The 144,179-nt window shown below is 40.4% G+C and overlaps 5 protein-coding genes and 1 long non-coding RNA gene across 7 annotated transcripts in view; 1 reads left to right on the top strand and 5 right to left on the bottom strand.

The window, feature by feature from the left end:
- The first annotated feature begins 43,266 nt into the window (after positions 1-43,266).
- Positions 43,267-64,685, top strand: LOC109397735 (uncharacterized). Its single transcript, XM_029878349.2, has 4 exons — positions 43,267-43,418; positions 43,666-43,984; positions 44,054-44,539; positions 63,933-64,685. Exons 1-4 carry the CDS (start codon positions 43,404-43,406, stop codon positions 63,983-63,985), a joined length of 873 nt encoding a protein of 290 aa, XP_029734209.1. The 5' UTR covers positions 43,267-43,403; the 3' UTR covers positions 63,986-64,685.
- A 9,876-nt stretch (positions 64,686-74,561) lies between these two features.
- Positions 74,562-118,578, bottom strand: LOC109397684 (uncharacterized). Of its 2 annotated transcripts, XM_029878316.2 has the most exons (4): positions 118,065-118,562; positions 105,361-105,632; positions 75,019-75,253; positions 74,562-74,906 (listed from the first exon to the last, which is right to left on the bottom strand). In XM_029878316.2, the coding sequence occupies exons 1-4, from the start codon at positions 118,095-118,097 to the stop codon at positions 74,763-74,765; spliced, it is 684 nt and encodes a 227-aa protein (XP_029734176.1). In that variant the 5' UTR covers positions 118,098-118,562; the 3' UTR covers positions 74,562-74,762. The 2 variants fall into 2 exon arrangements, with proteins under 2 accessions (XP_029734176.1, XP_062701162.1); XM_062845178.1 differs by having other exon boundaries at positions 74,562-75,253; positions 118,065-118,578.
- Positions 118,579-122,484: 3,906 nt separating this feature from the next.
- Positions 122,485-123,903, bottom strand: LOC134285506 (uncharacterized). The gene is made up of 2 exons (XM_062846350.1): positions 122,607-123,903; positions 122,485-122,543 (listed from the first exon to the last, which is right to left on the bottom strand). Exon 1 carries the CDS (start codon positions 123,803-123,805, stop codon positions 122,690-122,692), a length of 1,116 nt encoding a protein of 371 aa, XP_062702334.1. The 5' UTR covers positions 123,806-123,903; the 3' UTR covers positions 122,485-122,543; positions 122,607-122,689.
- Positions 123,874-125,502, bottom strand: LOC134288998 (uncharacterized). The gene is made up of 3 exons (XM_062854983.1): positions 125,429-125,502; positions 123,971-125,365; positions 123,874-123,894 (listed from the first exon to the last, which is right to left on the bottom strand). Exons 2-3 carry the CDS (start codon positions 125,201-125,203, stop codon positions 123,874-123,876), a joined length of 1,254 nt encoding a protein of 417 aa, XP_062710967.1. The 5' UTR covers positions 125,204-125,365; positions 125,429-125,502.
- A 9-nt stretch (positions 125,503-125,511) lies between these two features.
- LOC134288993 (uncharacterized) lies at positions 125,512-127,158 on the bottom strand. Its single transcript, XM_062854977.1, has one exon. It carries the CDS (start codon positions 127,156-127,158, stop codon positions 125,512-125,514), a length of 1,647 nt encoding a protein of 548 aa, XP_062710961.1.
- Positions 127,159-142,810: 15,652 nt separating this feature from the next.
- LOC115269530 (uncharacterized) overlaps positions 142,811-144,179 on the bottom strand; it is a 1,894-nt gene continuing 525 nt past the window's right edge. The window contains exons 2-4 of the long non-coding RNA XR_003898792.2: positions 143,799-144,127; positions 143,455-143,729; positions 142,811-143,389 (exon numbers count right to left, since the gene is read on the bottom strand). This is a non-coding gene — a long non-coding RNA (uncharacterized LOC115269530). The remainder of the gene's footprint in view (positions 143,390-143,454; positions 143,730-143,798; positions 144,128-144,179) is intronic.

The raw sequence follows: 144,179 nt of genomic DNA, 5'->3' as shown, positions 1-144,179 counted from the left end.
GGTATGTGCATCAGCACCCTTTTCGATCTGATGAAAAACGTTCTTCAGGTAGTAGGTAGCTGAAATCAATGTGATTGAACACTGTTCAGTGAACAGGTAAAGTACGTTGAGCAAACGTTGGAGTCATTCTTGATTCTTGAAGCTTGTATGGCCTTCGGGCAATGCCGACGTACCTTTGGTACAACTTGGGGTCTAAAACCCAAGTATATCAAATGGATTTACACAACTGTTGTTCGTCCAATATTGCCCTATGGATGTCTTGTGTGTTGGTAGAAGGGCGAAGTGAGAACGGTCCAATCAAAATTAGGCCATCTCCAAAGGAGGTACCGTGATTTCGGGTGAAATTGATCACTTTTCGCAGTTTTTTGAGTCTAATTTTTGAATGTTTGTCGATATGGTTAAATTCAAAGCTTTAAAACAAGTACGACCATGGTTTTCATCAGTCAACGAGGTTTAAACTTTTACAGCAAATCATTTTATTATAATAAATATCATTTTAAATAAAAAAAATCAAAAATTTTACTTTCGGGGTGAAATTGATCAGTCAGTGAAATGCCTTTGTAAATGCTGAACATTATCTTTCCATCTAAATTAACCACCCTAGAATGCGAAAAGCTATGCAAAACTGTTACAAGTTTGCTAAATTTTTAATTATTTAAGTTTAAAGTTTAATGATTCGAAAGAAAACGCCTAAAAGTATGCAATTTTCACTCTAATTATGTGTATCAACATTGTACTTCCGAAAAAGTGCAATTTTATGCATAAATTGCAATATTTATAGAACTTTTGATGACGAAATCGGGTTTAGTGAACACTTGGCAGCTATAAACATTCATTCGAATATTCATTACATGTATGATGCAACTACGGTAACAAGAGTTTGGAAGTGTCTATGAAGATCGCCTAAACCGCAGTTTCGGAAAATATTGACTTTAATGCCGAAATATGTAACTAATTAGCTGTAAAATATGTAAACTCATCATTCAATAACCCGTGAGCAATATGATGGCCATTTTCCACAAATTGTTTAAAGTTTAAAGCGATATTTTCAACAAATAAAAATGTACCTCTCGTCGATCAATTTCACCCCACTGATCAATTTCACCCGAAATCACGGTACTTAATGGCGATGTCTGGAGCGTTCTCTTCAACTCCCACGGCAGCGCTCGAAGTTCCGTTTGACATTGCCCCACTACATATTCATCTCAAACAAGAAGCACATTCTTGCACTTACCACCTATGGGTACTCGGTTTACAAGAGGAAGCTCCTGTGAACCACAGTTCAACACACACCTCGTTGTTTTCACTTTTGGTGAATTGGGACAAAGTTGTTCTTGCTTCAAGTGATCTTACAATTGCTTGTAATTTCCATATAGGACATTTTCCACGAAATTCCCTTCTCGGGAAGAGTGGATATCTGATTATCTGGAGAGAAGTATTTCAGACGGCATCGTATGTTACACTCTTAGAAAAAATCATGAAAATTTACGTTCCTTTGGATGCACATAAAAGGAGCGGCCGGTTTGACACAAATTTACGTCTTCTATCACAAATAAAGTCGAGCTAGCAATCGCTAGAGCCGAAGCGAGAGATAAAACATGTAAGCAAAATAATCAACTGGATTCGAACTTTGGTCCGCTGATTGAGAGGCACGCACTATACCTCTCGGCTGTATCACCGAGTTGTGAGACAAACGATAAATGTAAAACTGTTTCTACCTATCTGGTCAGATAGGTTTGTTGATATCTTGTGCAACCAACTCGAACTTACATGAAGGATGTAAAATTGAGTCAAATTTGCCATTCAGTCATGAAATGTTTACGTACGTTGATGGTTCACGTCACGTATAAATTCCTAATGTTTTAAGAGTGTACACTGATGGCTCCCTTCTCGAAGGTCGAGCAGGTGCTGGTGTTTATTCTCGTGAGCTACGGCTGTATCAGTCTTACTCACTTGGTAGACACAGCGTCGTTTTTCAGGCCGAAATCTTTGCTCTTATGCACGGAGTGAAATCAGCCCTTCAGCAGCACGTAATGGGCAAAGTAATATACTTCTGTTCAGATAGCCAGGCTGCTATTTAAGCACTTGCGTCGGCCAACTCCAGGTCGAAGATAGTTATCGCTTGTCGAACTCAAATCGAGGAGCTGAATTCAGCAAACGCCATTCACCTTGTATGGGTACCTGGCCATTCTTCCATCGCTAGAAATGTATTGGCTGATGAGTTAGATCTCACTGGAGCATTGGCCCTAAGCCAGCTATTCCGGTATCCAAGTGTTGGGTAAGGCTCTTCAGATTGACACCTGGGCTGCCACTCAGCACAAACAATACTGGAATAGTTTGGAGCCATGTAGTCAAACAAAGAGCTATAGACTCTCTTTACGCTTTATACGTTATCACAGTGCTCTTTTCAGGACGCTATGTGAACCCATTGTGGTACGCTTATGCGTGTATGACGATCTTATTCCGTTACCTGCCCTTTCCCCTGTCCATCCTTTTTTCCTTCCCTTCTCCCTCAGGTAAATGATAAATAGGCTCGTGTTCATGGCAATGGCACAAATTTCCCAAATGGTGGAGAACGTGCCTCTGGAGCCGACCTACTGATACCTGATACTGGGTTCGCCGTAGGATCATCCTTCGACTTAAAAGTCATGGTAAGTTGTCTGGGAAAGTGTAGTATGCCAATCGAAGGTCAAAGAGGAGAAGTTGTGAATATTGCGCAACTTGCTCCACCCCACAATGAGGTAGCATCACACTACCCGTTTCGTCATATACTTGCTGACACCAACACTTGCTACCCAAGCAACACGACTTGTTTCTAAACCAGTAACAGCAACCTTAGTGCAATTTATTCACTGTCCGGACAACAGAACACAATTGCTGAAACCCAAAAAGCGCAGATTCTGAATTCTTATGCAACATAAACGAGGGGAATGATAAAAAAAATGAAAAAAAAACATCCAGACTCGAACCATGGGCACCAGGAGCATTATCTACTCACCTTACATACTACACCAAGAGCTCTGTGAGAGAATCGCTGCTCAACGCATCATTAAAGCTACTGAAGTTGCTTGTTGCTTTATTGCACCTTCTCTGTCACAAGTTAGAGAACTGTCAAAATGAAAAGACGCTCAAGTTTTCTGCAACGCTCTTGGAACCTAATCTGAACAAACAAACCAGAGTTAGATGTTTCATGCATGTTACATAGCACTTTTAATGTGAGCTAACTGTATTATCACTTGCGAGGAATATGTAAGCTCCGCCTCCACGAATCGATGTCAAACACATGGTAATTTGTGATTTCTATGAAACAAAGCCGCAACTTTACGAATTTCGAACTTTCAATGCAACTCAATTGACAAGATGGAAGTTTCATGTGCTTCTAGTGCAACTCATATAGACCAAAGCATAGAAAGCCACATTTTAGATGATGTTGCAGGTGCTGCTTGGGTAGGGGAAGGACACCCAAGGGGAATGTCACTAATAATTGTTCATACCCCACAGAAAACATGAAAACTTTCATAGCCAACTTCAATATTCTTTTCCACAACGAACTAAAAATGATACGAAAATAAAGAAAACTACACGAGATACTGAAGAACTTTGCTGTATCGGCTCCAAAATGCTAGCACTTTAAAATTAATTTAATTACATATTAATCAAGTTCGTTTTACTGATCAACACAAGGTGGAATGGTGTTCATCGAAAGCTATTAGTGTTCTGATTTCGGTTCTAATTATAGCTAGGATAAAGATGTGGTTTCAAATTACCAACGTTATACCGTTGAGTAATTCTGCATTCCAAGGTACATGCATCAATCAATAAGTTCGAACCCTCATCAAAATTATGCAACAAATCATTACAGGAAAAAAGTCAATGAAGCCATCAAATTCACTGAAGCGCTAATTTCCATGTACCTATCTAAGCTGGTTCTCGCCCGTTGAAGTTCTCGCATTATAAATCTCTATTCTATTAGCGGTTTATTACACGCTCATAAACATAAATACCATCCACCATCTCCACAACTCCGCACGTTCGCAACGCGCTCGACAATGTAACTCTGCCTTACCTACCGTCCGAGATTGAGCTTGGATCTTCAATCTTCATGTGTCACACACTTCTGCTGCTGAATCTGAACCACCAAGACCAAACCAGATTGCGGATTGTGGTGAACGAACGCATGTTGCAAGATCAAGGGGCAGGTATCATAAAAAGATATGGGTGGATCAACTATACGATGCTCGCTCGGGTTCTCGGTTGTAAAGGTGGATATAAAAAACATCTACCCTCAAGAGACGAAAGTGCCGCCGGGCGATTGGCTTGAGCCATCGCCGTAGACGTACAGAGCAACGCAGCCAAAGATTATCGTTTTCTGCAGTGCTGTTTGGTCACAGCACGTACCAAATGTGCGGTTCTTGTGAAGCAGTGTTCTTCACTATGGACGTTTTTGAGGTCCACAGGAGAGTGGACTTTTTTTTTTTTAATTTTCAAAATCATATGTCATCAACTCTACGTAATCAGTAGACAGCCCATTTGTTAAACGCAACAATAAATTTCGATATAAATTTTGCGGAATACCACGAAAATCTACTACGTAACAATCACCATTAAGTAATCATTACTGATTAACCTTTGCGTCTCTAACGTATTTAACGCACTCATAATTTAATGTTAATTTAGCTCTATTTTCTTCAATTTTTACCCGTTTTTGATGAAATTTTGACAGAACAATCGGAAATGACTACCATTTCATAGAATGCACCGGTTGGTGAAGTTTCATGACCAGTTCCGGATTTATACGGAAACACAGAAGGGTACGTTGGTTAGCCAAATAAGACATTTTCGTTGTTTTTTACAGATCTTAATGGATCAATAAGTATTTACATCTGAATAATAAAGTATTCGTATCTTCGGATTCTTTGAGATCATTTGAAACTATAGTGGCCTGTTCCGAATTCCGAGGCACCGTAAAACTGGGTAACTTTGATAGATTTTTTGCTCGCAGTGAACTTAGCAATCAAATCATAATGCGTATTTTTTTGTTTCAACTGTACATCAACATATTGTTATGTGTTACGTATATTGAGTTCTCTTTTTGAGTTGCATTAGACATTTATATTTACAAATATTGGACACAACAGTTCTAACTACATGAAATTACAAGACATTGCATACTATTAGGCGTTTACTGATTTCCGGCCCAATTTTCAGAATTGATTTCAATTCGTGGAAACACGCTTCGTTAAGAGGTTCAAGACATTATTTAGGTTCTACTATGATCGATCTACCGAGAATAAACCACAAATTGAAAAAATAATCAAAACGTTGTTGTAGAGCAAAATGTTTGAAGGCGGTCTTCTTTGGGTTTCCGTATAAATCCGGAACCGGTCATCCAACATCTCCAACCGATGCATTCTATGAAACAGTAGTCATTTCCGGTTGTTCAGTCAAATTTTCATCAAAATTAGATTAAAATTGAAGAAAATAGAGCTAAATTAACATCAAATTTTGAGTGCGAAAGTTAAAGAGGGCTTGTTGGAAAGGGGTTGAGGGGCGTCGAAGAACGTTTAAAGCGTGCTTAAGTTGGAGGTTGAGTCTAAAAATCGATCAACGATCAACGATCAATGATCAAATCTGACTATACATGTCAATGGTTGCTACTCCGTGATTGATCTGAGCTGGTACCAATTGCACTGAGATCCAAATGAATAAGGGCTGGGACACTCCACTTATTCTCAAAGTGCAATTCTAGCAGCTCATACATTTTGGATCAATAACGGCGCCGGCCACGCCCTTATAGTCAGTTGGGCAGGGAGAGGAATGTTAGAGTGTGCTGGTTGTTGCTACTAAAGACCGAGATCACCTCTGCATCCCCACAACAAACACGGACTGGGGTATTTGTTAGATGGAAAGGATGGGAGATCTGGGAGTCACCGTTGGGTCGGTGATGCGATCCATGGATAGGGGATTATTTATAGTGTTCGTAAGGTGATAGATTATGTAGTGAATGAGGTGAATAAGGTCAAGCGGCACAGCACGCTTTGGTTTCATTACTTGTAGGCGTTATATACACTGTGCTGTGAGTGGAAATTGGATGGAAGGGAAACGACTTTTTTCCAATTCGTTTCTGATTCTAGCGATGGCTATGAACATATGAATATACATGAGTTGTATATGTAGAGAAGAGAGAGAGGAAGTGGATAGAAAGATACAAAGTAGGATGAAAGGGACGGGCCAGGGATTGAACCCATGACCTTCTGCATACGAATCAGAAGCGGTAGCCACTAGACCATCAAGCCCGTCACTAAGTTGGAGGTTGAGTCTAAAAATATTCATAAACTGTCTCGAGTATACCCCTACTGCTCAGAAACCCACGTTCTCTGAGTCCCTCATAGATTTCCATGAACCTCTACCGAAGCTCGCCTAAACCTCCTTGTGGTGGCCGGAGGAAGGAACCGGTACAGTAGAAGGCTATTCTTTTGGTCGAAACCCAACTAGAGGAAATCAATCGCAACTTAGTCGCTCAAAATCCTTTTTAAGACTGACGTTTTAATTACATTTCACCGCTGGCGTTGTTCTTCGTGCTTATAAATAATATCTTCACTAACTTTATGCCCTCTTTTCACAACGTTCCACTTATTTCCAATATTCCTGAAATCTTAAAACGCCATCAAACACCTTGAGATCCTCCGTAGAATGTAGTATAACTCCACAGAAGCCCACCAATACACCGAGAAACCTCGTCTTGAAACGCTTTGAAATCTCTCGGAAGCACCCTGAGATTCACCCGTAGATATCATTAGACTTTACAGAAACCTCAAGCAATCAGTTGAAATACACTTAAACGCCTTGCCTTGAAACATATTGAAAACCCTCAGAAACTCCCCTGGGAACGCCGTAGACTTCATTTAAACTCTACTGAAGCCAGTTGAAATACCCTCCCCCCAAATCCAATAAAATGCCTTTAACCCCTCATAAAACACCCCTGAAGCCCTTGTGGACCTCTTCTAAACTCTGCTGAAGCTTCGGGAGGCTCCTTTTTTATTAGTTTTTATTCGTGAATTTTAACTAAGGCTAATTCTTCACACCCGGGAAGCCCCTGAACAACCCTAAAATACACTAAAACACATTAAAAATCTCGAAAACTCTCCGAAAATTCTTCTTAAACCCCCATAAACTCCCCTTCATCTCTACTGATGTCCGTTGATATCATTGAAATCCACTAAAACGTCTTGAAACCACTTGGAAAACCTCCTAAGAGACCCCCATAAACCTCCCTGAAGCCCTACTGAAGCCCCCGTGAAACCCCTGAATGACTCTGAAATCCACTAGTACGCCGTGAAACGTTTCGAAAATTTTCAGCAAATCCTCTTTGATTCCCGTATATTGCTTTTAAACTTTATTGAAGCCCCCTAATACCTCTGGAATCCGCTGAAACGCTTCGAAACCTCATGGCAAATTTTAAAGAGCCTCCCGTAGACTCCCCTGAGCAACCCTGAAATCCACTAAAACGTCTTGAAACTGTTGGAATCCCAGCGTACGGTCTAACAATCGAACCGACCGACCGAAACACGTCCCGGGATTTTCGTGAATCATCTAATTAATTGCAAACTATGATTGCGTTCCCGACAACATCTATTTAGGGTATGTGTGCCATCATTAATCTCACGCTCCCATATTCATCCTATTCGAAAACAAGCGATTACGGCACCGATTGATTCCATTCTTTTTGTTTTCATGGGTGCTCACTTCTAACAAAAATACAAAAATAACAAGCAAAGCAAAAAGCGCTTCAATCCTTTGTTTTTCGTAGGATGAAAATGGGAGCCACGTGCTTAATAAGGGAACGAATACCCTATTTACAAACAGTGAGTAGTACGGAGTAAATATAAACAATAATACACATTTATTAGCAGCATAATGCTTCGTCGTCCTCTTACAAACACATACACTCAAGGCGAAACTGGATCCCTTTGCTCACTTTTTGGTTTTTTGAATTTTTATTAAATGACGAAGCGATATTTTCAAAATCGGTTTTCGTGCACATGTAGAGTATGGATTAGGGTATCTTCTGAATTTTTTACGTAAGAGAAAATGTTTTTCGTTTGTGCAGAAACCATTTTTGAACTAAATTTCACTAAAAAATTGTTTCTGCAAAATGTGAAGAATTAGCTTAAGTTAAAATTCACAAATAAAAAGAAATTAAAAAAAAGGTTTCTGAAAAAACGAAAAACATTTTCTACAGCGTAAAAAATTCAGAAGATACCCTGGTCCATACTCTACATATGCACGAAAACCGATTTTAAAAATATTGCTTCGTTGTTTAATAAAACATAAAAAAACCAAAAAAAAAATGAGGAAATGCTTCCAGTTTCGCCTTAACCCTTTTGTGACGAACCAGCACAATTGTGCTGTTGAGCGGTAGCGGTTTCGCATATTTTTTTCATCTGTTCAGACTTTGTTTTATGTGATGTAAACTGTTTCAATAATTCAGCCATTACTTATACTTGTTTGTGTGTAAAAAAACTTTTGTTTACATTGCCTGTGAGATTCATTACAACAAGATATACAAAAAGTGGACAAAAACCGTAAAACATGAAAAAGTCTTGTCTGTCGCATAATTTTCATTTTCGATTTGTCCAGGTAGTCAAAGCTAGAAATCGAAAGATAAAGAGTAGTTCTTTCAAATGAGGTAGAATAATTGTTGTTTTGTTGGGAAATCTAAGAGTTCTGGAGAGCCAAAGTTGAGCCATTTGTATGGAGATTTCATTTTTTTGCACTCCGTCACGAAAGGGTTAAGCAGTCACTCAACTGACATTTGTCTTCGCATCAGCCAGGGGATTAACCGTTCACTATTACAGTAAAACCTCCACGAGTCGAAATTGAAGGGACCATTGACTCAAGGAACTCAAAAAAAAAAAATAAAAAAAAAGGAAACATCGAGTAGTGGAACAAAAATCCTTTGGGGAGCTTTTTGGGGGGACCATCACTGTAACCCAATATGGAAATATTTACCTCCATGAGTCGATATCGAGTCAAGGAACATCGACTCATGGAGGTCTAAGAAACCCCTAAGAAATCTGCTATGAAACGCCCATAGACTTCCTTTGAACTCTACTCATGCTCCCTCATGCCCTAGAAATCCAATGAAACGCATTGAAACCTCTAGGAAAACCTCAGAGACTCCCGTTGACCTTTCCTAAACTTTACTGCAGCCCCTTGAAGCCTCCTAAACTACCTGAAATCTCTCTTGAAGCCTCCTAAACTACCTGAAATCTCTGGAAACGCCTAAAACCATCATAAACCCCTCATTAATTCACCCTGAGTTCCCGTTACCTCTAAATAACTCTTTTGAAGTCCCACGTATCTACCCCCTGAAGATACCTGAAATTCACTGATACGCTTTGGAGCCCCTCATATAAACTACTGAGGCCCCGTAGGTTAAATTCTACGGAAGCACCCTGAAATCCACTGAAACACCTTGAAACTTCTCGAAAAGCCTCAGAAACCACCCGGCGATTTTCATAAACATCCATTAAAATCTACGGAAGCCATAAGGGGGGGGGGGGGGGGGGGGTGTTGGTAATGGCACACACGAAATCCACCAGAGCATTGAAACCCTGAAGCACTTTTAAGTCCCCTAAAATCCATTGTAAACGCATTGAAATGTTTTGGAACCTTCAGAAAACCCATTTGCACCCCCGTGGACTTCACTGGATCTCTAGTGAAACTTTCTGAAGCCTCTCAAAACTACCGGAAACCTCTAGAAACGCCTTGAAAAGACATAAATCACACTGAGTTCTCGAGAACGTCTGTGAAATTCAATTGAAGCCCTTCGAATCCATGTTAGGGGCGATTTCTTCACCCTGGCTTAAGCGTTAAACCAGGTTTAACTATATGGGTACACACTTAAATTCAGAAATTGATCTCGGTAAACGGTTTACCGAGAATCCAACAGCTGATATCTCGGTAAAATATTTACTGATTCTCGGTAAAAACTTTACCGAGATTTCGGTAAACCATTAACTTTGTAAACGTAAACGGTAAACGGTGAACTTTGCCGAGATCTCGGTAAAAAGTTGGATTACCGAGATCTTGGCAAAGTTTTAACGACATCTCGGTAAAACTTTTACCGAGATTCAGTGAAAATTATTACCGGATACGGCTGTTGAATTCTCGGCAATCCGTTTGCTGAGGTCGTCGATATAATTTAAGTGTGTAAGCCTGGCTTACTGGTTAAGCCGAGGTGAAGAAATCGGCCCTTAAACACTTTAAAAATCCCCGAAGATCCCTACAATCCAGTGATACGCCTTGAAAATGTCTGATAAATCCCGGAGGCCTTTGTAGACTTGCATTGAATCAATTGGTAGAATACGGTGTAGGTATTTTTCGTCAGTTTGTTAAATTGGAATTCAAGAGCAGTGGGCTCTGCTGGGCGTCCAGAAGCAACTCTGTACAAGCGATACGGCACCGCTTCCAAAGTGTCACAGCCTAGCTAAGAGTGTCTCCTTCACATCAGGAATGACGCCTGTAAATTCTTGATTATGACATACTGGTCTTGCTTTGTAATTGGTAACTGAGACGGTATACGCTTAGGTAACTACGCACAAGTGAGCTGCTAACGACGGCATTCTATCCCCTTAGAACGCTCGAGTGCCACTGACTTGAATCGACGACGGATGGGCTGATATCGGGGCTGTCTTCCGTCACATAAAACTTGGCCTTAAAGTACGTTCCTGAACTGAACCCAGCTTAGGCAACTAACTAACTGAGTTGAAGTGGGTTCAGATGAATACTCCTGATTAGCTGTTGTGATCGAGAGTGGAGAGGCAGAGGAAACGCGTTGAACTTGTTCGCGTGAGAAGGACTGGCGAGACGGCTACCAGCAAACAGGCTGTAGGAGATTCAACAGGAGGGGCACGAGGCGTCACAGCAGATGCCGAGGCCGAGGAAGCGCAGATGACTGGCGTGGACCTTATGCGGGCGCAACAGGAGCGGTCTACCAAAGATGTTGGAAGCTGCCGAACAGCTGAACAAGCTGATCGGCTACACTAGCAGGCGGACTACCATCAGCAAGGACCTGTAGAAGAACCTGAGAAGGAGTATGATCACCTGGTCGAAGAGCGGAGTGCGGCTGATACCAGCAGTGAGGATTGGTCCACTTAAACGGACAGTTTCCTCTTTGCTGGCAACATGACAAAGCAGCACGAAACCATGCAGCTCACCGGATCCGTAGCAAACCGTCTCACGGCTCGAGCTACATGGTCGAAACCTGCCTGAAAGGGACGGCCAGCGCGAGTAACTAGGCTCCCAAGTCGGTTGCGAAACGCGGGGCAGAGAAACCAAGCTCCAAGAAGCCAACCCAAAAAGGAACGGTGGCCAACCGGACTAAAGGAAGGAGAACCCTTGGGTTACGGTTGGAAAGGAGAAGATAGTGAGAAAAGTGAAGTCAGCCCGCAAACGCGAACGGAGCGACGCGCTGGTCTTCAAAACCGAAGCAGACACGTACGCTGAGATGCTGAGGGTGCACCTCGTACAAAGCACTAGCTCATGAGGTATTGGGCGAAAAAGTTCAGGTAAGAGCTCTTACAGCGGAGACGACTCTGTTTGTAGTATAAAAACCTGAATGAGATCACCGACGCAGAAGAGCTCGCAGCCGTACTTAAACAGCAGTGCAAGGTAGGTGCACCAAGCTTGTGAAACGGCCCCGCAGGTACGCAGATCATCACGGTCAAGTTCCAACCAGGGAAGGTGAACAAGGCGACTGCAGTCGGCAAGATCAGGGTAGGCTGGTCACTGGTCAGTGTGCCCGCTCAGCATATACGCCAGTGGCATGCTTCAAGTGCGTTGCAGCAAGCTATGCAGGAAGTGCGGAGGGGAGGGCCATAATGCCAGGGAGTGCAACTCGGCACCAAAATACGTGATTTGCACGGCGAACAAGGGTCATACAACGGGCGCGCCTAAATGTCTAGTCACCCGAGGATGTCGAAACAACCGACGATAATGCAGGTTATACAGCTAAACCTGAACCACTATGAAGCCGCACAGAAGTTCCTGTAGCAGTCATTCTCAGAGTCAAGTACAGACATCGTTCTACTCTTGGACCCATACTGCATCCCTCCCGATAATGAGAACTGGGTAGCGGATAAGGTCAAGCCAGCGGTAATCTATACAACCGATCGTTTTCCGGTCCCGGAAATAATTTCCAGATCAACAAGGTGTACTATTGCTGTTGTTATGCTCCTCCCACCAACGATTGCCGATGACCAGTTCTCGTCTATGCTGGATTCGCTATCATGCGCACTAGTGGGATTGAGTCCCGTGGTCATCGGTCGAGACTTCATCGTCTAGGAAACTGAGTGGGGTAGCCGCTTGACTAACGCGAGAGGCTGGGCTCTACTCGAAGCTTTGGCTAGACTGAAAGTGGATGTCGCGAACGTAGGCGACAGATAAAAACTACCGTAGGAACGGTGCATAGTCCATCATTAATGCGACCTTCTGGAGCCCGGGTCGAATCCCTAGCTCGGACTGGAGGGTCGACGATGGCTACACACTCAGTGCTCATCTGGCGATTCAATACAGAGTGGAACGCGGAGGAAGACAGCCACAGCTGAAGCTCATCGACCATCATCGGAGAGAGCTAACATCTCGGCGTTTGTGGAGCGATTGCTTATGGAGGCTAACACCGACGATCTATCCAGCAATGATCCAGAACGCTTCCCCGAGATGTTGCAGAAGATTGTGGAAACACTGTTCCCGCGCCATGGGCCCCGTCCCCTATGGTCAAACCGACCAAAGCGACGTCGTCCCGGTGATGAACGACGAGCTCATCGCACTAGCGAAGTCACTTAAGTTGAACAAGGCACCGGGTCCGGATGGTATCCCGACAGTAGCCATCGAGGCTAGCGCTGACATGTTCAGAAGGGTTATGGAGATGTGCGTAGACAGACTTTCAGTTTCCTTAACCACTCTCCTTGTTTTAGCTGCCTTGCAACCTTGCACCTCCGCTCCCTGACATTGAGAACCCCTGCTTCAAATCACTTGCAAACCATTGTTGCACTATGCATACCGCCCAAGGCCCCCTCCTATACATACAAGTACGATTAAAATGTGGGCTAGTAGTGTCATCCTCACATGTTGTGGTCACTCGACGAATTTGCCAAATCCGAAAGACTGACCGGGACGAGACGAGTGACGGTAAACCAAACCGCCACCACCATCATCATCAAGGTTCGTCATCTTCACCTCAATCTTCACCTGACGAGCACGGCGATCTTTGACAAAAACTAAACTTGTTGGTATTAAGTGCTTCGCTTCGCATGCACATCATGCACAGAGAAATTGAGCACGTGATTTGTGTGCGATCTACTGCGCCGCCGAGACGAGGCACGGAGATAGACGGGTTGGGCGTTGTGTAGACATCTACCGGTTTTTTTTTGTTGGGAAAAATATAACTGAGCTGTAAGTTTTTTACTGACCAGATTCAATTTTTGTTTGTTTTGTGAACTATTTGAGACGCTTCAGTTTTGCCCAATTTGGTATTGTGTTCTTTGTTAGCATTTTTATGTTTATTTCAATCTGCTTTTTCCTGCACTAAGCACGTTTTCTGTTATTTATTGCCCAATTTTGCAATTGTTATTTTTTAATTAGATTTTCTTAGACAGTGTGATTTTTTTATATTATTCTTGATAATATGCTAGATGTTTCTTTTCTTATTAAAAATGCCATTTTATTCTTAGTTCTAAAATGGCATATCTTTTCAAAATCTTTATTTCATTTGTTGTGTTGTTTCAGTTTTCTGATGTGTTTCTTTTTTTAAATATTTTATAACTTATTACTGATTTCATTTAATAGACAAGCTAACATTTCATTTCTTCAACTGCCCGTTCATTTATTTGTCTCCTACATTTGATGATATCGGCAAATCACTGTCAAACCTGTTCGGTCAATCTCCGGCCAGAGGAGCGGGCGTACCTACTTTATTCGGCCACCTAATTAGGTTCTTTTGTTGACATGGTAGCGATGCGTACACGGTGACTCTATTGTAGTGATATGAACCGTCCCCAAATGCCCACCATAGTAGTAGCAGCAGCAGCAGCTTACAGCGGCAGCCGGTAGGTCTACAGACCATAGATCAGCAGCAGCAGCAAGCAGCGTGGGGTAAACCCATTGACATCGATAACAACCGCAAAATTGATTGGAAGATGATTTGATTTTTAAGCTTATGGCAAAAACTAAAATGTCGAATCAAACTGTGTGCCGATGCGATGGTTGACGATTGCGAGTTGCGTAATGGTCTTCTCCTTGATGCACAGTGCGCGCGCGGTACTTGACTCTTGAAAGGCATGCGTGCGTGCGATGATGATGGGTGAACGAATAAGTGCGCACCTCCCAAGAGGAAGATGAGGAGAGTGAGAGTTAGGAGGATTACCTTTTATACGATTATGAAATGATAGTGGTCTTTGATGAACAAATGGTATAGAAGGTCAGTTGTTGATCGATCAGGTCATGTGGTCGTGAAATGAATTTATAAAGATCTTAGAGCTTCAATACTCGAAATTCAACATATACTGAATTTGTTGGTTCGCCCCTTCTGAACCTGGTTCAGTCATGAACCATATAGATTTCTAGGAGGAGTGGGAAAAGATTTAGATGACCAACAATCTACATGGTTCATTTCGCGGCTGCAAAATGGTGAGCAGGCAACCTGGAAAGGGCGTCCCACATAGCTCTGATCTTCACAAGTTCCTACCTCATGCTTCCAAAGATCAATCGATGACGAAGACCGCCAGATAAGAGTTATGTGCTTAATAGCTGGCAGTGCAGCCTGCGCACTGTTGCCCTTCTGACTTCTGTTAGAATAAGTCACCAGAATGTTCACCTATGAAATGGTCCACTGCGATAAAACGATTTGTTCTAGCGTCACCCCATGAAAACTATGGGAAAATTCTCCAAATTTGGGCTTTTTACGGCATCATCAGCATCGGCAGCCATGTTGGATCCTCCTCTCTCCTCTTCTTGGCGTAACGTCCTCACTGGGACAAAGTCTGCTTCTCAGCTTAGTGTTCTATGAGCACTTCCACAGTTATTAACTGAGAGCTTCCTCTGCCAATGACCATTTTGCATGCGTATATCGTGTGGCAGGCACGAAGATACTCTATGCCCAAGGAAGTCAAGGAAATTTCCTTTACGAAAAGATCCTGAGAATCGAACCCGTCACCCACAGCATGGTCATGCTGAATACCCGTGCGTTTACCGCCTCGGCTATATGGGCCCATGTTGGATATGTAACTCGAAATTTCAATGTAATAAATCTCAGCCACGAAAGCGAATATTCGTATGAAAAAGTATCATCCCATATGCTCATTCGCAGTGATTGCGATGATACTTTACAGCTGCGTTACTGCAGAATTAACAGTTTTTTATCACTTTAAAAACGCGAGGCAAACAATCATTGAAAAGCAAAAATTCAATGATTCGTTTGAAAGCTCAGTAATGCATCATGACACCTTAAACGCTTTATCTTTTTTGATTCAATTTTCTCATCAAAGTTATCAAAGAGCCACTTTTAGAGCTTTCAAAAACGCACGTGCGTTTGAGAATGTTGCTACCCCAAGCAACACACATGGTTACAAAATAGTGACGGCAGCGTATGTAAGGGTTGCTCAGTAAGTCACAGTGTCTTCTGTGCAACCCATACATACGCTGCCGTCACTGTATTGTAGCCATGTCTGTTGCTTGGGCCCTCCAGAAATTTCTCCAAGAATTTCACCATGAATTCTTTCACGAATTTCTCCAGAAATTCATCAAGGAGTTCCTCTGAAAATTCTTCCGGGAGTTCCTCCAGAAGTTCTTCCGGGAGATCTCCAGAAACTACTCCGGAAATTCCTCCAGGAATTTCTCCAGAAATTCCTCCGGAAATTCTTCCGAAAATTCGTCCAGGGATGCACTTCACGAACTCTTGTATAGATTTCTTCGTAGATTTTCCAGGGATTCTTTCAAGAATTCCTCCTGAAATTCCTTCAGAGATGTTTCCAAAGCTTTCTTCGGAAAATCCTTCAGAAATTTCCAAGTGAATTTCTTCAAGGATGAATTTCAAATTACTCAACGTACAGATGGGTAAATTATTGATTAAATTGGGAATAAATCCACAGCTCAGGTGAGATTTGAACTTACGACCCTTATTCGCTAGATAAGTGCTTTACCAATTAAGCTACCGAGCCATTTATTCTTTCCCAATTTAACCAATAATTTACCCATCTGTACATGTGTACGTTGAGTTATTTGAAATTCATAATTGAGCACACGGATTGGTATTACCGAAAATTTGCACTTTGAGTGAGTCGTTTTCGAGCATCTACCTCTACGTAGTTATCCGTTGTATCAAACAGAATGCGAACGACGCGTTTGATCGCCTTCCAGGTAAAGCCTGTATCCGCAATAATTGGGACACAGAAGCACGGCTGTAGCTCTGTAATGAATCGGTAAAATTGGTCAAATAATTGACTGAGAACTCTTTGGTGTATGTTTATTATTTGTTCCAAATTTCATGAAAATCGATGCATTACTTTTAACTGTGGATGGAAAACAAACAGACGTGGTTTTAAGCATTTTGTACAATTATGGCCAATTTTCATTCGCATAACAGATGGTTCTTTCACGCTACAGTTCAAAGTTCTGTGATGATAATTATGAAATTTCGTTAGCAGTAATGATACTTATAGAGACATTTTATTGCAAAATTTCATCTACTTTGATCAATTGGTTTGAAAGCTACTGGTGTTGATAGGGGTGAGTGTTAGTGCAATTTTTTTTTCATGTGCGATGTAAGCGTAATTATAACTTTCGAATTTATCTGAAAACTTTCATGAAATTTTCACAGAAAGTAGTTGATTATGTGTATATTATGCCTGCAAAATTAGATGATTATTGGTACAGTACTTTCAAAAGTACAATCGAAACAATAAAGGGTACTGACTAATTGCTGTTCGAGGGGCTAAAATCACGTTCAGTCCCAATACATGTTTCGACTATAAAATTGTTAATAGTGCATCGATATTTTTGAAATTTTACCTATGCAACAAATGTAGAATTAGAGGTTTGTGTTCAAAATTTCAGCCATTTCCTTTGCAAAATTCAAAAGTTGCAGTGCTGACAAGCAAAAGTAGGGGCTGTACAAAATTCAATGGTGCACATTCTACTCTTTCATTGCTACAACAAAAAGTACAGCACCGATTCACATGAAATTTTGTAAGTGAAATGAACACATCTGAAGATGTTATTAGGTCAAATTTGAGCAATTTTAATGTATCTATAGCAGAGTAACAGCTGTATTTCTGTGTTCCGATTATTGCGGATACAGGCTTTAGCAATTGTTCTTCCTCTACAAGTGCTTGAGGAAGCGGTGCCTGTACGATAGGCAAACAGTTTCAAACAATAAATAAATCGCTTTCGCTCTTCGTACATATGTACAACAGAGATGATTATATTTGCGGTTTAGAGGAAGACGAAATAGATCGATGAGATTTGAATTACGTTATGACAACTAAATTGTCGGGTTCACCAATAATTTACCCATCTGTACATATGTACGTTGAGTTATTTGAAATTCATAATTGACCACACGGATTGGTATTATCGAAAATTTGCATTTTGAGTGAGTCGTTCTTCAAGGACTTTTTTGGGCATCGCTCCAGAATTTGTTTCGGAGTTCTATGGATTTTCCAGGGATTCCTTCGAGATTTTCTTTAGGGTTTCTTTCCTTTGTAAATGCATCCAGAGGTTCCTTTGAGAATTGAACTAAGGATGCATTCGTGAATGAATTTCGTGGGGTTTTTTTTTATCGAGAATACTTTCGGAAAATCATCCATGAATTCTTCCGGAAATTTGTCCAAATATACCTGCTAGGAATCACCGCGCTCGCCATGCTAAATTTCTATCAACGGTGATGAATTCGAGGTGCTTGAAGCATTCGTGTAGGGGATTCTGGGGTAATACGCACCAGTTAAGGAAGATGCATCCATGTGGATATGAAAAGGCAAAAACTTATTCTTTTATTGTATGCATTTCTTACAAAAACTTTCATTCTAAACGATATCATTTAAAATTCTAGCCTTTATACAGTCCAGCCTTTGGAAATAACGTTTTTTTTCATAAAGACTTATTTAACTGCTTTGCATGTTTGTGGGGCAGTATGCACTATGCACCCTTGCTTGGGGTAAAACGCATCACAACAACGGGGCAAGATGCACTCAAAAGATGGGGCAAGACGCACCACAATACTGGGGCAAGATGCACCGTCAAGTTTATAAATCATTAATTTTTATAGAGGAAATGCATGTTTTATATGGTTTTAAGGCGAATAATAGCTCAATTATTGGCTATTAGCTATTAGCTCGTTTAGGATGACTTACAGTGAGCATATAGAGATTATATCAGTTTGTTTTCTAGAGTTCTAGCGTTCTGCCCCAACCAATGGAGTGCATAATGCCCCAATCAATAGGAGAAAATAATATTTTTTGAGCATATTATTTTTGTATTTTACTGTTCAAATTGTATTTTACTACTCAGTACTGCCTTCAATTTCTCAAATAAATGAAACAGCTTAAGCAGTTTTGTTGATTTTTGGCATCAAATTATTCCACAGAATATCGGGAAAATAACATCAAAATCGTACTTTTTATTTTATTTTATTTTTTCACTAATTACATGGTGCAGATCTGTAAAATTCACCAGGTACGCATGTATTACGGGGTTCTATAAGACCACGGAAAAAATATTCATGTAAAATTCAGTGGAAAATCATGCACATGAAGGGAATGCTAGAGTTAGTGCATATTTACATGAGATATCATGTAAAATTACAATAATTTTGCTGAAATTCAGCTAAATTGGCTGATTTGTCCAGTAAACTTTGTTGATCACCAGTAACATTTTGCTGAAATTCAGCAAACTTTGCTGAAAGTTCAGCAAAAAATTAGCTAAACCCTTCAGCTCGACAAAATTCAGCAAAATATTGCTGAAAGCGTTTGGTGAGTATGTAAACATTTATTTTGGATGTAAACATGTGACGTCGTTATTATCGTCTTGCACGTTGATCAAATTGGTGTAAGAACTAGATCGCCTGTGAACGATTTGAATTACGTCATCAAAAACCTGTCAGATTTCTGGAATATATCACCTCCTGTACACCGTGTACCTTCCATACAATCTACAATAAAATATTGAGAATATCATCTAGAGCCCTAATATCACCACCTACAATTAGCTTAGATGTTGAGGCCGGACACCTACCACTGGACCTAAGATTGGTCCAATCTTTCACCCGAAGCTATGTCAGACTTGCTGAAAAATCCAATCATGACCATCAACACCTCCGCAATAAAGTAACAGAACTATTCAACGATGAAACCGGTTTTTAAATCCCAGCTACCACCAAACTCCTATGGACAGGTAAAGCTTCATGGGATATATCATGTATATTATAAATCCAGCCGAAATCGATTCGTCTATCAAATCAGCCTTTAAGAATGGTCACAACAACGATAATGCTAGAGCCATTATAACCCAACTAAAATTTTTGCTGTACAAGAGTGAAACAAACCACTCTTAAGCAAACTTAGGCTTAAGAAACTATTATTCAGCTAGTTCTGTTACTTGGGTAAGAACCTCCAGTGTCAAAAGTAGAAGGAATACAGTTAAATATTCACTGACGGTTCGAAATCCGGGTACGCAGTGGGTCTAGCTGTGATCAGTCAAGATTTTCTAACAGAAGGGAGTATACCAGCTCAATGCAGCGTTTATTCCGCAGAAGCAACAGCATTTGCCAAGCAGTCGAAAGGGCTGACGATAATTCCATCGTGATTTTCAGCGACTCAGCTAGCTGTATATCCGCTATAGAAAAAAGATATACAAAGCATCCGTTCATACAATCTATACAAGTATCTGCAAGCTAAAAGAACATTACCATCTGCTGGGTTCCAGGATATTCCGGGATTCCCGGGAATGGAGCAGCAGATCAGGCCACTGAAAGGGGCCGAACTGTCCCATTAGGGAACGTCCATAAATTACGTCACGCTTTGAGGGGGGAGGGGGGGTTCAGCAAAGTGTGACGACCCATACAAAAATTTCAGAGGTCCCATACAAAAAGTGTGACATAGGGGGGAGGGGGGTTGAAAATGGTCAATTTTTGCGTGACGTAATTTATGGACGCTCCCTTACTACACGAATATGTACCGACCGACGACTCCTTCAAGTGGATCTCCCAACAAGTGTGCGAAAAACTCCAATAAATTTGGAATGACCATCGAGTGACATTTCTACAAAAAAAGCCAGCAATTGGACAGTGGAAAGATCGTCGAGACCGTCAAGACAAGGATGGAAATCTAGTGATCATGAAAAGATCCCGAATGTGTCGCGGTTGAAGCGCATCGCGCGATCATAGCAACAACGATAGAACGTTGTCGTCAAGCATTATAACAAACCACGCTCTGCGAAAATTGAATCGCGAGGCATGTGGGGCCATGATGCGATCGTTATCATGAAGTCGAAATGATAAATACTGAAAATCATTCACCTTTTGTGCATTCTTGTTGCTATAATGTCAAGATATACCATTGAATGCATTGTTTTCAATAATGAATTCCGTTTATTGGTCCATAAGTGGTTTTAATCGTGATGAATAAAATTAATCGCGATTTGTAACATGATCCGATAACGTGTGATCCCATGATAAATCGTGCATCAGATGCTTTGATTGCCTGTGATCCCATGATACAAGCACGGGGCGAGGGTGTCGGCATCATGCTACTGCAAGAGCAAAGGCAATCTTGGATTGTTCGTATCCTGTATCATTTGTCACTAGAAGTGATTTTCTTCCATCCTTGGTCAAGAGCAGAAAGTGCTAACACGTTGCAGGATCGGACATACTAAATTTACCAAGATTGATCGACATCAATCCAAAATATGTGAAGTTTGTCAAGTCAAACTATCTGTTGAACACTTAATCACTATTTGTTGTAGTGTAGCGAGTCCTTGGCTTGGTCCCAGACGTTCGGATACGGACAGTAAATGAAACAGGACTGATAAGGTGAAAATCACAACAATGAATGAATGTTTTATTCCAGCTCCTACTTTGATTAATTCATGGTCTATCAGTCTACTACAATACTAGGGGCTGTTCATAAACCACGTAGACCAAATTATGATTATCTCAGACACCCCCTCCTCCCTCGTAGACTTTCGTTCATACAAAAATTTTAAAATTTGTATGGATCGTAGACTTTGGCCAGACCCCCCCGCTACCCCCAAAAAATCTACGTGGTTAATGAACGGCCCCCTAAAGTTGTAAGAAATACGATGACCTTCGTAACAAAATCGACATCAACAGCAACATTCAAATCGCGCTTAGCAATTCAAAATCTGAGGAAACCAAACTGTTAAAGTTTTTAAGGAAAAGTAGTTTATTTGAACTATTGTAATAGTTGTTATATTTATGTACTAATAGGCGAATGAACCCTTCTGGTTTAAAACCTGTATAGGGAGATTAGGGGCATAATGGACACCCTAAGCAAATGAGTACGTTAGGCCTGTATAAAAGAGTAAAACTTAACATATTATCAGTTGACTTACAACTTTAACTTGTTTCCTACGTCTTTCAATCATTTACAGCAGTTAGAATGTATTTATTGTGAAGAAATAATTAATTGTAAACCGTCTGTTTTTCAGGGCTGGCAAGAAAGGTACGGGGCGAAATGGACACCTATCGGGGCATAATGGATACCCCTGCATATTTTATGTCAATTCTTTGGTTACATCGGCCAGTTAAGTAATTTGCCTACGGAGATCAATACCACAGATATAATACATACTCCATATTAGATGAGTTTATATAACATCAAAGTTAATTAAATAAACTTTAGGCTAAAATATTCGGAATGATTTTTTCCAAACTCTCTGAAACGCCTAACAGTATGCATCCATTCGTAATTGCCAGTGTTCATTTCGCCCCGAATTGACTACAACATTAAAATTGCTATTTTAGGTAAATTCTGATCAAAAATAAAATACTTCATCCATTGCTAAATCTTCGTATACATGAAGATAAGGTAACAATTCACTTGTTTTTATGATGGACACACTCCAACACCCGTAATATTTTATTTGATGCTGCTTCAAAATTATAAGAATGATGCTGCTTCAAAATTATAAGAATTTCACCATATAAAATACGTATTTCAATTTCAATGATATATTGTTTTTTTTTATAAATGGTACTTTTGAAAAATAGAACCATGACTTGTTCCTTTACCTACACTTATTGAAAGTTTTATATAAAAGTCAACGATTTCTGCAAAAACTGGGGTGTCCATTTCGCCCCAGGTGTCCATTATGCCCCTAATCCTCCTAATAAACGCAAAAGAAAGTCATTTCTCAACCGATTGATTCACGCAAATAATCTCATAATTGTATGACACTCTTGTACCAATAACGGTGTCAAATAGCCCACTTAATTAGACTTCATGTCATTTCTCAACTCTATTTATGGCAAATCAATAACCTGTTGAACAACCGCGAAAGCACCAATTAACACTAATTCGCACAGCTAAAGTCTAGCGCAAACCAAACCAAACGACAAACGATAATGCACGCGGAATCTTCTCCATCTCAGTTTGTTTCCCTGCAAAAGGGTAACAGCTAGGTATTATCTAATGTCGCACTCGTCTTCTAGTCCGGTCATTGATTGTTACGAGAGGCAAACACCCGAGCTCATCTGCTTGCTCACCCATCAGCCCCCTCCACCACTTCTAATATCCGAAAAGATAAACAAACGAAAGCGAAAACCGATGGCCATTTGTATGCAAATTTCGTGTGATATGATTAGTAGCGCAGCTCATCCTGGTGCCATCTCCAAAGTGTGTCCATGCGTAGCGTAATGGCGCATACATACCAACATATACGGCCGTAGTCGACCAATGGCCAACATTTTCAAAAAGTTCAAAGTGCTTCAAAACGAAAGAAAAGTCATCTCAAAAACGATCAACTGTAACGACGACAACGACTGCGATGATGTGGGCTGCAAGGCTCCCATGTGTATTGGATTACAACACCTTATTATCTGGCTTGATGAGATTTTATGTGTGTTTTGGCTCGTTAGGCTAACCGGAAGGGAATGTGTTTGGACAAATTAATAGTTAACTATAGAATAATAAACGAGACACATTTTTGAGATGCACAATAGAAACGACATGCAAAATAGAAAGCAAAGCAAAGCAAAGCAAAGCAAAGCAAAGCAAAGCAAAGCAAAGCAAAGCAAAGCAAAGCAAAGCAAAGCAAAGCAAAGCAAAGCAAAGCAAAGCAAAGCAAAGCAAAGCAAAGCAAAGCAAAGCAAAGCAAAGCAAAGCAAAGCAAAGCAAAGCAAAGCAAAGCAAAGCAAAGCAAAGCAAAGCAAAGCAAAGCAAAGCAAAGCAAAGCAAAGCAAAGCAAAGCAAAGCAAAGCAAAGCAAAGCAAAGCAAAGCAAAGCAAAGCAAAGCAAAGCAAAGCAAAGCAAAGCAAAGCAAAGCAAAGCAAAGCAAAGCAAAGCAAAGCAAAGCAAAGCAAAGCAAAGCAAAGCAAAGCAAAGCAAAGCAAAGCAAAGCAAAGCAAAGCAAAGCAAAGCAAAGCAAAGCAAAGCAAAGCAAAGCAAAGCAAAGCAAAGCAAAGCAAAGCAAAGCAAAGCAAAGCAAAGCAAAGCAAAGCAAAGCAAAGCAAAGCAAAGCAAAGCAAAGCAAAGCAAAGCAAAGCAAAGCAAAGCAAAATAAGCAAAGCAAAGCAAAGCAAAGCAAAGCAAAGCAAAGCAAAGCAAAGCAAAGCAAAATAAGCAAAGCAAAGCAAAGCAAAGCAAAGCAAAGCAAAGCAAAGCAAAGCAAAGCAAAGCAAAGCAAAGCAAAGCAGAAAGTGGTTTACGTAGCTATTTACACTGTTTCGAGTATGCCCTTAGTGTATTTACTAAAAAGCATTACGTGCAAATGCAAAAGTTAACCTTTCGTTTACTACTTTCGTTCTCATCTAAAATATAACCTTGCATAAGACATTTCGCGATAGAGAAGAACTTAAAACTAATTTAAAATCATACCGAGACTCCATAAGCAAAGCAAAGCAAAGCAAAGCAAAGCAAAGCAAAGCAAAGCAAAGCAAAGCAAAGCAAAGCAAAGCAAAGCAAAGCAAAGCAAAGCAAAGCAAAGCAAAGCAAAGCAAAGCAAAGCAAAGCAAAGCAAAGCAAAGCAAAGCAAAGCAAAGCAAAGCAAAGCAAAGCAAAGCAAAGCAAAGCAAAGCAAAGCAAAGCAAAGCAAAGCAAAGCAAAGCAAAGCAAAGCAAAGCAAAGCAAAGCAAAGCAAAGCAAAGCAAAGCAAAGCAAAGCAAAGCAAAGCAAAGCAAAGCAAAGCAAAGCAAAGCAAAGCAAAGCAAAGCAAAGCAAAGCAAAGCAAAGCAAAGCAAAGCAAAGCAAAGCAAAGCAAAGCAAAGCAAAGCAAAGCAAAGCAAAGCAAAGCAAAGCAAAGCAAAGCAAAGCAAAGCAAAGCAAAGCAAAGCAAAGCAAAGCAAAGCAAAGCAAAGCAAAGCAAAGCAAAGCAAAGCAAAGCAAAGCAAAGCAAAGCAAAGCAAAGCAAAGCAAAGCAAAGCAAAGCAAAGCAAAGCAAAGCAAAGCAAAGCAAAGCAAAGCAAAGCAAAGCAAAGCAAAGCAAAGCAAAGCAAAGCAAAGCAAAGCAAAGCAAAGCAAAGCAAAGCAAAGCAAAGCAAAGCAAAGCAAAGCAAAGCAAAGCAAAGCAAAGCAAAGCAAAGCAAAGCAAAGCAAAGCAAAGCAAAGCAAAGCAAAGCAAAGCAAAGCAAAGCAAAGCAAAGCAAAGCAAAGCAAAGCAAAGCAAAGCAAAGCAAAGCAAAGCAAAGCAAAGCAAAGCAAAGCAAAGCAAAGCAAAGCAAAGCAAAGCAAAGCAAAGCAAAGCAAAGCAAAGCAAAGCAAAGCAAAGCAAAGCAAAGCAAAGCAAAGCAAAGCAAAGCAAAGCAAAGCAAAGCAAAGCAAAGCAAAGCAAAGCAAAGCAAAGCAAAGCAAAGCAAAGCAAAGCAAAGCAAAGCAAAGCAAAGCAAAGCAAAGCAAAGCAAAGCAAAGCAAAGCAAAGCAAAGCAAAGCAAAGCAAAGCAAAGCAAAGCAAAGCAAAGCAAAGCAAAGCAAAATAAGCAAAGCAAAGCAAAGCAAAGCAAAGCAAAGCAAAGCAAAGCAAAGCAAAGCAAAGCAAAGCAAAGCAAAGCAAAGCAAAGCAAAGCAAAGCAAAGCAAAGCAAAGCAAAGCAAAGCAAAGCAAAGCAAAGCAAAGCAAAGCAGAAAGTGGTTTACGTAGCTATTTACACTGTTTCGAGTATGCCCTTAGTGTATTTACTAAAAAGCATTACGTGCAAATGCAAAAGTTAACCTTTCGTTTACTACTTTCGTTCTCATCTAAAATATAACCTTGCATAAGACATTTCGCGATAGAGAAGAACTTAAAACTAATTTAAAATCATACCGAGACTCCATAATCATAAATCCTCGTTGACGCTCTTAATAACATGTTGATTTACATCAGTCGTTGAAGTATTTTCAGCCGTTCGAAGCTTCTCTTTTAATATTTAACATACCAAAGTGATAAACTGCGCATAACATCTCATAAACGACCGAGTGATGTCAACCTTTGCAAGACATTTCATCTCGCTGCCGCCGCCGCTAATGCTTGCGCTTATTGTATAAGAGGTAAATCAATCGGTGCACATCCCACGACCAAGCGAAAACTAGTTAATGTGTGAATCTCTGCCAAAACATAACTCCACTCATGGTTAGAGCACCCCGAAACATTTGGCAATCATCTAGCTAGGCGATTTGAGGAGATAGCGCGCGCACACGGGATTATGACATCGATCGGTTCCCGTCACGTGCGCCACATCCACTCCTACTGCGTGGGAGAAAATCCTGAGCAGCATTTGTCAGAAGCCGATCGACCAGTGTCATAAAAATCGGAAGTTGCTCTCCTCGTCCTCAGCCGAGCGCATCCTCTCCACGATCATGGAACGTTTGTGGTCCTTCATAACATTTTTGTCACCCTTGCAGCCACAGCGTGCGCGCAGAGCATCGAATGATGCGTGACGAATCCGCGCTGCACTGCAGGGCATCCAGGGCTGGTAGCGGGTGAACCACTGGAATTCAAGTTCAAGTGTTGTTTTCGAGGTTCCCTTAAGGAATTTATCTAGAGATCATTTAAGGTATGTCTGCAGGTTCAGAGATTTCTTCAGGGATTTTCCCATATATTCCTTCAAGAATTTCGCTAGAGATTGCTCCAATAAGTCCATCTGGGATTATTCGAAGAATTACTACCGGAATGTCTTCCAGAAATTCTTTCAGAACATTATCCTAGAGATTTCTCAAAAACTAATCCAGGTGATTTCTTAAAATTATTGTACAAAAAATCCTTTAGGAGTCCATCCAAGTATTTCTTCAATAGTTCGTCCAGAAATTACTGCAGACATTAATTTCTCCAGATTTTTTATCCAGGGATTCCTACAGAAATTCTTCCAGGAATTCACTAAGAAAACTCTCCAGAGATTCCCTCCATCCGTTTCCTCTTGGGATTGCTTCCGGGATTCATCATGGGGTTTCTTCATCAATTCCTTCAGAGATTCACTCGGGAATTCCTTCTGTGATTCTTTCAGGAACAACTTCCTGGCATTTCATGGAGTTCTTTCAAAAACTCCTCCAGCAATAGGACAGATCGATAGATTTGTAGTAATGAGCTGAATTTTAGTATGGTGAGATCAATTCTTCGTTTCTGCAATGAAATTGAGCAAAAAGTGTGGGTATTATGTTTCCTTGCCTAATTTGATGCTGTTTGAGCAAAACTTTGGGCAACAGTGTTGTTGTTTTCTCCAGTTCTTGCAAGCTAAACAACATAGCTATCCAAAGTTTTGCTCAAACAGCATCAAATCAGGCAAGGAATCAAAATACCCACGCTTTTAGGACCATTTCATTGGAGAAACGAAGAATTGACCTTCTCACCATACTAAAATTCAGCTCATTACAACAAATCTAGTACTACACCGAACGTGCCCCATTATTCCAAGACATCCTCCAGGAACTGTTTAGAGATTCTTTTAAGAATTCATCTTGGGATTGCTTCCGAGATTCCTCTGGGGTTTCTTCAGGATCTCATCCAGGGATTCCTTCAGCAACTGTTACAGGGATTCCTCCAAGAGTGTTTCTACGTACTCTATTCAGGATTCTCTCAGGATTTCTTCAGAAATTCCTCTTAGAATTCCATCAAAAATTGATCCTTGGATTTCTTTAGGAATTCTTCTTGGAATTTCTGCAAGAACTCTTACAGGAATTATTCCAGAAATTCCTCCAGGAATTCTTCCAGGATTCTCTGGGATTTCCTGCGTGGATTGCTCCAAAAATTTCTACTGGGATTCGTCCGGAAATTCCTCTAGGAATTCCTCAAGAGATTCCTTCAAGAATTCCTCCAGAGATTCCTACAAGTATTCCTCTAGAGATACCTCAATTAAATTCTCCAGGGATTCCTCCAGGAATTCTTACAGGAATTCCACCAGGAATTCATTCAGGGATTCCTCCTGAAAGTGCTCAATTGGTTCTTCAAGGAAATTCTCTAGGAATTCTTCAATTCTTCCAGAGACTTCTCCAGGCATTTCTCCAGGGATTCCTCATTAAATTTATACAGGCATTTCTCCAGGAATTCCTATTTGGATTTCTCAAGGAAATGCTCTAGAGATACCTCCAGGAATTCCTACAGGCATGACTCCAGGAAGTTCTCCAGGCATTCCTCCAGGAGTTCCTCCAGGGATTTCTATAGAGATTCCTCCAGGCATTTCTCCAGTATTTCATTCAGGGACTCCTCCTAGAATACCTTGAAGAATTTCACGTGAAATATCTTGAAGAATTCCACCAGGAATTCCTTTAGAAATTGCTACAGCAATTTCTCCAGAAATTTCTCCAGGAAATCCTGTAGGGATTCCTTCAGAAATTTCCCCAGGAATTTCTCCCGGAGTATATCTATGAATTATTCCAAGAGTTCCTTCAGGGGTTCCTGCATGAATTCTTCTGGAAACTTCTTCAGGAATCCGCCAGGAAATCCTCTAAGAATTCCTTCAGAAATACCCCCAGGAATTTCTCCCGGAATTTATCCAGGAATCATTCCAGGTATTCCTCCAGAATTTTATCCAGTAATTTCTTCAGGAATTCTACCAAGAGATCGCGAGGAATTACCCCAGGTATTTCTTTATGAGGGGGTGGAAGCTCAGGTAAAATATTATCTCCTGGGCGCCCATTAAAAACACCACCCCCGGCGAAGACTGGCGCTCGAGCCTAGCTATTTAGCACTGTAGTTGGAGGAAATGCCAATGCAGAACCCGTAGCTTCCGGGAAGGTAAGCCCAGCTCCCTGGGTTAGTGGGTTGGTGTCAGGCCCTGCGAGCCAGCCGTAAAAAAGACTAGCACCGGAAAATCAACAAGAGAAGAATGCGAACCGATACCAATGGCGACGACCACAGCGACGAAAAGGGACTTGCGATTGGAAGCTCGGTACGTGGAACTGCAGATCTCTCAACTTCATCGGGAGCACCCGCATACTCGCCGATATACTGAAGGACCGCGGGTTCGGAATCGTAGCGCTGCAGGAGGTGTGTTGGACAGGATCTATGGTGCGAACGTTTAGAGGTAATCATACCATCTACCAGAGTTGCGGCAACACACGTGAGCTGGGAACAGCTTTTATAGTGATGGGCGACATGCAGAGGCGCGTGATCGGTTGGTGGCCGATCGACGAAAGAATGTGCAGGTTGAGAATCAAGGGCCGATTCTTCAACATTAGCATAATAAACGTGCACAGCCCTCACTCCGGAAGCACTGATGATGACAAAGACGCATTTTACGCGCAGCTCGAACGCGAGTACGACCGCTGCCCAAACCACGACGTCAAGATCATCATAGGGGATCTAAACGCTCAGGTAGGCCAGGAGGAGGAATTCAGACCGACGATTGGAAAGTTCAGCGCCCACCAGCTGACGAACGAAAATGGCCTACGCCTCATCGATTTCGCCGCCTCCAAGAACATGGCCATTCGTAGCACCTTCTTCCAGCACAGCCTCCCGTATCGTTTCACCTGGAGATCACCACAACAAACGGAATCGCAAATCGACCACGTTCTGATTGATGGACGGCACTTCTCCGACATTATCGACGTCAGGACCTATCGTGGCGCTAATATCGACTCCGATCACTACCTGGTGATGGTTAAACTGCGCCCAAAACTCTCCGTTATTAACAACGTACATTACCGGCGGCCGCCCCGGTACGATCTAGAGCGACTGAAGCAACCGGATGTCGCCACCGCATACGCGCAGAATCTCGAGGCAGCGGACGAGGGTGTGCTCGATGTGGCCCCTCTAGAGGACTGCTGGAGTACAGTGAAAGCAGCCATCAACAACGCAGCCGAGAGCACAATCGGGTACGTAGAACGGAGTCGACGAAACGATTGGTTCGACGAGGAGTGCAGAGCGGTTCTGGAGGAGAAGGATGCAGCGCGGGCGGTAATGCTGCAGCATGGAACCCGACAGAATGTGGAGCGATACAGACAGAAGCGGAAGCAGCAGACCCGTCTCTTCCGGGAGAAAAAGCGCCGCCTGGAAGAAGCGGAGTGCGAGGAAATGGAACTGCTGTGCCGTTCACAGGAAACACGCAAGTTCTACCAGAAGCTCAACGCATCCCGCAAAGGCTACGTGCCGCAAGCCGAAATATGCAGGGATAAGGAAGGGAGCCTCCTGACGGACAAACGTGAGGTGATCGAAAGGTGGAAGCAGCACTTCGACGAGCACCTGAATGGCGAAGAGAATGTAGGCACGGAGGACCAAGGCAGCGGAGGAAATGACTATGTTGGTGCAGCAGAGGACGGGAACGAACCAACTCCCACGCTGAGGGAAGTTAAGGATGCCATCCACCAGCTCAAAAACAACAAAGCGGCTGGTAAGGACGGTATCGCAGCAGAACTCATCAAGATGGGCCCGGAAAAGTTGGCCACCTGTCTGCACCAGTTAGTAGTCAAGATCTGGGAAACCGAACAGCTACCGGAGGAGTGGAAGGAAGGGATAATCTGTCCCATCCACAAGAAAGGCGACAAGTTAATGTGTGAGAACTTTCGAGCGATCACCGTTTTGAATGCCGCCTACAAAGTGCTATCCCAGATCATCTTCCGTCGTCTTTCACCTAAAGTAAATGAGTTCGTGGGAAGTTACCAAGCCGGTTTCATCGACGGCCGGTCGACAACGGACCAGATCTTCACCGTACGGCAAATCCTCCAGAAATGCCGTGAATACCAGGTCCCAACGCACCACCTGTTCATCGACTTCAAAGCGGCATACGACAGTATCGACCGCACAGAGCTATGGAAAATTATGGACGAGAACAGCTTTCCCGGGAAGCTGACTAGATTGATAAGAGCAACGATGGACGGTGTGCAGAACAGCGTAAGGATTTCGGGTGAGCTATCCAGTTCATTTGAATCTCGACGGGGACTACGACAAGGTGATGGACTTTCCTGCCTACTATTCAACATCGTCCTATAAGGTGTTATGCGACGAGCCGGGCTCAACAGCCGGGGTACGATCTTCACGAAATCCAGCCAATTTGTCTGTTTTGCGGATGACATGGATATTATTGCCAGAACATTTGGAACGGTGACAGAACTGTACACCCGCCTGAAACGTGAAGCAGCAAAGGTCGGACTGGTGGTGAATGCGGCTAAGACAAAGTACATGCTGGTAGGTGGGACTGAGCGAGACAGGACAAGCCTTGGCAGCAATGTTACGATAGACGGGGATACTTTCGAGGTGGTAGAAGAATTCGTCTACCTCGGTTCCTTGCTAACGGCTGACAATAACGTGAGCCGTGAAATACGAAGGCGCATCATCAGTGGAAGTCGTGCCTACTATGGGCTCCAGAAGAAACTGCGGTCAAAAAAGATTCACCCCCGCACCAAATGTACCATGTACAAGACGTTAATAAGACCGGTGGTTCTCTACGGACACGAGACATGGACGATGCTTGAGGAGGACCTGCAAGCACTCGGAGTTTTCGAGCGACGGGTGCTAAGGACGATCTTCGGCGGTGTGCAGGAGAACGGTGTGTGCCGGAGAAGAATGAACCACGAGCTCGCTGCACTCTACGGCGAACCCAGCATCCAGAAGGTGACCAAAGCCGGAAGGATACGGTGGGCAGGGCATGTTGCAAGAATGCCGGACAACAACCCTGCAAAGCTGGTGTTTGCAACGGATCCGGTTGGCACATGAAGGCGTGGAGCGCAGAGAGCACGATGGGCGGACCAGGTGGAGCGTGATCTGGCGAGTGTTGGGCGTGACCGAGGATGGAGAGCTGCAGCTGCAAATCGAGTATTATGGCGGCAAATTGTTGATTCAGTATTATCATGAATTTGATGTGAACTAAATAAATGAATTTCTTTATGAATTCCTCTAGAAATATATCCAGAAACTGATCCAGGAATTCCTTCGGAAATTCCTAAAGAAATTCCTTCAGGAAATCTTACAGCAATTCCTCCAGGATTTCATACAGCAATATATCCCGGAATTCCACCAGGAAATCCTCCTTGAAATTATTTCAGCAATTTATTCAGGGATTCCTTTAGAAATTATTTCAGGAATTTATTCAGGGATTCCTCCGAGAATTCGTCCAGTATTCCAGTACCTTCATGAATTCAGGGAATTTGTTTAGGAATTTCTTCGAAAATGTCTCCAGGGATCCCTCTTAGGATTCTTCCACAGATTCCTCCAGGTATTCCTCCGATGATTCCTCCAGAAGTTCCTCCAAGAATTCCTACTGGAATTCCTCCAGAAATTTCTGTGCGAAATCCTCCAAAGGAATTTATCTAGGAATTTCTGCAGAAATTTTTCTTCAAGGATTCGTCATAGGATTCTTCCAGTTGTTTCCCTAGGAATTCCTCCAATGATCCCTCCAGAAATTCCTTCAAGAATTCCTCTTGGAATTCCTCCAGAAATTCCTCTTGGAATTCTTCTAGGAATTTCTTCAGAAACGTGTGATTTCAGAAACTTCTCCAGGGATTTCTTCCAGAATTCCTCCGGAGATTCCTCCTCGAATTCATTCAGGGATTCCTCTAGAAATTCTTCCAGGGATAGTTCAACGAAATTTACCCAAGAATTTCTCAAGGGATTTCTCCAGGCATTCCTACTGGGATTCCTCCAGAAATTGCATCAGGGATTCTTCAAGAGATTTTTACAAGAATTCCCCCAGCAATTCTTCCTTTTCAAAGAATTAACAGGAATTTATCTAAGCATTCCTCCAGGAATTCTTCAAGAGGTTTCTTCAGAAATGTCTCCAGGGATTGCTCGCTGATTTTCTGTAGGAAATCCTCCAGGAATTCATCGAGAGATTCCTTTAGAATTGTTTCCAGGGTATGCTACAGGAATTCATCCAAGAATTTCTTCAAGGAGTCCTCCAGGAATTTCTTTAAGAATTCGTCCACGGATTCATTCAGGAATTCCTCCAGAGATTTTTCTAGGAGTTCATCTGGGGATTTTTTCAGGAATTCTACCAGAGGTCCCTCCCTGAGTTCCTCTAGAGATTCCACCAGGAATTCACTTAGGAATTTATCCAGGGATTACTCCAGGCATTCGTCCAGGAATTTTTCCAAATTATTCCTTCAGAAATTATTCCAGGAATTCCTCCAAGAATTCCACAAGCGATTTCTCCAGGAACTCCTATACATTCAGAAATTCCTCCAGGGATTCCGTCAAGAATTTGTCCAGAAGTTCCTCAAGGATTTCCTCCAGCGATTCCTCAAGGAGTTGCTTCAGGAATTCGTCCAGAAACTCCTCCAACGATTCTTCCAGAAATTTGTCTAGGAACTCCGTTAGGGATCCCTCAAGCGATTTCTTCAGAAATTTCTCCAGGGATTGCTTCCATAATTGCTCTAGAATTTCTACATTTAGAAATTCAACCAGGGATTTTTACAGGCTTTACTCCAGGCATACCTGCAGGAATTCCTTCAGGGATTGCTCTGAGAGTTCTTTCAGAAATTGTTCCAGGAATTCCTAAAGTGATTCCTTCAGAAATGCCTCTCGGGATCTTTTCAAAAAAATTTCAGGGGTTCGGTCAGAAATTTCAGAAATCCGCCCAGCATCTTTTCCAGGGATGCCCAATATTTTTTTTCCAGGATCATCCGATTTTTTATTTTGAACTACTTGAAGGATTTTTAGAGGAATTCCTCCAGCGATTTGTATTGGAATTCTTTAAGATAATTTTAGAGGGATACTGCAGTCAGGCAATTCTCCAAAAAGTCATTGAAAAAGAATTTAGCCATGATTTATATGGTTTTGAGAATATGACCAAAACATATTACAAGCTCCAGAATGAACAATGCACGAGTAAAGAAAAATCCCTAATCTTTCAGAAATTGGCTACCGTTTCCAGCACCACGCTGCTGTGTGTAGACTAGGCGAGGTTTCTGTAACGAAATGTACAAAATACAGCAGCCTGACTGCTGAAGAGCGAGGTAATGCTTTTAGAATATAATTTTATATTTTCAATTTCCTCGTGTTATAAAAAATATTTGGTAAAAATTAGCTAGGTAAAGCTGTTCATCACACCACACTCGCGTATTTCCTCAAGGAAATCCTGTAGGAATTTCATGAGGAAATCCATAAACAAAAACTGGTGGAGGAAATTCTCAAAATACTACCTAATAAAATTCTGGAGGATTTCCATTAGAAACATCTGAAAGAATGCCGGAATGAACTTCCAGAGGAATTACACAAACATCTGCAGAAATTCTAAACGGAGCTTGAAGGAAAAAGCTGGAAAAAGCTCCTGGAGAAATCCTGGAAGCAGTTTCTGAAAAAAATCCAGAATGAGTTTCAAGAGGAACCCCAGAAGGAATTCCAAAAGCAATTCCTGGCAGAAGCCTAGAAAAAAAAACCTGGAGGAATCTCTTTTGGAACTCCCGAAAGAATCCTGGAAGTAGTTCCTGGAGGAATCTCGGAAGAAGTTCCCGGTGGAATTGCCGTAGAAATCGCAGAAGGAGCTATTGAAGCAATCCCAGAAATAGTTCCTGAAAATCCCAGTAGGAGGTCCAGGAAAAATCCCGAAGAAGTTTTTGGAGGAACACAGAGCTCCCTGGGAATTCCGCATAAAACTCCTGAAGAAGCCCTGCAACAAATTTTGTGAAGAAACCGTGGATTGCTGTGCAATCTTAGCTACTGGAGGGGTGTCATAGTGCCGTCACATTTTGAATCTAATCAAACCATCCATGAAAAGCTAGCGAAATTGTTCAGAGTCCGAAAACCCTGGGCTTGGATTATATCTTCCAGGAAGCTTTGATTTCAGGCATGTGTCCGGTGTGCTTTGCAGTAATGATTGGTGTAGCTGAATGTATAATCAATGGAAAACAATTCTGTAAAAATCAGATCTTCAAGTCATCTGATATAGTTATACTGACCATGGTGCTGCATAGTAGGGTAATTCGCTAATTGTTGAACACTACCCAAATGTTGAACAGTTTCTGAATATTTTATTTTAAATCTTACTTAAGTATATTTCATCCTACGTAAACGTATGATGTAGATGCATATACATGTGGGTCACGATAATGCTCTAATTAAGTTACAAAATTATACATATTTTACGTCAAAAAAATTGATTGAAAATTTTGTACCGCTGATGACACGAAAACTGCACAATTCTTAAGATTAATTTTAAGAAATTGCTGTTACGAAATAAGCTTTGTGGGCAAATCGACCACAAATATCAAAGGCACACCATAGTTACAAGAACTGGAAGGATGTTATTAACAGTTTAACATTATTTAAAATCACATTTTCATTGTAATTTAATTTGAAAAAAAAAATTTTTTTATCACACTATCATTATGCATCCATGATCCAATTGTTGAACACTGGCATAACCTATGACTGCTAGAATTTTTTTCACTTTACTTAACCGTGCATTTCATGGGGTTCAAGGGCGTTTTAGGGATGTTCTAGGGGTGTTCCAGTGGGCTTCAGAAAGATTCCAGTGGTTTTCAATGGATTTCAAGGGCGTTCCAGAGGTGTTCATAAGTAATTCAGAGTGTTAAGGGGGTCCCACGAATATTTCACGGCGTTTCAGGAGGCTCAGAAGCAGCCCACGGGTTTTCAAGGGATTTCAGGTTCGTTCCATGAGTGTTCTTGGGGGTTGTGTGGGTCCCATGGGTTTCAAGGAGTGTTTTAGGGGCTTTTAAAGGCGTACTTTTCTTCTGTCGTTTTCGCTTCTTATCAAATCTTTTCAACCTTTTTTCCATCTAGTCATGTTTAAAACGATTTCAGTCCACTAGAGCTCTCTTCAAACGAGTGATTCCTTGTCATTTAAATGAATTGTCACTAGTTCAGACTAGCTGGGCACAAAACACGAAAAAGTCGAAAAAAAGTCCGCCAGAGTGGAAAAATATCGGGTGTCGGGTCAAAGTCGGGTCAAATTTTATCAAATGTTGGTCCACTGTTGGACTCACATCGGATAACTGTTGGGTCTATGTTGGGTTTGGTGGCCAAAATAAAAATAGGTGAATGATAGGTTGATGTCGGGTTATACGTCATCGATTACGAACAAAGCTTCAACCGTTCAACAATTGGCGAGAACCGTCTAACATTAGGATGAGCTAGCTAAAGGAAGCGTTCAACATTTGGGTTACAGACTTCCCATACAAATGTTCTATTTCTCTTATAAAATGGAATTTAAGGGATTTAAATTCAATGGGAAGTATAAGGAATGAGTGAATCTAGAAGTTCACTGGATATTTTTCAACTAAAGTGGAATTATGCACGGAAAAACAAACGAAAACCAAAACCAAAATGCCAGTACTAACCGTTCAACAATTGGCGAATTACCCTAGATACACTCCCAATCAAAAGTTTGGGGTCACCCCCTCAAAAACATGTCATTTTTTTAGGCCCATATCTTCGCCAATTTGGGTCCGATTTCAAAACCCTAGGTCTCATTCAAAAGATAATATGTCAATGTAACTTTGAACATGATTGAAAAGAAACTTTTTCAAAAAATTTTGTATGTAAACTTAACCCAAAGTTGCCAAATTTCCTGAAAAATGAATTTAAACTTACGGCAGTGTCGCTGGAAATTGGGTCGACCAAATTTTAAGATCAGAGCGGTAATATAACTCATTTCCTATTAGCTTTCAAATGCTCTTTACAGAACTTAGCTGAAAAATCTAGAAAAAAAGTTATTAAGTAAATTAATCCTTGATGTTATCGACCAAAAGTTTTGGGTCACCCCTCAAAATGGTGTATCGGCCAAAAGTTTGGGGTCACTATCGTAAAACATGGAAAAGTGATTTGTTGATATCTTTGTCATCTTTCATTCAATTTTAATTCTTCTTTATATACAGGGTGTTAGGTTCATGAGTGCAAACTTTTTAAAGGGTGATAGAGGACCATAAATGGTGAAAAAAATTGTTCTACGCATATGGTCAAATCTCCACCGTTACGTAGTTATTGAACTCCCCATGTTTTTGACTCTTATTGCCTTAACTGGCTATAACTTTAAAATGGTCAAACTTATCGCAGTTTTTTAACCTTTATTCGAAAGATTATTGAATTTTCTATCAAATGGCATCTTTGAATTGTTTGGTTTAGTTAAATAACTAAGTTTTCTAGAGCAAAATTAGCTAAAAATAACGCGTTTTAATTTGTTTATGTCAATTATCTTTGAAACATGCGTAGTAAATTAAAATTCTTTCTTTGGCAAAGTTGTGGCCCCTATTCCACTCTACAACTTATTTTTTGACGCCAAACTTCTAACTCTTATAGTTTTCTTGCAATTTTGATTTAAATGTGCGGCGCAGTGCGCAAAAAGGTGCTTACCATGACGATTGCAAATTTATGATCTGAAAAGCGACGTTTAAATCAAAATTGCAAGAAAACGATAAGAGGTAGAAGTTTGATGTCAAAGAACGAATTGTAAAGTGAAACAGAGGCCACAACTTTGCCAAAGAAAGAATTTTAATTTATTACGCATTTTTCAAAGATAATTGACAAAAACAAGTTAAAACACACAACTTTTAGGCTATTTGCTCTAGAAAACTTAGTTATTTAACTAAATCAATCGGTTGAAAGATGCCATTTGATAGTAAATTCAATAATCTTTCGAATAAGGGTAAAAAAAACTGCGATAAGTTTGACCATTTTAAAGTTATAGCCAGTTAAGGCAATGAGAGTCAAAAACATGGGGAGTTCAATAACTACGTAACGGTTGAGGTTTGACCATATGCGTAGAACAATTTTTTTCACCATTTATGGTCCTCTATCACCCTTTAAAAAGTTTGCACTCAGGAACCTAACACCCTGTATAAAAATGAGTTTGAAGTCCCTTTGAGGCAACAAAACTCACGAACGGCTGAACCGTTCCGGATGACTCTTGCATGGTTATACTATTCGTATTCCCACCGCACGAGCTCAACGTAATTGCGAAGTCACTCAAGTTGAACAAGGCTCCGGGTCCGCCATCAAGGCAAGCCCTGATATGTTCAGAATGGCTATGTGGATGTGCCTGGACAGAGGCGAATTTCTGGAGAGGTGGAAAAGGCAAAGATTGGTTCTGTTGCCTAAGCACGGGGAGCCACCCCGTCGGCATACGGACCTATCTGCCTTCTGGACACCTCCGGGAAACTGTTGGAGCGAATCATTCTGTCGAGGCTAATGGCACAGAGAACAGACGTTTAAGCTGGAATAAAAATACGTCGAAATCGTGTTTAAAGGATTTAAGTGTACCCTAACGCCACCAACGGAGACTGCCCCACATATAAAATCGATTTGACCCCACGATTGCAGTGTTCATCGTTAAAATACACTAGCCCACAAAGCGACACGAGCGCCAAACGGCCAAAAATGGCGAGCACTGGAAACAAAAATGACAACACAACAATGCACAATGGTCCGAGGACCAACATTAAGTGGAAAAAATTAATAACTCAAAAACCATCCAAGATAGAGTCTTCATGTCTTCTAGACATTTGCTCGTGAGTCCAAGCCGCGTTATATGCAAAAGTGTCCTAAACGCCAAATCTTAAAATACTTCATATTTCAGCACCTAACTTTTTTATTTCAAAAGATATCGAAATAAAATGTTCTGCAAAGTTGAAGAAGGTAAAAACTCCGACAACTTTTTCGAAGAGCAGTTTTTTCTATCTCTTCAATCTGAAGAGATATAACTTATTGAAGAAATAAAAAGTCCGAAATCGGTTTTTTGTCATATGTCAAAAACTATCATTTTTTCAAGCCTACTATGTTCAGAGCAATTGTACATATTGCCAAAATACACATTTCGTCAGAAGACATCAAAGCTGTACGATGTTTCTATCAAAAGATATAAGTATTTTTGTACTTTTCTAAGCCAATTTTTCTAGCGTAACATTTGAAAAAGGCGCAAGTGAATCTTTAATTTTCTCCCACCACCGGATCTAGTATGACAAAAACTGCATTTTAACAAATTTTGGAGAGGGTGTTTTTTTGTTTTGCGTTTTAAATGTGATTTGACTATGACCGTATTTTAGGCATCAAATTCACGAAAAATGACATCCATAATGTCCGAGTTCAACATCTACTCGTGTTTCAAGATCACTTATCTTAAACATTCGAGTAGCGATGAACCCAATGTTGTCTTTTTTGTTTTGTTTTGTTCCTTTGTGTAAGTGAGCAAAAATATAAAACAAATTCCCTATAGTTTTTCGATTTCTTAATTCATCAGATATATGCATCTGGTGATCGTATGCAAATTTTAAATTGAATTGTGGACCGTCCAGTTTTATATGTTTGACATATATTATGAAAGGCCTGCGATCCTAGGATAGGATGCGACACGTAGTCAGTCAATTTGAGACCAATTTGCTGTCAAACGGAGACCAGTCGCTGATTGGTCGAAATTGATATCCGTTTGCTGCGATCATATCGCTTTGTTGTTGGCTTGGCCGTGTTGCTAGTTTGTAGGTTTAGCATTTGATACCAATATTTAAAATCATTGTATTTTTTTATTCAAGCTTTATCGCCTCAAATATGTCAGCATTCAAAAGCAAATCAACCTAATGTGACTCCCATGGCTTGACACCGGTTAAAACCATTGATTTGGTGCAAAATCAATTGATTTTTTGATAGATTTCATCATAATTGAAAGAGCTTGCGTTTGAAAGCAATTTTAGTAGCAAGTTACGCTATTGCAATTGCAAATAGTGCTTTACGGTGCGAAATATGCATCAAAACTTCAATCGTTAAAGTTAAATAGTTTTAAAGATTTGGAATAAAGAAAAGTGGCAGCACTTGATTTTGATCGTTGACGAAATTGACTGACTACGTGTCGCATCCTATCCTAGGATCAAAGGCCTTTCATAATATATGTCAAACATATAAAACTGGACGGTCCACAATTCAATTTTTCTAATTTGCATACGATCACCAGATGCTGTTAGAAATTACTTTTCTTGGGCCACCCTATTGTGGCCACCCAGGCTTTATCCTGGGCCTCAGGGTCGATACAATGGCTCCGAGAGGGAATTGGGGGTGAGTGGAACGACTTCCCTATAAAACAAACGTCCAAGGAGGAGCTACGAGCTAAAGATAGAAAATGCAAGGCTTGGCTTGAAGAAATGATGGGCGACTATGATAGTTATTCAGATTAACATTCTTTATATTCAAAAATTCTTCCATATTGAAATTTCTTATTTTGGAATGGGAAAGGAAACATGCACATACCGTTTTACCATCCTGCTGGTTGATGAAGGGGCCGCCCGTTTAACGTTGGGAATCCCTGCCGACCTTCCCAAGTCGAACATCCATCCTCAGCGACGTACGGGGACTACCGGGCCAAGATGATGGTGTGGCACGCCGGCGGAGCTTCGTCGAATAGCCTCCAACGTTGTCGGGGAGTTCACTTCCTGTGGACCGGGCCAAACTTACGGGAAATGGCGCGCCGGCAGATTTCCGTCGAACACAGCACCTTCCGTCGAACACAGCACCTTCCGTCGAACACCTTCGCCTACCGGGCCAGAATAGCGGAATGGCACACCGGCGGGCTTCTTCACACACAATCCACTTTCGCTTACCGGGCCGCGTTGACGCAGTGGCTCACAGGGGAAGCCACCGATGATTACGGGAAACAGCTAACTTTTCTTCGGCCGAGCCAACCCAGCGGGAAGTGGCACACCGGCGCAGCTTCAGATGTTCACGTGGTGACAATCCACACTTTCGTTTTCGCAATGGCCGCCGTACGATAACCGACGCTTTCTTCGGCCGGGCCTTGGGCGTTCGTGGCACACCGGCAAAGCAGCTCCTGGAGTTCACAAACTTGCCTTCACACGCGAAACGAGAATTTCTTCGTCCTCAAGTGGGTACTGGGAACGGATCAAAAGCGGGCACTTTTTGAGGCGAATCCAAAGATGGCCTCTGAACTGGTCACTGGATAGTGCAAAAAAAAAGAAGAAAAACGTTTAAAAACGCGCACAACCTTTAGAGACGATTGTCGGTCACCTATTCCTCCCTGCTTCATGGTGCGAAGCAGTTTTGTTGCCTCGTTCGGAGATCGTCTCGCCGTCAGCGTCGGCGTCGTCGACAACTCATTGGCGCCGAACGTGGTGGTGGTGGTGCGTTATGCAAAAGGGTTTAGGGATGGGCAGGGCGTTTTGGAAAATTCGATCATTCCTTAATTTCATTATTTTTCTTTTCGCTTCAATTTCCAACATTTTTTGTGGATGTAACTCCGATTCTATCAAAGATTAAGATATAAGCCAATAATAAGTAATAATAATAATAATAATAATAATGAAATTAACTAGGAAAAAGACAAAATAGAAAAAAAATATATACAAGTAGATATTTACAAAAATAATGGGACCTTTTTGAAGGTAACAATGCATATATCTGATGAATTAAGAAATCGAAAAACTATAGGGAATATGTTTTATATTTTTACTCACTTACACAAAGGAACAAAACAAAACAAAAAAGACAACATTGGGTTCATCGCTACTCGAATGTTTAAGATAAGTGATCTTGAAACACGAGTAGATGTTGAACTCGGACATTATGGATGTCATTTTTCGTGAATTTGATGCCTAAAATACGGTCATAGTCAAATCACATTTAAAACGCAAAACAAAAAAACACCCTCTCCAAAATTTGTTAAAATGCAGTTTTTGTCATACTAGATCCGGTGGTGGGAGAAAATTAAAGATTCACTTGCGCCTTTTTCAAATGTTACGCTAGAAAAATTGGCTTAAAAAAGTACAAAAATACTTATATCTTTTGATAGAAACATCGTACAGCTTTGATGTCTTCTGACGAAATGTGTATTTTGGCAATATGTACAATTGCTCTGAACATAGTAGGCTTGAAAAAATGATAGTTTTTGACATATGACAAAAAAACCGATTTCGGACTTTTTATTTCTTCAATAAGTTATATCTCCTCAGATTGAAGAGATAGAAAAAACTGCTCTTCGAGAAAGTTGTCGGGGTTTTTACCTTCTTCAACTTTGCAGAACATTTTATTTCGATATCTTTTGAAATAAAACAGTTAGGTGCTGAAATATGAAGTATTTTAAGATTTGGCGTTTAGGACACTTTTGCATATAACGCGGCTTGGACTCACGAGCAAATGTCTAGAAGACATGAAGACTCTATCTTGGATGGTTTTTGAGTTATTAATTTTTTCCACTTAATGTTGGTCCTCGGACCATTGTGCAATGCAATTGATGGGACGCTGGCGCCACGCAACGGGAGCATAACGACATACTCTGATATGACCGTTACAAAGTTTTACACAAGGCAGACAGCGAGGATAGACGTTTGCTCTCTGTGATTTATTTAGAGTGAACTCATGTACGATGTCACCTCCCTTCTCGAAATCCCTAACGAGCCTACCGCGAATGTAAGAAAGTGAGAGAAAGATGTTTTAGTGTCGACCCCACATAACCCGAGGAACCACCTCTTGGGTATCTGTAAAAGCAGATTTCCTACACATAAGTGACCCGATTTTGTCAGCCCCTTTCCGGGACACATTTTTTGCTCTCCTCGAAAACCTGAACAATTTTTCAAACGTATTATCCCTCTATGTTTTGCCCTTTAGCTGTAGTTTGATGATAAACATGGATAAATAGGTTAAGTTTGACCGTAAAATAACGAGAGCAAAAAGTTTGTCGCAGAATGGGGCTGATAAAATCGGGTCCTCACTGTATCTATAAAAAAGACGGGGATACGGTGATAGAAGAATAGTGCTTGTTATTTGTCTACCTTGCTTCCTCGCTAACGGCTGACGAAAACGTGAGCCGTTAGATACGAAGGTGCATTATCAGTGGAAGTCGTGCATACAACAGGCTCCAGAAGAAACTGGGGTAAACAAGATTCATCCCTGCATCAACTTACAAGACCGGTGCGGTAGTCCTTTATGGACATGACTCATGGACTATACTCGAGGCGGACTTGTAAGGACTGGAAGTGTTGGAGCGACGAGTGCTAAGGACGATCTTTGGCGGTGTGCAGGAGAACGGAGTGTTGCGGCGAATGATCAACCAGTTCAGTTATAAATGCAAATGAAATTACGCGAATTTTAACAAAAACCTATTCTTCACTCATATCACTATTCCAATGAATAAATTTTAACAATTCTATTGATAAAACCAATAACTTTTGCGGATTTTTTCTTTAATGTATCGACAATGAACTCCTTAATGACCTGGTCAGAAATATTGACTGAGATAACCAGTACGCTCAGTTACACAGCCCTGTGACCGCACCACGCTGACGTGGTGGATGCGACTGAGCTGAGGAGCATATCTAGCTTTTGGATGCGCGCGCGCTCCTCATCAACACCTTCCCCGTGATTGTTTCCCCTCGTTGGGCTTTGGCTTGGCGTGGTCACCACCGCCCGACTAAAACCATGTGCTTTCTTCTTTCGGGCTGACTGACTGATTGGGGCAGCGGTCGGTCGGTTGGTCGGGGTTGGTCGGTTTTGTGTCGCACTACCGCCGCAGCAGCATGTCGTCGGTTTGTTGGGGGACTGGTTTTTTTTTTCGGTGGGCTCTCCTGCAGGTCGTCCGTCGTCGTCATCGTTTTGAGTATCATCTACGAGGCTGCTGCAGCAGCAGAGACCATGGATGCCGGCCCTCGGTGGTGGGGAGTTACCTATATTTATCGATACAAACAATGCTTCCAATATTCAGTTCGAGAATCAGCTTCCTCCAGTGAATATCGGAGCATCTTTCGAGGGAAAATTTCTGTGTTTCTGTGCTTGGGTTGTGATTTTTTCTTGGTTGTGATTTATCCTATTCTTACGAGAATGAAGATCTTAGTGGTAAGTGGGTCGGAGAACGGTGATAGTGGGACTGTGTGATCCTATGGACAATTATTGGACTCAAGTGCAAAGAAGTGATGTCGGATTCGTGAATGGGAAGAATCTGTCGATGGCTTATTCTAGAAGATCTGTGAAAAGCGTGTAGATCTGGCTTCGCTTGACTGCAAAGACAATAGCTCAACGAAATAGTGTTCTGGTGACGTGTCAACGGTGGTTCTAAGATGTGTCGTTTTCTCTCCCCCGGAAGGTTTTGGCTTGCGTGGCCATGGCTGCGGCCCGACCAGAGGCTCCTCTGCATGGTTATAACTATCCAGCTCCACGACCTGTGGTGCACCAGGCTGTGGCATCGTCCGCTGCGCATGCCACTGCCCACGGTCACGGAGGAGGTTACTTCCAGGCACAGGCTCCAGTCCAAGTTCACGCTCCAGTCCACGCTCCAGTGTTCCCATCGTCCGGATTCGGATCCGCTATCTCCGGTGGAGCGTTCGGCAGCGGTCATGCTACCGGTCTCGGAGGCGGTTTCACTGGTGGCTTCTCCAGCGGTGCCAGTCAGGTGCAAGGCTTCGGTAAGTCATTCCAGAAATCCCAAGAATATTTTAGCAAATTGTTCAATACCAACTATCCGAACTCCGCAGCCCCTCAGCAAACCGTGGTCCAGAAGCACATCTACGTGCACGTGCCACCCCAGGAGCCCGAGGAAACCCGTGCCCAGCAGATCGTGAGCCAGGGTGTGCCTCGCAAGCACTACAAGATCATCTTCATCAAGACACCGAACGTGCAGCCATCGGCCGCCCAGATCGCCCTGCAGCAGGCCCAACAGGAGGAGAAGACCATCGTGTACGTCCTGGTCAAGAAGCCCGACGAACAGGCCGATATCAACATCCCACAGCTGCCGGCTCTGCCACCAAGCAAACCCGAGGTCTACTTCATCAAGTACAAGGCCAACAAGGCTTTCGATGGTGGTGTTGCGCAGAGTGGACTGAGCGGTGCTGTGGGTAGTGCTAGCGCCGGACTTGCCACCGGACTCGGTAGCTCGGGACACGGATCCGGACATGGATTTGACGCCACTTTGGGATCGTTGGGTGCCAGTGCCAGCAGCAGTGCTTCGTCGGTCGGAGGCAGTAAGTATTATGATTGATGATTTTATATTGTGAATATTTGAGGAAGAAACTAAGCGATCTACCAACGCTTGCATCGGAGAACTCCAATCAAACCTGGGAATCAACATCAAATGCACTTGGAGTAGTTCATTTTTAAATCGAAATTTGTTTCGTTCAACCTTTACATTGCAGATGAGGCAAATTGTCACGTATTTACTCAAATTTATTAAGGTTTTGACCAAAGTGATTTTTTCTTCGAACAAATTCAGCCAGATAATGTCATCTGACATCTTATAGGGTGCGGGAACCGGTTTTGGCCAATCTAAGGGAAATCATCTTTATAAAAATAACCAATAATCCAATGAAAACTACCAATGTGTTAAATGAAAGATTTCGATCTATACTTTATTAGAAAAATGCAGAAATCAAGCTAATACTTGATTTTTGTATTAAAAGTGACACTGACCAAAATAGAAGCATTGCCGCAGTTTTGGCCATATTCTCAGCTTTAATTTCTATTTTGGTCAATCACGTGTATTTCTTATGGGAGTGGCCAAATTAGAAGCACCCTGGTCAAAATAGATATATGGGAGCTGATTTTTTAAGGAAAATTATTTTTTTCTTCCAGTTTTTAATCAAAATGTATGATTTTCACAGCTGTAATCATCATATTATATTAGTATCTACTAGTAAAAAATAAATTTATACCGATTTAGACCGTAACAGGCTGAATACCGCACTATGGCCAAAACTCCGGGCTGGCCAAAACTGAAGCTTCTACCCTAGACCTTGTGTGACTTCAGCAACTTTTGTATTTTGTCACAATCTACATTTAGCAAAAGGCAAAACTTTAAAAAAGTGCAGATGAAGGAGTACTACAGATTTTTTTACTTATCGGGCCGGAGATTCATACAGTAATAGCATATGTTTGATTATTTTGGCATAAACTTGGATTCTGACTTAACGCTCTAGGGGCTGTCCATAAACCACGTGGTCATGAGGGGGGGGGGGGGGGGGTTCGGCCAATGACCATTTTGTATGGACGAAAAAAAATTTTGTATGGACAAATGACCACGCGGGGGGGGGGGGGTTTGAGAAGTCCCAAAAAAATGACCACGTGGTTTATGGACAGCCCCCTAATGCTAAAAGAGCATCGTTTTAGATTTTTTAAGAAAATTGCGGGAAAAAATTCAAAACTCAAAAACAGTATTTGGTAATACTGTAGGATACTATAGAATCGGATACAGTAGTGCCAAACAAACAGATCGAAATGCAAGAAAGTTCAACAAAAAACTTGATTCGTGCGAAATTGTGTTTCATATTACCAGTGATGCCAGATATACAGATTTTACGTTTCTTTCCAGATTTTTGCTCTTTATAACAAAAAAGATACAGACCAGCAAACCTTTAAATATAAAAAAAAAATAGATACAGATTTCTGCAGAATACTGAACATGTTTGAACCATAAAGCTACTTTCAATAGATTGAATGAAAAATTTTCTAGATAGTTTCTAGACTGGTGCCTATACTTAGAAGACTTTGGCAAGATGCTTTAAAATTAGTGCCTTTTCACATATATTCTTGGAGAAAGAATACATGGTTTTCTTTCTGGCGTAAAATAAAGAAGTTCAGCGATTTAGAATAATCGGTATTTGTTGCGAACTGATATAGATTATTTGGAAAATAAACTGGCATCTCAGCATGTAACGGACATGACACATTAAATGTTCACGTAACAGGACTGCGTGTTCTGAAAATAAAAGTTGAAATGCATTTGGTTCGAGTTGAGTTCAAGTACCTTTTTTTAAGATCCATTTGTGGAATTATTGAGATACAACTTATACTTCTAGCGAAATCTTGTTCAAGGTTTTGGGACCGCAGCTCCAGAGGCTGAGAACAGAATGTTTCTCTGTATAAATTTCTTAGGGAATGCTTGGAAGCATCTCTGAAAAATTTTCGGAAGAAATTCCTGAAAAAAAAAACAAAAACCAGAAAGGATTCCTGAAAGATTCACTATAGGAGTTCCTGGTGAGATTTCTAAAAAAAACACCCCGGAGGAATCTCTGATGGAATTTCAAGTAAAACTTCTGGAAGACATTTTTGAAGAAATCACTGCTAGAGTCCTGGAAATATTCCTATGATAGAATCCATGCAGTAACTGAGGAGACCCTATAGAAAGTTCTTTAAATACTTTTTGAGAATTTTCAAAAGAGTGCCTGAAAATTTAGTGCTGTATTCTCTGATTTTGAGGAGAAATTCTTGAAGAAATTCCAGTGATAAATGTCAAAGAGAATTTCAAATGGAAATTCTTTAAAAAGCTTCTGTCTCAATTTCTAGAGAGAATCTCTGGAGAAATCCTTGGAGAAATTTGAGAAGAACTCTTACAAATTCTTGAAGAAATCAGTGTGGTGACACTTGGAATAATTCCTGATGGAATATGAGAATGTACTCCTGCAGGATTTTCATGTGAGACATTTTCAAGTATATCTCAATTTGGCCCATTTATAGTCAACTATTCTGAAAATTCCAACAAAAATTTCAAGAATCTACAAAAACGCCATTGAAAAAAAAAAATTAAAACAATATAATTTCCGAATTGCACATATTCCAAGGTTTATAATTCCATCTTATTACTTTTTTTTTAATTCCAAAGCAGGTTTTAACAGAATTTAATCGAATTTTCTTTGAGGAATTCGTCTGAGTATTTTCTCCTATTCGCTTTTGAAAATTTTCTCAAAAAAATTAAGAAGGTTCCCTTTGAACATTTTAACGAGTTTGTTTTTGGAAATTTCTACCGGAGTCTCTCAGAATTTTCCGAAGATTTGTCCAAAAATTTGGAATTCTTGGGAGGTTTTTTCGAGAATTTCTTAAAGAGCATTTCTAGGAATTTCTCCAAAGTTTCTTGAGAAATTCATTTCCAAAATTCACTTACGAATTCTTCTAGAATTTCATTTTAAGATTTCTCCTGTTTTTTTAAAAGAAAATCTTCAGAAATTTTCCTTAGTTTGCTCTAGGAAATACCTAGAAGATGTCTCCAAACAGGTCAAAGATTTGTTCGAAGGCCTCCTTAAAGGATTCCTCCCAGAATTACTAAAGAAATTTCTCCGGTGATTCATCCACAATTTACTTTGAAAATTGCAACAGAAACTAGCACATGAAACCTGCAGAAATTTCTCTGCCTGTTTACCCGAAAAGAATCCTCCTGAAAGTCGCCGAATATTTACCCAAGGATTCCTCTAAAAAGGACTCTCCAAGGATTCCTTTAGAAATTTCTCCAAAGAGTCGTCAGAGAGAAAAAATCCTCAGAAAATCCTCCATTCAGGAAACTTTTTATATTTGACTTATAAGAAATTATGTCCTGGATTGCCCCAGAAACCCCTCCAGCATTTTTCTAATGTTCTTTTCAGCAATTTATCCGACGATTCCTCTATACCTTATTTCAAGGATTCCTCTAGAAGGTCCCTCAAGGATAAACATTTATTTCAAGGTTTTTCAAGGATTCTTTCATAACTTATTTTGGAAAATCTTCTAAACGTTATTAGGAAGCTCACGGAGGATTCCTCCAAAAATGTTGGCGAAAACTTTGTGAGAACTCCCCAAAAATTCATCCAACAACCCTCTCTCGGTGCATAATCCGATATTAGCCGAAAAGCGACCGTCCAGACGATACCGTGGCACATCTCATCTGCCCGTTGTTCAGAAATCGAAAGTGAGGGCGAAACCATTCTTGGCAGTTTGAATCAGCTTATCACGGTAGCACTCACCTTGAGAGCCTAGCACAATGTGTGCTCTTCCGTATATTCAGCTCAGAATACACTGGTTGCACCAATGGTGCTTCCACACCCACACGCCCTCCTTATATTTCTCCGAAAGTTCGTCAGAGAAGTTCTTCTGAAGGTTTACGAGACTTTTTCGAAAAACTGCTTCTCAAGAAGTTCATCTGAGGGTTTCTGCAGAAATCTATCCAGAAATTCTTCAGAGGATTCCCCCAAATATTTCTGCGGGGATGTATCCAAATTTCTTCCAAACTTTTCCCTCAAAACATTTCTTTGACGATTTGTCCAGAAGTTTCTCTAATGGTGTTTAAAATAATTTCCAGAGGAGACTTCCTAAAAATCCCCCAAGAGCGTTTTCTCAAAACTTTCTGATGACTTCTCTAGATTTTGACGCAATCCTCCAACGGTCGAAGGCTGTCCTGGCCACGTCCTTGCAACAGCTGAGAGATGGGAGAGGGAGATTGGTTGGACATTTCAGAAATTTATGTAGAGACCTCTACGTCGTCTCAGGCCTAGATGTCATGGGAATTTGGCTGGCGCTAGTGGAAGGCTTAAGTCTAAAGAATACGTTTGGTCAACGTTTAGACACCAAAACGATGTACAGGAACAAACTCATCAAATTATATGATTTCCATTACTCTCAAGACGAAATTATTGATTTCAATTTGCGTCTCCCGGACGTCCAGCAGCAATATCACAAAAATTACACGGAAACCACGCGATAATGAAGACGAGTTCAGGCACCCAGTTGGGAATAAGACAAAATCTCACAACAACCGCGAATTATCCGAAGAACAATTTGCAAGCACTTTCCGAGGCAAAATTTGCGAAAGGCATAGCACTACTCGCCGTTTCTCGATTCGGTCGACCGACGGAATCAAAACAATACGGAGCAAAGAAAACGCAGCCACTCGCGCGCACAGTCTGCTACGATCGATCACATGGATCGAGTTGCCGTTTACAGAAAAACATTTTAAGTGATAAGCACTGTTTGCAGTTCAGAAGGAATTTCTCAGCCTATCTTGATGCATGGGAAATTCCTTGCCTGAATCGCTCAAGAAACCGGGTTTTCTTTGATCGCAGTACGCAGTAGCGAAGAAATGACAGTTCAAATGGCAGTCACCGAAGAAAGTTTCTGCCAGGAATCACTCAAGAAGTTTCTTGAGCGATTCCTTTCGAACTCGAAACTGCGCTATAGTTGCGATTTTACGGGATATAAAGATTAGAACTTATCTAAGCCTGTATGTGCCATTTTCCTAAATAACACAAGTTGTTTAGCAATTTTCTTGTTGGAAACTTCAACACTTAGAAAAAAATATCAAGCGACGAACCTGCAGGATTTGAAAAACATAGACCAATCCCAAGTAACAATTCCATTGCTGATTGGTTTTGTTTGATTTTAATTATGGTTTTATCACAGCAATGATTAAAACTCACAGTTGTATAACTACTTTTATGAAATCCATTGATGAAATGTTATATAGAATAGTTGAAGATATCCATAAAGTCAGATTTTAAGAGTAAACAAAACTCTCCTATATGTAAACCTTCTGGCATTCATTATTACCACAATAAAACTGTTCAAACTCTCAACAGATGACGACCCGGTCAATTAGTAACGACATCTGTTGGTGAAATAGCAGAAACTACGACACTGCTAGGTTTATTGAGGTCATCATAAAAGTAAACTTGCTGTTGCTTTCGCTTATTTTCGCTAATTATGGTCGTCGCCATATTGAAGAATTCAGTAACAAATTTTGAAAACGACGTATAATCAATGCTACATCATTGATTACACTGAAACCTCCATTTAAGTCGCTGCATGGCTTATCGAAAATATTTTTTACCATACAAGCAATGACAAAACTAAAAACTTTTATATTTTTTAACACTTCGCATAACAAAGGAGATTTGTCAAAAAATATAAAACTGTATAGTTAAGTCATTGCTTGCACGGTAAAAATGATTTTCGATCAGCCATGCATCGACTTAAATGGAGGTTGCAGTGTATACGTCGTTTTCAAAATTTGTTACTGAATTAGCTGACGTGAATGGAAAATGATTAATTTTGCTCAAATAAGCAATGAATCGATAGTATGCCGCAATTTCCATAACATGCTGACATAAATAAACTCTCTTAGCTGAGTTTTCTTGCGATTCGAGCTAGTTTTACTAAATTAACAAATTGATTTATTTCATTCCAAGAAGCTTCTCTGCATCTTAAGCTGTCATAGTTTTTGTTGAAAAAAAAAACAACAACAATCATCATAACCTCTTTTCGAGAATGGAATGGACATTTTTTCAACTAGATTTTAAAACAGTGTTATTGCTACTCTTAATGTGGTTTGTAAAAGCTCTCCGAGAGTGGTCCACTTAGCCGGAAGATGCTCTTAAAGAGGTTTTCATGTATAAATCAGTTTTATTGCAAGTTTTATAAAATCGGTCATGAAGATCTCTTATAGAGCCGAACAAAACTTAAAATGTTACTTGGGAAATTTAATCATTGCTGATATTTTGGTGCTTCGCCCAAAACAAACTGAAATCATCCGCAATGATCGTGAGCTACACATAACCATACCGATAGTTCGTGGTCAATGGTTAACCAATGTGGCAGACACGCGCAAGCATATCATAGTCTAGATTGCTAAGCTAATCAATCAGATTTAATAAGACCAGCCTACCTGTTCATTTGAAACATTTCGAGAGCCCGACTGAGTTTTCATTCTTATAAAAACTAAAAAGACGATCAAAAGGCAAAACAAGAGTAAAAAAAACTCATACAAACGATTATTCAGAGGATAAATTGCTTAAACTACGGCGAGTGGTTCGCCAAGTTCAAAATTGGGTTTCCAAGCGTTGATCAGGTTGGTCGAACAAGAAAGATCCAAGCACTTATCAAATCACTTTTTTTTTTAAAGCTCAGCTATGTTCAGTAGGCAATCATTGGGGTCTATACAACCGAAGTGAAAAACGCAGGGTATTCATCGAGACAAACAATCAACAACTTCCACAAAAAGGCAACTGGCATATAAGTCTCTGGAAGTGCTAAAAGAACATTTTTATGAGAAGCAGGCTCGTCCCTAGCAGCAACAGCTTGCCAAGAACAAGAGGAAGAATCTTGATAGTCATGTTTGTCCAGGAGACTCCACTAAAACAGGGAATCCTCATTGGCGTAGCTAGGGGGGGTTCCAGGGGTGCCTGGCACCCCCTAGAACAAATTTGGCACCCCCTAGAACTTTTCCTTGACAGTCACCAAAAATTTAAAACTGCACTCAATAATTACAATATTTATTAATGACACATCAACAATCCACAGACAACAGACCTACAATCATACAGTGATTTCTCAAGGCTTCCTTTACGGATTCCTCCAGATATTTCTTCAATAAAGTTCCCTAAGGATTCTCCAGGTAGTCCTGATGGGTATATACATACTGCAAATTTCTGCTGAGATTGATCCAGCAATTTTTCCCAGGATTTCTTTAAAAATCTTACTATGATACATCGCGGAATTCTTCTAGGGATCCCTCTAAAAAATTCTATTGGGATTCCTTCAGCAATTCCTGGTGGGATTATTCAAGACAACCTTCCTGGGATCCATTCAGAAGTTACTCCGGTGATTCTTCTAGGAATTCCTTCAGAGATTTTATTCAGAGATTCTTCCAGAAATTTCTTGGAATTCCTCCAGGAGCTTATATTGGCCTTCCATCGGTAATTGTGGCTAGGATTCTTCCGGAAAATCTCCCTGGGATTTTTAAAAAAATCCCTTCGGTGATTCTTCCAGAGATTTCTTCGACGATTTATCCAGGACTTCCTCCAGAGGTTTTTCCAGAAATTCGACAGGGATTTCTCCTAGAACTTCTATTGACCTTCTTCCATGAATTCCAGCTGGAATTCTTCAATCAATTCCCATAAGGATTTCTTTAGAGGTACTTCTAGGGATTTCTTCTGGCATCAGGTGACAGAAGGCTGGCTCCAGAGGCATGCTATCATCCATTTGAGGTATTCCTCCAGGAATTAGAAGAACTTCTCTTGGGATACTTCTGGCATTCCTGATTCTAGGATTTCTCTAAGAAATTACTTTTATGATAACTCCCGGAATTATAGGAATTCCTCCAGATATTGCAGTTGAGATTTTTCAAGCAATTATCGCGGTTACTCCAGCTATTTTTCCTCCAAAAATTCTATCTGTGGTACATCAGAAAGTATGCTACGGATTCTTTTAGAGCTTCCTCCTGGCTTTTTTTTCTGGGATCTTTCCAGGCAATCCTAAAGTTCTTGCAGAAATCGCTTTGGTTATTCTACCAAGGATTTCTCCAAGGACTCCAACAACTCCTCCTTCTTTTAAGGAAGAAAAATTAAATTTAATTTAAATATTTTTATTTTATTTTTTTTTAAATTTTTTCTTTAAATTCACCCGGACCTCCTGATTGGGTTTCTCTAAAAAATCCTATATAGTTTTTTTCCAGCAATTCCTCTTAGAATTTCTGCTGAAATTTCTACAATGATACAACCTAGAATCCTTTTAAGAATTCCTTTTGAGATTTTCCTGTGATTTCTTCAGAAGCTCTCCAGTGATTTCTGCAGGAATATTTATCCAAAGTATTTTACTCAAGGATTCTCTCATTCATTTTTCACGAGATTCCTCCAGAAACTCCACTTGGCTTTCCCCCTGCAATTTAAGATGGACTTCTCAAGCTATTCCTGCTTTTCTCCTAGGACTCCTCCAGAAATTCTTGCTGTAATACCTCCCGAAATTCTTCTAGGTATTCTTCCAGGAATTTCTCCAGCGATTCCTTCAAAAACTTGCTGGGATTATTCAAAGCAATCTTCCTAGGAATCGTGCAGAAGTATCTTCTGGGAATCTCAAAGGATTTTTTCCTGGAATTTTCATCCAGGAACTCCACCTGGGATTTTTATTCTTAATCACTTAATCACTTAACCTAATTTACAGCTCTATTGTCCACTGGGGCACTACGTGAGCAATTTCAAATGACATCTGCACTTACATTTTGTACAGCGCCAAGATTCTATTCTACTTTATCGAACTGGTTGCCTTTCTGCTGCTTTCACTTTTTCTACTTTATACCTAGTAGAATGATGAGCACAAGGATGATGATGGATGGCTGTTGTTCCTTTCCAGTCCGATTGGGGGTCCATTATGAGTAGCAGTTCGCCGATGTCCAGGTATCCGGGTCCGTTTGAGCCATAGGGCTCAGAAGAGGGTCAGTGTCAGTTGCTCTCGGGGTAAAAGCAACTGACGAAAAATTGCAAGTGCCGGGGCTGGGAATCAAACCCATGACCATCCGCATATGAAGCGAACGTGTGACCAACTACGCCACGGGCCCCGGCACGACCTGGGATTATATACGCAATTCTTGCTGCTTCTAATGTTTCAGGAATGCTTCCAAGGTCTCCTCCAGAATTTTTTTTTTCAGTGATACCTGCCGGAATCTCTCTAAAGATTTCTGCTGGCATTCTTGCTGGGAAACTTCTGGGCAGTTTTCCTAGGATAGTATCCAGGAATGCCTTTGATTCTTCCAGGGAGAGTTTATTCATGGATTTATGGATTACTCTAGAAATTAATCATGGTATTACTCCTGGAACTCCTCTTCTTCAAGGAATTCCAGCTAAAGGAAACCCAATAGAAATCTCTAGAGGAATCCCTGAACGAATATCGAGAATATTTGGAATTTCCAGAGAAATCCAAGGAGGTATTACTAGAAAAATCTTTAGAAATTAATTAGAAGGCACAGAATGTTGATAATTGACAAATTGAGGGATGAAATTGTGAAAAAAACAGTAGGTTCATTGTAATTTAATCAGCAATTTCTTGGGTTTTTTTTTTAAGTTTCAATGGCTATTGGCTATCCCTCTGAAATTGTTTCAGTATTTTTTTTCAGTTATTTTGAAAATTTCTCAGGAAATTTTATCGTGTTTACTTTTGTAGTTCTTTATGATTTTATTGCATTTATGTTTATTGTTTCTGAAAATTGCTGAAATGGAAATCCATAAAATTCTCAACTGGGCTTGCTCAAAGAAAATCCTATGAAATTCACGAAAAACTTCCTGCCCAATTTCCAAAGAAATTGTCACAAAAATTTCCTTCAAAATTACCTTAGAACTTTCAAAGTAGTTGCCAAAAGAATTCATATAAGAATTACCAAAGGAATTTCTGAAGAAAATATTGAAGCTTTTTTAGAAATTTGGCAAACCCAATCTCGAAACAGATTACCAAAATATATTCTATAAAAATTTACACAAACATTTACAGAAAAAAAATCGAAAAAGTTCTCAAACAATTTGTCGAAATCATTAAAGGAATTTCTGAAGAAAATTTAGAAAGAATTCCAAACGTAATTGCCTTGACAGAATTTTCAAAGAACCGCCATAGATTTTTTCAAGTAAATTCCCGAAGGAAATCCCTTATCAATTTTTAAAGGAATTACCGAAGAAGTTCTCAAAGTAATAATCGAAGTTTCCTAAATTTCCAAAGGAATTGCTGATGAAATTCCCTAATAAATTTTCAATGCTAGTAACATCGGAATTGCCGAAGGTATTCCGAAATCATCTGTTGCAGGAATTCCTTACATATGTAATTACTGAAGAAATCCAGAATAAATTGTCTAAATAATTTTCATGAAAAATATAGAAACGAGTTATAAAACCATATCCGAAGGAGTTGTCGAAGGAATTGGCGAAAGAAATACCGAATAGCATAGATAATGAAAGTCCAAAAAACCGACGGAAAAAATGGAATGACTTACCGAAGACATTAACCCTTCAGCGCGCGCGCCGTTGTAAAAAGTACAACACTGCCAAAAAACCTCGCTCGTTGTATACAGGGCGAGCGCGGTGCAGTTTCAGCTGCTTGATGGCGCGCGTCCTGGAAGGTTAAAAAAAACAGAAAATTCGAGGAAGTTCCCAGAGTCATTGTGGAATTAATAACCAAAGGCTTCACTAAAATAATTCCCAAAGGAATTTCCTGAAAATTAATTGGAGAATTTCAAAAAGTATTTTCTGACATAAACAAAACAATGCTTGAATGACTTCTAATAAAGGAACTCCCGAGGAAACATTTCAAATAAAAAAGTTTAATAAACTGCTATTGAAATTGCCGTACAAATTTCCAAAGCAATTGACGATAAAATTTTCAAAAGATGCATCAAAGGTGTTTTGTATCAAGTTCTAAACATATTGATATTACCAAATAAATTCTTGAATAAATTGCCGAAGGGGATCCAGGGATATTATTTCCTAATAAATTGCCGGAAATATTTTTGTAAGGGATGGTTTCATGAAATAAAACAAAGAGGATGTCACGATGAATACAAGTTAAGGTGAATATATAACGAAGCCACACTTCGTATTTCCAAAAGCGCAAATCTGAAAAACCAAGGGTTGGTTTGCGCTGAAAAGTTGATCGATTGGTCATCACCAGCAGGTCACTAATCGATCAACTTTTCAGCGTAATCCGTCTTTTGATTCCTCAGCTTTGTGCTCTTGAAAATTCAAGGTGTGGCTTCGTTATATATTCACCTTAAACGCGAATTTGTGGATATTTGATAGGATCCGAGATTTACACTTCTAATAATTGCTCTGAAAATGTATTCTTACGGATCTGATGGTTTTCAATCCACACAATGTCACGATGATTTTTAAGTTCATATTGAAAATACACATGCCATGTATTATATGCAATCAAGTTATCAAGTTTTCAAACCTCACATGGCGGGAAAGTGCTTAATCAGTACAACGGTTCGGATTTTCAAAAAAAAAACGTTTTCTTAAAAATATAGCGCGTTTAACTTTGCGGGCTAATTTTTCCCGCGCCGCCATATAGCATTATACTAAGAAATTGAGGGTGGATAGGTATTTCCTTTTAAGAAAAAAGCAAAACAACCTGGAAGCCACTGAAACTGGCACCCCCTAGGCACCCCCTAGGAAAAAATCCTAGATACGCCAATGGGAATCCTATTCGCGCAACCAAGGCACCGCATAGAACGATCTTCATCAACACCGGAATCGAATAGTACTCCGAATCTCCAAACAGAACACAGATCGATCGGTCATCGACCCGTTTCAACAGTTTTCGGCGGTTTTGTTTTGTCCCGTCGGTCGGCCCCCCTTCGCATCGGACGGCGGCTCATTTGCTCGCCTTACATCATCACACTTTTAGTGGAAGCATGCTGCCCCTTTTTAAGTCTGCGGGAACAGGTTCCCGGTTAGTTCGGTTCTGAGCTGCTGGGACAGGTTTTCGCTTTTTTTCTTTCTCGGATGCTGCATTGCATCGAAAGCGAATGGGGAAATGTTAAGTGTGTATCGGTTTGTTTTGGATTCCTTCTTCGTGTGGTCTGCCATCTTCTCTACGGGACGGGACGGGACGGGACGAAACGGGATGACATTGGGAACAGCCCCGATACCGTTACCCAAGCGGTGTGACCGGCACGTTTTTATTGATTGTTTGGAGAAGGTATCAAAACGACTACGTGGTATAGTGTAGATTTCTAGAGGATACATGTGTGATCTTGGTCATTGGATGCTTAGAACGTGTCATAAAATGGCATTTATGTATTGTAACATGCTCTCATTTGGGCAAGCAATAGCATTATATTATAGGTTCGGATTCCTGAGATTTTGTTTTACAATCCTATCGTTTATGACTCAATAATCTGTTTGTTCAGAAGTTGTTATGTCATTATTGCTACCACTTCCATTCGTTGTAGCAGATAAAATGATGAATAAAACTGACAATAGTTGCTACCAAATTCATCAGATACACATATAAAGGTCACATCTCTTTAACAAACTGAGCATTTCTTGAGAATTTCAGATTTTTTGGGTTGGTTTTGCATAAAGTTGGTGAAGAGATTCTTCAAGAGTTAAGAATGTCATGTCTAGTTCGAATGTACTGAAGTTTCACTAGCATACTGCCACTTGATTTCTACAAGTAAATCAGTCATCAGTCCACTGAAAGTTACAAAAGATAGCAAAGTACCGTAATATGTCGTTAAATTATTTGACAATTGTTTCGGTTAAAACATGGTAAAACAAATGTTTGGATGAAGGTATGTGTTCTCTTTTATGTTTCACAACTACATTTACAAAACAGACAGGCATTCATTTGAACGTGGTTAGCTTTACAGCAGCTCAACACACGTTACCGTCGCTCTAACGCAGAAATTATGACACTCACGGCTAGATGAACGTCACCACCAAGTGAATCTTAATGTGAGTCGTAAAGTAGTCAGAGCTTCGTGATTTATCGTGTTTTTCAAGGATAAACGACTATGGCTACCATTATTGGACTTTAGATTGAGTTGCTTTGGCGTGGATCGTTTCTGTTTTGATAGTCGGTAAATGTCATTGAGCGGATTTGACACTCACATGAGCGCCGATGGATATTATTTATCCTGATTTTGCACAATACTTGTGCAAATAAGTGAGGCTGAACCATTCGATCGAATTGATGATTTTAGGCAGGGATCCAAAGTACACATAGTAATTTTTTCATCACACTAGATCGCCCTGTTTTTAGCGATGATCTACTCGGATTCATAAAATGCGAAAAGGAGACAAAAGACTTTTCTACTTATTGCTGCGTGAAAGTCTGTTCCAACGTATATACACAAACGAAAAAGAAACGTGCTCTCTCTTAATGTATTTTTCGTATTGGAACTTACTCAGATCACACTTGCAATTCTGCAAGTGCTGCGTTAAGATTTGAAGTTTTGTGGAGGTAACTGACAGTCTAAAGTTGCTCATGAGGCTCACCAATAATGGAAAGTGACAAGACACAGTGCAATCTGAAGAAATACTGAGTAACTCTCCTGCTCAAACTACATTCAAAAACGTCTTCAAAATGTGGGAAATCTGGCAACACTGATATATTTCACTCCGGTAAAACACCACACTTTTTGAAAATATGAGTGATCTTGGGGGCCGTCCATTAATTACGTAAGGGTTTATGGGGGGAGGGGGACTTTGAGAAATCTTACGCGCCATACACAAATTTTTGAATTCTCATACAAAAAATCTTACAAGAGGGGGAGGGGTATCAGAAAATCGCAAAAAATCCCTTACCTAATTAATGGACAGCCCCTTGAGGAATTTTGGAGCAACAAACTTGTCAAAGATTTACCCCTGATTTATCTGATTTGCTGCTGGCATAGTGACCTCACTAGGAATTTCAAACACGGAGACCAATTTCGTTCGTTTGAAACAAAATATTCATGTTTATTCGGTAAACTGATAAAATGTTTAAAACTAAAATTTTAATTTTTAAAACTAATTCAATTACATATTTATTTCGACAATACCCAATGAGGAGTCCCCCGTTCCGCCGTCGAGAACATAACCAAACTCACAAATTCCAGCTACAACATCGAATAGGATTTCCTCCTGCAAAAAAGGCAAGGTTCACCGGAAGCATGACCGAAAGTCTCCACAAAATCTCGATGTTTTCGGGAGCGTATGTTTTCTAATAGTTGTAAATATGATGTTGGCATTGAAAGTACAACCCGGGAGGTGGGTTTTTCCTGCGATGGAAATGACTTTATAAGTTTAATGGGAATACAAATATTTCCGTAGGGCCGACCTGCCCCAAAAATAAAACTATTTACATTTATTTCTAACATAATCTGTCAGAAGATGCATTTTTGTTGCAACATGAATTGCATTTGCTTCAAATGTAACGTTCAATTTGCTCCAAACAGTTTTATTTTTGTGGCCTGAACAAATTGACATACGGACCGAAACGTCGGAAAAAATAATAAACTAGTGTTTTCGACTCGCCTAAAAAACTACACAACCAATATTCCGCAGTGAGATATTTCTGCAAGATTTTTTTTCAATTTTCCTGGATTTCCTCCAGGTATTACGCTTGGATTTTCTCCACAGGTTCGCCAGTCCTTCAAGTACTTCTTCTGGAAGGCCTCCAAGGATTTCAGCATGAAATGCTCCAAGGATTTGTTCAGCAATCCCTGAAAGGCTTCATTTAGAGACTTTTCCAAGACTTTCTTCAGGAATTCCTAGAAGGATCGCATCATAAATTTCTGCAAAAACTCTTTCACCAATGAATACTTTAGGAATTCTTGCTTATTTTCGAAAATTTCTCCAATTATTCCTTCTGGAACGCCACCAACGATTTATCCGTCACATATTAGCCCGGCAATGAAATTGAGCTTAACAAATGTGTTCGAGAGGTTGTGGCAGTAGCGGCAAAACATTCCGGTCCCAAATGGTTGAGCAGTCGTCCAAGGAATCCTTCAGGAGGTCCTGCATTGTTTACTCCATATTTTTTCTGTGAATACTACAACAATTCCTCCAGGGATTCCTCCCGGAATTTCTCCATTGATTCTTTTGGGAATATTTCTAATGATTCTCTTGGGATTGATTACTTTATGATGATTGCTTTAAGAATTGCACCAAGGATTCCTTCAGGAATTCGCCCCAGGATTCTTCCAATGCTTTCATTGTTCTTCCATTGTTTTTTTCCAGAGACTCTATCAGAGATTTCACCAAGAAATTGTTAAAACATTTCTCTACCGAATCAAGCAGAAATTTCACCAAGGATTCTCTCTAGTATTCTTCCATAGATTTCTTCAGGAGAATTCACAACTATTCCTTCCTAAAACATTCAGAAATTTTGGCCAGGGATTTTCTTAGCGATTGGATCCTCTGGAAGATTTCTCCAGGTGCTAAATCAAAGAAATTTCCATGGTTTTCTTTAAGATTTCTCCAAGTATCCCTCCAAGGATGCCGTCGGAAACATTTCATTTGATTTATGTAGAAATATCTCTTTGGATTCGTCAAGGAATTTCTCCAAAGGGTTTCTAGAAATACTTCTTAGAATTACTTCAATAGTTCTAACAAGAATACTTTTAGTAGTTTCTCCAAGGGGACATAATGAATGCAATTGTTTGTGTACACAGCAGAACGAGTACACCTCTGCGTCTGCACAAATTCATGCAGATGCAGATGTCGGAGTGTTTTGGGATATGGTTGACATAGGGTTCACACATTGGTGCGTGAATGCCAGGTGAAAGATTAGTGTGTTTATTACTGTGAAGATGATGCGGCACAGTTCGCTTGATTGCATAACCCGTAGGTGTTATCTACTAGGTTCACAGAGAGAAGGGAGCAAGTATATTGTAGGATACAAAGACTACGTTCCAATAAATATTCTAGTTACGTTCGAGCAAACACCCAATGTTTAAGCAAACCACCAGCCCCAGAGCGGTTTCTTTCCTGTCAACTCATTACGTCACATCGCAACCTTCCTTGGAAGTTACTCAATCATCGCATCACTCCATAAACCTGTCGAAATGGCTTAATCTTCCCGCCCCGAATCGTCGATGATTCAACATCAAACCAGTTTATTGTCATCGGTGGCACACGGACAAAAGCTATCCAATTCCTTTATCATAATATTTTTACGATCATTACTCGATCGAGTTATGAAACCGTTGCTTTGCGCAGCGCAGAGAGAGACCACCCCGCTCGCTTACTTCGATGGCAGCAGCACTTGACGACAAGCCGCCAAAAACCCTTTCCCTTTGTGTCAGCTTTTTTCTTTTTTCTCTCCATTCCAACGCCGCTTCCCGAAGGCGTGTTTTAAAATATTTATGCGAAAAACTGACACGAAAACCGATCAAAAGGCTGCTACCGCCCCGCCGAGCGGGGCAACTTTCGCTTCCCACGCACGCAGCTTCCCGCTGCCCGCTGTTATCATCAGCGCCCTCTCGCTCTCAGTCGATAAATCATCTCGCCTTGGCACCTTCGCGGTGTCATACCAGGCGCAGGGGTGTGGTGGGATGACGATGACACCCATGACACGACAATCCAAGCAGTCGGGCGACATTCAGCAACAACAATGCGTGTTGCGCGTATGGTTTGCTACGATCGTCCAAACGTTTGACAAACATAACGAACCAGTTTTTCGATTTAGGAAAAAAAAAATGCTTGCCTAATGTCAATAAATTAGGAAGTGTTTGTTGATATGTTTTTCAACGAAGATAGACAAAAAATCGGAAACTTTCTCCGCCTTTCCGGCGGAGGCCAGATGGAGGCGAGATATGTTCGGCCGACAATTTCGGGTTGAATTTGACATCTTCGAAGTGGGGGGTGTGGACGAGGGGTCCATCGATGCCCGAGCGGGGGTCGCTGAATTAGCATAAAGATCGACGCAACAAGTAACAACGCATGGCCTGCCGAGGAAAGCGAAAGTGACATGTCCCCGTCCGGATAATGGAAACAACAACAACAACAACAACAACGGCTTCGACATCGGCAGAAATGCGAGATGCGATGCCAAGCTGACAGATGATCGATCGATTTCGGAGGTTTTGGGGGTCTGTTGCGGTGTGGAGGCATCACCCGAGAATATCCGGTTTTTGGTGTCTCTCAGATTACAAAGATCTGCATTGGTAATGAGTCAGACGGGTTGATGTCGCGTGAGGAGGTCGCTTGAGAAGGCTACCTTGCGAAAAATATGACGAAATATGTACAGTAGACGTTCGCTCGGTGCAAACGCTTTAACTACAATGCTATCCGTCAAAACGAAATGACAACAGCGATGCGAAGTTTTTCGCATGCACTGTTGTTGCAGTGCGACGTTTTCCGTAGGCACATGGGCTGCATTCTGCAGCAACTGACAGTTCTTTGACGTCTGTCAGTTGTGGCAGTTACCGAAATTTATTCGCTAAGTGAAACGTAAACATGTTGTAGTTACTGACCGTCTACTGTATTTGATATTCTTCTCGCTGTATTCACGGGAAGATAAGGTGAATGAAAGCTTTTCAGGGGGTTTCAGTAGAGTTTCAGGAACGATCATGCAAGAGGAAGTTTCAAAGGGTTTTCAGAGGAGTTTCAAGGAGTTTCCTAGGGATTCAGAGGGACTTAGGGAGCTTTAAAGAAAGTTTCAGGAAGTTTTTAGAGGAGTTTTAATGCGTTTCAAGACGTTTCAGAAGATTTTATAGGATTTAAGGGAAATTTCAAGGGAGATTCAAAAATGTTTCAGAGAAGTTTCAAGGAAGACTTCAAGGAAGACTTCAACATTTTTCGGTCGTTTTCAGAGGGGATTGGAAGTGGTTTCTGAAGGGGGCAGGATGCTCTCAGGCAGGATTCAGGGAAATTTCAGAAGGGTTTATAGGCGTGTCAATACATTTCGAAGCCTTTAAATGCGTTTCAAGACATTTAAGGTGTTTCCAGATGAACCTCAAGACGTTTTATGAAATTTCAACTGCGTTTTCAAGGCCCTTCACATGCGGGTGTGGAAATGGCTTCTGGAGATTTCAGAGATGTGGGGTTTCAAGACGTTTCAGGGGGGCTCAAGGGGGCTCTCAGCAGAGTTTCAGAAATAATACCAGACGAGTTTCTGAGAGTTTCAAAGCATTTAACGTGGTTTCATAAGGTTTTAAAAGGTGCCCGACACCTCCTGAACCCCCCAAAACCCCCTGCAATACTCCTTAAAAACCTGGGAAGAACCCTGAAACCAACTGGAACTGGTAAATCCTTTGAACACTCTGAATCCATCTGGGTTGCCTCTGAAACCACCTGGAACGCCTGGGTCTTCAGGAACTCTCTAGAACAGTTCTGGAAAATCCACGGAACGACTCTTATAGCCACTCAAACCCCTTGGAATGCACCTGAAATCCCCTGAAACTCCCCAGGGTATGAAACCTGTAAACCACCCTTGAATCCCCCTTAAACTTCATAAAACATCCTGAAACGCTTCATTATTCAATATCAATAGACATTTTCGAAGAAACTCGATGACATTGACTTTATATATTAAAGTTAGAGTTATTTTCAGTTTCAACTTTTGAAATGATCTGTGGGCGAGTGAATCTATAAATAAGTCAAAATGACATTTTCAACACTGAATTAAATTGGCATACTTCAGTTTACTTGTTTACGTAACATTGTATCTAAAATCTAAAATTGTAACGTAAAATGGGATTTCAGCTTGCTTTTTAGGACCAAATCGATTGGTACCGTCTCATTTAACCATCCGTCGTCCACTTTATTACTATTTCCTAGTGTTAAAATATCAAGGCGACCATATCATTATGCAAAGCAGTAGGCCAAGAAACGCCTGGAAGGACCGAATCAAGGTCAACGGTCGTTAGGAAGCACCTTCCGCAAATATCATGGACGGCCTACTGCGCGTTGCATAATGCCCCATGAATGCAAATTTCGACCTTTTCGGCGAATCGCAAAACAAACGATCATCTAACCTACTTTTTTCCGCCCCTCGTCGTCAATGGAAGAGATCTTCACCAAAGTGGGGCGTTTGTCCGTCCATCCTTGTGCGAAAAGCATTTCTCATACACTGCTTCCCACTTCGCACGCTTCGGCAATCTTCATAATCGCCGCATATGGCGCTGCTGGTGTGGTGCGACAAATGCCATCAAAATGTTAGATAAATATTTATTATGACGATTTCACTTGTACCTACCTTCTTCAGGTCGTCCGCCGGTTCCTCCTTCTTCGTCACACCACAATTAGACGCTAGTCTCTTCCTCATTTGATTGTCATTACCACGACAAGACCGGCGCGCGCCGATGATGATGGCGCAACGACACTTGTTTACCTACTAATTTTCTCTCATTTTCTTTTGTTTCCCCTCATTCAGGCCTCCCACACACGGAATACGGAGCCCCCACCGGTCATCAGGGATACCCCTAAGAGGTCGCTGACCGCCCGCCAACCGACCCGCAAACGTTACTCCTCCGGCTGATGATCAACACCCGCGATACCTCCGTATTTGCTTTAAAACTAGTCTGGTTAAGTGCGTGCGAGCGAAGAACGATTGCTAGGTGCAATGGACAATACTCGGTTAGACCCCCCTTCCCTTCGGCGCTATTCCTACCTAAATGCGTCGCTGAACGCGACGCATTACCATTTTTCTTCTGACCTCGGACCATACACTAATTAAACACAATCTCACGCAAGAATAGGGGCTATAATAAAAAAAAAATCGAGAGCGATCGATGATTTCCATTCGTGTCGGCTGGGAACACTGCCACGCGGTGCCATCTTTCCTCACGTAACGGTGACAGAGGAAAGATGGCAACCCTGGCAACCAAATTCCATTTCAGTAGCCTACTGCTACCACTACTACTACTACTGACCCCGGTCGGGCACGAAAGGCCATCGCCGGTCGCGAACAACGAACGTGGAAGACTAATTTTTTTTAATGCTGCTGACAATTTTTTCGCTGTTAAATTATTGAACCCGAAACCCGGAAAAGAAGCGTAATTTTAAATAAGGATATTTAGTAGGAAACTAGAGGAAGAGAGAAACAAATTGTTACTTATATTTAAGTACCTACCGTAAATAAAATAGAAAAACGAAAATAAAAGAGAGATTCTATAAACAAGGTAAACCATCTTGCTCGCTTATATTTTTCACAATGATATCACAATCCCGCAAGTCTATCTCTTCTTCTTTGAGTATCAAAATATTTTGATTTAGTTTGGCACTTACTACTTTATAAATTAGCTTCCATATAATGGTTAGTTTCCACTTCGTACGTACTGTGCAACAAAATAGGACAAGTAATGATTCCGCTTCAAAATTACTTGAGCAGTTCGCAGATGACAGGTGAGGAAAAAAGTATAACACTCGTAAAGCCTGGAACACATAGCGTCCGTTCCGTCGAGGTTTGCGTTTTTTTGACAGTTTTCCCATGGGAAATGTGTCAAACTACTGTCACGCAAACTACTGTGGGGCACTTAACACCTCCCGTGCGAATCAAATGGAGCTGTTACTTTTCCGTGCGGAAACATAGTCTGTGCTATTATTCCGTATGGAAAAGTAACGTTTCTCCCCTTACTGGACCAGTTGTCAAAATGAATTTTACCTGAGCGATTTCCTTGGCAACAGAAAATTTAGCATAATGGGGACTAATATTGTAAAAGAACTACAATGCCTTTCAATATTGATTGAATGGGGTTTTGAACTACTTGGGCATCCGCGTCAATTCCCGGCATCTCACATCATTCGGCAGCACAAAGATGGATGCCGAAGTGATCTCCCGTTTGATTTTGCTGGAAGTTCGGCACTGGCGCCGAGAAATGGTGCTGGACTAGGTGCAGTAAATTCGTTCAAAATCAATTTTCCGGCAGCAAATCTTCACAGCAGTCTCTGTGCAGTTCACGCAATAAGGTATCTGATTCAGATAGAAGAAGTGGATGAAAACGTTCGTTCCATTGTGCATTTAGGTAATGTACAATTTTGTTTACCCGTAGTGCCGGAAATGGGGTCAAAAACCCTAAGTATCCCTCGAATTCTGTTCTGAACAAGTTTCCTTTTTTCGGGCATAACCTAAATTCTGTTCCTGGCACACCTTCTACGGGACGTGTTTGATTGTCCACATTTTTTCCATCCATCTGATGTAGCATCTGCAAAGGTAGGCTAGAATATCAGTAATTATTGGCTATTTTCCGTCTGATATGACGGGAATTAGCGCATTCGTGTAAGCAGATTTATAACTTATTTCACATCGAACTTTCTAAATTCAACGTTTCAACTTTCCAAATAGAAGACTGCAAAGCTCTTTTGGATTATCCTTGTTTCAAATTAAATAGAAAAAGCAAGAAAAAAATAATTATATTTAAAATGCTTAACTTCCCGAATTAAGTTTTTAGAAAATGTCGACAGGCAACTTTCCAAGTGAATATCAATATCAATAATCAAAGGTTTTAGTATTGTTTCAAGAATCTTTAAGCAATTTGTTCAATTACTTGTAAGATAAATCCTTCCTAGATAAGGCGCTGTCCATAAATTAGGTAGACTCATTTTGGGCTATCTCAGACCCCTTCCTCCCCCTCCGTAGACTTTTGTTCATACAAAATTTTCGAAATTTGTATGGAGCGTAGACTTTGGCCAGACGCCCCCTCCGCCGGCCGCCTACTTCTAAGAGTCTACGTAGTTTATGGACAAGCCCTAAAGAACATATGTAAGTGAATTTCCAAACGAAATCTTTCAATTTATCTTATGAAATTCTTGCAATGATTCATTAAAGATTTTTTCCAAGTGGATTATGGAAGAATTTTGTTCCAAATTACGTAACCAGCTTTGCAGTCAGGGAGGGGAGAGGAGAGGGGTGATGGTCGAGCATCCATAGCAAATTTTTACCTACTAGCTTCTATAACTATATAAATAAACGCAACACGATGAAATTGGGTGCAATAACATCATATTTTAAAAGCATTGTTTAACCCTTCAGCAGTATGTTGAAGGAATTCCTGGATTCCCGGGGCCTTAGTAGAGTTGGGGGTCTCCAGTTAGCCTAGTGGTTGAGGCTATGGATCGCCAATCCGGAGACGGCGGGTTCGATTCCCGTTCCGGTCGGGTAAATTTTCTCGACTCCCTGGGCATAGCGTAACATTGTACTTGCCTCACAATATACAAATTCATGCAATGGCAGGCAAAGAAAGCCCTTCAATTAATAACTGAGGAAGTGCTCAAAGAACACTAAGTTGAAGCGAGGCAGGCCAAGTCCCAGTGGGGATGTAGAGCCATAAAGAAGAAGAAGGAGAAATAGAAGAGTTCTTGAAGAATCTCGTGAAAGCCTTAAAACAAACTTTGAAAGAAACCCACGGAGTATTTCTGTAATAATTTTAGGAAGGGAATATGGTATATGTACCATTCCTTGGCCTAATTTGGAAGCCACCTTGACCATTTTGACCATAACTCACGAATTAATAGCACTAGAAATAATAGGTTGACCCAATTGCACACTCTAGGCAATGCATGTTTCACCAACTGGAAGTAAACTAACGTAAATATTCAAGAGTTTACTCAATTAAGTTGAAAAGATTCGATGCGATGGTATGCAACGTTGGTCTATGGTACAAAAATTGGCCTATTAGTGGATACAACGTTGGCCTCTTGCTTTCCCTGCACTAGAACCACTTATTATCTCAATTTTTAATATTTCTGTTGTAGTATTATCTCTGTTTGTTAGCCAATCTTACTTTTAAATTACATTTTCGAAGTCAAATTTTCAAAAAACTATAAATAAATCATTTAAAATAAAGTTCTTTCTTAATTTAGTAACGAAAACAACGCTACCCTATTATTGTGTTATATTTTTACAGTCGCTGCACACAAAATCTTTCTTCCTGTTCGTCCTTTCTGATTCTTACGCAAGCAATGTTGTTGACGTCACTTTATCGGTGTTGTTGACGTCTTTACTGATGGGCCAAGATTTGGGTACATAGTGAAAAAAAAATGTCCTCAATATTCGGCCCACATTCGATTTATAAAATAGTTATTATTCGTTGACAACAAATATACATGATGATACATGGGCTTGTTAGGGGAATATCTGTAAATAAAAAGAAAATCGCGTTACTGTTCCTTTGAATTCCACTAAGAATTTGCATCCTGTGACAGATACGTATTTCGACCTCAACTGTAAGGTCGTCTGCAGTGTCTTGTACTTGACTCGACTCGAGTCGAGTCCAAGACACTGAAGAGACTCGACTCAAGTACAAGACACTGAAGACGACCTTACAGTTGAGGTCGAAATACGTATCTGTCAAAGGATGTAAATTCTTAGTGGAAGTCAAAGGAACAGTACTTAACGCGATTTTCTTTTATTTAAATATACATGTTCAAAATAGCGTCTTTGACCGTCGCATCAAATGTTCACTCATTGAAAAGTCAATTCGGAATGTTCCAGAATCATGCCATTTATGATCATGTGTATAGACTACCCACTAAGCCGAAGAATCATGGCGTCTACAAAAGCTAAACAATGTGACATTTTCATTTAATGTTAATGCTACAAATTGCTAAAATTGAAACGAAAAGTTACAGTTGTTGGTCGCATAGCTTTTCCGATATCCAGTTATGCGTGTTTCTTTGAGTTTTTGATTTACGTTGAGATAGGCCAAACGAGGGGACTTTGCCAACGAAGCATCCCTATATCCTACCTAGAGAAATTTTTAAAAAGATTTTTTGGTATTTCCGGAGAACCCTTCAATAACGAAGGAATTCCAGGACGAAGCGCTGGAATATATTGTAAACGAAGTTCTAGAATTTAAGAAGGAATTCCTAGAGGTGCATTGAAAAAGAAAAAAAAAACATCTGGGAGGAATGTCTGGGGGAATTCAAAAAGAGTCATCCCTGGGTAAATTCCTGGAGAAATGTCTGAAAAATCCCTTAAGGAATTATGGTTAAAATTTCTGATGGAATCCCTACGTAAACTCCAGAAGAAACTGCTGGAAGGATTCCCGAAAGAATCCTTGGAAAATGTTAGGTAACTTCTTGGAGAATTTCATGAGAAATTTCTGGAGAAATTCCCATATCATTTTCTGAAGGAGTTTCCTGGTGAAATACTGGAAGCAACCCTAGGATAAGTCCTAAAAAATCGTTGAAGGAAACCCTTGAGGTATTTCAGGGGATTTTTTAGGGTATCCATTGACATTTATTTTGGAAGAATTCCTGAAGGACTTTCTAAAGGAACACCCTTTATACATCCCTCAAAGAACCTCTGGAGGAGTTCCTGAAGAAATGGATAACTTCATGGAGAAAAACAAAATAATCTCAAAACATATTCCTAAGATAATTGACGGACGCATTTCTGAAGGAATTTTTTGCAGGAGCTGCAGATGGTATTCTTGAAGGATATCATTTATGGACTCCTGAACCAACCCGTGGATGAACTCCCAAAAGATTTCTTGAAGAAAATTGTATAAAGTCTCGTGGATGACTTCTGGCTTCTGTCTGCATTCCTCTAATAAAATTATCTTAAATAATTCCAATGCAAACCACTGTAGAAATGTCTCTAAAAATCTTTGAAGTAATTCAAAAAAGTCTTCAGGTCTTCCTGAAGGCATGCCTGGAGAAATTCTTGGGAGATGAAGGAAGGATTTTTGAAATTCCTGAATGAATCCCTGAATTTCCGAGAGGAATTTCTGAAAGAATCACTAGAGAAATTCCCTGGAGGAATTCCTGCAAAAAAACACCCTAGAGGAGCTCCTGGGGGATTCCCGGCAGGGTTTTCTGAAGGAATATCTGGAGTATTTCTTGATTTTCTCTAAAGGAATTCCCGAGAAATTTCAGAAGAAATTCTTTTGACGAATTCCTGGAAGAATTCGTAGTGGTATTTTGGGAGGAATCCCTTGTGGAATTCCTGGAGGAATCCCTGGAAGGGTTCCTGGATAAATTCTTGGCGGAATTGCTGCAGGAATTCCTGGAGAAATCCCCGAATCAATTCCTGGTGGTATCTCCAAAAGAATCCCTGGAAGAATGCCCGGAGGGATTCCTGAAGAAATTCTCGAAGAAATACCTGGGCATTCCTGGATTTCCTGGAGGAATTCCTAGAATCCTTGGAGGGATCATTAGAAGACTTTAGAATCTTTCCCTGGAGGAATTCTTAGACTGCCGTAATTCTGCAGAGTGACGTAAGCGACTTTGATAGTTTTGGCACATTTTTTGGTTATAATGCATAAAACTCTTGGTTATCCTCTAAGTTTCTTTCTATAGATTATAGATTACGAATAGATCTTGCATACTACAAGCATACCACAGTGTTATTTTTACATCAGATATTTTAAATACTATACCAACAAATGCCGAAATTTTGAATGGCGCTTACGTCACTTTGCAGAATTACGCAGTAGAGCAATCTTTTTAGGTGAAATTCTTGGAATCATGATGTCCTGTAGGAATACCTAGATAAAATCCTGGAGGAATTCCTCCACCATTTTTATTTTTCAATTTTTCATGGAGAATTTCCTGGTGATATTCCTGGAGGATTTGCTGTAGGTGGGATTTTCTGAAGAAATCCCCGGATTACTGAGGAAATCGCAGACGGAATTCCTGGAAAAATCCTTGAGGGATTCCTTGAGGAATGTCTGACTGAATTACTGGATGAATGCTTAGAGAGATACCTGGTGGACTTTTTGGAGGAATTCCTGGAAGCATTCCTGAATGAAATCCTAGAGGATTGCCTGAAGAAATCCCTGAATGAATGTCAAGAGAAAATCTCTGAAGCAATTTCTGGAGGATCTCTCAAATAAACTCTGAGAGGAACTCTTGAAGAAATTGCTGAAGAAAGTCCTGAAGGAATTCCTGGATGCATCCCTGGAGGAATTCATGGAGAAATTTCCGGAGGAATGCCTGGAGGAATTCTAGGATATTTTTTGACGAGTTCCTGGCGGCACCCCCGGAGGAATTCCTGGTGGAATCCTTGGAGGAATCCCAGCAGATATCCAAGGAGGAACCCCTAAAGAGACCCCTTAAGGAACCCCTAGGAGATTCCCTGGCGAAATTCGTGAACACATGCCTGTAGAAATCTCTAGGGGAATTCCTGGAGGAATGCCTGGAGAAATCCTTGGAGACATTCCTTGGATTTCCCAGAGGCATGTCTGCAGAAATTCCCGTAGGAATCCCTGGAGGAATCCTAGGAGGTATCCCAGGAAGATTTTCTCAAGAAATCCCAGGAGGAAGTACTAAAGTAATCGCAGAAGTAATTCTTGGAAAATTCCTGAAGAAGTCCTACGAAAAGTTTGTGGGCGATCGACGAGAGTAACTCCTGTAGTAGTTCCTGGTGGATTTCCTGAAGAAACCTCAGGATGATTCGTGGAGAATCCTTAAAGGATTTTTCATATAATCCCTGGAGTTGTTCCTTACAGAATCCCAGAAAAAAAAATCCAAGTGCATACGTGGAGGAAATCCTGAGGGAATGCCTGGAGGAAGTCATGGAAAAATACCTAAAAAATCTCACAAGGAATCCCGGAAGCAATCCCGTGAAGAATTTCTTAGGAAATTCTACGAGAGCTTTCTTAACGAATTCCTGGAAGAAATTTTGTAGGAATCCCTGAAAAAAAAATCTAATGGAAACCATGCCTGCAGTAATTTCTGGACGAATTATAGAAGAAATCCTTAAATAGACTCCTGAAAGGTTTTTGTACATAATTTTGAAGAAATTTCTGGATTAATTTTTAAATAATGTCTGGTAAAAATTTCTAAACAAATTTCTTGAAAGAAAATCCCCCTGAAATACTTTGAATAATTCCAGATGGATTTTTTTCGAAGGAACATGTAGAGAAATCCCTGAAAAAATCTGGAAGAATACCTGCAGAAATACCTAAAAGGATTTATTTCACTTTTTGGGAATTCATGTAAAAATTCCTGGAGAAATTATCGAAAAAGCACTGGAACAATGTAATGAAATCCTTAGAGGGTATGTGTAAGGAATCTCTGGAGGAGTCCATGATGAACTGCAGGAAGATATGAAAAAAAGTTCCCACCACGATGCTCTGGCCAAATTTTTCGCTCAATCCGTTAACATTCTGGCGGTGCTAAACTCGTTTGAAGTTTGTATGGAAGTTTATATGGAAATTTTTTTTTTTGCATTTTTCTCTTGATGGGCTATAGTTTTTATTAAACCACGTAATGGGTTACATAAAGTCGTAGCTTAGGATACATCGAAAAGCGTTGTCGAAGACCGCAAAGTGATCAGACACTCGTGTAAAAAGCTATAGCCTAGGCAGTACATTCCCGATCACTGAGATGTTATTGTCATTGTTATTCCTTTACGTGATAAATGTTAAACACCACCGCATGATCTGTAGCTGATATCTTTGCCCATAAACTTCGGATTACTTTGCGGTCTTCGACAAAATTGTTTGGCACATATAAGGTCTCAGTTTTACATAATCGGTTATGTGATTTAAGAATCAAAAAGGAGCCCCTCACGAGAACAATGCAAAAAAATATGTTTTTTTTCATATAAAATCCGACAAAAACTTCAAACGAGTTTAGAACCGCCCAAATGTTAACGGATTGAGGTGAAAATTTGAACAGAGCACCATGGCGCAATATAGAACGAAATGAAAAGGGTGCCCATGGAACTTTTTGAGATGTGTTTCTTGGAGCCACGCTAGTTCTCAAGCAACGAAACACAGGGGTTGTCGTCATCAATGTGAAGTTCAAACAGAATATGCAAATTTTCTGTATTATACGAAGAAAATTGATCCTTTGTTGACATTTTTGCACCAAATACTTGATTTGGGTACCCCAAGTGTCTTTTGAATCAAACCAGACCCCAAGGTATTTCGAATCAACTGGTCGATTTCTATTCCCAAAAGATTGAATTTCAGTTGGGCAGGGTTCCGCTTTTTAGGAAACACAACCAATTGATTTTTTGCGGAGCAAACTCGATCCCTAAATCTCTTGCCCAAATGGACAGATTGTTTAAGGAATTTTGCAATAGTCTTTGCAACATTTCTGCATGTGGGCCTTTCAGAGAAGCCACCGCATCATCTGCAAGTTGTCTTAGCGTACATTGTCCTTCCAGACAGCTATCAATGTCTTTCACGTAGATATTATAAAGCAAGGGACTTAAACATGTGCCTTGGGGAAGGCCCATGTAGCTAATTCTGGAATTGTCAATTGTCTGAGATTGAAGCTCATGTGCTTTTCTGACAACAGATTATACAAGAAATATCCAAGGGAACTGAATCCAATTGCTCCTTTTCCGCAAAGGCCAGTTAAATATCTGATGACAGCAACGGTAGACAATCGTTTGTTCCTTTGCCCTTGCGAAACCCAAATTGTGACTTTGAAAGCAATTTATTCGATTCGACCCAATGATCGAGTCGCGATAGGATCATTTTTTTCTAACAATTTCCTTAAACATGATAACATAACAATTGGGGGGTATTTATTAAATATTTATATTGTGCTTCGATTGTTTTCCTTCAGCACATGTTACACTTTTCGATTTGAAGCTGATGCCAGGCCACACTTCGGTGCAAACAAGACAAAATGAAAGGAATTATGAGAAATTCTGAACAATACTTAGAGCACAGATTTCATCTCGTGAGATCTGCCTTGCCCAAGCTTCACTGTAACCTTAATGAAAGCTTTCTTTACCGATGACCATTTTGCATTCGCATATCATGTAACATGTGCAATTATACTCTATGCCCAAGGAGGTCAAGAAAAGATTTTCGGCCAATCGGGAATCGAACCCAACTTCTAGTTCCCTGGAGGCCTGGATTAGTTAGCCTTGTGGATGAAGTTTTGAAGTTTTTTGTACTTTTCTAAGCATAGTGTACACTAAAACACCACTACCCAAGTAACCATATGGCACTATTATTCGCCTTGAGTGCCAAAACAATGGTAGTGTAGAACTGACTTACTCTATATTGGCCGCATAATAGCTCTATAAGGCCAAAAAGGCGAAGTATAGTGCTAATGGTTTATGTAGGTGTTTTTATGCAGATTTAGAAGGTTCCGGAGGTATTTCAGGGGATTTTGAGGGATGCAAAGGGGATTCATGGGATTTACAGGGGTTTAACTCGATAGAATCGTGGGAAGCAAAAAAAAAAAAAGGTTTTCCCTTACGCTACTGGTAAATAAACAAACAAACAGACAAGCAAATAAGAGGTCATTTCAAGATGTTTTAGAGTTATTCGCAGGGTTCTCAGATTGTTCCGGGGTGGAGGGGGGGGGGGGGCATTGAGGTTCAAGGCTTTTTAAGGAGTTTCAAGAGGTTTCAGAAGGGGTTCATTGGGTTTTCAGAAGAGTTTCAGGCGGTCTTATAGTTTTTTTTCGTTTTCGTTTATGTTCGTTTCATTTTTTTTATGTTTAAAAAATTAACATTATTTCTCCCTTGAAATTTTATTAACGAGGCAATAGCCGGAAGAATTATGACAAGAACTGTTTCATAGTTTTTCAAATCCATTTCCCAGAAGTATCCAGGAGGTGTTTTCGCATGCGAGAATTGGCCCTAGAAATGTCAATCCTTGCGTTTTTTTTTAGATATTTTTGAAACATCTGGAACAAATTCAAAACATTTTAAGAAGTATAATATTCTTTATGCAATTCAGTATTATAATTTAAATTTTATATAACTCATTTTGGTATAATAAAGGTAAATTTTTCCAAACTGGTTCATTATGCAACTGAAATGAGTTGCATAATGAAAAATAGTTGTATAATGTTCATAATGCAACTCATTTGAGTTGCATTATGAATATTATGCAACTCAAATGGGTTGCATTATGAAAAACTCATTGCATAAAATTTTGTATGGAACTCGTTGCAAAACTCGATTTTTTCAGCACTTTTCGTATTTATCCAACTCGGCAAGCCTCGTTGGATAAATGTACGACTCGTGCTGAAAAAATCAACTTTTTGCAACTCGTCACATAAATAACTATTACACTTACGTGTACACTATAAAACAAATAACAAAACCAATCGAAAACGAATTTCTTTTAACAAGGTAACCATCGTCTGGCTTTTATTTCACCAGTGTTATCACAATTACACAATCTAATACGTATTCTTTGACAGGAATAAAAAAAATCAACTAGCAGCTATCATTCTACACGCTAAGAAGCACTAAAATAGTCAGACAGTGGCCGCCACCGCACCGGCCTTCAAACTGAACAGTTTGAGAAACTTGTGATAGATATACTCGGACAGGACCGACCTATAGCGGTACACCATAGCTGTTGCTGGGAGTTTGACTCGGCGGCGCTCCGTACTCTCCGCTGATAGACGGGATAGGGCCGCCGATGCCTCCGCTGGGCGCGCCGCTCTCCGGATATGGACCTCCGGCGTTCCCATCCTGTTTCTGTTCGGTTAGTGTTCGGGGGCACGATCAGTAGCAGGTAGGTGAGAAACAAGAGAAACAAGATCAATAGTTTAGAGAGATTGGGCGGTTGCCGAGATCTGTGGGATGTCACCTGCGTTTTGTAGCGGATGAAGTAGACTTCCGGTTTGGAGGGGGGCGTTGGCGCCGGAGTTGGGATGACGATATCCGGTTGCTCTTCCTGCTTTTTGACAAGCACGTAGACAAGGGTCTTTTCTTCGTTTTGCGGTAGGGGTGGGATCACTGGTGGGGCCTGCGAGGGCGGCGATGGGGCCTTGATGAACACGATTTTGTAGTGCTTCTGCGGGGGAGGGACGGTGATGGGCTTCCTGAAAGTTTCGGGATGAATGGTTTATGTTAGAAAATCTGTGACTAATAAGAGAGGTGTACACTGAAGTTTTTTTACGCGGTTTTTTTAACGCGTTATTTCAAAAAAACGTCGTAAAAAACCCCGTTATTTCGTCGTAATAAAACATGTTTTTCAAAAACACGAGCAAAATAGTCAGGATCACATCTAACGTGACTTGACTTTTTTTACGACGTTTTTTGAAACAACGCAGTTTTTTTACGCGGTACCATTACCGTCGTAAAAAAACTTCAGTGTATTAAGATTAAAATTGCCATAATCTAAAATTGAAGACTCGTTAGGGGAAGTTACACAAATGACCCGCCTAAAAAACAGGTTGCAAACTTCCATTCGAGTTGTCGTCGAGGAAGGCGAACTTTCTGATAACTACTCACGAGTGTTTTGTCTGAAAAACATAAAATTCGATAAATGTCAAGTCTCCTTAATTAGCTATTTTGAATTCCCAGAAGCTACGTTCAAAATTTGAGTGAAATCGATTACGGGGCCGCAAGTTTGCGATGTAAGCGTTCAATTAGGAATAATATTCTAGTAGGTGACTACATATCAAACAACTTTGTCGAAGACCACAAAGTGATCCGACTAGGATATCGAATCGAGGTATTTTGGGCACTTTTCCGCTACAGCTTAGTCGAATTCAAACCGATTGATTTGAATTTTGTACATGGCAAGATACTGTGCGATTCTAGATGATGGAAATGAACACTGAAGGCATTACATATTGTTCACGGTGAATTCGTTCCTGTTTATATTATTGCGCTTGTATTTTTTTTTTGTAAAATTGTGAATCCTGTACTTATTTGATGTTTCCATTCATTTTAAACTTCAACTTGTAAATGAAGGGGGTAAGGGGTACTTTTTTTTCGTTTCAGAGAGCGAGTATAGGCGCTTAAGCCTTAGGCATTAGGGCCAGGGCACTCGATGTAAATATCACTGTCCCATCCCAGGAAATTTCGCTGATATGGAGTGTGCGTTAACTATCTTAGCCACGCCTCTCCCACCGATTCAACGTACAAAACTCATTCCCCTAAAAATGAAACGGTTGGTACGGTTGTCCCCGTTTCTTCAATTATCAAATTCAAAAACATGCGTTAATCATGTTATTCATAAGTGGATAACCTGATTGCCGTAAATTTTTGAATTGTTTTCAAACCCTTTAGTCTGCCCAGTGGGCCTGACCGTTTTAATATTTGTGTCGTCTCCCAGCAAGAATGTCAAGTGAAATCCCAAGAAGGATTCCTGCAGGTATCACACTAAGTATTTATGGAGGAGTCCTAGGAGGCAATCCTGAAAGAATCACATCAGGAATCGCTAGTGGAATCTCAGCATGAGCTCCTGGATGAATGTCAAGAGGAGTTCCTGGAGGAGTCCCATAAGCAATTTTCGGAAAAATCCCAGGTTAAAATGTCTATAAAAATTCCTGGAGGAAACACCGAAAGAACTTCTGAAAGAATCCTGGAACGATTGCCTTGAATCATCCCAGCAAGAGATTTTTGGGAGGAATCCCAGGAAAACTTCTTATTAGAATCCCTAGAATAATTCCGAGAGGTATTATAGTAAGAATTTCTGGAGGAGTCCTGGGAGGAATTGCTCAAAGAACCACAGAAAGAATCGCTTGTGGAATCCAGCTGGAATTGCTTCAGGAAGGCCAAGAGATGCTCTTGGAGCAATACCATAAGAAATTTATAGGGAAATCTTTAGATAAAATCTCTTGAATAAAAATTTCTGGAGGAATCACCGGATGAACCTGAGGAAGAATTTTAAGAAAAATCTGTGTAGGAAATCTTAGAAAGATTCTGGGATGTATCATTGTAGAAATTTCAACAGAAATCCTAAGAATGACAGGAGGAAACTATTCAGGAATTTCTAAAGAAACCCCATCAGGAACGTCTGGGGAATCAAAAGAAAAAAATCTTGAAGAAATGCCTGGAGAAATACCTCAAGAAGTCCCTGAAAGAATTGGTAGAAGTATTCTGAAGGAATCCACAGAGAAGGACCTGAAGGAATCACAGGAGAAATTTCTGAAAAAGTCTCAGGATGGTTTCCCGAAAAAAAATCCAGCAAGAATGCCAGGATGAACGCCCAAACTAATCACTAAAATCATTCCTGGGGGTACGGTAGTTAGAATTGCTAAAAGAACCACAGGAGGAGTTATTTGAGAAATCCTTGGAGGAAGGCTAAGAGGAGTTTCTGCAGAAATTCAATGATGAATTTGTGGAGTAATTCTTGGATAAAATCTCTGGAGGATTTTCTGGATGAGTCCTTGAAGGAATCCCTGGAAGAACAACCGAAGGAATTTTCAGAAGGGATCAAGAAAGTCAGGAGAAAGATCTAGAGGAATCCCTAGCAGAATTTCTGAAGAATTACAGTTAGAATTTCTGGAGGAGTTCTAGCAAGAATAGCTGGAAGCACCACAGGAAGAGTGCGTGAGGAATCTCAGCTGGAATTTCTGGAGGAAAACCACAAGGAGCTCCAAAATCACGAGTTCCCAACGGGTGGTCCGCGGCCCCCTACGGGACCGTGAAACCAGTCTAGGGAGGCCACGATATTACAAAAAAAATTGTTGAATTTTTATTTTATTTTGTGCAAATTATACGAACAACTTTGTATACCGCCACCCCTAAAAGCCACAGTTTGAGGAACAAATTTTCAGTATAAAATGCCTTCAGAAGAAACACATTTTTGGCTGTGCCGCTATTTTTCAGCTACAACCTAAGTTTATTTATTTTAATGCTCATAACATCAGTATGCACGAAATGTGACTGTCGAAAAAAAAACGTATCATTGATCATAGAAAATCCCTCCCACAGTACCCAAGCAACACAGAAAACATCTTTGGACATTTTTTTTTTCAAAGATGTATTTTAAGTGTATTATAAGTGATATATAAAACATGTTGTGTTAATTTGCAGTTGTAATTGTGTTGATCAAAAACAAACAACAACAAAAACTATTTTTCTCTGAATCATGTATGAAATATTTTTATATGACAATTATAGAACATAAACATCAAGTTTCTAATTCAATTACAAAAGCAATTGTGTCACAATAACAGAAAGAAGAAGAAAAATGAAAATGCAATGAATGCTCATTTTTTTCCGTTTCTGGGATGCTGTGGTCAATTGAGGACAATGAGTGGTTCAAGGGAACTGAAGTACCAGTTGAATTTCCGAGAATAAACACTCAATCAGCACGTCTTTCATCAACATTTCAGTCCCACATACCTTTTTCCGGGTACCATATCCTTCTATACGAACGCCCCGTCTGAATAGAATCAGCGTACTCAAATCTGGTCAACATCCTGAAGGCCAAAAGGTCTAGGCTGTGGATCTAACTGGTCTGTATGATAAAATTGAGAATCACCGCGCAGCTGGTATTCCGGCCCTTGTGAAAGAGTCAGCATCCAACAGTCGGTACTATTTTAACTCCTCAAGCATATATTCCGGTACTGCTAACACCTGTTGGTTAACGACGGTTACGCAAGCTCAACTATGGCAGGCATGCATTTTACTGGAACCTATTCAAAATGATTCATGCGTTGTCATTTTCACTGCAATCGCGGATTAATTCCGCGAAACTCCTTCGGCCACGACCACCTATAATCCCACAGTCACGGAAAACAAACCTCCATCAGCAGCGTAATTATTTACTATTGGCAATTATTTTGTCAGTTTGACAGATGTAGCCCCGCTGAAAATGTAGCTATAAATAAGTTATTTTGGTGTAGTTATAAGTTTTTGAAAACAAAATTATAACTAGCGTGAAAGTATGTTCGATTGCTGTTATTTCGACGTATTTTTAACGCTCTTCCGTTGTGTATAGCAAAGTTGCTCTCGGGGTGCACTATTGGTGCAACTTTAACGTAATTTTAACTTGTTCTCAAATAAAAACACTTCACTTGCAGAGAAAATGATTGATTATTCAAGGAACGTCATGCAGATTACAGTACTGAACAAATATGTTAATACACAATTTAGAAATATGGTCAATATTTACGTTTCTCTTGCTTGTTTAAACATTGAATTAAGAAAAATGCTTTTTCTTTTTTTAAATACTTGAATTTTACTTGAGTCATAATCAGTAGCTTGCCATAAGCTCAGTTATTGAATAAAGTAAATATTGAAAGGAAACTTTTGAACGTCACTGTAAGCCAAATTTAAAAGTTGCCATGTTGCTCTCATCTCAATTTGGAAAAAATAGACAATTTAGAAAAAAAAAATGCTTCATTTGGTTGATTCAATCTGCATGTTTTAATTCAATGCAGTGGCGGTTGAATTATGGATGAGTAGAATCATATGTTTCACTATAAATCTACAATCGCACATAAAATAGCACTACCCCTGCTGAAAAAAAAACCAATCCATGAATTTGTTTTATAAAATAACATAAATGGTCTTTGCCTTCATCATCTGAAAATAATTTTCCAGCTTGTTGGAGTTGCAAATATAAATATGTATATTTTTTTCTGTCAGTCACTGCGTATCAAATACAGTTGTAATGAGATCATGTTTATATTGCTTTGTTCTAAATAAGGCTCTCGCAAGTTATATAACTATAAAATTTCCTAATTTGAACCTATACATGTGACATGCTATATAACAGTATTCTACACGTTATATTACTAAAAAGCAGCTTAGTTTCAACCAATGAATATAGTTGCATTATTAAAGTGTTTTGCAAGTATCAATTGTTGACAAATAACCTTTTTGCAACTAATTAATGTATAACAGTTGAATGGAAATCAATTATTAGTACTATACGAGTATTGGGATACATCTTGTATAACCTTTAAGATGTTCTGTAAGCGGCCATTTTTTGCGCTGTTTTGAATTTATAAGTATCCCATACGACGTGAATAATACAAGAATAATACAACAGAGTTAGTACGATAAATGAATTTTAAACTCTTATAAAACAATCTGTGTTACTTGGGTAGATTTCTGGCTACGTCACTGTACTTTCCCATGATTCATAACTGGAGAAATCCCTGGATAACATCTCTGCAGGAATTCCTAGACGATTCACCGGAGGAACTTCTATAAGAATGTTCGGAATATTACCATGCATGATCCTAGCAAAAATTCCTGAAGATTTCTCAGGAGAAATCACTGGAGGAACTTCTGGAATAATTCATGGAATACTGCCTTGAATGATCCAAGAATTATTTTCAAGAACTCTTGGTTCTTGAAAATATTTCTGGAGGAATTCTTAGAACTCCGGGAGATTCCTTGTAGGAATTGCTGGAATTTCTACAGGTATCATTAGAAAAACCCCTTCAAGCATGTTGGGGGAATCATAAGTGAAATTCCTTGAAAAAAAATCTGGAGAATCGGTAGAGGTATTCTGAAGGAATTCGTGGAGGAGTCCCTGCCAAAGCAACACACATGTTATAAAAGAATTACGGCAGCGCAAGTTTTGGTTGAATAAAAGTTTATTTGACGTAATCTTAACACAATGCTAGATATACATCAATTTAACTTACATACAACCAAAGCTTGCGCTGCCGTAAACTCTTATATAACATATGTGTTGCTTGGGCGATTGAATCGCAGGAGGCATTTCTGGAGAAATCTCAGTAAGTATGCCAGGAGAATTCCATAGAAGTATTATCGGAAGTATCACAGTTAGAATATTGTACATATTGATTTATTTTAGACCGAAGTCGATATGTGAAATCAAATATCCCCAACAAAAGTTCGCCGAAGTAAAAACGTCGGCATTCTAATTGAAGCGTCGCCGACACAGGCAATTCTTATGCGTCGGCGAACCCCAAATTAGAATGCCGACGCCGAACTTCGCCGAAGTTTTGACTTCCGAAGTTCCAACTTTCTCTCGCATGATCAATATTTAGACGAGTCCAAATAAGAATTACTTGAGGAATCCCAGCTGGAATTTATGGAGGAAGGCGGTAGTAATGGATAAGACGACTCAGTTATACGGTTTCTGTCCAAGGTTTCTGACAGAATGATCTTTATTCTTATTATTATTAGCTTTATTGGGAATTTTCAGCCCGCGGCTGGTTCATCTCTATGATCTTTATTCAAATCAAAACTCATGGCCTGCATACAATTATCTTAGTCTACTAAATTAGCTCGAACACAATAATACTATACATACTAAAAAGGCCAACAGGAGTTCCTGGGAAATCCCAAGAGGAATTCCTGAAGGAACACCTGGATAAAATCTGAGGATGAAGTCCTGCTTAAATCTTTGAAGGAATCTCTACCTAGAACAATCACCACAAGTTCAAAATTCCTGGAGGAGTTCTAGAATGAATTGTAGGAAGAATCGCAGCACGTGTTGCATGAGGAATCCTTGCTAGAACTTCCGGAAGATGGCTAATAGGAGCTCCTGGAGGAACTTCTGGAAGGATCTCAGAAAGATTTTCTTGAATAATTAATCAGGAATTTCTTAAGGAATCCCCATATACATTTCTAGAGGATTCTCTAACAGAATATGGCCAATTCCAATGACCCATTTTTATTCCGGAATCCCTAGCAAATCCCTAAATCAGAAGGATATGTACTCCAAAATTTGGTAGAACAATATTAAAAAACAAAAAAAAAACCAGCTATACTGCCGTGAATCGCAAGTCAGTCCCATCTGCATTTTGGGCAAAATTGAGTTAATGGTAGTTTTCGATCTTTCTTCGGATGGTCTTTCAGCTGTGTGAATAAAATTATATAGTTTGTTCAGTAAAATCGAAAAACAACACCAAGTCAAATTGTCCCATAATGAAAAGTAATCGCAAGTCAGTCCCATTACGAACTTATGTACCCTGCAGTACAAAATCGGACACTGTTTTAGCCAGTTTTATATTTTTCGCAGTTACGTCTTCACGTTTGAAACAATATGTGAAAGTTTCATGATGATCGCAGTAGTATTCAATTTATGGCGATTTTTTGAAATTTCACATAGAAATAGAATTTTAAAACTTCTGAGTCCATTTTCTCAATGCCTACTTTTTACATATGGGACTGACTTGCGATTCACGGCAGTATAGTCAAAAGAGTGTTTTTTCGCACTATCATCAGGAGGGTTGGTAATGACAGGGTTAAAGGAAACGTTAATTTACTGCTATACTGCTTTTCAAATTATTGTTTTTTACTACGCGATGTAATATCGCCCCCTTAATGCTAGAACTAGGTAACTCGTTTTGGAAAGTACGGGTAAAAATGGCTGGTAAAACTTATCCTGCTATAAAACAAACACTTTGTTGGTCTTAAATGAAGCATCATTATGTGCTTTTGTAGTTTCAATCGACAAACTTTTGTTTGTTGTGGTGAACGTTCAGATGTAAACAAATTGCTCGCGATTTCGCAAAACCAGTTACCTAGTTCTAGCATTAAGGGGACGATATTTTTCTCAAATTTTCTGTTGATTTTTTTAATCACGATTTTTTTAAATGAGTTTTATATTTGCAAACTCTGGTTTCTTGCGCCCATGGGTTGCGCGCATGTACAATATTTTTCTCAACAAAACGAGTTTTTTTTTTTAATTTTAACCTTTTTTTTATTCTTTATTGGGCTGCAAAGCGGTGAGTCGATAAGGAGAGCGTCCAACATAGCTCTGGTCCTCACAAGCTCTTACCTCATGCTTCCACGGGTCAAGCGATGACAAAGACCACCAGCTAAGAGTTGTGTGCTTAGCTGGTAGTGCAGCCTGGCCACTGTTGTCCTTCTGACTTCAGCTAGATTGAGGAGGTAGGACCCGAGCGTCTGTTCACCAAGGAGGAGCGGCTCAAACAGCGTCTGTTCTGGCATCCAGCGGCTGAGTAAGAAACGCTGCACCACGCCTAGGTAGATCCAAGGTGGTAGCTCCATCAGCGTGGTCGTTCCAGTGTTGATTGGAACGTTAAACAGAGCTGGCACGATGGCCCTCCGGCGAGACAGAAGTGTTGGCGTAGGCCCAATGAGCCACCCGTAAAAATCCTCATTGCGAATAACATAGGGAAAAAAACGACTCGATACAATCGGCAAAGACCCACGCAACGAAATAAGGACTAAGATTGGAAACTTGGAACATTGAATTGCCGCATCCCCGCAACTTCGACATTGTGGCGTTGCAGGAACTTCGTTGGACTGGACAGAAAGTGTGGAAAAGCGGGCATCGAGCGGCTACCTTCTATCAAAGCTGTAGCACCACCAATGAACTGGGAACAGGATTTATAGTGTTGGGCAAGATGCCATAACGTGTGATCGGGTGGCAGTCGATCAACGCAAGGATGTGCATGTTATATAAGAGTTAAGGGCCGTTTCTTCAACTACAGCATCATCAACGTCCACTGCCCAAACGAAGGGAGACCTGATGACGAGAAAGAAGCGTTCTATGCGCAGTTAGAGCAAACATACGATGGTTGCTCGCCGCGTGACGTGAAAATCGTTGTCGGCGACATGAACGCGCAGGTAGAAAGGGAGGAAATGTACAGACCGGTAATCGGGCGAAACAGCCTACACGCCGTATCGAATGATAACGGCCAGCGATGCGTAAACTTTGCAGCCTCCCGTGGTATGGTAGTCCGAAGCACCTTCTTCCCCCGCAAAGATATCCACAAAGCCACCTGGAGATCACCCGATCATCAGACAGAAAACCAAATCGACCACTTTCTAAACGACGGTAAATTCTTCTCGGATATAACCAATAAAGCCTGTATCCGCAATAATCGGGACACAGAAGTACGCCAATAGCTCTGTTAAGAATCGGTAAAATTGCCCAAATAATTGACTGAGAACTCTTTGGTGTATGTTTATTATTTGTGCCAAATTTCATAAAAATCGATGCATTACTTTTAACTGTGGATGAAAAACAAATTGACGTGGTTTTAAGCATTTTGTACAATCATGACCAATTTTCATTCGCATAGTAGATGGTTCTTTTACGCTACAGTTCAAAGTTCTGTGATGATAATTATGAAATTTCGTGAGCAGTTATGATACTTATAGAGACACTTTCTTGCAAAATTTCATCAACTTTTATCGATTGGATGGAAAGACACTGGTGTTGATAGGGGATAGTGTTAGTGAAAATGTTTCATGTTTTTCATGTGCGATGTTTGCCCATTCATAACTTTTGAATGTCGCTGCCAATTTTTATGAAATTTTCTCAGAAGGTAGTTGATTATGTGTATATTATTCCTACAAAATTTGGTGATTATTGATGTAGTACTTTCAACAATACAATCGAAGCAATAAGGGGTGCTCACTAATTGTTGTCTGAAGGGTTGAAATCACGGTTAGCCCCAACATATGTTTCGACTATAAAATTGTTGATAGTGCATCGATTTTTTTGAAATTTTGCCCATGCAACAAATGTAGATTGAGAGGTTTGTGTTCGAAATTTCAGCCATTTCCTTTGCCAAATTCAAAAGTTACAGCGCTGACAAGCAAAACTTGGGGCTGTACAAAATTCAATGGCGCACATTTTACTCTTTCGTTGCTACAACAAAAAGTACTGCACCGATTCACATGAAATTTTGTAGGTGAAATGAACACATCTGAAGATGTTATTAGACAAAATTTCAGCAATTTTAATGTATCTATTGCAGAGTTACAGATGTGTTTCTGTGTCCCGAATATTGCGGATACAGGCTTTATCCGCACATACCGCAGTGCGAATATAGATTCGGATCACTACTTAGTCACTGTATGCATGCGCTCAAAACTTTCGACACCACGCATCGAAGTCGGACGCCGCGGCTCAACATCGAGAAGTTGCGTAACGTAGAAGTGGCTCAAGACTACGCGCAGCAGTTAGCAGTGGCCCTACCAACGGAAGAGCAGCTTGGCGCAGCTACACTTGAAGATGGCTGGAGGGACATCCGATCCGCCATAGGTAGTACCTCGGCTACAGCACTAGGCTTCGCGACTCCGAATCACAGAAACGACTGGTACGACGGCGAATGTGAACAGTTGAAAAACGAGAAGAATGCAGCATGGGCGAGAATGCTGCAACACCGTTTGAGAGTGAATGAGGCACGTTACAGACAGACGCGGAACAGGCAGAACTCAGTCTTCCGAATGAAGAAGCGCCAGCAGGAAGAATAAGATCGCGAAGCGATGGAAGAGCTGTACCGCGCTAAGGACACACGAAAGTTCTACGAGAAACTAAACCGCTCGCGCAGAGGCTTTGTGCCACAAGCCGACATGTGCCGAGATAATCACGGGAATATTCTCACGAGCGACCCAAGCAACACACATGTTATAATAGAGTTACGACAGCGCAAGTTTTGGTTGTATAGAAGTTTATTTTAAGTAATTCTAACATTGTGTTGAAATAACGTAAAATAAACTTCTATACAACCAAAACTAGCGCTGTCGTAACTTTTATATAACATGTGTGTTACTTGGGGAGCGTGAGGTGGTCGAGAGGTGGCGGTAGCATTACGATGAGCACCTCAATGGCGACGTTGCAAGTACCGAAGGTGGCGTGGTAACAGATCTAGGAGAATGTGCACAGGACGAAAGACTTCCGGCCCCTGACCTCCAAGAGATTGAGGAGGAGGTTGGACGGTTGAAAAACAACAAAGCCGCTGGAGCAGATCAACTACCAAGCGAGCTTCTAAAATACGGAGGAGAAACACTGGTGAGAGCACTACACTGGGTCATTACCAAGATTTGGGAGGAGGAAGTATTACCGGAGGAGTGAATGAAAGGTATCGTGTGTCCCATCTACAAAAAGGGCGACAAGTTGGATTGCGAGAACTATCGCGCGATTACACTACTGAGCGCTGCCTACAAGGTACTCTCTCAAATTTTAAGCCGCCGTCTATCACCGATTGCAAGAGAGTTCGTGGGGCAATATCAGGCTAGATTCATGGGTGAACGCGCTACAACGGACCTGATGTTTGCCATCCGCCATTTGTTGCAGAAATGCCGCGAATACAACGTGCCCACATATCACTAGTTTATCGATTTCGGCGTCAGATTATGCACGAATACGGATTCCCGGATAAACTGATACGATTAATCAAGGCGACGATGGATCGAGTGGTGTGCGTAGTTCGAGTATCAGGGACACTCGAGTCCCTTCGAATCTCGTACATCCGGCTAAAGAGTGAAGCCAGGCGAATCGGATTAGTCATTAATGTGTCGAACACAAAGTATATGATGGCAAAGGGCTCCAGGGAGGAATCACCGCGCCCGCCACCCCGAAATTAATATCGACGGTGATGAAATCGAGGCGGATGAAGAATTCGTGTACTTGGGCTCACTAGTGACCGCCGACAACGACACCAGCAGAGAAATTCAGAGGCGCATTGTGGCAGGAAATCGTGCTTACTTTGGACTCCGCAGAACTCTAACATTGAATAAAGTTCGCCGTTACACGATATTAACTATCTACAAAACGCTGATTAGACCGGTAGTCCTCTATGGGCACGAAACATGGACCCTACGTGAAACATGGAGTTTTCGAACGGAAGGTATTGCGTACCATCTACGAAGGAGTGCAGATGGAAGACGGAACTTGGAGAAGGCGAATGAACCACGAGCAGCATCAGCTGCTGAGAGAACCAACCATCGTCCACACCGCGAAAATCGGGAGGCTACACACCAAAAATTTGTTTCGCCTTCCAGCAAAATAAATTGCTGAAACACCTCCAGCAAATGAAATTTTACTGAAAAATCAGCAATGTTAATGTGGTTTGCTGAATATTCAGCAAGTCGCAATTATTACTGGTTCAACCAGCAAGTCATCTGTCAAACACTTAAAATTTGACGGCATGCCGAAGAGAAAAAATAAATACCGAGCAAGTTCTTCACAGTTCGCCAGGATTTTATGGAGTATTTCGCGAAAGTTTTCAACAATTTGCACATTAAGGTAGGTCAAATCACCCAAAATGTGTTTTTCTACAAGGCAAGTAAGTTCTCCTTCAAATTGTTCTTCCAGATGCAGCTGAATTGTCTCTTCAATGTATTGGGAGCCGGGAGAGGAGACGGCCGAGACAGCTGAAATTACATTATCAATTAAAATGTTTCAACTATAGTAATCTGTACGAGAATTACACGAATATATGATTATAATTCAGAAATTGATTGTGCTGTGCTAGTTTATTTCAAAAACCGAACCCAAAATGAGCTCAAAAGTTTTACTGGTTTTTCAGCAATATAAGCCAAGACGAGAGATGCTGAAGATTGCTGAAAATCCAGCAAAATAACTGTCAAAACGAATTGCTGTAAGTCCAACAAAACAAATTTTGCTGAACGCATTGCTGGAAGTACAGCACACCAAAAATCAGCAAAATTTTGCTGATTTCCAGCACTAAAAATTTGGTGTGTACGGTGGGTGGATCACGTCTTCAGGATGTCGGATAGCAACCCTAAGTGTTCTCGAGAATCATCCGCCCGGTACAAAAAGACGTGGAGCGCAGCGAGCTAGGTGGGTCGACCAAGTGAAGGACGATCTGCGGACTCTACGCAGAGTGCGGACCTGGAGACAAACAGTCATGGACCGAGTGGAATGGAGACGGCTACTATGTACAGCAGAGGCACCCCGGCCTTAGCCTGATCGGTAAGGTAAGCATGTGTGCCATCAGTAATCTCACGCTCCCATATTCATCCTATTCGAAAACAAGCGATTACGGCACAGATTGATTCCATTCTTTTTATTTTCATGAGTGCTCTGCTCACTTCTAACAAAAAATACAAAAATAAAATACAAAACAAACAGCGCTTCAATCCTTTGTTTTTCGTAGGATGAATATGGGAGCCACATGCTTAAGAAGAAAACCAATACCCTAATTGTCATGCATCCGATCGCATTGGTCGCACCGCTCAGATGGTCGATTATTTTTATCTCCATCTGGACTTGGAGGGCAACGCGGGAAATGCGTCGAACCCGTGGGAGATCATGCCGAGCTCTTTGGGGCGTTACCGGGACTTGAAAAATGATACCTGCAGTGATCGAACCAACGTATCAACTTCAGCTGTGGCGGTTATCGTGAAGTGCAAAAGTCTTATGTATGTGTGGCTCTGTTACTTTCTTCGACTAGAAGGTCCGTCTATGCTCTTTTGTCTTATCTTCATGAATATTTCATGCTTCCTTCTCTAGAACCAATTAGCGCTGATAGGCTGCAGCTTTTACCACTCGTGTTTTCGCTCGCTCAATCGCTCGATCCTACAAAAAGCTGAAGTTCTATCAGCTCAAACAAATCGCCTCCCGACAGATCGGAATGCAAACAAAGCTGGGTATGCTAATGGAATATTATACTTAAGAATTTGGTTTCATCACCTGTATGATCGTATCTCACCCTGTTGATCCAATTCTTCCACATGATTTAATGATGTTTCATAATACTTCTTTTTCGTCTCACACCCAATCGCATCATCAACATTAAAGGGCGTTAAAATCCGAACGGTTTCATCCAACCATCATACCATGTAGACAAACTGCAAGAGCTCTTCCAAAATCCCGCCCTCCGGCACACGAGAAAGAAGCTCGCCGCCCCGGGGGCCATTAATCATTTCTGCTCAAAAACCACGAGGGCAACCAGTTTCTTCCTCATGTTGCTATCGTGCCGGGTTAGTGGTTGCATTTTTCTCCAACCTCCAAGATGCATACCACCTATCTGTCTACGCTCTTGGGCGCAGATAATCTGGTCCAAAGTTGTTGAAATCCTCTGCTGCGGTGGCGGCGCATAGATCGTATAAATTCTTCGAGTTGGTTTTATATTACCCCTATACCAACCGATCCACAACGATCGACCTAAAACTAATTAGCATACAAATCAGACCTTGTCTCGATGCGACGCGTGCTTCTTCGCGGTGAAGGCATTTGTTAACCAGTCCGCAAAGTGCAAAGAACTAAAGAGCGAAATTTGTTGGTACAAGAATAAGTTTGCACAAGTTGCGTGAGGAGGGGTATGATCTTCTTTCGACGATAGGGTTTCCCACGTCTTCGCCGAGTAAAGCTTGGTGATGAGACGATAAACTACAAATTGAAATCGATGTCGGTCGGGTGCAAGTGCAACGCCGTCGCTGATAACGAACCCCTTCGGTATCATGTTGAAACAAAACACAGAATAAATCAAGAGATTATAAAAGAATTGCGTTGCTTAATTGAGCTCGGGGGTACCACAACGATCGGGTAGGTATCCCACGCCTCTCGACGCTCTGATCGCGACTGTTGTTTAATTGGATGAGCGCCGATGAGCAAAACGTGGACAACTGTAGCCAATTAGTGGCGGCGCGGTGCATCGCGCTTTAGTTCGTGGAAAAACCACAGCCACGTATTTAAAAGTGTCTCCTAAACCAAAATTAGTGGCCACTCGGTTAGGAAATAAGGTGAATAACACCGTTTGGGCTGGAAAACAATGCAAACCGGTAGGGAAATGGACGAAGACGATCATTTGCATTGCGATGGACCGCTAGATGGTTGGTGTGGTCGACCGATTTCGTTTGAGCAGTGCCTCTGAGGGAGGCCTATTACAAGTTACTGTAGCAACAAAGTAACAGAACTGAGATAGTTTTGCAAAATAATTGTACATTTCGAGTGTCTTTCATTTTCTCTGTTCAATTAACCTGAAAGAAATATAACTGCACTAACTTTTCAAAATTTTCTTTTATGCATGTCCTGTTCAAAATCTCAAGGTGTGCCATTGGGAAGCAAGCAGATATGTGAGCTTTCCTTCTAGAAGCGGTGATCATACTATCGGCACATGTGTCTTTCTTGAATTCGTTGGACATACGGGCTAAAGTGGAAGCCACAATGCTGCGTAGACTTCGACTTCAACGTCGAAGTCGACGCAGTTTCTTTGCGAGTTCTTTCAGTAGTTCCTTCAACATCCACTGCAGAACTTCATTGGAACATCCCTCAGGAGTTTCTTCGAGAAGAGTTCCATCGTTGATTCCTTCAGGAGTTCCATCGGGAATCCGTCTAGGAAGTACTCAAAGAGTTCTATGAGGAGTTCTTCCAGGAATTTCATTGGGAGTTTCTCCAGAAGTTCATTAAGGATTTTTTTTTCCAGGAGTCTCAACATTGGAATTAGTTTTCTGCAACCAAACTTTGGAATTGAATATCCGAATTCGCAGCTGCCGCTGGTTTGCTCAATGTTATCATGGATTTTTTTGCGGAAACTGTGAAATTTCATACGGAAATCTAACTTCATGGTGCGGAGCATTTTATTGTTCTGTTCTTGCCCACTTGTAATAAGCTTAAAATGAATAGCTCAGGTGTACTAATTATGTTTACGAAGAGATTTGTACCCTTGAAATCGTGAGTAGGTGCTAAAGTCGGCCATTGTGGCGGCCATTTTGGGGCTTTAACAAGTCTGTCCTTAAAAATGTTCTGTTTATGGTTAACAACTGAGCAACACATTAATTCAGCTGCTGTTCAGTAAAAAGCACGTGTTTTTCATACTGTACACTGAGTCAAAGTATGATGAAACGAAAACGCTTATTTGACTTGTGAAAACACATTATACAAATATATGTGAAATTTTTTACATGAACTTAACAAGAAGCAGACGAAGGTCTTGTTAAACTATTTTGTAAAGGAATTACTGTTAGCCGAATAAAGTGTTTTAAATTATAGTAAATTACAGTTAAACCACCATAAGTGTAAAATTAGGTTTTAGTCAAAATACACAATAATAAAAAACAAAAATAAGTAAAACCTCCATGAGTCGATATTGAAGGGACCATCGACTCAAGGAAATATCGAGTAGTGGAATAAAAATCCTTTTGGAAGCTTGGGGGACCATCATAGTAACCCAAAAACTATTTTTCAGTGTGAAAATATTTACCTCCATGAGTCGATATCGAGTCAAGGAACATCGACTCATGGAGGTTCGACTGTATCATTGTTTATCCCGATATGAAAGGTTGAACATTGGTTACTTTTTGAATTGATAACAGAACAATTTTAGTTTAGCTATCATTACTATTATAAAGCCACAATTCAGCATGTATGCTTGTTTGCAGCTTGCGATTGTTAGTTGGGTAGTTACTTTGGAAGTTTCTTTAAAAATCTCCCAGGAGCTCTATCGCGAATTCCTCCAGGAGTTTCATCGAGAATTTCCGCAGGGGTTTCATTGGTAATTCATCCAGGAATTCCTTCAAGAATTCATCTGAGAGATCTATTGGGTGTCCCATGGGGCATTCCTTTATCAACTGCTTCGGGAATTCTTCATTGATTTTCTTCGAGAATTTCTGCAACAGTTCTTTAGGAGATGTTCTTGATGTAGTTTCCTTGAGGTTTTTTCGATTCCTCCAAGAGTTCCATCGTTTATCCTTCAGGAATTCCATTGGGAATCCGTCTAGAAATTCCTCAAGAAGTTCTTTCAGGAGTTCCTCCAGGCATTCCATCGGGAATTCTCCTGGAGTCCCATTGTAAATTCCTAGATTTTCTTCATAAATTCCTGCAACAGGTCTTTAGGATATTTCTTAGACAGAATACAAGATTTCCTTTTTAAAGAAAGTTTCTTTGGGAATTCATACAGTAGTTCCTTTAATAATTATGAAAGAAGTTTCTTTAAAAAAAAAAAACCATCGAAGATTGCTCCACAAAATCCAACGAAAGCTCCTGCAGGAGTTTAATTACGATTTTTCCCCAGAGCTTCATTAAGAATAACTCCAGGTGTTCCAATGGAAATTCCTCCAAAAAAATCCATCGAGAATTCCTTCAGGAGTTCCATCGCAAATTCATCCAGTAGCTCCTTCGGGAATTCTTCAAGAAGTTTCTTCTCCAATAAATTCCTTCAATAATTTCTTCAGAATTTCCTCAAGAAATCTCTCAGAAGAATTTTACATTGTAGGGTAGTGGACGTATTTTGGCCCACCCTGGGTTTTTTGTTGCATTTATCATATAATCTCATTTGCCAAGATTTGGTAGAGATTTTCTGATAAATGCAATAAAAAACCCAGGGTGGGCCAAAATACGTCCACTACCCTAACTCTTGGAGGGCATCCAGCACCAAGAGTTCCATCGTGAATTTCTCAGGAGTTCAATTGGTAAATCCTTCAAAAGTTCCATCGGTAAGTTCTTCGGGAATTCATCCAGTAGTTTTAACGAGATTCATTGGCAGTTCCTTCAGAAATTTCTTCGAGATTTTATCCAAGGGTTCCTTCAACAATAACTTCAGAAGTTCCTTGAAAATTCCGTAGTAGTTCTTGGGAGAATTCATGTAAAAGTTCATTTGGAAATTTCTCCAAATGAAAGTTTCTCCGAAGGAAACTCTGATTTGTTTGTTTCTCTGTCTGTGGTGTGTGATTCTTCCATCTGACAACTCTTCGACTCGACATTCTCTCTTTTTTATCTTACCAAAGTTGTTACCGAGTGGCCAGTTATGCAGATTTGTGCATTTATATTCATGGAAAAAGTGTGTGAAGTGAGTTTATGAAATTCATGTCGGCAACCGTGCTGCAGTAAGTAGGAAATAGCTAAAACCAGAGAGCTTGGTGCAGGGATGGCATTCACCATTTGCAGATAGTTACATTCACTTGCTACTATCTCAGTTCAGAAGCATGCTATCGAAAAACAATGTATGGATGAATTTAACCTTGTAATTTTATCTGAAAGTTTGCCAAATAACATTGGGGTCGCAAACGTATACCAAAGTCGTGAGCGAGCTGTGAAAGCAACTCTCCACGCCGTGAATGTAAATTACATTCACGGCGTGGAGAGTTGCTTTCACAGCTCGCTCACGAGTTAAGCATGCGTGTGCGACCCTTATGATATTCGGCAAACTTTCAGATAAAACTACAAGGTAAAAGTCATCCATACATTGCTTTTTGATAGCATGCTTATGAACTGAGATAGTAGCAAGTGAATGTAACTCTTTGCAAATGGTGAATGCCATCCCTGCTTGATGGTCTAGTGGCTACCGCTTCTGATTCATATGCAGAAGGTCCTGGGTTCAATCCCTGGCTCGTCCCTTTCCTCCTACTTTGTTTCTTTCTATCTACTATCTCTCTCACTCTCTCTCTCCTACATATACATCTCATCTATATTCGTATGTTCGTAGTGATCGCTAGAACCAGAAACGGCTTGGAAAAAAGCCGTTTCCCTTCCTTCCAACTTTCATCCCAGCACAGTGTCAATTTATCATATAACGCCTATAAGTTATGCAACCAAGCGGACTGTGCTCCCTATCGCTTTACGTCTGGCATCCTTGCACCAATGCATGATCCATGTGCCAAAAAATAAACATTTTCCCACCAACACACCAACATCCGCATGACCTTGTGAAGGCGCAGAGGATTCAACGGCCTGATGTGGGCAAGCGATTGCAATCATCACTTCTCTCCCCTTCCCCATTGACCTGCAACTTGACGCAGCAGGCGCCATTGTCGCCTATAAATACAAGACCACCAACGCTCACACACTGAAATGCCTGTTAGTCCCAAGCAGCTATCTCATTGGTTCCTTGTTTGAGTGTAGCTGACCTGGCGATACTGGAGTAGAGCAACTGCGGGAGTAGCTCAAGCTCAAGCTCAATAGCTAAAACCAGACAAAACTATTTCTAAGATGTCATAATGTCCACAGCCACAAAACCATTCACCTAGACTATTCTATGTAGAGCATAACCATACACGTACAAGAGAACGTAACCTCTGTAAGTAATAGGGTGAGCCAGAAATCATGAACTGTAAATTAATTTTCAAAAGTTTAGAATCCCTGGAAAAGGTAAAATATATTACCGAAACTGTCGGATGTAGAGACAATATCGTTCTCGCTGCTCTATAGACTGCAAATGCCGAGAATATCACGTTTTCCAGCTAAAGTTTCACAGTCGACAAGCGACCATTTCTTTAGAAGTTTCCTCGAGAATTTCTTGAGGTGTTCCTTCAACAAATACTCCAGAAACTTCCTCAAATTCACCCTGAGGTTCCATCGGATATTCCTCCAAGAGTTCTTTTGAGAATCTCACCAGGAGTTTCTTCGAAAATTTCTCCAGGAGTTCCATCGAGAATTTTCACAAGAGTTTCTTTGTGAATTCCTCCAAGATTTGTTGTGACAATTCCAGGATTTCTTTCGATAATCTCCAAGAGCTGCATTGGGAATTCTTCGGGAAGTTTTATTGAAAATATCTACAGGAATTCAACTAGAACTTCTGTAGGCGAGTTTTTTCCAAGAATTTCATGCATGATTTCTCCAGGAGTTCCCCTTGATAATTTCTCCATGAATTATATCGCGAGTTCTTTTAGGACTTCCTCCATTAATGAATCCAAGAATCTTTTAGAAATTAATTCAGGAGATCCATTGGGAAGTCCTGCAGGTGCTCCATAAGAATTTTTGCAGGAATTTTGTTAATACGTCCAGGCGTTTCTTTGAAAATTTTTACAGAAATTCCAATAAAATTTCCTTCACGATTTCCATTGGCAATACCTCGAAGAATTTCATTGGGATTTTCTCTACGCGTTCCTTCGGGAATTCCAGGAGTCTATTGAGATTCTCTCCGTGAGTTTTATTGGGAATTTCTCCAGGAGTCTCTTTGGCAATACCGACTTATATTTTATTGAAAATTCAGCTCGGAGTTCCATTGGAAATTTCTCCAGGTATACCATTAGCGATTGCTTCAGAAAAAAACATCATGAACGCAGTTCCACTGAGAATTCCCCAAAGAGTAGGATTGGGAATTACTCAAGGAATTCAATCGGCAATCGTTATTGGAATTCGCCGGTATTTCTCCCAGGTCTTATTTTTGAGAAGTTTTATCGAAAATTCTTTAGGAGTTTCATTTTGTAACAATTAATTCTGTTTATCAAGTCAACGGCTTAAGCGCCACCTTCGTTCTCGAAGGACCGTTAACTCATTTGCGAGTACCCCGGCATGAGACTGCCTTTCTCAAGGCAGGTTGAAACAGTTTCTTCAGAATAATGGTTCACTTTAACGCTAACAGAGATCCAAACCTGATGGTATTTCTTTGAGCGGAATTCCAATCTCCAAATTCCCCAAAACGGAATGGTGCAAAGCCGTTCAATCCAAAGAACTAAATTGAATTGATTCTAACAAGTGATGACCGTATCTGGGGAAGTCACAACTAAACTCGAACTAATTTGATTAATTCATTTATTGATTCGAATTCATTAAAAAAACTATTCTACAAAAATGTTGAATTTTTGGAGTTTCACAATCCAAATTCTGAGAATTTTAGTTCAAGTTCGCTCTCAGGTGAAACTAGAGTGTGACGTCACGTTTGGGTTTTAAATTCAAAATTGGGTTTGCCTAAACTGCCGTGAATCGCATATCAGTCCCATCTTTGCTGGATTTCCTATGCAAATGGGACAGATATGCGATTCAGGGCAGTAAATTTACTATACAGGCCCTATTTGGTGAACCATATAATCTGACCTTGTCTTTACAGGCGTAGCTCCCTCGGCGGGTGTTTTGTAGCGTTCATCCGACGACAAGGAGCGGCTTGGAAGGCATGAAACTGCGGCGTTGTGAGATGATCCAAAACCGATTCACTCATGCGTGAGCGTTGGACATCGGGGTGACTGCGTCCCCGGTATTGGTGGAGTCCGAGCTTCGGTTGCTTAGCTCTACGCCTCACGACTTTACGCGACGAGCGAACCCGTGCTTAGCCGGGACAACAACCACGTCGTTTCGAGCAACTGGTTTGGACGGCTCGGGTTGTCCGACAGATTGTTGATTGCGGATCGAGTGGGAGGTGGAAAAATACCACCCTCTGCAGTGGTTCACAATAAGCCTGCACTGGCCGCCCACGTTATTGGGCCACTAACGCCTAAACAACGTAATCCAAGTTTAAACTCCTAATTTGGTTCACCAATGGTTGCACTAGCTTACCTGATAATACGTTTCCTTTTCGTTCACTTTCCACAATTTTCGTTCTAATTCTACGACTCAAAAAATTCAACTCAAAACCTAGGAAAAACTCATTTAAATAATTTAATCTAAATTTAACTCGCGGTTCCTTACTTCGAGTTTAGTTATGAAATAAATTAAAGTTTTCTATTTTAATCTTCAACTTCACACTTTTGAAATTGCCTGATCACTTAGCGAAAATGCATCTGATCACGACTAAGTACTCCACCAGAATAGAAACGCATTCGCGATTCAAAATGGGATTAGCTATTAAATTAAGTCTCAATTGCACCCGAATGCTGTGCAGTTGGGTTTTATCCCCAAGTAACACAACTAGTATTATAATAGTTTAAAATTCACGATTCGTACTTAGTCGGCTGTTCATTTCCTGCATTATTGACTTAATATCGAACACTTATATAAGCAAAACAGCGCAAAAAATGGCGGCTTATAAAACATCTTACAGGTTGTATAAGATGTATCCAAATACACTTATACTACTTCAAATATATGATCAAAACAACTTTTCAATATTGATGAGTTTAAACCGAGTAACTTGTTGATTATATAACTTGCATATAACACATATAACACAATCTCAATTAAAGGTTGAAAATGAGTTATTTCCAAGTGATATAGATATGTAGAAAGCTTTTATAATGCACATTATTGAAATCTTCGTAATGAAGCTATTTGAAAGTAATATAACTTGCAGAATACATATATATTACCGGTCCCGCATGAGACCCGACTGTATTCAAAGCGTGACAACTTCCAGAAAAAAACACGAAAAAAGAACAATGAAGTAACAATTTCTTTTTTCTGGACAAATGCAATTAGCTTCTTTAACATGAAAACTGCCTTTCAAGAAATGAAGCCGATGATTGTTAAATATTTGGATAACAAAGTATCAAATGAGACATATTCAGTGATGTTTCCACTGTTTCACTTGCGCTTTAAGATTTATGGTGAAACTTATGATTCCAGTCATTCATAATTTATGCTCTGTTGATTTGAGTTAAAAAATGTAGCATAATCCTACCACTTGATACTGTTTCGTAGATTTTTTCATAATTCGCACGGAAAAAGTAATATGGCGGATTGTCCATGCAAATTACAGTGCTGTTCAAAATATTTTAAATGCAATTAAAAATTTTATTCATACATAAAATTTGACCCTCGACCCGTCATAAACTGATTTTGCCTCATAATAGAATATTATTAAACTTAAAAGCAGTTTCTTGAACAATGATCAAGGAATATAAGAAAGTAATTTTGGTCCTTACTTTTTTATGAGCTCATATTTTTTTTCGGCACTGTAAATTGAATCATTTTTCTTATAGAATAAAGAGAAACAGAAAATACAAATCAGTTGTGATATAGAACAAGTATAAATTTCATCAAAATTACATCTTGCGAGCAACTATACAACTAACGCTTGTTAAAACATTTATACTTCATTTTATTAACAACTTTTCAACAAACTTACTTATTTGTTTGTTTTGTGATACGCCAAAACAACTATATTATAGCTGTTTGGTTTATCTGTCAAAGTGTCAAAATTAAATAGTAATGTCAAACCATTCTGCTAATGGAGGCGGATAGTTTCTTGAGTTATCGGTGAAATTTAACGGGCACAGTGACGGTTCACGATGATACCCGGTTAGCTCATGTCGGGAACAACCCGATATTGGATGGTTCCTGATTGTGGGGAATTGTACCTAGGAAACGCAACCGGAATAGAATCTTGATGGATTTGGCGATTGTGTTCCGGCTGCAGGTTTTCATTGTATAAACCATTACGCCAGGCACTCTGGCCGGATACTTCTCATATTAGTGAATGTTTTTAGACCCTGTTTGGACAAGGAAGGTAATCGCGGTTGCTGTTTTTAGACGAACTTGGAAAGTGGGATGTTCGGTTCCTTCTGAGAGCTCAGTGCTTTATCGTGTTGGTGATCTTATTGAAACCCGGTCTTTTTTATTTATTATCTAGTTGAATAAGTTGGTTAATTCATGTTTTACTGATGAATTTGTTTGCCGTAGACGGGTTTATCACCACATAGCCTTTGCGGATGAGCGGATGAAACAATAACTGAGTAATCGTAGGATGGTCGCAGTATGGCTCATCAACAAACTCTGAATTAAAACGTAAACATTGATTAGACGGTGATAGATGTTGGATATAAGATTTTTCTACGTATTTTTTCACGCTATACAGCCAAAGATATTTTTTTGCTTTAAGTCAGCAGCCAACAGAAAATAAACTAAAAAATAACACTTGATGTTTTCTGATGCTCTTATAATACGTTTATAAAGCATCTTTTAAAGTTTTTTTCTTCTAAATATGTTTTCTGTGTTACTTGGGTCCTCTTTTAGCATTGGTCAGTTTTGAGAGAGAGATTTCCTTTTATTTTCAAACGCATTTTCAAATAATACCATTAGATTTGGAGGTCACTGGTAAATTGCGCATTAGTACATTCCAATTTAAATATTGCGTCTTAAAATATACTATGATTTTTTATCGCGAGCTTTAGACCTCTCATGCTGAAATATTTCATTTCAAATGAGCTTCCACAGGATGGCGGCGAATGTATATAAAATAGTATGGTCATTCAAGTGTAGCTGTAAGGGTAATGTGCTACACGCCAAAAAAAGGACATTTAGCTTTACGTTTGAATTCAAATGTTTAATTTTATATGTGTAGGAAAATAATATTCTTACAATTTGATATTTCATAATGAATTCCTTTAAAATTTTCTCCACTCGAGAATTCCCACAAGAAATGCTTCAGGAGATCAGTCGGGAATTCTTTCAAGAAATTCTTCGGAAAATTGCACATTGAGCACTGTCGGTAGCTTCTCCAAAAGTTTTATCGTGAGTTGTTTCAGGTGTCCGGAAAATTTTCTGGGAATTTCTCCATTATCTACTTTGGTAATTATTTCTATAAAAACTATTGGAAGATATCTTGAAAAAATTTTTGACAAAAATCAAGATAGTCTTGTCAAAATTATCTCCTGAACAATTTCTTGAAGAAACTCCTCGAGCAACACCCGAAGGAATACCTAGAGAAATTCCCTATGGTATACCTGAAAAAAAAAAAAAATCCGACGGAATTCTTGGAGAAACTCGCGCAGGAATTTCTGAACGAAGAATTCCTTTAGTAATTCCCGTAGAAACACTGTTCCGATGTTATTCCTGGAAGAATTTTTAAAAGAACTCCTTGGGGAAGTCTCAAAGGTTTTTTTTTGGAAAACACTATGGAGGTATTCCCAAAAGAAGACCTGGAAGAATTTCCGATGGTGCTCCTGGAGGAGCTTTCGAAAAACAGCTAGTGGAGTTCTCGAAATAACTCATGGAGAAATTCACGAAGAAACTCCAGCAGTAATTTCCGAAGGAACTCCAACAAAAATTCCCGAAGGAACATTATTAGGGGAAACATGATGGAAAGAACACCTAAAGAAATTATCGGAAGAATTCCTCATGAATCTTTTTTTGTCTGTATTAACGAGATTTTTAGCCCTAGGCTAGTTCATCTCAGGACCCACGCTTTACTTCCCTTCCGAAGGAAGAACTCACATTTTGCGAGTTTGTTGGGAGTGGGATTCGATCCCAGGTCCTCGGCGTGATAGTCAAGTGCTCTATCACATCAGGTCCGTTCCAAACCTCATGAATCTACCAAAGGAACTCCAACAGGAATCCCTCAACCAATTTCCGCAGGAGCTCTCGCCCGAAAGACCCATTAGAGGTATTCCCGGATGAAATATCGATGCAATTCCTAAGGTAATTCCCGAAAAGCACCTCGAGAAATTTCTACAGTAATTCCTGGAGGAATACCCAAATGATTGTTTTTATTTGTGAATTTTAACTACGCCAATTCTTCAAACGCATCCGAAGGAAGTCCTAGAGCAATTCCCAAATGATCTCCTAGATTCCTGGAGGATTTTTTTTAAATTTCTTTGTATTTGTGAATTTTAACTTAAGCTAATTCTTCATACATTCCTGGAGGATCTCCTGGAGCACCTCCCGATGGAACTACTACAGAAATTCCTGACGAGCACCTGTAGAAATTTCCGATTGATACCTGGAGGAATTCCCGAAGGAACACCTGATGGAATTTTCAATGAAATCCCGAAGGAAATCCTGGGGAAATTCTCGTAGGAATACCTTTAGGAATTACCAAAGGAATACCTTTAGGAATGTCCGAAAGAATACCTCCAGGAATTCTCGATGCACTCCTGGAGGAATTCCAGAAAGAACTCCTGGAGAAACTCCCTATGGAACTCCTAAAGGAAATCCCGAAGGAGCACATGGAGGAATTTCCGATGGATCCTGGAGAAATTCCTGAAGGAACATCTGAAGCATTTCTCAAAAAAAAACCTGAATTAATCCACCTTTGGTGAACAGAACCCTTCTTACACTTATTAAAATTATTGTTGAACTTCTGGAATAAAAAATCTCGAAGAAATTGCTGGAGGAATTCCCGAAGGAACTTTCATTTATAAAAACTCGATGGACCTCCATTAGGAACTCCCAAAAGAACACCTGCAGAAATTTCCTTGAAAGAGCCCCACAAGTACCCGAAAGAACAACTAAAATGTTCTAAATGTTCTAAAAACAACTCCACGAGAAATTGTCAAAGAAATTATCTGAGCAATTCCTGCAGCTACTCTTGACTGAATTAGCGATGAAACTCTTGAAGGATGTTCTGATGAAATTTCTGGAGAAACTTCTGAAACCATTGCCGAAGAAAATCTTCGGGGAATTCTCTAAGAAACTCCTTGAAGCACTTTGTAAGGAATCCATCCTGTAGAGATTTCTAGAGAAATCTACTGAAAATGTTATGAACGAAATCTTGGAGAGATTTCTTAATATTGTACACCTAATTTCCTGGAGAAATCTCTGAAACATTTTTAGAAGATTTTATCTCGGAATTTTCAAGGAGCTCCTTGAAAGGTTTTCCGTACACATCCTTAGAGAAATTTCTGCAGGAATTCATAGACAAATTTCTGTAGAAACTTCTGAGAGAATTTAGTAGGAAATTCATGAAGAAATTTCTCAAGCAATCCATGCAAGATATTCTTCAAGATTTCTTTGTGGTATTTCTGGTGAAATTTATTGCGCAATCACTAAATAAAATTGCCAAATTTGTCATTGGAGGATTTTTGAAAGAATCCGTGATGAAATTACTGTAAGTGTTTCCGAGAAATGGAGAATGGGCGAAAATGTATTGGGTGTGAAGTTGTGGTCCATCCCATGTACACTGATATCTCAACTCATCTGAAAGGTCTCAACGAAACAAGAAAATGTTTAACCATCCTTTTGCATTACGTTGGCAGCAGCTCCCTGACCCTTTTTTCCCTTATTTCCCTTATGCCAAAGGAGCGTTAAAAAGAGATTTACATTCTATATACCTGGAGAAAAAAGGTACAGTAAAACTGTTTTGGGGTTTGTATGGTACCGTAAAACGGAGTATCTTTGATAATGCGGGTAACTTTGATAGTGCGACAGGCATTGTATAGTTTATTTTATAATTATGATTTCTTCAGTCATTTAAGAAAAAGGCAAACGTAGATCAATTCTATACATATGCAAGTTTGTCTTAGACGTATTTTCATGAAAACCTAATTTATATACAACTTTTTGAGGAAACAATAAAAATTGTTGATATTTTTGTCATTCGTCAATCCCTTCAAACAATCTGCTATACGACTTCGTTTCAACTATTTTTTTCAATCACTGGCCTCTTATTCTCGAACGATCCATCATAGTAGATTCCAAATCTGGCCTTGGATGTTTTAACGAAGTGTGTTGTTACGAAATGAAAGTAGTTACGTAAAAATTGGGAAAAATCTCCATACACCGATAAACGCCTAAAAGTATGCAATGGCATTGTATTTTTCATGTCATTAAATCTGTGTTGTTCAAAATTTGTTGATAAAACATTCAACAACTACTAAAAAAACCACCATGAATATCATGTAATCATATGTTGATGTACCACTAAAGATATATTTTTATATATATTAGGAAAATTAGCTGAAAGTTATCAAAGTTACCCCGTTTTACGGTATTATCTAATTGAGAAGCTTTTTTTTTCGATAGTATGATCAGTAGACCTGTTCACTTTTTTTGACCTACCCGTGTCACATCAAATTGTCAATCCACATGCAAAAACAAGTCTTCAGTCCAAAATTGAGCCAAATTGATAAAGGTTTAGAGGTGTATCAAATCGATTTTGTGTTTTTTCGAGCATTTTCACGAAAATGTACTCCAATATCCAGAAAATTGCTTCGAAAAGGTACAGAAAACACCGTTAAAATATAGTTGGAACAATACTCTACAACTTTGCCGAAGACACTACGGTGTTTAAATAGCTTATTTCAAAGTTATTCAACAATTTTCGTTAAAAAATCGCGAAAAAATACAATATTTTTACGGTTTTTCATGTAAAAGTCATGTAAATTTACATTGTTTTAAGTGACTAATTTCTTTAGCTATTGCTCCTATGTGTTACGAACATTTCGTCCATACATCATTTTAGTGTAGGGATTCGTTTTCATTGACTAATTATCAAAAGTATGTCACGTTGATACTAAAAATTGCATAGAGTTGCCAGCACAAAATTAAACAAAGTTACCCATGATTAAAACGTCATTACATTTCTTTGTCGCATCTGCATCAGTTTCAATTTGGTGTAGATGGTTGAGCATGAGACTGCCGATTCGAAGATTCAAGGTTCGAGCCCTGGAATAGGATTTTTTGCGTCTCGATCCAGCTATAAGTTAATGAGACTACACTCTGCATCTCATTGCAATTTGGCATCATAGCCTTGTTTCGAAACCGTAGAGAGCATAGTAAGAATGAAGTTACCCTTTATCGTGTAGTTGTGTAGCTTGTGGCTAGATAGATGCAAGTAATCTCCACCGTTGTATGATAAATTTTGCATCCAGAAGCAGTTCCATCATCGTATTGAATTATTTTAGCTAAATTAATCGGTATCAAACAATAGAAATACACTAGAACTCTAATGGCGCTGTAGTCACTTTTCTCAATTAATTATTTCAATAACTTGAATTGCAATAATTCACTATTTTCAAGTGTCCTTCTTGTAGAGGATCTTTTGTTTTGGTAAACAAAATTAACTTGACACTTCTAGTACCGCTGCTGACACTGTGAGGGCGTGGCAAACTAGATGTTAGTCACACGAACAGTCGCGACAATGAACTTCTGTGGCTAGTTATTCTACTTATCAAACAGATCTCCAATATTTACTCCAGCTGATCTCGTCGACACCATTTCTTGTCAACAAGTAAACTAAATATCTAGCTAGTCCTGGAATGGACTTAATTGGCAGGTCCCGATCATCATTATTTGGGAGATTGCGTGTAACTCATGGGCCATGGCTCATGGCAGATTCATCATCCTAACTGCTACAAAGAAAGAAAAAAAAGTTTATTATGTATTTGAGCTTGAACCTGGGACCTTCTGATCCGCAGGCTCGATCCTTATCATCTGCGCCATTTCTGATACTTGAATCGAAAGGCATTAGAATACGATGGCATGACGTCTTAATCATGGGTAACTTTGTTTCAATTCGTGCTGGTGTAACGACCCTAAGTCGTTATCACCCTTACTAATAAGGTAGAAAAAAGTTATCAATTTGATGACAGTACCATGGGGGGGGGGGGGGGGGGGGGGGAAGGGAAATAAAGTACATCTTTTTGTACACTGGCAACTCTACGCGATTTTTAGCATCAACGTGACATACTTTTGATAATTAGTCATTGAAAACGAATTCCTACACAAAAACGATGTATGGACGAAATGTTCGTTACACAAAGGAGAAATAGCTAATTAATTTAGTCACGTAAAATAATGTAAAACTACTTGACTTTTATATGTAAAATCGTAAAAATATCGTGTTTTTTCGTGATTTTTCAACTAAAATTATTGAATAGCTTCGAAATACGCAATTTAAACACCGTAGTATCTTCGGCAAAGTTGTAGAGTATTCTACTAACTATATCCTAACGGTTTTTTCAGCACCCTTTCGGAGCAAATTTCTGGATTTATGAGTAAATTTCTGTGAAAACGGTTAAAAAAACACAAAATCGATTTGATACACCTTTAAATCTTTATCAATTTGGCTCAATTTTGGACTGAAGACTTGTTTTTGCATGTGGGTTGATAATTTGATGTGTCACGGAGAATCGGAGAAAAAAAGTTTCAAAGTGAACAGGCCTAATGATCAGGTATATGGAAGCCGTGGTTGTTTTTTCATTATTATTATTATTATTATATTTTATTAAAGACACTTTACCAAAAAAGTTGGCATTCGTGTCCAGGGGGTTGTTTTTTCAGTTTTGAGAATTTTCATCCCATAGAGACTTTTTCTTGTTTTGCGAAACGACCTACACAGGCGGTGGCTATCAGCATCACTGATCACATGGCGACCGTGACACCCAAAGGAACTTTGAAATAAATTTAGAATATAAAAGGTAATTGAGTTGCATTGAGTTTATATACTACCAAATACAAAATACCCAAACGTCAATAAGTTATGACATTTTTATATTTTTTTTTACAATGGACAACCGAAGTTGCTCTTTTGGTGACCAAAAAATCAAATTATAGTCAAGTTTGTTACACTACCATAAACAAACACGATACAGACTATCTATTATACAGGATCGCCTTGTCTTCTCTGAGCTCTAATAAAGATGCAACCAACAAAAGCACCGAAAAGAGAACCTGAAGATAACTTATAATGTCCATGTACCCGCAAGCGATGAATTAGGAATTTAGCGCATAAGCACGTTCCATTGAAAATCAAATCGGAGATGTGCCATTCGGCGTGAGGACAACAAAAGACACAGCCCATCAACAGATCTTCCCGTATACGTATAGTTGTCCATTAGTGATCAGCCCTCCGCACATTGCAGTCCATCCATCCAACAAGCAACCAGCCAGCAGCAGATGAGTAGACGACTTTTTCGATGATGCTGTGCCGTAATACCTACACACGGACTGGGTTAGCAACGAAAAGCCTTTGGGCGATGCCACCACAACAGTACGGACGACAACGGCGACGGTTTCAGTTCAAAGAAGGTCAAGTGGATCACTGTGTGACCCTCCCGCGATCAGGGGGTCATCGATTTTAATGCTTTTACATAATCGCGCGCGGTATGTATGCTGGGACCTTCTTCGGTGTACTGCACCGCACCGTGTGCATGCGTGCGTTGTGACAAATGGTATGAGCTTGTGGGTGCAAATAATGCCATGTGGCGGAATTTGTTTCATCGTACTTACCGAGTGGTAGGGACCTCATCCTCCGGTGGTGGAACGTGCACGTAGACGTGCTTGTGGATGATGGGGGCCTGCGAGGGTGGGCCGTACTCGGAGGTCGCTGAGCCGTAGCTGTTGACGGATATGGACGGTGGCAGGGGAGGTGGTCCATAACTGTAGCCGCCGTTCGGAGGTTCGGGTCGAGATGGAGGATATGGGCCACCGGGACCTCCTCCACCGCCACGGATGGGAGGCTCTGGGCGGGCTTCCAGGAGGGAAGGTGTGAGCGATGTGAACTGTGGAGAGGGAAAGTGATTGATGAGATGAATTCAAATATTAATATGGAATCATTATGATATTTTACACATAAACATCTAATTTTGAATACCGAGTACGGTCTTGACGAAAGTAGAACAGCTGATTTTTGCTCCCCTTGCCCCTTTGTATCATTTTTGTATGAAAACCATTTGTATGAAAAACATTTTGTACGGATCACGGCATAGTTTTATGAGAATTTACAATTTTAGGCAATTTTAGAGCAGCTAGTATGACTCTGTATTCAAAAAATCATGTCTCAAAAACTGAAAAAAACATACATCTGTTTTTTTTTAATGTTACGCCAGATTTCCTGAATTTTCTGATAAAAATATAAAACCAGGGTATCCCTTTGGTCCCGAGACCATGAAAACACGAGAAAACTAAAATAAATGCATATTTTTTTGCCTAAACACAATTTGGCCCCTTCAACGTATTTTTTTTAAAAAACTACACAATTCAATAGCTTTCAAAAGGTCAACTGATTTCAAAGGTATGACTTTTTGAAAATTCTTAGTTTCTCAAAACCTTGATTTTAAGGACCACTTATCTGAAGATTGGTCACCCTAAGACGAAATAAAAAAAATACGGGTCTAATCATTTTCGATGAACTACAAACCCACCAAGTTTTACGTTATATGGAGTTGCACCATATCGTTTTTCTATGCAATGGTTTGATACTAATCATCCTAAAATTGCTTCACCCTGGAATCATAAAACGTGTTGATTTTCAAGATTCAGAACTCGCTTCCCGTGGGGCAATGGTTGGCTATAAAAAGGTATCCTAGCTTTAACAATTTGGGCTTAAACATGGTTTTAAGTGCTTGCTAATTATTTCAAGCGAAAAAGCTGTAATTTATTTTCATATATTACCTTTAGTTAATTGCTTAGTTACCCCAGTGCATTTCAGCATCACTGGGGCAAGTGAGACCTATGAGAGTAAACAAACACAATGTCATAGTTTGATCTCACTTTCTTCAGCTTAAGTCAAAATTTACACAAAAGTGAAGTAAAAATCGGCGTCTCAATTAATCAATCGTTGAGTGATACTTAATTACTTGAATTTTGATGATGAAGATTTTTAAATTGGTGAGGTCTGGGGTAAAACATATTTTTCTAGAAACCATCTTTTTTATACATTTTCGTCTATTATTCTATTATTTTTCGTTTTTCACTGCAAAATGAGTTTTTCTTAGTGTTAAGGAATCGTCCATAAAGTATAAAAAAATAGGAATTTGACCTATTCAAATTTCACGATTTAAAAACTATTTATTTAATGATCGAATTGAGGGAAACATAACATCTGTAAATCTTTACAAAAAATCTTTTGGTGAGATTCATCAACTATCTAATATGAAAAGCAAGTTTTCAAATCTTCCGTCATTGACCTTTATGACGCTTTTTGTGTAAAACAATCAATTGGTTTTGTACGAGCTGCTAGTGTTAAGCCAACTTTTTCTCTCACGAATTCGTTATTATAGTGTTACGTAATTTATGCACGGTACCACAAAACTCTTCCAACACAAATCTCTGAACATAGTTTTTCGTATGAGATATTTATACTTATGCTACCTTACAAGCAGCAACTAGATTATGTGTACAAACATTCCGAATAGGTCCCACTTGCCCCGTGAAACGGAGTAAATAAATGAAGATCTGCTACACTTTTCTTTATATGCATAATATATAGAATTTAAAAATTTTGAAACAATGCATTAAGTTAACAAGTTAACATGAAGAAATATACTAACAATGTCTTTTAGAACCATTGAAATTATAATTTTTTTTTATGTTTAGAATTTTTTGGCATGAAAAAATTAAATTAGCACTTTTTTAGGTCCCACTTGCCCCGGGGTACCTTACCTACACAATAGTGGAATGAGCTATTTTTAATACCTCAAAGGCCGACTAATACCTTTTTTGATGCATTCTATAAAAAGTTACAGCTTTTTGAACTTTTTAAAGAGAAAAACAAAATACCTATCCCAAACATTTTGGCAACCCCTTCTATTTTTTGTCGGTGACTAAATACTGGTGCTGTAATTGGTCGTAATCATCCCATGACGATGAACAAGTAGGTCATCGTCAAAAAATTAAACAAGCGCTCGCACACTTCGTCATGTCATTTCGCAATAATCAAGTGTCATGACGGAAACTTCCATGTTGTTTTGAAATTAGGATTTTCACCTTGTCCAATCAAATTTAAGCTAGCCGTTGAATTTAACCCTCTAATAACCAAACCCCCCCCCCCCCCCCCCTTAGACGGGGTATAGTTTGAGCATTTTTGTAATTTTTGTTTCGTGGAAAATCAAAAAAATTATATTTTTGGCTGATATTTGGGACTGTTTTGTACATCTCAAAATGGTTTTGGTGTATTTTAAAGCGTTTTTACATTTTTTTAAATCATTAAAAAATTGATGTTTTAGTCATCTTCTAGAAGTCATTGTTTATTTTGTTCTGAATCGCTACAATTAACACATTTTTTAATTTTTCCCAAATAATTCTATCCTAGTTTTATAGTTTGAGGGAATCGAATACTCTAAAATTATTTTCCTTGAAATTTCAAGGAAAATAAAATTTTCTGTGAAAACAATTTAAAATAAAAATATTTCAACAATAATCATAAAATCATAAAAATGATGAAAACTCAAAAAATCCGTACCCCAAATAGGCTTCCAAAAAAATATAAAACTGTGGAGATGTTCAAAAATAAAAATTAGAAAAAGCATAAACTGAAATTCGCGAAATCGAGAATTAAAAAGAATCATCTTCCAAAACATGTTTAAATCGATTTTAGATGACGAAAAGACCGAAAAATGAGCGAATATTGTTAGACTCTCTTGGTCATCGTCTTCCGATTCGATGACATTGAGACAGGCACTTCTGTAAAAATAACGTGACGACTAGTGTTGACACTGACGCTTTTCAAGCCTGCTGAAGGGCGAACACGGAATTATTGCAACACAGTTAGTTTACTTCAAAGTTTCATGTATTTATCGGATATAAACAAGAATTGCAGAGGAGTTTCACATGTGTAGGGGAGACTGGGGAGACTTGATCCCTTTTTCTTAATTTGCCTCTAACATTAAGAAAAAACACAAAACTAGATCCATTTTTCGTACAGAATGGCAGGTAAACATCTATTGCAAGTTTATACACAACAGAAGGACTTTAAATTATTGTTAAATTTTTCAAAATTGTGTTTTTATGGAGGCATGTCTTATGATGTATTTTTCAAAATGGGTCACAATTGATTCCCTTTTGAGTACATGTTTAATTTAAAGGGAAAATAACTCCAGAAGCTTCCTGTTCATTTCTTTTTCAAGTTTTCTTACATTTTTGATAAATATGGTGTATTTGAAATTATAAGATTTCCTTAAATTGTTAAGGATATGCCGTATTTTGAAAATGGGGAGACTTGATCCCCCTTTTAATGGTGTGTAATAAAATAATAATTGTCTTACACGTTTCATCATTGAATATAGTAGATTTCCGAGTAAATAGAAGCTTCCAAATAGAATTTTATTTTTCACATATATAATGTGTGTGTAATCCTCGAGGGATCAAGTCTCCCCATGTCACTGTTGTATACAGTAAGCTACATTAATTGAAATATATATTAAACAACCTTATTTGGATCAATACGTTTGATAGTATTTTATTTATACTATGTGCTGTGAAATTTTGACACGATTTGGTTCAATTTTCACGAAGTTATTGAGATTTTTCGGAATCGCCTAAAAGATTTCTGAAGGACTGAAAACAAACCATCAGCCATTAAAAAATAATGCAATACACAATTAAAATCAATTGTAGCCAAAACATTGTCGTCTGTCCAGATGTTGTTTTGGAAATAATATGCTAGAAGAAACTGTTTTTGATTCCGAGAAAATATGGGGGGAAAAAGTCTCCCCAGGGATCAAGTCTTCTCAGTCTCCCCCGTTAACCTCAATTTACATACATTTAATTGTTACTGGTTGTTTGGTAGAATTCACGACACTTTCGCTATGCGCACCATTCATAAGCGCTTGTACAGTCGTATCCGGTACCTTTTTCTCATTTTTTAGCCACTTCCTACGCATGTCGCTTGCATCCTTAACTTTCTCCTTGGTCTTTCTGAGTTCCTGCTTCATCATGGCTCAATAAGTTTCGATTGGGCGTAGTTCAGGGCAGCTCGGTGGATTCATGTCCTTTGGGACAAAATGCACCGAATTCACCTCATACCATAGTTGCACACTTTTAGAATAATGGCATGAGTTTTCATTGTGCTGCTAGCTGCTTCAAAAATGGAAAGAGACGTTTTTGGAGGCATTCAGTCTTGCAAATTTCACCATTTATGGTGCCTGTTGTGACGAAAATTTTACTTCGCTTTCCACAGGTGCAGATGGCCTGCCAAATAAGGTATTTCGAAGAAAATTTCGACATTTTTTTCTTTTTAAAACGATCATACACTTCGAACTCATCATTTCCGGTGTAAAACTCTTGTCCCTGCATTTGCTGGAAGTCAGCTTTGACATATGTTTCGTCATCCATCACACAACAACGGAGATGCTGACCTCCGTGTAGAGCTTCCTTGCACGGGTTTTGGCAACAGTTTGCTGCCGTTCATCGCGGTTTGGGAAGTTTTGAACCTTATATGTATGTAATCCAGCTCTTGTCTTAACCTTCTGAACGTAAGTTTGTGAAACGCCGACCTTTTTGGCGACATCACGTGTAGAAATGTTCGGATTTCGGCTGGAATGACCATTAATCTTCCTCTCCGTCTTCTTACATGTTGCTCCCGGTTTTCGTCCTGCTCCGCGCTTGTGATCCGTAGTCAACCTCTCATTGAACCTTTTTAACACCCTTGAGAACGATGAAATGCTAATTTTCAGCATTTTTCCCAAGTCAAGATGGGACAGTACCGGATTTTGCAAGTGAGCGTACATTTTTTTTACGCGTCTCCACTTGACTCACTTCCATCTTTGCTGCAAGATACCACACAACTTCGCAATTCACAGGATGTAAACAATACACTTCAAAGAGGAACTGTGCAAAATTTGGTTATTTTCTGCCCAGTGGGAAAAAAGTTACAGCCAGTTGCAAGTGTTGCAATAATTTCGTGTTCGCCCTTTAAATATTTTCCAATACCAGGATAAACCGATCAATACCTTGCCTTGCACAGTGTTCGAAATCGATGATTTTGCGATCAAAATTAAATAACTTTTTTTAGGTTAGTTCTAGAGGTTTGGCGTGTTCTACAAAGTTTTTTTGCATGTTAAAAGGCGTCTTTTGATAAAATGTAATAAATGATTAATCCCCCTAGAAGTGAGATAAAAATTTTATTTTGTTGAAATATTTTTTTAGAGATTTGACGTCTTCGGCAAAGTTGTAGCCCATGATAAGAGAACAAAAATCGTAGAACATGTCAAAGCTCCATCTCTTACGGTTTTCGAGATATGGAGCGTTTTGTGCGAAGTACCCCTAAAACTAGTTTTTTCAGTTTAGCTTCAGCAGGTAAAATCCTACAGTTTTGTGACCTTCTACAAACTTGTTCAGGACGTCAAAATACACATTTCTTCCAAAGATATCAAGTCATTATATCTTTAAACAAAAAAGTTATAGGCAAATTTATCATATTTTAAGGTGTACTTTCACCTTAAGTAACTATTTCCGGCGCAAAATGGCGCAGATGGCTCAGTCGGTAGTTGAAAGATTAGACTTTTTACTACCGCTTGGGGGTGGAAACCCTCGTGGGCAATAGTGGGAAAGGTGGTTTAAATACATGACAAAAACTAATTATTTTGCCTGTAATACAAGAAAAATAAATAAAAAATTAATAATTTAGGATCCCGCAGTAATTTTTACTGCATTGCGTAATTTCCACCAATATTTTACAATATTTTTGAGCATGATTTATTTATTTATTTACTTAAATTAGCGATACTTTACGCCAAAGGTGCATTCGTGTCGTTTTTTAGCATTGTTTTTACCTAACAGAATATTTTATTCATGCTTTTGAATTCATTTTGTTTACTATCTGATGATCAGGCAATTTCTGATAAAGTTACTTTAAAATTACCTATTTGAAGTTTTTTTGGGGCAATATTCAAGTTATGTAGCGCTAGAAATAGGAAGAAGGAAATATTAAACAGTTCAAGATGTGCAACAAAACACAGAGTAGAATTTTTTTTTCATGTATTTATATTTATATTTGTATTTATGCTTTTTCGGTAATCTACGAGTTTGACTTACACCTGGGAAGCAATTGAAATATATCAGATATAAATCAATAAAATACAGGGTGTGAGAAATAATGCGATGGTTTTTTTTTTATTTCAAATATTATTTTTAATCTCTTGACGTTAACCAATTACATGTTTTGACGTCCCATCGTCTGCATCATGAGTTGATTGAAGTATTTTTCATATTTTTAACAGTACTTTTCACAAAAATCGAGTTGAAAATATTTTTTTTTATCGAATTGATCATTTGATATAAAAAGATCTGCTTTATTTTCACCTGAGACATTTTCACCAGAAAATCGTCAAAATATGTATTGAAGAATGTAAAATCACAACTACCTTAATAAGAAGAGCAAAGGTATTTATCAAAACGCATTTGATATTCTAACCACCGTAGCCATTCAATTGTATGACTATTGGGTAGAGGGTAGGTAGTCATTCGTTTGGGCATAGATATGTTGTCATAAGTTTGAAGAAATTCAATACTTTTATTTAGAACTAGCTTTAGTTATAACTCTCGGGAACAATATTTTGTCCTTATGTTTCAATTTTTAGTGATAAAAACTCACTGGTTTTTGTAAAAACGTTGTAAAATATTGCCGGAAGAAACACAGTGCAGTAAAAATTACTGTGGGCTTCTTAATTATTTTTTTTTTAAATTTATTTTTCTTGTATTATAGGCAAAATAATTAGTTTTTGTCATGTATTTAAACCACCTTTCCCACTATTGTCCACGAGGGTTTCCATCCCCAAGTGATAGTAAAAAGTCTAATCTTTCAACTACCGATTGAGCCATCTGCGCCATTTTGCGCCGGAAATAGTTACTTAAGGTGAAAGTACACCTTAAAATATGACAAATTTGCCTATAGCTTTTTTGTTTTAAGATATAATGACTTGACATCTTCGGAAGAAATGTGTATTTTGACGTCCTGAACAAGTTTGTAGAAGGTCACAATACTGTAGGATTTTATCTGTTGAAGCTACACTGAAAAAACTAGTTTTAGGGGTACTTCGCACAAAACGCTCCATATCTCAAAAACCGTAAGAAATAGAGCTTTGACATGTTCTACGATTTTTGTTCTCTTATTATGGGCTACAACTTTGCCAAAGACGCCAAACCTCTAAAAAAATATTTCGAAAAAATAAAATTTTTATCTCACTTCTAGGGGGATTAATCATTTATTACATTTTATCAAAAGACGCCTTTTAGCATGCAGAAAAACTTTGTAGAACACGCCAATTCTCTAGAACCAACCTAAAAAAAGTTATTTAATTTTGATCGCAAAATCAACGATTTCGAACACTGTGCCTTGGTATGATACCTGACTTTGGTATGCTGCAGTTATGTGTCAGTTATTTGTTTCTGCTCGGGTCGGGTTCCTGTCGTAATCATTAAATTTTGCATCAATTTTAATATTTTTTTGCAATTTCTCATAGTAACAGGCTGTTTTACCCTTGGTTTTACCTCATGCCAATCTGCCAGGAAAAGGCCTACTTTCCCACACTAAATTAGCAGTGCTGTAATCATTCATTACAGCACTGATTCGCGTTGCGTAATGAACCATTACAGCACTGTTTTCAGTTTTGATCAAATTCTTGATGGTTTCTGAACGCAGGTTTGAAAAAATGTGACATCTGCACAGTATAACCTGCTATGATCAGATTTTCTTAAACATGACTATGCACATCAGTGTGCAGTTTGGTGAACAATTTTTGATAAAAACTATCCTGAAGTGGTAGTTTATGAAATTGCAAAAAAAAAAACGTTGTACGTTACTCGGTGCAAAACTCGATTTTTACAGCACTCGTCGTAATTATCCAACTCGGCAAGCCTCGTTGGATAAATGTACGACTCGTGCTGTAAAAATCTTCATTCTGCATCTTGATGCGTGAACTACTATTTCCTAACCAAGTTTGGAGTGGGCGTATGAAGAAAAGGCCATTTTCTTCTTTCAAAACTTGAAACGGATTTTGTATTCAAAGCCCCTTCCTAGCAGGAACGAATAACTGTCCCATAACTGCAGTCTGCAGCATACCAAAGTCAGGTGTCATACTAAGACGACGTATTGGTTGGTTACCCAGGTATTGGAAATAAATGAAGGTAGACACGTTGCAACACGAAGTTAAGAAAAGGATTTCAATACAATTTTAAAAATTAGCCTTGACAAAAAGATGGCTCGATAATAATACGTTAATCCACTGTTTCATCTTACCCCACCCGTTTTAACTTGCCCCGGTGTACCTGATTTTGGTATTTTTTAGGTATTTATAAAATACGACGAATTACTGGTTTGGTGTTGAGGACTGCTTGAGGTATTATTTAATTATGGAAAAATCACTATTTGTATGAAAAATTACCGATTATTATTTAGGTATTGCCAAACCTGATGTCATTATTTACGCGTTATGCTCAGAATACACACCAGTTATTATTTTAGGTATTTTATACTTCTTATGCAGGACTTCCTAATCAAGGTTGTTAACCGATAAATTATCGACAGTTAACTTAACGCAAACTCGATAACGATAAAGGTTGCTCGATAATCTCTCGATAACGATAACCAAACGATGAATCAACGCGAAGATCAACGTACCTTCGATAATTTTGCGATAAATCTAGTTGCCCTAGTGACGGCATCAACAACGGTTCAGATCGCGAAGAAAATTTTCTGGAGACGTTATCGAGTCGATAATTTCAACAGTTAACTGTATCGCCGATGACGAATCCGTCTGAAGACATTATCGTTATCGACGATAAACGATAACAGACGTTAACTTTATCGGCGATAACGATAATTTATCGATTAACAACCTTGTTCCTAATACCTCATCCAAGTTGTAAGTATTCGGTTTTCCATAGCTGAGTTTGGTATTCTTCAGCTATTTTTTCCTGCTCGGGCTTGGGCAATGACCGGTACTTTCCGCCGTTATTCAGTCAATTCCAAACTAGTTGACTTGAAATTTTGCACACGCCTAGATACGATACGTATCTCATCGTGTTCCAAAAATTGTGTCAAATGGTTCAAAATTAGCTAAGTTATAGCAGAAAAGTGCCCAAATGGAAACCCTGCCGAGATGGTTCCACTTCTCTAATTGAAAAAAAAAACACTGAAAGAAAAAAATACATCGCGCATCTATGTTAGATGTGTTATGATTCAAATTTTCCAAAAACCTTACTGTTAGAGTAGAAAGTAGGATTGCAAGTTGCGACTGGATGATTGTTGAGTTTCTGGAGTTTTCGACTCTGATTCTAACAAATTGCGTTGATTAATTTTCTATCATCGCCAACGTTTCGGTCCGGCTATTGTACCATCAGCAGTGTGACACATTTCCAAAACAATCACACGGCTGTTGTATAAGTCGACAATCATTCAGTCAAATCTTACTATACCTTTAATTTTCGTTTTTCACTGATTTTCAAAACAAGAAAGTAAGAACGGATTTTTATATTATCGATACCAGACAGCTGGCTGGGAATCAAATCCATGAACATCCGCTAATGAAGTGAACGTGTGACCACTTGCATCACGGGTTCTGGCATGCAAATGCTCTTAAACTATCTTACAAGCTTTTTTTTATTATTTAAATGACTGGCCCGCATTATCATTTAAATAATAAACAAAAGCTTCTTACAAAATCAAGCTATGGAGGGGAGCTGGTGAGATGGTTACAGCACGTGACTATCACGCCGAGGACCCGGGATCGAATCCCACTTCCGATAAACTTGCAAAATGTGAGCTCTTCCTCCGGAAGGGAAGTAAAGCGTAAGTCCCGAGTTGAACTAGCATAGGCTGAAAATCTTGTTAATACAGATTAAACAAATCAAGCTACATCAAAAACTTGAAGGCCCCGGGGCTCTTAAGAATTGTTGTGTTGAGTTCTAAATGTCTCTTAGAGCTTTTTCGTCTTGGCCAACCGACCTCTACAAACGTGTCCTAGACCAGCGAGGTTACATCCAGAAAGACGAACATACCGTCTCCAAAGGGTTGAAGCTTAAGCCAGGGTGAAGAAATCGGCCCTTAGGCAGCTTGAAAGCTGCTTAAAAAACTCCTCAGAACTTTATGTAGCTCGAAGTCATTCGTGTGCAGATCCATATAGGGCCGATTTATTTACAACTGTAAAGGCGTGGGCTTACGGCATGACTGATGATGACGGGATCGATTCTCGATCGGCCCAGGAACTTTTTTGTAAAGGAAATTGCCTTGACTTTCTTGGGCATAGAGAATCTTCGTGCCTGCCACACGGATATATCACGTGCAAAATATCCATCGACAGAGCAAGCACTCAGTTAAAACTTTGTCAAATAAATCAAAGCAAAGCTTTAAAAAATATTTTCAGCAGCAGATGATCACAGGTATCGTTAAACGGGTATGTGATATACCCATACAGGTGGAGCAGTAAACACGTGGTAATTCTATAAAACTAGCAAGAGTTTGCTTTCCGATTGGTCTGGCAAATTTTCATAATAAAATATCAATTGAACTCTTAGGTATTATAGGTAATTTTTCAATCAAACGGCTGTTTTTGGTCAGTCCAGTCGAGTCTACACATATACAGCTATTCAATAAAAGAATCCTAGACAAGTATAGAATAGAACACTTGCATAATTTTTGTTGTCACTGCAGCTTACTTGCAGCACATCAGAGAGAATCTATCACAAGCATAAAAGCGACCAGGCCTCCCGAGCAGGAATGAATAACTGGCACATAACTGGAGCATACCAAAGTCAGGTATCATACCAAGACAAGGTATTGGTCGGTTATCCAGGTATTGAAAATAACTTATTTCGGTATTTTGTAGGTATTGATAAAATACCTCAACGAGGTATTGGTTTGGTGTTGAGGACTGCTTGAGGTATTATTCAGCTATGGGAAAATAGCTATTTATATGGAAAAATCGCCGATTATTATTTAGGTATTGCCATACCTGAAGTCATTATTCGCGCGTTATGCACGGAATACACACCAGTTATTATTTTAGGTATTTTACCTCTTATGCAGGGCTACTTAATACCTCATTCAGGTTGCAGGTATTCGGTTTTCCATACCTGAGTTAGGTATTCTTCAGCTATTTTCTCCTGCTCGGGCTACTGTGCAGCGTTATAATAAATCCTGTAGACATCAATGCTCTACTTGGGTCTACATTGAAGCCATACATCGGGGAAATTTCATACCAACCAATCAGTTTTAAATAAGCATAATACGTTAAAACTGTATGGAGTGACGTTGGTAAGAAGGTAAATGTCACTCCTTGGTCTCAGGAATGGCCTGCTCCTCAGTGTGAGTGCAAGTGTGCGCGGTTTTAATATGAAAAAAAGCTGCACTGTGCACATTTTCAGTGTGGAATGTCATCCTTGCTTGGTTTATAGATTCCTGAGATGGGGCACAGGTATTAGCCCGTATGTCCTGCCATAGGCGCCTTTACTCGCTCTCTGGAATGCCACAAAATCAAATCCCTCCCCAATTACACACGATGCGATATCCGATGCACCGCAACTGCATCGTTTCAAGTTGGGACAAACCTATGTCGCATTGGGTGGATTGTCGCAACAAATGGAGGTAATAGTAATAGTAATAGTATTTTATTGAAAACGGTGGAGGTTGCGACATTGCCATTATTGTTGCGCGATGGTTGAATATTGATTCACTGAGCTGTTTCTCTGTCACATGATTTTCCAAGTGTTTCACGCATAAAACAACAATCCGGAGAACAAATTTATAAGAGAAAATTATATTATCTTATCCAATTTTTCACCGACAGAATACTTTAAACCAACGCTATCTTCAGTAAATACTTTTCACATTCACGAGCCCCGCAAGACTCAGTACGTGGTTGCAGGTAGAAACAGGAGCATGACTGATGGTGTAACGTAGAGAGGATGAGCTAGTGATTGAGGAGAACCTGCTTGAGAACCTATTAATTCACGAACACTTGTGATCGTGATCCAAAAATTTTCCGTCAGTTGAAAGGGAATAAGCCACATCAATGCTGGGAATAAGGCTTCTTTCAGATTACATAATATTAAAACGTATTCTCCACGTAGTTTACTATCCTGCATTGATTATATCCCAGATACAGAATTAAATCCATAAATCCTCTACAGTGATCTTCTTCAGTATTTGAAATCAACACTAATTGTATCATAAGAATTTATTTCACAGTCCATTAAAGTCCATTGAATTCACTCACCACTGTCACAATTCCCAGAAATCTGACGATCATTTTTCTAATTCTGCAATTACACACTTTTAATTCACAAAAAGAACGAAAGTCCTCAACTGTTCTAACGTCACTCCACACTCTCCACCGCAATTTGTCCCGCCGCAGGTTCACACTTTGTTTAACCGTTTCGCTTTAATCCAACCGCTAACACCGCTAGTACAACACTAAACTGGGGTGGAAAATAATGATCTGATTTATATATGGAAAAAAAAGTGTACCGCGCGCCGCAACTAAAACTACAATTGCTATATTAGTTAGTAGACGTACCAGATCTACCACCCACCGCACCGTTTCCCTCGACCTCACCAGCAAACACCAGCAGCTGAGGAGGTCTCTGCCTGCACAGACCCCCCTGGCCGCTTCGTGTGACTCATGCGGGCCCGCACCAAGAAGCAAAATACCTACAACGGAACGGACGGAAAAGCACACCTCCGAGACCGAGACGAAGAAGACGGGGTTCAAATGAAAATGAAAATCAGACGGAGAAGCGCACGATGAGGAAAAACGGTGGAAAAAGGTTTTCGGAACCGTTGTGCACCATAAACGAGTGAAAAGTAATGTTTTTTTTAGAGCATGTGATCAAGGATGTGACCTTTTCAATTTCAATTTAATTTTGCCCATGTATGAGTTTCTATTTATTTTTTTTTTCAGTTTTGCAATATTCTTCGCCTAAATTTTGAACATATAAAAAGAAACCTAATTTTCTTTTTAAAAATAGAACTTGTTGGATTTAAATGATGTCTTCGAAAATGTTTTAGGATATTTGAAGCACTTTCATAAAAAATACACTGAGAGAAATATTCATCGTGGGTCTATGTTAAATGCCATATGATTTCAATTTTTCAAAAACATTACCCTCGGATTTTTTTTATTATTTTTCTATAGAAATCTAACTTCTTATTTCAAAATTCGTATCGCAGTATCCCAGGGTGGTTAATTGCTTCTATTTTATTTCGTTTTTTCTTCTATTGAAAAAAATCAAACGGAAACAATTTTTGAGGTTTTTATGTTAAAAATAGATTCTACTACAAGTTTCAATGAAAAAACTATACATTTTTTTCCTATATCCTATATGCTCAAGTTACAGCAGATTCAAAAGAATACAAATATTATGAAAAAAAATACCTTGTAAAATGTTAATCAAGAGTAGTTTCAGTACTGAGCACCCTTGGTGGAGCAGAGGGCCGAATAGAAAGATCTCCATCCTAGGCGATTGCCAGCAATCGCTTTGACCTGTGGCCAGGAGCCTCTGGGTCTGCCTCTGCTGGGTTCCAAGCTAACGCTTGTTTGCAGATTTCGTTTCCGCCCCTACGTAGAGTGTGGCCGACCCACTGCAACTTTCGCTTCCGAATTTCTGTCGCTATCGGCTTTTGATGACATCGACGATAGAGCTCCACATTGGAGATCCAATTGTGAGGCCACAATGCACGAGTTTTGTACCGCAGGCATCTATTGATGAAGACCTGCAGCTGTTTAGTGTTTTCCGATGATACACATCAAGTTTCACTAGCGTACAGTAGCACCGCTTTCACGTTCGAGTTGAAAATTTAGGTGCGTTGACTTATCTGATTAGTTTTCCATACATTTCGCAAAGGCAGCCCTCGCCTTCTTGATCTGTGCACTTATGTCGATCTTAGTGCCAGCATCATTGCCATTTGGCTACCGTCTACCCCCGTTGGTTTGAACGACACCTCATGCAAACCATCGGGGTTCATTTTTAATTTGAACTTCTAGGAATCGTGGGTATTTAAAAACACTAATTGTAACCCTTTTTGCTGTTTTGTTTTGATTCTGCGTTCCGTTTCACCCTGTTCCATGAACAGAATGACGTTTGAACCATTTTTAGTTTGAACGATCTGCAGATAAGCGGGGGTCAAATTAAAAAGTGTTCAGATTAGATGCGGTCAAACCAACGAGGGTAGACGGTACCAAGATATTGAAAGCTTTCAACATTCTCCACTGCTTGCCCAGCTACTGTTAAGCTGGAAGGGTTGACCATATTAACATTAAACGATTTGATCTTGTCCTGATGGTGAGACCTGCCACCGAGGAGCGATCGGCAAGATCATCGAGCATGCTCTGCATATCAGAGCGCTGTTGAGCTAGAGAGCAACGTGATCAGCCAATTCGAAGCCATTTAGGGTTCATTCAAATATTACGTAACACAAAATTTGACAGTTTAAGACCCCCTCCCTCCCCCCACGTAACAACACTTGTATGGGAAATTTTGAAATTTTGTATGAAGCGTAACACGGCGCTAGACCCCCTCCCTTCCCTCTTAGCGTTACGTAATATTTGAACGAGCCCTTAGGTGCTCCATGATAATAAGCTGCCACAGCAACCCACAATTTGATTCACGACCAGGATCTCGTCCATTACGATGAGGAACAGCAGCGGTGACAGTATACATCAATAACTCACTGCAGCAACGACCCAGATGGGATCGAACAAGATACCGTTGTTCAGCACTCTGCACGAAAATGCCTTGTGCTGTGCTTCAATGAGGCCAATGATTTTCTCCGGGACACCCTTGCGCCTGAGGGCTCCCCACATGTTTTCATTATTAAGACGTTCGTCACACGGGATCGTCAATCTTCTCCTGTTTCAGGTTAAGGACCACTTTTCAGAGGACTTTGAGAAAGATGCACAACAACATGATACCCCGTCAATTATCGCATACAGCCAGGTCACCCTTTTTGGGCACCTTTACTAAGACGCCTTGCATCCAGTCTACCAAAAATGTCGCTATTTCCCATACGTTGCAGAATAATTGAAGAAGTAGTTGTGTTGTACTACGGGGTCAGCTTTGAGCATCTCAGCTGATATGTGATCGACCCCTGGGCCCAGTTTGATTTCATGCTACAGATGGCTGTTTCTATCTACTGCACTGATGAAGCTTCGGTGTTGACACAGGTAATGCGTGGAACCCTTGGCGGATCATGCTGAGGTGTTGGTGGCGTGGCCGACACTTGAAAAAGGTTTCCAAAGTACTCAAACCAGCAGCATTTCAACTGGTCAGTCGAGTCGGTCAGTAACTGTCCACACGTGTCTTTCATGGGCATCGTAGCATTCATCTTGGTCCCACTAAGGCAACGTGAGACATCGTAGACGAGACGAGTGTCGCCGGTGTTTGCGGCTTTCTCGCCTTCGTCGGCTAGGGAGTCCGCCCACGCTCTTTTTTCCCGTCTACATGAGCGTTTCACTTTCTTCTCGAGAGCCGAATAGCGCTGACGGGCTACGGCTTTGGCTCCTCGTGTTTTCGCTCGCTCTATCGCGGCTTTGGCGTTCCTTCGCTCCTCTATCTTCGTCCAGGTAACATCTGTGATCCACTGCTTTCTTCGGGTGCGTAGCTCACTCAAATTATTCTCGCCGGAGGCGATGAAGGCGTTCTTGATGGCGCACCATTGATCTTCTACGCTTCCACTTACTGGAATATTCGAAGCACAGTTCCCTAGCTCCTCGACGAAAGACCTTTTCACCGCAGCGTCTTCCTGTCGGAGTGTGTTGAACCGGCGCCCGATTTTCTCCTCCTGTCGATGGATCCTAGCAATGCGCAGTCGGATCTCGCCGATTAGGAGATGATGGTCAGACGCAGTGTCGGCGCTACGTTTGTTCCGCTTATCAAGAAGGCTCCGTCTCCATTTTTGGCTGATGCAGATGTGGTCGATTTGATTTTCCGTAACGCCATCACGGGAAACTCATGTCAATTTGTGCACTGGTCGATGAGGAAAGAGCGATCCCCTAATCACCACAAAACTCTGCAAACAGCTCTCCGTTTTCGCTCATTTCTCCGAGACCATTTCGTCCCATGGCGTGCTCATAGTCCGAGTTGTCGAAACCAACCTTCGCGTTGAAGTCGCCCATGAGGATCTTGATATCACCTTTCGGAATCTTGTCCACGACAGCATTCAGTTGACTGTAAAAGTTCTCTTTGTCTTACAATTCGGAATCATCGTTTGGCGCGTAACATTGGACCATGGTAAGGTTTCGTGTTCTGAATCTGCCTACAATTATCTTCTGATTAATAGGTTACCACTTCATGAGCGCAGCGTGGGCGTGAGCGCTGAGCAGAAAACCAACTCCACGGTGGCGAGGAGCGTGTTCACCTCGTAAACCAGAGCATAATAGTATTTAACCCGACGCCAATCTGTGTTCTCTAAAGTTCGGACTTCGCTCAGTCTTAGGATCTCAAGCTTCATACGGCATGCCTCATTGGCTAGTTGTGCCAGGTCAACCTGCTGGGCTAGGGTTAATGCATTCCTAGTTCCAATTCTTGTCCGTTGTTTCGCGCTAAAAGTCGTTGCCGTTGAATCTGTTCGTAATCTTTTATTTTCGGTATTATTATTTGGTTTGATTGGCTTTTATCGGTGAATTGTAATGAAACTCGCATGTATTTCTTGTGCGTAACGCGTTTCGGCTTACTACGCTTCAGCCATCATCAGACGCCTAAAACAAACATTTATTGAACATTTTCACAATTTTCGTACAAAAAAGACAATTACAATGTACACTTACAACATGCTGATCCAGACCGAACAGCTTGGCTGGTCAAAATTAAACTAAATTAACTCCCCTTTTTTCCCGCATCCTTATCAACGTTCAACATCGCCCGTTTCGTCATTAGCTTCGTCATCGTTTGTGTTCGGTCGTCTTCCCATTCGTGTATTGGATCGTGCAGGTAGTCGGGTCAATAGTCCATTGTATGTGGAATTAAAGTTGCCACACTCACGTTGTAGATTGACCGTTTGTTTTTCTCCCATCTTTTTAATGTGGAATACCTCTGCGATAATCCTGGTCTCCGGGTCCTCAATGCGTTCTAGCACTGCTGTTTTCTCGAAGTCGAACGAATGCCCTTCTTCCATATTGTGCACAGCTAAGCCAGATTTCGGATTCCGTTTTTTGCAGTCGTTTTTGTGCTCGGCCATCCTCACCTCCAGCATTCGTTTCGTCTGGCCCACGTATACCTTCCCGTCGTTCGCGCCGCATGGTATGGAATACACCACATTTCTCTGCTTCCCTGGTGGTATTGGGTCCTTCATCTTGCTAAAGATTTTGTGTTTTATTTTGTTTTGGGGTCTGGACGCTAATACCACGTCATTGCGCCGCAGTATTTTCCTTAATTTTTCGCTCAAGCATGGTACATAGGGAGCAGACACATACTTTGCGTGTTGATCTGGTCCGGTTTCCGCGTCCAGTGAGTTGTAATGCTTGTGGACGCGTTGTTTTCTCACCCTGTGCACGAACCACGTTGGGTAATTGTTCTTCGCCAGGATCCGCGTGGCTTGGTTCAGAGCTTCTTCTCGTTTCTCGCCGCACGACAATTTTATTGCGCGATCTATTAGCGCGATCGCGGTGTTTTGCTTGTGCTGGAACGGACTTTTGGATGTGAAATCCAAATATCTTCCGTTGGCTTGTTTGGGAAGCCAGGATGTTGTTATTTTATTATTTTCTCGTTCCAACATCATGTCGAGAAATTTGATTTTCGCATCAACTTCTTCTTCCACCGTGAATTGCAAACGTTCGTGAAACTCGTTGAATACTTCCACGATCGTTTGAATTTGGTCTTTTCTGGCTACGCAAAAGCAGTCGTCCACATAACGCTTGTATACTCTCATGCGTATTTGCTTCTCCTCCAGTTTCACCATGCACTCCTGTTCCAACTTTTCCATGACGATATTTGCAATCACCGGGGATAGTGGTGATCCCATTGGAACGCCAAACGTTTGCGCGTAAACGTTGGCTTGGTAGACGAAAAAAGTTGATTCTAGGACCACCTTTACTGCATCGACGAAGCTATCTTTATCGATGTTCGTGTGTTGTTCTATTTCGGGCCACCTTTCCAACAGACACCTCAGTGCGTAGTCCACTGGTACGTTCGTGTAGAGCGAGACCACATCCAGCGAAAACAATACCTCTTCTTCACTTGTCTGGACTCCTGTGATTTCTTCTGCAAAATCGAAGCTGTTGCGTACGTGGAAAACTGTTTTTCCAACCACTTTTCCGATTACGTCCGCCAGGAATCGAGCCATGTTGTATGTTGCCGATCCTATAGTTGACACCACCGGCCGGAGCGGACGGTTCTCTTTGTGAATCTTTGGTAATCCGTAGATTCTTGGTGGGTTGCAGCTCGAATCTTTTAATCTCCGTTGTGTGCGGAAATCAATGTAGCCCTTTCTGTGCCATTCATCGATAAAACTGTTCATTTTCTTGAGAACTCTGTTCGTCGGATTCGTAGTCATCCTTTTGTACGTGGTTCCGTCGTTGAGAAGATCCTGCATCTTGGTTTGGTACTCGTTTAGATCCATGATGACCGTTTTGCTCCCCTTATCCGCTTTTGTTACCACCAGGTTTGGATTTTCTTTCAAAAACTTCCTACTTTTGGAAACTTCCTTCTGGATCCACTCCTCTGGTGGGTGGCGAGGTTGTCGATGATAGTGGATATGGTTTATCATCGCGTTGGACACTTCCGACCTGATTTCATCCGCATTTTCTTTTCTCTGAATGCTTTTCTCGATGCTCGCAACCAACTCCACGTATGGAACATCCCCTTTGTCTTCTATGTTGAAATTTGGGCCCAGCATGAGTGTTCGTTCCACATAGTCCGGGATTTCCACAGTCGTAGTGTTCACTATCCATTCAGCTTCGTTGTTCATTTGCATTACCTGCCTTGTTTTCATACTGGATACTTTCCGTCTCTCTCTCGCTCTAACCTTCTCGAAGATCGTAGCAGTTTTCTCTTTCACCATCTTGCGTATCCTTTCTGCGTCGGGTTGATCGAAGTCTTCGTCTATCTTACGGTTCATGTTCTGCTTCGTTTGTCTCAAGCTAGCCATTGTACGTTTCGTATCGGAGATCAATAGGCTCAGAAGACGGATACGGTGCTTGAACATGATCTTCTCAAGTTCTCGCTTCGACGCTTCGTTGTCTATTTTTATGTCGTTTCTGATCTTGAGACACGGTGGAACCATTTTACACCTTCTGCAGTTCAGGAGAAACTTGATTCGGTTGTTCGACCTCGCTAGGCGGCTCGACACTTTCAGAAAGCGCCAGATAAAGCGCCGGCTATTTTCTCCATACTTGTTCGAGATTTCGTTCACTAACAACATGTTTTCTTTGCCAACTAACTTCTATCGGTTGAAGATAATCACCGTGGACCTTTACTATTATTTGGTTTGATTGGCTTTTATCGGTGAATTGTAATGAAACTCGCATGTATTTCTTGTGCGTAACGCGTTTCGGCTTACTACGCTTCAGCCATCATCAGACGCCTAAAACAAACATTTATTGAACATTTTCACAATTTTCGTACAAAAAAGACAATTACAATGTACACTTACAACATGCTGATCCAGACCGAACAGCTTGGCTGGTCAAAATTAAACTAAATTAACTCCCCTTTTTTCCCGCATCCTTATCAACGTTCAACATCGCCCGTTTCGTCATTAGCTTCGTCATCGTTTGTGTTCGGTCGTCTTCTCATTCGTGTATTGGATCGTGCAGGTAGTCGGGTCAATAGTCCATTGTATGTGGAATTAAAGTTGCCACACTCACGTTGTAGATTGACCGTTTGTTTTTCTCCCATCTTTTTAATGTGGAATACCTCTGCGATAATCCTGGTCTCCGGGTCCTCAATGCGTTCTAGCACTGCTGTTTTCTCGAAGTCGAACGAATGCCCTTCTTCCATATTGTGCACAGCTAAGCCAGATTTCGGATTCCGTTTTTTGCAGTCGTTTTTGTGCTCGGCCATCCTCACCTCCAGCATTCGTTTCGTCTGGCCCACGTATACCTTCCCGTCGTTCGCGCCGCATGGTATGGAATACACCACATTTCTCTGCTTCCCTGGTGGTATTGGGTCCTTCATCTTGCTAAAGATTTTGTGTTTTATTTTGTTTTGGGGTCTGGACGCTAATACCACGTCATTGCGCCGCAGTATTTTCCTCAATTTTTCGCTCAAGCATGGTACATAGGGAGCAGACACATACTTTGCGTGTTGATCTGGTCCGGTTTCCGCGTCCAGTGAGTTGTAATGCTTGTGGACGCGTTGTTTTCTCACCCTGTGCACGAACCACGTTGGGTAATTGTTCTTCGCCAGGATCCGCGTGGCTTGGTTCAGAGCTTCTTCTCGTTTCTCGCCGCACGACAATTTTATTGCGCGATCTATTAGCGCGATCGCGGTGTTTTGCTTCTGCTGGAACGGACTTTTGGATGTGAAATCCAAATATCTTCCGTTGGCTTGTTTGGGAAGCCAGGATGTTGTTATTTTATTATTTTCTCGTTCCAACATCATGTCGAGAAATTTGATTTTCGCATCAACTTCTTCTTCCACCGTGAATTGCAAACGTTCGTGAAACTCGTTGAATACTTCCACGATCGTTTGAATTTGGTCTTTTCTGGCTACGCAAAAGCAGTCGTCCACATAACGCTTGTATACTCTCATGCGTATTTGCTTCTCCTCCAGTTTCACCATGCACTCCTGTTCCAACTTTTCCATGACGATATTTGCAATCACCGGGGATAGTGGTGATCCCATTGGAACGCCAAACGTTTGCGCGTAAACGTTGGCTTGGTAGACGAAAAAAGTTGATTCTAGGACCACCTTTACTGCATCGACGAAGCTATCTTTATCGATGTTCGTGTGTTGTTCTATTTCGGGCCACCTTTCCAACAGACACCTCAGTGCGTAGTCCACTGGTACGTTCGTGTAGAGCGAGACCACATCCAGCGAAAACAATACCTCTTCTTCACTTGTCTGGACTCCTGTGATTTCTTCTGCAAAATCGAAGCTGTTGCGTACGTGGAAAACTGTTTTTCCAACCACTTTTCCGATTACGTCCGCCAGGAATCGAGCCATGTTGTATGTTGCCGATCCTATAGTTGACACCACCGGCCGGAGCGGACGGTTCTCTTTGTGAATCTTTGGTAATCCGTAGATTCTTGGTGGGTTGCAGCTCGAATCTTTTAATCTCCGTTGTGTGCGGAAATCAATGTAGCCCTTTCTGTGCCATTCATCGATAAAACTGTTCATTTTCTTGAGAACTCTGTTCGTCGGATTCGTAGTCATCCTTTTGTACGTGGTTCCGTCGTTCCTGTAACGGTCTTTTTGGGTTTCGGAAACAGTAGGTTGTTGGCCTAAGGTCCCCTATACTATAGTGACGTTGCTAAGGTAGCTATACTGAGCTACGTTGCATTATCAATCGTGATTACCAGGCCAACCTGAAGTCTACTATACATTATTATGAACCTTTGGGACATTAAGGGTCGTCCGAACTGTCATGAAGTTTAAGTCTTGACAGTATTTAGTTAGTATTAAAATGAACTGTAACATTACACATAAAACTGTAATCTGCAATCTCCCTGGCATTTCATAACTTCCAAGATAGTTTTGAGATATTTCAGATCAACCAAATTACTTCGGAGATCATAGCTTCAGGTCTACACTTATGATAATAGCTTTTGCCAGTACATTAAGTAGTATTACATCCACTGTATTTACCGAAGTAGTTCAAGGAATAATAATCATTGTTATATATTTTTGGGATATTATGGGACATCCTTACTGATATGGAGCTTAGTTGACAAAAACAATCATGAGGTGATTTCGTTTTAGATTATAACGATACAAAACCAAATAGGATTCATGAACCTATCAACTCTCAAGGGTGACTTCATGATAGATTTGTGGTAATTAATAAATAATTAATAAATTAATTTAGGTCATCCAATCTTTTATGGAGTCTGAAACTTTATATCAACACTTGCAATGATAGCCTGCTACAGTAAATAATGATACGTAATGAATCATATTTATTAATAGGGTAAGTGTGCCAATCGTTGTGGTAATAATGTAAATTAACACAATAAAATATGATCGAACCATCTAATGAAGGTTTTCAAAACGTTAGTCGGTAGTTTACCATCCAAATTTGCTGAGAAAAATATGAAAACTATCGTTTTTCTCTGATTTCGATCAATAATCGCTTGCCACAACATGAGGCACACTGTTCCTATTATGAAGGTAAAATTTAATTTCGGATCCTATTGTTGCGGTATCCCATTAAAATCATATGGGATACTGCAACATTAGGAACACTACACCAAAGCAGCTGAAATATGAAGCAAAGTATTTTTTTAAATATGTTTATGGGCAAATCTTAAGCACACAAAAAGTGCAATCTCATAATTTAAGCATAATACATCTAATAAGAATGCCTTTTGGTAACATTTCAGTCGAAAAGGTGCTCAATTGCCATTACTGAAACAATAGGGACTACCACTACGAAGGGAATAATTACCCTATTATTCAAATACTAGTAGGTATTGTTCTGTACCTTTGAGGTTATTCAAACTTTTATGAAACTCATTTCAAATCTGCATTCGTTGTCCATATTTGTGCTATAAAAAGTTACGTTATCTAGTCTAACCCACCCAGATCCGTGAACTTTTGTGTAACTCAGAGCCATTCCAAAATACCTTTGATGAGATATTTCAGGATTACTAAACTTCCCTACAACCAAGAACTTCCAGCTAAGGTATGACGAAGCCACATCTCGAGCACAAATCTGAAGACAAATATGGAACGCGGCCGATGATAAGGACTGCAGCCACGAACCGAGTGTTGTAATGAAGAATTGTTGATTCAATTTTATTATCAACGCTAAATAAATGAAATTAGTGGGCTTCGTGGCCGAGCGGTTAGCGGCGTCAGTCGTCTAGGTGTCTCGTAAACCTCGGAGTGTGGGTTCGATTCCCGCTCCAGTCGGGGAAAACTTTTCGTCAAACGAAGAATTCTCCACTGGGCCACTACTGGGTGTTATATGTGTTGTCCGTTGCCTAATGTTAGTGAATGTTCAGTCTGTGCGGCCTCTGGCCGAAGACGGTGTAATTGTCTTTTTTTTTAAATAAATACAATCATAGCGATTGGTAGTGTACAATACAGCAAAAAAGATATTACGGTTGTAGACTTCATGTTGCATGTTGTCCATATTGCACGATTCTGAATTTCCCGAATCTCTGTCAATAGACTCTGATTGTATTCTGTTAGCTCCAGTTAGTATAATAGTTTATACAACATAAATCTATGTAGCCAAAACAGAAACTTCAGCTGCTGTAGATGCTATAATTCAAACATCATACTAGTTTGGATCTGATGATGTCCATTGAACATTCAGGAGATTCACTGCACATGATAGATTACATATCGTAGCTTTGTATAATGAAAGAAGTTACCGTTACACGCGTAGACTTTAGAATCTAAACTCAAGAACAGTTTGGATGACCTAGGATATCCAGAAAAATATTCTGTATCACATTCTACCATTTCTCTGCTATTGAGCACTTAAACCACAGATATACGTAGAAACAAATCTATAATAACGCTTGGAAAAATTCCGGCTTCAAAGGGTTAAGCTACTGGCTTTTAGCTTCTATAACTTCTGGATTTGCGCTTCTGACGAATTTCGCGCCAACTCGATCAACGGTTGGCAGCACCCTCTCAGAATCAAACGAAACTTTGTGGGCATAAACAATAGGTCTTTCTAGGCAACTTTGCATATTTTGTTTTTCGAAATTTTTAAAGAGTAACATTTGAAGAGGGCCTAATTTTTTTTCATAGATTTTTTTCAAATCGATGTAACTCAAAAATGACAAGACCTACAAAAAAGTGTTGTATGGCGCACTATCGTGAAATTTCATGAAGTTTTTTAGAAAAATATCTAAAAAATACAAAATTAATTCCTACACTGAAAAATAAAGGTTAATCGGTAAATCGATATTACAGAAAACCCTATGTTTTTAAATCGATGATTTTTTTCTGGAGAAAGGTATTTCAATCACGTACATTTTCTCCAAACAATTTTGCTGTGACATATTTAAGGGAAAAAAGTTTTTCTAACAAAAACTTTTTTCATGTCTACATTGAGTGAATATTTTTCATCGTGTTTCGTGCCAACATGGCCATATATAGTAGACATGTTCACATTTTTTTGTATTTTTTAGATATTTTTCTAAAAAACTTCATGGAATTTCACGATAGTCCGCCATACAACACTTTTTTGTATGTCTTGTCATTTTTGAGTTACATCGATTTGAAAAAAATCTATGAAAAATATTAGGCCCTCTTCAAATGTTACTCTTGAAAAATTTCGAAAAACAAAATATGCAAAGTTGCTTAGAAAGACCTATTGTTTATGCCCACAAATTTTCGTTCGATTCTGAGAGAGTGCTGCCAGCCCCATAGAAGGGTTGGCGCGAAATTCGTCATCTTGCTTTTAATTTCAAGTTAACAATTTCTAGTTTGTAGCACTGCCTTCAGTTTTTTATTCCATTTGTAGTTATAAGTTTAAGCTCCGATCTCTTATCTTCGAGTTTTCAGCTACTACCTACTATTTCCTGTTAATTTCAAATACTCCGTTCCATGCATTCTATGGTCGCCATAAACAGGCTACCAAGGAAAACCCAGTTCCAACTGAAAGTGGTCTAGCATAGCACAGCACAGCACTGCGAGTTACCTCAACAGCATCGAAGTCGTGGTACTGGTCACCAATCGTTTCAGATTCTCGACAGACAAATCCCAGACGTCGGTCGGTGATCGCAAGGGGAAACAATTAAAACGACAGACGATCAATGGTCGTCGGGTCGTGTCTTAGCGGGCGTTGATTGGACCACTTTACTCGAATTTGGATCACCGTGCGTCCGTCCGGCCGGCATTGCCTTCTCCGCGTCGCGGGGTTGGATGTTGATACTATCGATCGGTCGGTCACCACACCATCGCATCGTAGTGAGCTATGATTTAGTAGTTCGTTTAAAATGGGTCGCTTGTGTGACGTCCGTTTGATGAATTTGACAGAGACGTTATGAGGCCGACGTTATCGTGCAAAGGTTTCCATTCCGTAATGGATTGCAACGAAATGGAGCTTTGGAGAACTGCCCGACTCATGAGGGGTAACAATACTTCTCTAAACTAGCATCCGTGTTTAAAAGCTTTGTTTTCTGGTCTCTGTGATTTGTTTTCCATCTTGCATTTTTCTTTCTCTGTTTCCTATACACATTCTTTTATTTTCTACTTTTTATCTTTAGCCTAATACTGTTTATTTTTCCTTATTTTCTTTTATTTATTTCTCTTTTTCGTTGTTTTCTCTATTTAATATTGCTAAACTTTTATTTTGTTTAACATAACTTTTAAAAATTTCTCTTTCTTAAATTGCTCCAGGAAGTACTTCGGAAGCTTTTCATGAGAAGGTCCAAAAATCCCTCCAGGAATTCCTCCAGGGGTTTCACCAGGAATTGTGCCAGGATTTTCCTCCAAGGATTCCTTAAAGGATTCCTTTACACACTCTTCTAGGGATTTCTCTAGGAATTCCTCCAGGCATTCCTACAGAAATTCTTCCTGGAATTTCTCCAGGGATTTCTCCAGGAATACTTCCAGGGATTCCTCCAAGAATTCCTCCAAGGATTCTTCCAGGGATTCCTCCAGCAATTCCTCAAGGAATTCCTCCAGTCATTCCTCACGAATTGCTAACGAATTCCTCCAGGGATTCCTCAGCAACGCATCCAGGTATTTCTCACGAATTCCTCCACAGATTCATTAGGCATTCCTCTTGGAATTTCTCCAGGGACTCCTCACAAATTCCTCCAAAGATTCCTCACGGATTCCTCCAAGGATTCCTCACGAATCCCTCCTGAGTTTCTTCCAGGGATTTTTCCAGCAATTACTTTAAGGATTCTTCCAGGGATTCTTCCAAGAATACCAGGAATACCTTCAGGCATTTCTTCCAGAAATTCCTCCAGGCATTCTTTCTGATATTTCTCCAGGGATTCCTCTAGGAATCCCTCCAGGGATTCCTCAAGGGATTCCTCCAGGGATTCCTCAAGGGATTCCTCCAGGGATTCCTCCAGGGATTCCTCCAGGGATTTCTCCAGGGATTCCTCCAGGGATTCCTCCAGGGATTCCTCCAGGGATTCCTCCAGGGATTCCTCCAGGGATTCCTCCAGGGATTCCTCCAGGGATTCCTCCAGGGATTCCTCCAGGGATTCCTCCAGGGATTCCTCCAGGGATTCCTCCAGGGATTCCTCCAGGGATTCCTCCAGGGATTCCTCCAGGGATTCCTCCAGGGATTCCTCCAGGGATTCCTCCAGGGATTCCTCCAGGGATTCCTCCAGGGATTCCTCCAGGGATTCCTCCAGGGATTCCTCCAGGGATTCCTCCAGGGATTCCTCCAGGGATTCCTCCAGGGATTCCTCCAGGGATTCCTCCAGGGATTCCTCCAGGGATTCCTCCAGGGATTCCTCCAGGGATTGCTCCAGGGATTCCTCCAGGGATTCCTCCAGGGATTCCTCATGGGATTCCTCCAGGGATTCCTCCAGGGATTCCTCAGCAACGCATCCAGGTATTTCTCACGAATTCCTCCACAGATTCATCAGGTATTCCTCTTGGAATTTCTCCAGGGACTCCTCACAAATTCCTCCAAAGATTCCTTACGGATTCCTCCAAGGATTCCTCACGAATCCCTCCTGAGTTTCTTCCAGGGATTTTTCCAGCAATTACTTTAAGGATTCTTCCAGGGATTCTTTCAAGAATACCAGGAATACCTTCAGGCTATACAGGGCCCATATAGCCGAGGCGGTAAACGCACGGGTATTCAGCATGACCATGCTGAGGGTGACAGGTTCGATTCCCGGTCGGTCCAGGATCTTTTCGTAAAGGAAATTTCCTTGACTTCCTTGGGCATAGAGTATCTTCGTGCCTGCCACACGATATACACATGCAAAATGGTCATTGGCAGAGGAAGCTCTCAGTTAATAACTGTGGAAGTGCTCATAGAACACTAAGCTGAGAAGCAGGCTATGTCCCAGTGAGGACGTTACGCCAAGAAGAGAGAGAGAGAGACCTTCAGGCATTTCTTCCAGAAATTCCTCCAGGCATTCTTCCTGATATTTCTCCAGGGATTCCTCTAGGAATCCCTCCAGGGATTCCTCAAGGGATTCCTCCAGGGATTCCTCCAGGGATTCCTCCAGGGATTCCTCCAGGGATTCCTCCAGGGATTCCTCCAGAGATTCCTCCAGGGATTCCTCCAGGATTCCTCCAGGGATTCCTCCAGGGATTCCTCCAGGGATTCCTCCAGGGATTCCTCCAGGGATTCCTCCAGGGATTCCTCCAGGATTCCTCCAGGGATTCCTCCAGGGATTCCTCCAGGGATTCCTCCAGGGATTCCTCCAGGGATTCCTCCAGGGATTCCTCCAGGGATTCCTCCAGGGATTCCTCCAGGGATTCCTCCAGGGATTCCTCCAGGGATTCCTCCAGGGATTCCTCCAGGGATTCCTCCAGGGATTCCTCCAGGGATTCCTCCAGGGATTCCTCCAGGGATTCCTCCAGGGATTCCTCCAGGGATTCCTCCAGGGATTCCTCCAGGGATTCCTCCAGGGATTCCTCCAGGGATTCCTCCAGGGATTCCTCCAGGGATTCCTCCAGGGATTCCTCCAGGGATTCCTCCAGGGATTCCTCCAGGGATTCCTCCAGGGATTCCTCCAGGGATTCCTCCAGGGATTCCTCCAGGGATTCCTCCAGGGATTCCTCCAGGGATTCCTCCAGGGATTCCTCCAGGGATTCCTCCAGGGATTCCTCCAGGGATTCCTCCAGGGATTCCTCCAGGGATTCCTCCAGGGATTCCTCCAGGGATTGCTCCAGGGATTTCTCCAGGGATTCCACCAGGGATTCCTCCAGGGATTCCTCCAGGGATTCCTCCAGCGATTCCTCCAGGGATTCCTCCAGGGATTCCTCCAGGGATTCCTCCAGGGATTCCTCCAGGGATTCCTCCAGGGATTCCTCCAGGGATTCCTCCAGGGATTCCTCCAGGGATTCCTCCAGGGATTCCTCCAGGGATTCCTCCAGGGATTCCTCCAGGGATTCCTCCAGGGATTCCTCCAGGGATTCCTCCAGGGATTCCTCCAGGGATTCCTCCAGGGATTCCTCCAGGGATTCCTCCAGGGATTCCTCCAGGGATTCCTCCAGGGATTCCTCCAGGGATTCCTCCAGGGATTCCTCCAGGGATTCCTCCAGGGATTCCTCCAGGGATTCCTCCAGGGATTCCTCCAGGGATTCCTCCAGGGATTCCTCCAGGGATTCCTCCAGGGATTCCTCCAGGGATTCCTCCAGGGATTCCTCCAGGGATTCCTCCAGGGATTCCTCCAGGGATTCCTCCAGGAATTCCTCCAGAAAAATCTTCCAGGCATTCTTCCGGGAATTTCTCCAGACATTTCTCCGAGAGTTCCTATAGGAATTCGTTCTGAATTTCCTCCATGGATTTTTCTAGGTATTCCTTTAGGGATTCCTCCAGGAATTCTCCAGGAATTCCTCCAGGAATTCCTCCAGGAATTCCTCCAGGGATTCCTCCAGGGATTCCTCCAGGGATTCCTTCAGGAATTCCTCCAGAAATTTCTCCAGGGATTCCTCCAGGAATTCCACCAGGGATTCCTCCAGGAATTCCTCCAGGGATTCCTCCGGGAATTCCTCCAGGGATTCCTCCAGGAATTCCTCCAGGGATTCCTCCAGGAATTCCTCCAGGGATTTCTCCAGGAATTCCTCCAGGGATTTCTCCAGGGATTCCTCCAGGGATTCCTCCAGGAACTCCTCCAGGGATTCCTCCAGGAATTCCTCCAGGGATTCCTCCAGGAATTCCTCCAGGGATTCCTCCAGGAATTCCTCCAGGGATTCCTCCAGGAATTCCTCCAGAAAAATCTTCCAGGCATTCTTCCGGGAATTTCTCCAGAGATTTCTCCGAGAGTTCCTATAGGAATTCATTCTGAATTTCCTCCATGGATTTTTCTAGGTATTCCTTTAGGAATTCCTCCAGAAATTCCTCCAGCAATTCCTTCAGGAGTTCTTCCAGGAATTCCTCCAAGAATTCCTCCAAGAATTCCTCCAAGAATTCCTCCAAGAATTCCTCCAAGAATTCCTCCAAGAATTCCTCCAAGAATTCCTCCAAGAATTCCTCCAGGGATTCCTCACGATTCCTCCAGAAATGCCTCAAGAATTCTTCCAGGAATTCCTGCAAGAATTCCTCCAAGAATTCCTCCAGGGATTCCTCACGATTCCTCCAGAAATGCCTCAAGAATTCCTCCTGGAAGTTCTCCAGGGATTCCTCACGAATTATTTCAGGTATTCCTCCAGGATTTCCTCCAGGGATTCAAAAATGTTCTCATCGATTTTGCCTTAAAATTTCTCAAGGGCTTCCTATAGGAATCACACAAATTACTTCTTCAAGGATTCCTCCAGGAATTATAACTCATGTCTAATGTTAACAAATTTCGACGTGATTCTTACATGCCCTCTAGGTCGGGTTGCTCTAATAACAAATCATAGATGCACCCTCTTCATGTAGGTACACAAGATCGTGATGCCTTGCCACTACTTGAAGATTCGTTTCTGGGACTTGAGCAATCCTCGCTTCACCTTACATTCCACATAGGTTCCCGCCACCACGGAGAAGGTACCACAGCCACCAGATCACAGCGATGATGTTCGCTACCAGATCAAGTGATCATGATATGCTTGTCTGATTCGGGTTGCATTAATCACATGTTTATGATTTTTGCGTGCTTCAGTTTACCGCGCCAACAACTACTTGGGTACGCGCGAGCTCCCCTATGAGAACTCCGCCGAATCCAACCTATAATTACATAATTTGACAGTCAGTCGTCTCACTTTCAGGAGCACCCTTGCGTTTGCATTGCGACTTCGGCATCAGTTTGAACTCGCTTGAATAACTTGGATCCCGCGTGTGTCACGACGACGATTGCGACGGTTGTCCTCATGGGAAGAACTCCTCTGGCGTGTGACGGATTTGGTCACATTTCTCGAGCTCGAAGAAATCGAAAATCGTCTCACAAATCACTTCGGCAATTGATGACATTTGAATGGGTGACCGACCATCTAGGAGGTAATCCATTTCACTTTTTTCTTCTGTTTCGATTCATCATCCATCATTACACGGTCGTGGAAATGGAAAACGATGAGATCGGAATCTAAATCGCTTGTTTTAGGTATTACGCGTGTTTTCAGGGGTTTCCATTGCGCTCCATGCTTGAGGTAATGTCCAATTAAAATTGCCGACAAGTGGTGGCATGGTGACATCATTAAGCTTTCGCGTTCATGTTCTGTGCCATTAGATGGAAAGTATACGGAAGTTATAAAGTTATGCTGAACTTTTCAAAATTTGCACGTGTCGCTTCTTGGTAGATGAGATTCAAGCCATGTAAGGTTGTACGTACGTCGTACATATTATATGCATACTGCGTAGGGTAGAATTATCAAATATTGATATGATATGTCAGCAGTGAGGATTCAAATCAGATTTTTGTGTCATAAGTGCTATGGGAGGATAAATCATTTGCTTAAAGCAACGACGTTTTCGTACCAATTATGGCTATAGTGGCCATAGTGCTGTACTACTGGTATACACAAGTCATCGGCGGAGGTTTGAGACAGTAATTGCCCTGACAGAAGTAAGTAAGTAAGAAGAAAGTAGTTCTGGCCTAACAACTAGTTCGAACTGGGAGGTAAACGATAGCTACATTCACAGCGATAACCTGGAGGTTCACTACAGTATCGATTACAACAAGCGGGTAGCGGGAGAGCCCTAGTAGCACACATGTTCTGTATGAGTAACTGTAAATCTTATATGATCAAATGAAGTCATATAAAGGATACATATGCTTGTGAAGAACATGTGCGCTACTCGGGAGGAAGAGGAGACGAGGCCAAGGCCAAGCTTTTGTGAAATGTATTTAATTTCGTCCAACGTTTCGGTCGCATATAGGACCTTCATCAGGGACTCTAAAAATGATTGTTTATTTAATTTGGTGATTTTTACAAAAATATTGGAAATTAACAATTTTTACCAATTATCACAGATTCTTCGTCCAATGTGTTCTGTTGAACAAAGGTTGTCCAGCGGAATGAATTTCTGCGATCAAAAACATACATAATTACAAAAGTTATTGTTCGCAATTTTCATTCTTCCCACGCAATTTCCTTCAGTGTACTTACTCCCTCACAGCAGTTAACGGTTGGGATTCGGTAACTGTGGAATAACCCTTTCGGAATTTTACCGCACTGGAATTTGACACCTCGCGCTTGATCGATCACCATTGCTTTCCGTGTTCATGATGTGTGTTCGTGCAATCGATTTTTGCTGCTGGTGTGCGTGTTCAGAATCATCTTCGGTTGTGTATTGGTGTTAGTGTTGTGTTTTACAATTTTGTGCGAGTTTGTTTTGATCATCTGTTTCTCGTTCGTTGATGTTGATTGTTTTTCAGCCAGTGGAGAACCCCGGCATATGCGACGTGGAGGTTGTCGGTGTCCGTCCGTTTGTTGACTGTATTGCGTGTGTTGTGGATGTGGCAGCTCTCCAGAATAGGCAGATGTTTTCCTCTGTTTGTTGTGTCCAGAATTTTCGTATCATCTAGCTTGAATGAGTGTTCCGCTCGTGCTGCGTGATTTATGAGGGCCGTGGTTTCCAATATGGATTGGATTGCGGTGTCTTCAAGAGTGTGTCCTGCATTTCTCAGTGTTTCCAGTTTTCGCATGTTAGACTTGTGTTTGGAGATGCGGAATTTTAGTTTTTGTGTTGTCATGCCAATGTAACACGCATTGCATTGAGCACAGTCTATTTTGTAGACGACATTGCTGCGCTCATCGACTGGTGTTCGGTCCTTGACCAGTGGGAGCAGCGAGCCAATGTTTTTGTGCTGTTTGCTTGCGATGTGTATATTTGGAAGTTCCCTCTGCAGTGTTTTTGTTATTGTCGGTGTTAGTCCTGGAATGTTTGTGAGCGAGCAGTATGTTTTTGGATTTTCTTGTTCTTCGTTTTCATTACTGCTCGCTTCCATAGCTGTTCGACTGCTTTGGTTTCCACTTACCCTGTTTATTACACGGTTGATGATATTTGCAGGGTAATCGTTGGTTCGAAGGAGCCCAAATATAATCGATTTTGTTCTTTTTAGGCTCAGGTTGGTGGAGAACTGCATGACCCGTTTTACAAAGTTGTACGCAACGTTGATTTTAAGGTTCATCGGATGGCAGGAGTGGTAGTTGAGAAATCTTCCGCTCGCGATAGTCTTCATGTACCATTCCGTCTTGATCGACTGGTCATCCTGACGAACCATCATCATGTCCAGGAGCGGTAAGCGGTTGCTTTCTTCTTTCTCCACGGTGAACTGGATGTGCTCGTTCTGCTGATTGAAGATGTTGAGCATTTCCTCGACCTTATCAGAAGGGAGTACTAGGAACAGGTCATCCACATACTTTTTTAAGTATGGAATCTCTACCGTGGCTGCTGCAACAGCACTGTCGAGGAGGTCCTCCATCACATAGTCGGCAATGATCGGCGAGAGGGGGTTCCCCATCGCGGTGCCGAAAATTTGTTGGTAGTAGGTCCCCTCGAAGACAAAATAGCTGGCATCTATGCAAAATTCTACTGCTTCCCAGAACAGATCAGAACAGAAGCAGTAGAATTTTGCATAGATGCCAGCTATTTTGTCTTCGAGGGGACCTACTACCAACAAATTTTCGGCACCGCGATGGGGAACCCCCTCTCGCCGATCATTGCCGACTATGTGATGGAGGACCTCCTCGACAGTGCTGTTGCAGCATGATCCGTTCCAACAGTTTCCTGGTGGTATTCAGAAAGCAGGAAGGTTTTGGTTCTCAAGGGGCGCCAGGTGGCTTTCCGGGTTTAGGCCAACGTTCGCGACATCCAGGTTTAGTGTAGCCATTGCTTCGAGTAGGTAGAGCCCAACTTCTCGCGTTAGTTGAGCGACATGAACTGGTATATCTGCCGGGTGGTGCGGCCCAAGTAACACAGGAAACATCTTGAAAAATAAAAAAAAATAAAAATATGTTGTATAAGTGTAATATAATCGAATAGCTATACATCTTGTGCTATAAAGAAGCTCTAACTATGTTTGTGGATGATTTCCAGGTTTGAAACTTGGGTAAATTTACAATTGTATAACATTAATAGAGCATCCTATACGCAGTAACAAAAAAAATATTAAAGATAACTAATTATAGTCAAGGGAACAGACCTCGAGAGTTCAGTCGAGTTCCCACGAAATAAAACCTCGCAGCCGCAGAACTTCAATTTATTACGCTTGTGTTCACAAACAAATTCTTATTCATATCTAGATATCATCAAAGATCGTGCTGCTCTTAATATAAAATTCTGCATCACAAAAAGGGTTCACACTTTTTACATGCCACGACTCCCTGCTTGCATTTACTAGCTAGAAAGGATTCCTCCTACCTCAGAATTGTGACATTACTGATGACTACCGGTGGCCGATAATAAACGGAACCACCAGCGGGTTTGACTTACAACGGAATCTGGTCTCAGCGATTCGATTTGTTGTAGTGTGATCCTTCTTGTCCAGCTGCTGGCCAATTTGTTGCAGATACATACACCCGTGGCGGCGTGAACCATGCAACAGTGAATTAGATATTTCCCACACAGGCTGGTCACTTTGCATGGAGGTACATAAATTCCCGTGGAAAGAAAAACTTTTTTATAAAACTGTGATGATCCGCTGGGCCGTCTTCAAAACAAACTGAAAAAAAAAATGTTTTGCTGTTTTGACAGTTGAAGTCCAGCTGGGAAGCAAGTTATATTTAAGTTATTTTGAAGTTGTACTTGTGATTGTCGCACTGCATTATCATAGCTAATATGTGAACATGTTTAAAAGATGCTGCCAATATGTATTGATAACACCATTAGAATGCGTTCCACAGTTTATCATACAGTTGTTTTCACGATGTTGTTTTAGCGTATTTTTTGAGTAATATTTACTTATTTCCAGATCTGCTACAAAAATTATATATATGACAGTGACAGATGAATGTATGAATACACAAATTATTTTATGAAATAAAAGGAATAATTTTTCTCTTGACACTGCTTTTTCCTGTTTAAAACACTCGCATCTTATATGAGCCATGTACAATAATTAATATGGGGCTCAACTTTAATCTTGATTAAACAAACAAAAAACTATTCCTACGTTAGGAAAATCCTACTAGATGGATTCACCAATGGCAGCTCACAGCGCACCGCGTGGTGCATCACGCCATATGCTCAACCAACCAGGTGATAGATTAAAGGAATGTGCTAGGATAGGCATAAAATAAGTAATAAAAGCGAACTAGCAGCTTGTTTCCCCCTTTTTCATCATCGTGCAGTAAGTGAAGAAAGTGTTAGTAGGTCTAAGTGAGTTTTTAAAAACCGGAAGTAGTGCGAAAAATCCCTAACTCTAACATTTTTGAACGGCAGTGAGCATCAAGAAGAGTCTGCCATATTGTTTTTTTTTTTCCTGGGGATTAACAAAAATGTCATAAATACGAATTCATAAAACATTCTTTCAAGGGGATGGCGCTTAAAAAATAAGCGAGTAAAATCATAACGTTCACCATAAATTTTGAACGGCAGTGAGCATCAGCAGTAGTAAGCGTAACCTATTTCATAACGTGTTGTCCGATTATTATCATATAGGGCCATCACCATTGGCTTTATCACAACCAAATTATTTTTAAGGATATTCAAAAATCCTTAAAATCCTTAAGATCCTCAAAAAATAAATTCCATATGGAGCGGGTATACAAAATTACTAGTTTATCTTTTATACATTTTTATTTTCTTTTGATTTTCTGCCAGTTTACATTGCTGTACACATTACGGTATCATGTTAGTTTGTATCATAAATGATCTCTGCAAGTTATATAGTTGGCAAAATCACAGTTTTAACTTGTATGGCTACAATATGTAACATAAATGTATTCTGTCATCTGAATAACTTGAAAATAGCCTTATTCTAACTATGTCTGCGATTGCATAAAATAGGTATTTTGGTAGTTCAATTTATCACGAATTAACTTGGCAATAACTTCAGATGACACATATTTTAAACTTCATTTTAGTTATATTTGTGTACTGGAATACATCTTATCTAACTTCCAAGATGTTTTATAAGCCGCCATTTTTTGCGCTGTGTTCATTGTATAAGTATATAATATTAGGTCAAACATACTAGGAAAAACATCATATTATGTCCTCAACGTGAATATTTTACTATTATACAACAAACTGTGTTACTTGGGTTATGTTTGATCATTGTGAACTGCCTGGCGGGTCTTTCCGCAGACGGTTAGATGCATCTACCTCCCACAACTGCATGAGGGCGGCTGCAAGCTCCTTTGCGTCGGTGCTTTCGACCAGGTTTTAACACTGGAGAGTCGTTTCCACCATGCAAGTCCACCCTAGAAATGGAAGACCACCGATGTAGTGGTGGACTCGTGTTAATACACACCTGCGCTGTACCTGTCTGCAAACTAGGCGACGGATGCAGCGAAAACGTACTGATGAGGAAGCGGGATGCCAAAGTCGTGCTCGTGACCGCGACAAGACTAAGCAAAAAGCCGTGCTATGAGAGTCCCTGTCAGAGTGTCAATACTGAAAGAGACGAACCAGCCAAGGGCTGAAAGTCTCTATAATAAAGACAAATCAATCAGAGTGTCAATACAAAATCCGTGGGGTGTTGCCAAGAGTCTCTTTTGGCGTCATGTTCCGCGACGTTGGCTACCTTTCGTAGGAACGCTGGGGATCGGTGTTGGCGAAGAGAAGATGGTCACCAATGAGGAATTTTCGGGGATTGAAAAATCATTTAGCGTAGCTAAGGCCCCAGGCCTTCCCAACCTGTCCTTAAAGTAGCCGTTCATCTCTCGTTTGTCGGGTGAAGGTCACTGCGTCCAGATTTTAGAACTATTGTGATATATCCTTTAGCTGTGAGGTACGCAAGTTATCTCAGTAACATGTTTGTCGAGCGTTAATGATTAATCATAAATTTAATCATGATTAGTGATTAATGATTAAGATTAATCAAAAATCATTAATCATAATCACAAAAATTTCTCATTTAATCATTTATCGTTAATCTTAATCACACTGATTTCGTAATTTAATCATTAATCAGTAATCGTAATCATAAGAAAAAAAGTTAATCAATCATCAATCATTCATCACCAAAAAATGATTCCTCATATAACATATTTTATTCAATTAAAGTTGGTTTAAATGCTGTTCTAAATATTATAAGTTATGATTCTTCTTTCAAAAATCTCCCAGACAGTGTCACCTTTTACTTTTGAAACATCAAAAATATTTTAACAACAAATATATTTTAATCACTTACAGTTTTTGTGATTGATTAATCATGATTAATCATGATTTTTAATCAATGAGTCATTTTTAATCATTAATCATAATCAATAATCACAGTAAAACCAAATTTAATCAATAATCATAATCTTTAATCATCCTCAAAATTAAATTAATCATTAATCATAATCAATAATCACTTAAATAAAAGTTTTAATCATAAATGATTAATCATGATTAAAATTTTTGTTAATCCTGAACGCTCTGTTTGTCACTGAGTTACCTTGGTATCGACTGAACTCAAGACCATCTATTATTGATGAATAGAGATCCTGGGTTACAGTATGTGACTCCCCCATTCTGGCGCGACTATCTTTACAACCACGTCGTTGGGAGATAAGATCCATATGTCAGCAGGCCCTAAAAAGGGCTTGCTGAGAACTTTGAACCTACGTTGGGTGAGTGCACACGCTAAGGTCAGTTTACCCAATTATGGGTAAAGTTTACTCATAATCGTCGAAAAGTGCACATTCGCATTTTATAGGTAAAGGGGCTTTACCCATATTTGGGTATTATGTGTCTACGATTAATATAGGTAATATTTACCCATATATGAGTTTTTCGATTTTGAGTAAACTTTACGCATATTTGGGTAAAAAATGCTGCTTCATAATTACTAGGGAGAAGTTTCAATGAAATCAGGTTCCAATTCTTTCATATCGGATCAAGATCATGAAGAAAACATGAAAAAAAATGTTTTTTGTCTCTCGTTTATTTAGAGTAATGATACCAATTTTAAGCAAAGTGCTCCCATTTTGGAAGAGATGTAGACGAAGATGCTTTTGTTCCGCTGGACGGGAGGTTGTTCCTTCGAGCCGGGGTGATGATCTCTGTCGTAGGTGCTTTTGCTCCGGATCATTATTCCGCTGTACTGCACTGCATCGGGTAATTGCCTGGACGTTAGGATTCAAATTCGGAAATGCTGAAGAGATCGTTTCTAGCATAGTTCTCGCCCTCGCCTCGTCTTGTTCGATTGAGGTTCACTTCTAATTCGGCCTCGGACTCTGTAATCCGTCGGAAAGTTGCCGACAGCTGAAAAGTTAAAAAAAATAGGATTTAGCGAGAAATCTTTCCGGAGATGTTACTTGAATACTTACTTCCTTGGCTATCATTGCGACGGATTGTTCCGCCAGGCTGGACGGTCTAATCAAAGAAAGAGATGTAGACGGGGATGTTTTAGTTACGCCGGACAACAGAAATTGTCGGTTCGAACCGGACTGTATCGAATAATTCCCTCGACGTTCGGAATCGAATACGGAAATGCTGCTGATGCGATCGTTTCTAGCGTGGTTCTCGCCTCGCACTGGACGACTTTTTCGAGAGTAGTTCACATAAAATTCGGCCTTGAATTCGCCGGAAAGTTCGGCAACAGCTGGAAAGTTAAAAAATTAAAGCTTTAGCGGGAATTCTCACTTTCCAGAGGTGTTTGCTGAATACTTACTTTTTTTGCTACCGTCGCGACGGATTGATCCGCCTGGCTGGACGTTTCAGTCATAGGAGCAGGTGTCGATGGGGATACTTTTGTTCCGCCGGACTGGAAGATGTTCCGTCGAACCGAAGTGAGGATCTTAGTCGTAGACACTTCTGCTCCGGATGGTAATTCCACTGTACTGGACTGCATCTGGTAATTCCCCGACGCTCGGAATCAAAATCAGCAATGCTGCTGTTCCGCTGAATCGTACGTTCCTTGTGTGGCCCTCGCCTTGTCCTGGACTTATTTGGTAGAGACACTTCCAATTCGGCTGGAACTCACCAAAAAGTTGCCGACAACTGAAAAAAATAGCGGGATTTTTCCTTGGATTGTTCTCTTTTGTGCCTGCTA

The sequence above is a fragment of the Aedes albopictus genome, chromosome 1, assembly GCF_035046485.1.
Source record: "Aedes albopictus strain Foshan chromosome 1, AalbF5, whole genome shotgun sequence".
NCBI classification, from domain to species: domain Eukaryota; kingdom Metazoa; phylum Arthropoda; class Insecta; order Diptera; family Culicidae; genus Aedes; species Aedes albopictus.
Note: the sequence above shows the minus strand (reverse complement) of the source record. Positions and strands in the feature narration are given on the sequence as shown.

Coding starts and splice junctions, on each gene's coding strand:
- LOC109397735 (XM_029878349.2), top strand. Junction 43,985..44,053: donor CAGTCAGGTGCAAGGCTTCG/GTAAGTCATTCC, acceptor CGAACTCCGCAG/CCCCTCAGCAAACCGTGGTC. Junction 44,540..63,932: donor TGCTTCGTCGGTCGGAGGCA/GTAAGTATTATG, acceptor CCCCTCATTCAG/GCCTCCCACACACGGAATAC.
- LOC109397684 (XM_062845178.1), bottom strand. CDS start 118,097: ATGATCGTCAGATTTCTGGGAATTGTGACAGTG. Junction 105,633..118,064: donor TTCTGGGAATTGTGACAGTG/GTGAGTGAATTC, acceptor CCCTCTCCACAG/TTCACATCGCTCACACCTTC. Junction 75,254..105,360: donor GATGAGGTCCCTACCACTCG/GTAAGTACGATG, acceptor CGAAACTTTCAG/GAAGCCCATCACCGTCCCTC.
- LOC134285506 (XM_062846350.1), bottom strand. CDS start 123,805: ATGGGATCACCACTATCCCCGGTGATTGCAAATATCGTCATGGAAAAG.
- LOC134288998 (XM_062854983.1), bottom strand. CDS start 125,203: ATGTTGTTAGTGAACGAAATCTCGAACAAGTATGGAGAAAATAGCCGG. Junction 123,895..123,970: donor TGGTCTCGCTCTACACGAAC/GTACCAGTGGAC, acceptor ACATCGATAAAG/ATAGCTTCGTCGATGCAGTA.
- LOC134288993 (XM_062854977.1), bottom strand. CDS start 127,158: ATGACTACGAATCCGACGAACAGAGTTCTCAAGAAAATGAACAGTTTT.